General features: G+C 50.8%; 4 protein-coding genes across 12 annotated transcripts; 2 read left to right on the plus strand and 2 right to left on the minus strand.

Moving 5' to 3' along the window:
- The first annotated feature begins 7,654 nt into the window (after window positions 1–7,654).
- FHL2 (four and a half LIM domains 2) lies at window positions 7,655–44,083 on the plus strand. 4 transcript variants are annotated; one of them, XM_033401685.2, is made up of 6 exons: window positions 7,655–7,677; window positions 28,980–29,157; window positions 36,986–37,160; window positions 40,571–40,740; window positions 41,472–41,658; window positions 43,690–44,083. In XM_033401685.2, the coding sequence occupies exons 2-6, from the start codon at window positions 29,002–29,004 to the stop codon at window positions 43,839–43,841; spliced, it is 840 nt and encodes a 279-aa protein (XP_033257576.1). In that variant the 5' UTR covers window positions 7,655–7,677; window positions 28,980–29,001; the 3' UTR covers window positions 43,842–44,083. The 4 variants fall into 4 exon arrangements, with proteins under 4 accessions (XP_033257576.1, XP_012391395.1, XP_012391394.1 ...); XM_012535941.3 differs by lacking the exon at window positions 7,655–7,677 and adding an exon at window positions 17,979–18,343; XM_012535940.3 differs by lacking the exon at window positions 7,655–7,677 and adding an exon at window positions 18,500–18,667.
- On the minus strand, window positions 44,030–61,436 carry C13H2orf49 (chromosome 13 C2orf49 homolog). 3 transcript variants are annotated; one of them, XM_033401686.2, is made up of 5 exons: window positions 61,199–61,436; window positions 59,083–59,249; window positions 55,975–56,356; window positions 53,587–53,661; window positions 44,030–44,401 (listed from the first exon to the last, which is right to left on the minus strand). In XM_033401686.2, the coding sequence occupies exons 1-4, from the start codon at window positions 61,298–61,300 to the stop codon at window positions 53,605–53,607; spliced, it is 708 nt and encodes a 235-aa protein (XP_033257577.1). In that variant the 5' UTR covers window positions 61,301–61,436; the 3' UTR covers window positions 44,030–44,401; window positions 53,587–53,604. The 3 variants fall into 3 exon arrangements, 2 of the variants coding, with proteins under 2 accessions (XP_033257577.1, XP_012391396.1); XM_012535942.3 differs by having other exon boundaries at window positions 44,030–44,715; XR_004475617.2 differs by lacking the exons at window positions 44,030–44,401; window positions 61,199–61,436 and adding an exon at window positions 60,882–61,032 and having other exon boundaries at window positions 50,811–53,661.
- An 82-nt stretch (window positions 61,437–61,518) lies between these two features.
- TGFBRAP1 (transforming growth factor beta receptor associated protein 1) lies at window positions 61,519–107,616 on the plus strand. 4 transcript variants are annotated; one of them, XM_004277730.4, is made up of 12 exons: window positions 61,519–61,663; window positions 79,748–80,448; window positions 87,848–88,042; window positions 90,049–90,203; window positions 94,352–94,434; window positions 96,082–96,423; window positions 98,121–98,178; window positions 100,892–101,035; window positions 102,596–102,739; window positions 103,297–103,456; window positions 104,846–105,279; window positions 107,118–107,616. In XM_004277730.4, the coding sequence occupies exons 2-12, from the start codon at window positions 79,761–79,763 to the stop codon at window positions 107,292–107,294; spliced, it is 2,580 nt and encodes an 859-aa protein (XP_004277778.1). In that variant the 5' UTR covers window positions 61,519–61,663; window positions 79,748–79,760; the 3' UTR covers window positions 107,295–107,616. The 4 variants fall into 4 exon arrangements, with proteins under 4 accessions (XP_004277778.1, XP_033257573.1, XP_033257572.1 ...); XM_033401681.2 differs by lacking the exon at window positions 61,519–61,663 and adding an exon at window positions 65,329–65,695; XM_033401682.2 differs by lacking the exons at window positions 61,519–61,663; window positions 107,118–107,616 and adding an exon at window positions 65,295–65,695 and having other exon boundaries at window positions 104,832–105,238.
- A 10,149-nt stretch (window positions 107,617–117,765) lies between these two features.
- On the minus strand, window positions 117,766–121,515 carry GPR45 (G protein-coupled receptor 45). Its single transcript, XM_004277731.4, has one exon. It carries the CDS (start codon window positions 121,513–121,515, stop codon window positions 120,217–120,219), a length of 1,299 nt encoding a protein of 432 aa, XP_004277779.2. The 3' UTR covers window positions 117,766–120,216.
- Between the last annotated feature and the right edge of the window lie 19,413 nt (window positions 121,516–140,928).

Here is a 140,928-nt window from a genome sequence, read left to right on the forward strand (position 1 = left end):
GACTTGAATTATGGAGCTCTGTCTCTTGGTTCAGGCAACTTAGATGCAAGTGCTTTTCTATCTCAAAAATGAATACTGACTTTTGCGGGGGTGGGGGTGTTGGGGATGGTGGGAAGTGGCTGAGACAGAGAGCGTATCACCTTTCAGAAGGCAGGGAATTTCTCTTTTCCCTCTTCCTCAGGGGACTAGAGAGCGCATGTTTCCAAGGGCCCAGGGGACTTTGACAAATGCAGATGGTAAAACACTGCATCCGCATGGAAGAGATCGATGATGCGATGCTGCGGCCCTTCTGCTCAGAGGAAGCAGCTCCTTTCCCCAGAGCAGCAGGATGTAGAGATAAACAGCCTTCCCGCTGCAGAGACATGGTGGACTCACCCCAGGGCCCCAGCAAGCACTTCCTCACTTCTCCTCTAAGATGCAGATAATCATATTTGTCAAGGGTCGTTGTCATGAAATACGCTTTTGAAATCTTCAAGTGGCTTCTGAATAGTTGAAAGTTGAGCTACAATTTCCAGTCTTCAATGAGCTGCGCCGTGGCCTGTGTTGGAGCCCTGTTGCTCCCTTGACCATTCCTAGCATCTGGGTATCAGGAACTACCTAGTTCTGTGGCAAAATACAGGAGCACCCTCACTCCTCTGGGGGCAGAGATCAGAGATGGGGAGGGAAGTGGGGCCCCAGGGACACCACTGCCTGAGTCAGGCCCATCTGAGCTGCAGGAAAAGGCAAGAAACAAGAGACAGAGAAAATTAACACTCTGATACCGAAGTCCTCACCATGGTTGCCTAGCCATCTTAGGTACACAGTGTCTACTGAGTGGAAAAATCAGAATGAAAAACAATCACACTGCAAAGATTTTGGTATCTTGACCAAGGCAACCCCTAGGCTTGAACCCAGGTCCCCTGCATTGGCAGGAGGATTCTTAACCACTGTGCCACCAGGGAAGCCCAGCATTATTGAATTTTACTATTTAAAGACATTATTTAAACTGTCTTTGCTCTAATAAGAGATGCCACATTTTAATTTATTATTCTATTTTATGTGGTAGATCATCAATGCACAAGGTGCAAAATTTGAAAGGTACAAAAGGAGAAATAATGAAAAGCGGTTCCTCCCCCGACCTCCTGCTCCCTCTCCTCCACAGAGGCAGCTGTGATTGCCAACTAGAGATATTCCAGACGTGTCCGGTGGGCATGAGTCCTTTCCTTACGCACATGGGGCGGCGTGCTCTGCACAGTGATTTGCACTGTGCTCTTTTCTCTCACACCCTACTTGGAGAGTGTTCTGAGCACATATGCTCCGTAGGCAGGGAGTCTGCCTCATTCCTTACAGCTGTCAGCTTCCACAGTCAGGATGAATGGTTTACTTGACTCTCCCCTACCTATCAGCATTTAGATGGTTTCCCATCTTTTGCTACTGTAAACAAGGCTTTAATGTCTTTGTACATGTGTGTTTGTGTATAATAAATATATACAAGTACAACACAGGGTCTGTCATATGACATCCCTAAACTACAGTGTATCACAGAAAGTGATGTCCTAGGTCCTGAGGGCGATTGGTAAGCGGCTGCAGGGCAAGCAGCTCTTAGCTTAGTCGCTGTTAGCGCAGCTCTGGGGACAGGAGGTGGTCTTCCCTTTAAAAACAGTGCGGCTTCCCTAGTGGCGCAGTGGTTGGGAGTCCGCCTGCCGATGCAGGGGACGCGGGTTCGTGCCCCGGTCCGGGAAGATCCCACATGCCGCGGAGCGGCTGGGCCCGTGAGCCATGGCCGCTGAGCCTGCGCGTCCGGAGCCTGTGCTCCGCAACGGCAGAGGCCGCAACAGTGAGAGGCCCGTGTACCGCAAAAAATAAATAAAAATAATAATAATAAATAATAAAAACACAGTGGAAAGGAAAAAAAAATAGAGAGTGGAAAGTTTCCTTCTCTGACTAGGAAGAAAAAGCAGGTTTTATGCTTCTTGATCTTGGAAAGTTTCTGTCCATTTTTGCCAGGAGGGTGAAGGGAGAGAGGAGCCTTGGAGAGAAAAGGGAAGGGAGAAGTTTTGCCTTTCTCTTGGAGAGTTTATTCCTGTGCTGGTCGAGAAGGAAGAGGTGTGAGGAGAGGAGGTGAGCTGTCCCAGAAGGCGGCACAAGGCGGGCGGAGGACCGCAGGCCATGGAGTCAACCTCTCCTGGTCTGACCCCTGTCCACACCGTGACCTCCGATGTTGGGCACATCACTGACCCTCGGGCCTTGGTTCCTACCTGGGTGACTACCTCTGCTGCTTCTGTTTATTCCCATTGTTACTAACCCGGATTCTCCGCCTCCTTAATCAATAGAAACTGACGAGAGGCCAGACAGGAAACGCAGGCAAGGCTCTACTGGGGCCCCTGCTGCAGCTGGGGGAGTGAGAGCAAGCAACAGCTTCCCTGCTTTCTCCCTCCCTGAGCTGGGCACGAGCTGGTGAGGGTAGGGGTGTGTCCAGGGGTCAGGCCAGAGGGCTGGCTTAGGTGTTCTGTCCACCCCTTAGGTGGTGTTGAGTGCAGGGGGCAAGCACAGTACCCTGCTTTTGTTCCTGACACCCTGTGTTTGCTCCAGGCTCTTCAAAAGTGGCAGTTGGGGTTTTTTGGTCTCTTTTGTATCTTTTGGGTCCAGAATTTGCCCGGACTTGCTCATGCACGCAGTTACTTTTAGTTCCATACAGTTTGTTTGTATTTTGTTGGTCAAGGAGAGGTGCGTCCACGTGCAAGCACTGCAGCAAAGGGTCCCGGGTCCCAGCCTGTCTCACTATCACACTTGTCTAACCACCAACGCCACATCCTCAGTTGCATTGAGTTCAACCTACTGAGGCTTGGCCTCTGTCCCACTGAAATACATTTCAGTCTCCACGCGGCCACATCCAGGGAGCCCTCAGCCCACCATCACTCCCGGCCACGACTCTCAGGGGTATGTCAGTCGCCAGTGTACCGCCCTCTCTCGTGGTCCCCATCGCTGCTGGACAGCCCGCCTCAGTCCTGTGCTTCCTCTTCTGCCTGCCCCGCAAACCCTGGAGCCTCCTGGAACTTGACCTTTGACCCACCCCTCACAGTCCACACCCTCTCTTGGGTGACTTACTGTGTTTCCTAACTGCCATTTAGCCTCCCATCCACATCACCTGCTTTCACCTCCCCCAAGTGTTCATACAAATTTGGAAAATATTTCTATTTGGATGGCTGTCCCCAAAGTACTTCCGTTTCATAGGTTAAAACCCAGGAATTCCCTGGTGGTCCAGTGGTTTGGACTCCACGCTTTCACTGCTGAGGGCTCGGGTTCAGTCCCTGGTGAGGGAACTAAGAACCTGCAAGCCACAAGGCCAAAAAAAAAAAAAAAAAAAAAAATCAATAGGTCAAAACTGCGTTCATCCCCAACAAAAACTTGTTTTTTCTATTTTGCTGATACTGGTACCTTCCAGTATCAAGGTTTCCAAGGTTTCCAAGCCAAAGAAATTATCTTAGACTCATCCTCCGTATTATCATTTCTACTGAGTCGACATCTTTAAAATTCTTGAAGCTGACACCCTCCCCCGCCCCCAGTTACTCCCACCCTCGTTCATCGCATGCCTTCCACCGAGCAGCAGCCACCTGTCACAGGTTGGGTTTCCCAGGAGCAGAGTGTGGGCTTTGTGAGGAAGTGCTCCCCCTCCACAGGAAGTGGGGAAACAGGACAGGAGGGGAGGGCTGAGCCAGGACGTAGTTTCAGGTCAAGTCCCAGCCTTAGCCGGATCCCGCAGGGATGCTCTGGGTACCAGACTTTCAGGAGGAGGCTGGACTTCCACATCCCCCCACTCCGGGGAATCCACACAGAAGCAGTAAAAGGGATGCAAAGGGACCCCAGGGGGTCTGAGCAGAGGATCTCCTGAACCTGCTAGATGAGCCACTGGTACACCTGAGCCAGAGTCATGTGGCCCAGGGATCCCCATCCTGTCTGCAGCCCACCGGGCCACACAGCAGGAGGTGAGTGGCAGGCGAGCCTAGTTGATCTGTACTTACAGCCGCTCCCCATCGCTCTCATGACCACGGGAGCTCCACCTCCTGTCAGCATTATGGTGAGTTGTATAATTATTTCATTATGTATTACAATGTAATAATAATAGAAATAAAGTGCACAATAAATGTAATGCACTTGAATCATCCTGAAACCATCCCCTGCCCCCAACCCCCTGGTCCATGGAAAAATTGTCTTTCACAAAACTGGTCCCTGGTGCCAAGAAGGTTGGGGACCGCTGATGTAACCAATCAAAGAGCTGAGCAGGGCAGGCTCCACGTCAGCCTTTTCAGAGGCCTCCAGTCTCCTAGCAGCACCCTCTGGAAACTGGCTTTCTTCCCCATCTTAATAGGAATCAGAAGTAGACAAGGGGAGGAGTCCGTGTTAAAATCCAACATCCCCTCCTGAACATCTGTGCTGCACACCAGCCCATTAAAGGCTCTGAAAAATCCTGCAGTAGAGAAACCTATGAACCTTGTTTAACCTGGGAATGACCCACCTTCTCTGACCTTGGCCTTGCACGCTATCTCGCTGGTGTCTTGTGTGAGGCCCTGTGACACACTGCCATCGGCAGACCTCATGGGAGATGCCAGCCCACAGGATAACGCTCCCTGACAGGGCACACGAGGTTCTCCATGGCTTGGCCACACCTCCACACCCTCATCCCTGGCTCCACTAATGCTTGACGTGCCACAGGGGCCTCGGTGGCCCATTCATGTCAGCCAACTGGCTACCTGTCAAGGCTCAGATCCAATGACATCCCTTCCAGAAGCCTTCCCAGGACCCTGTCTCAGTCAGTCAGCCAGTGTTCTCCAGAAATAAATCTCCAGAGATTTATTCTAAAAAATTGGCTCATGTGATTTTGGAGACCAAGAAGTCCCAAGCTCTGCAGGGTGAGTCGGCAAGCTAGACCCCCAGGAGAGCCTGTGTTTCAGTTCTAGTCCAAAAGCAGGAAAAATACTGATGTCCCAACTTGAAGGTCATCACGCAAAAAGAATTCTCTCTTACGCAGGGCAGGGTCAGCCTTTTTTTTTTTTTTTGTGGTACGCGGGCTCTCACTGTTGTGGCCTCTCCCATTGAGGAGTCTGTGCTCCGGACGCGCAGGCTCAGCGGCCATGGCTCACGGGCCCAGCCGCTCCGCAGCATTTGGGATCTTCCCAGACCGGGGCACGGACCCGTGTCCCCTGCATCGGCAGGCGGACTCTCAACCACTGCGCCACCAGGGAAGCCCAGGGTCAGCCTTTTTGTTCTCTGCAGACCTTCAGTGGCTTGGGTGGGATCTACCCCCGGTAGGGAGGGCAATCTGCTGTATTCTGCAGATTCATATGCTAATCACACCCAAAGACACCCTCACAAAAGTCCCCAGAATAATGTTTAACCAATTATCTGGGTACCCCATGGCCCCGCCAACTTGACACACAAAATTAATCATTAGAGACCCTCAGGTTGGGCTAAGTGCTTTTCTTGCATTCCCATCACTTTCTACACTTGCACTTTTCCGTAATTTTTTAACCACCTTTGTTTATAAGTGTACAGTTCAGCAGTGTTAAGTATATTCACTGTTGTACAACAGATCTCCAGAACATTTTCTTCTTGCAAAACTGAAACTCTATACTCATTAAACAACAACTCCCTGCTCCATTCTCTTCTCAGCCCCCGGCACCCACCCTCCTACTTTCTGTCGCTATAAATCTGACTCCTCTAGGTCCCTCATATAAATGGAGTATTTGTCCTTTTGTGACTGACTCATTTCACTCAGCATAATGTCCTCAAGGTTCATCCGTGTTGGATCCTGTGATGAACAGGATTCCCTTCCTTTTTAAGACTGAATAATCTTCCGCCGTTTGTATCGACCATATTTCGTTTATCTGCTCCTCCACTGATGACTACTTGGGCTGCTGCCATCTCTTGGCTGTTGTGAATTACTTTGCTATAAACGTGCAAGTGCAAATGTTTCTTTGTGACTCTGCTTTCACCTCTTATGAATATATACCCGGGGGTGGGATACACTTTCTATATCTTAACCCTGACAGATGGTATTGGGATTTCGTCTCTACCAAGCTGGCAACCTCCCTTCCGGTCATGCTAGACTTTAAGCTCTGGGAGCAATGGCCCGAGCTTTATTCATTGCAGTGGCTTGGTGAGGATGACTCACTCAGCAAACAGCAAGGTCCTGCCTGATAACTTCCTCTTGCACATCCTCTTCAATCCAATTGCTCTCAGAAGGATGTCATCTGAGCTTTTAATATCAAAACAGTGCCAAATTCCAGGCACAACTTTTTCATTTCAAAGATTAGAATTCTGGGTGAGTAGGGAAAAAAGATTCTAACTCAAGCCAGGAATAATAGACAAGGGCTATTAAGTTGTGCTCCAAACGAATTATTGAGAAAGAAATGTTACACATGACACTTAGTTTTCTTTAAAAACTTGCTCTAAACGTGACAGCATTGATATTTGATAATACTCTTTCTAGAGTGATAATTTGTGTTTCTTTTTAAGTTGCCCTTTTAAACTTTACCTCAAAGGTAATACCAGGAAATTATGCTAATGTCCTTTAATTTTGTCTACAGTTTAAGATATATTGGGTGTCAGACTGCCTTTATTTTAGGATCAGTTTTATTGACTGAAGTGAATGAGTTTAAGTATCTATAGTGATGATATTAATGTGCATGTTTGTACCCCTAGAGGCCCATTTGGAATTCTTTTATGTTGGTTCACATTACTGCTTGCCCCCCAGCCTGCCCTGCCCTTTACATTTCATGAGGATTTAATAAACAAGCCATGGGTTCAGGGCCAAAATGGTGAACGTTTTGTAAATGATGAAATGGAACTTGGAAATATTAAAATAAAATCCTTCTATGTACTGGTCCCGTGACATCTTACCTGAGGTTGGTTTAACAAGCAGCGTGTCAGGGCTTCCCTGGTGGGGCAGTGATTGGGAATCTGCCTGCCAGTGCAGGGGACACAGGTTTGATCCCTGGTCCAGGAAGATCCCACATGCCACGGAGCAATTAAGCCTGTGCACCACAACCACTGAGCCTGCACTCGAGAGCCCGCGCGCCATATGCAGCATGTCGCTTCCTGAGATACCCAAGCGTATTCACCACCTAAATTTTCTAAATACTCACCTCCTGCCTTCGGCTTTGTAGCGCCGTTAACTTGTCTGAAAGGATCACTCATGTCACTGCTGCTCACCTAAGCCTCTCAGCATTTCTTTCCACCCATGTGGATGCCAGCATCACAGCAACACAAGCCGATACAAGAAGATGTGCATCCCACACTCCGCCCTCGGGCTCCTGGTGCCAAGAAAGCCTCCTGGTCTTAGTAAGACCATCCAAAGTGCTGGTTTCAGACACCAGCATCAACTCGCAGGGTAATACATGACATCTCCCAGAGGTGAGCAGTGAGAACAGACTTCAAGAGGCCTTGTCCTCATCCACCTGCTGGCAGGTAGTTTACTGCCATTCAGAGCAGTGTCTGCTGAGGACTGGCCTGCCAGGGATGTTCAGCTAAAGCAGTCATGGCCCTGCCCTGGATTCACGCAGACCAACATTCAGCTTAACCCTCTCCTCTCCATCTGTCGAGACCAGTCCTGGACTCTTCAGATGCCAAGAGGAGAAAATCATTCACCCCGCAGTTATTGGGGGTTATTTACCTTCCTGGGGCAGATTCCTGCTTATTGTGAGTACCGTGGAAGTGGGTAGACAGGCCAGGATGCTAGAAGGTGAAGGATTCGCCATAAAGCTACCCTGGGTCTCCTTCCAGCTGATGAGCTGCTTCCACGGGGGGACAAAGCCCTCCTGCTTTCCTGTCCTTGCTGGTCCAGCCTCCCCGCCCCCAAATCACAGACTCTGCTTTCAGCTTCGCCGCGGGTAGAGGATAGTCCGGGGTCCACCCCCTACCTCCCATCTCCCCTCGGAATGTCCCTTCCCCTGGGTTAACTTGGCCTCGGGCCCCATGGCAGGAACCAGGCAGGAGTCGGCTTGTCCTCCTGGCAGAGCTGCTGGGGAGGCCCCGCGAGCCTCGCTGAGTAACCTGCCCCAGGGAAGAGCGCAGCCCGGGTTCTTCCAGGCGGCTCCAGACTCCAGGGGAGGCCAGAACACACCTGAGACGCTGCAGGGTGGATTTTTTTTTTTTTTTTAGGTACGCGGGCCTTTCACTGCCGTGGCCTCTCCCGTTGCGGAGCACAGGCTCCGGACGCGCAGGCTCAGCGGCCATGGCTCACGGGCCCAGCCGCTCCGCGGCATGTAGGATCTTCCCGGACCAGGGCACGAACGCGTGTCCCCTGCATCGGCAGGCGGACTCTCAACCACTGCACCACCAGAGAAGCCCTGCAGGGTGGATTTTTTATCCCCGCTCTGCCTCCTCTTTCTCAAAGAGCCTGGATAGGCGTTAAACAATAATACCACAGGATTTACTAGCACCCTAAGCAGGCGTCTGTAAGAGCCGACCAAGGGCCATCCCACCCGGTTAGTCCTGCGCGCAGCCTCATTCACCACTCCATGCAACAGAGAGGTCAAGTTCACCATGAACTTGCGGCTGATCCGAAGTGCCAGGTCTCGGGCCTCCCGTCCCCTTCCCTTGGCTGCTATCCTGCTGGGCTTAGTGTCCTGGCCTCACTTGGGATGGCTGGAGCTGAGTGTGAAGCTAAGGGGTAGGGAATTTGGGGGTAACTTCAGCTTCTTCCCCGGAAACCATCCCAACTTCCAGGCATCACTGGTGAACAGTGGCCTCACTTGCCAGCGTCGATGAAGCAGCCGCCTCCAGCTTCCCCAGCGGAAGCTCCCCGTCACCTGCTCTCACCACCTTCCCTCCTTCCTTCCCTCACTTCCATCTGTCTTTCCTGCCAACACTGTCCCTCCGTGCATCCTTCCCAGGAGGCCTCTGCGGCTCCGTCACTATGTCCCAAGGCCTTTCCTGCCACCATCTCCATCTGTTTTCTGGCCCCATCGGGAGGGGCCCCCCGGGACGGCGGCCGCCGCGGGCTCCCACCCGCGCTCTGCTCCCCCCGCCCCACCGTGGATGCAGAGCCCACCTCACACCGCCTCTCCTCCTGGGGTTTCAGCGGGAAAGGGGAAGCCAGGAATCTGCACAGACCGAGTCTGAATCTCAAGCCGAATCCGGCCTCTGGATCCTGACACCGAATTATTTTTTGGAGACAGAGTTTTGGGTGAAGTAGAAAAGAAGAGCTTTATTGCTTTGGCAGGCAAAAGGGGCCACAGTGGGCTAATGCCCTCAAGACTGTGTGTCCCACCCTGGAGGGGGTCCTGAGGAGTTTCATAGAAATGGTTCAAAGAGGGCGTGGTCAGCTCGTGGACACTCTTCTGATTGGCTGGTGGTGAGGTCATCGGGAGTCGGCATCAACAACCTTCTGGTTCCAACCGGTCTGGGGTCTCCGTGCTTGTGAGCAGCAGACAGTGAACTTCTCCCGCCTGAAGGGGGTTTCAGTACCTGCAAAACAGCTCAAGGATATGGTTGTGTGCATCCCTCGAGGGGGAACCAGGACCCTGCCCCAAGGCTGCACTATTGTTTCCTGACTGCTCCTCCCTGGTCTCTGCATCCTCTCCCTTCCCTAATTAGCAACTGTTTGAACCTGCCCTTTGGAACTCAGGGAAGGTCCTGGAGGCTGAATGAAGCCTATTTCCTGTAATGAAGAAATGGGGGACACAGGCTTTCGTGCCCAGGAGCCCACACCTGCTCCGGATCAAATCCACAACCACCTCACCTTTCTCTACAAAACGTTCCGCCACATCAGCAGTCAAACAAACAAACAAAACCATTTGTTGTAACATTTGTTGTAACGGTGATAATGAATCGGGGACGTCAAGCTGACATCCGTCGACTCTCCGCCTGATTGGCTCTGCTCCAGCAAACAGACGTGTCCTCTGTGTGCGCCCCATGCCTGTGAGCAAGAGAGATCTTTCCAGAATAAGCCACTTCCCCCTGCAGCCCCAGCTGGCTGTGGAGGGCGTCCGTCTCGTAAGCACAGGCTGTCACTCTGCCAGTGAACGGTGCTGGCCCCAGTCCCAGTCAGGAAGGGCTCGCAGACCACCTGCTGGGCCCCCATGCTCGCCTCTGGCCAGGTGTGGCTGGCCACGGCCAAGGGAAGTACCGGTTTATCACTCTGGTCCACCTTTGGGAATGTTTATACATCAGTAAGATGAGCCGCACGACAGGCCCATGAATCGGAGACTAGGAGCTGAGGCAAGAAGGCCATTACGTATGATTATAACAAAAGCAACGAAAAGCAAAGGTTAACGTCAAAGAAACAGATCCAACCCGGAGTCCCATTTAGCTCTTCCCTGTTACAGTGAATGAAGAAAATACAGCGGTTTTCTTTCTGAGTGATTCTGCCTGAAAAAAAAAGTCTGCTGGATGGAGGTGAACAGTGTGCTCCTCTCTGGGCTGTGTCCCTGGCCGGCCCGTCAAAGGCGCTCCTCGAGGGTTGGGGCCCCTCTTCAAAGCTCCAGCAGAGTCGTTGCTGGTAAATAGGCCACTGATTTCGAGAAGACGCTCCCACAGACGGTCTGCAACCCAGGCTGTTACAGTTATGGAGGAGGGAACCTGGCTGATTTCTGTGGGAGGGAGAATTTGTTTGGTATGCTCCCATTTGTATAGATGGAGTTTGCTGAAAGCGTTTAAGAGGAAATCAAAATGCCCCAAGTGTTATTTAAAGACACGAATAAGGCCAGTAGGGGGTGTGGGCAGAAGCAGGTCAGGAGGAACCGCCCTCCGTCCCTGGGGAAGAGCCGGAGGACCATCCCCAGAGCGGCCCGCTGACCCCTGTAGCCTCCTTTTCAGCGTCCGTACCTGCAGATGCTACACCCCCGGGCTTCCTCCAGGTAATGCAGGAAGCGTGATTACAAGTCCTCGTGTGGCCATCTGGAAGGGCAGGCCCTTCTGCTTTGCTTAATTCAAGTTGTCTGCAAGTTGCATCTCAGCGCAGAGCCCTGATAACTGAGCTGCCCAGAGGGACCACGGGCCTGATTTGTTTGCTGCAAAGAGGCCCATGTGAGCCTGTGTATGGAGGCCCTATTATTTTGGGCGTTTTCAGGAAAGCTGATGTGAATTCAGCAAATATTGAAATATAGAAACAAACGTCCCAATCCTGGCCCATCGGAAGCTCACACTCTCTCCTCTGTTTTTCTAAACGAACGAAAGACGAGGCAGTGTGGAATGATGAAAACGAGGCTACCGGTGGCACCCCAGACAGCCTCCCTAGGCCAGATGCTTTATCTGGGTTATACAGGGTACACTGGAGTTTGGCGGGCAGAGCGGAGCGAGGAGAGGAGTTGCAGCAGGTCACAGGATGAAAGGCATCTTCCTCCCAGGCTGCAGGGGGACCTGTGGGCGGGGCCTCGAGACCTGCTCGCCAAGGTTCTCAGTCCCCACGCTCCTGACCCGATAACTTTCCAAACACGTTCTTAGAAAAAGGAAACCTCTCAAGCCTTTCCTTCAACTGATTTTAGCAAGTCCTGGGGACTCAAGGGACCAATATCTATGTAGGGAAATAGACACGCCACGGAAAAAGGGTGGGAGAGAGAGCTGAGTCCACAGAAAGTCAACAAGGTCGGGGAGCCCGGTTATGGTGAGGCCACCTGCCATGTAAAAAGAGAATTGCAAACTGCTGAAAAGAAGGGGAAAGAAAGAAAAGAGAGAAGGAAGAAGGAAAGGGAAGGAGGGAGGGGGGAGGGGGAAGGGAGGAGGGAGGGGAGGGGAAAGCACCCGAATGCCAGGACGGCTAGATGAATGTTTTGGACATCTGGCGGTTAACTTGCCCCTGGTCCATCCCTGCAGGAGGCGCATGAATAATCTGGTGCAATTATAGAGTAATTGCTCAGCATCTAACTGTGCAGAAGTTTCCAAAAAATATTTGTGCAGTGAGGATGGCCCAGAGTTTTAAGAGATGTTTTGAGGTACAAAGAGTACTGCCAGGAGAGGCTGAAGGTCAGACGTTTTAGAAAATCTTTTCCTGGTTTTTGAAGTCCGCTGTTGCAATGATGTAGGAAGAAGCTTGACCGTTCCAGAAAGCTCTGCCAGGACTCTCGGGTCCAGTGTCAAAGCACTTTCTGAAGTAGGTGGAGGACAGTCCTTAACTTGTTTTTCAGAGGAACGTAAATCATTTAAACTACGGTTCTTCATCACACGCGAATCCACACGATGGTGAAGAACCATACACAGGAGACATTCCAGAAATCTTTCAATTATTGATTGGCCATAACGGTGAGTTGAATAAAAACTAGATACTTAACCCTTTATGGTAAGAAGTGAGGTGGTACATCCTTTGTCTCACAGGTCAGGTGAGGTTGAGGTCTGTTACCTGTGGCCACGCTGCTCCACCAGAGGTCCTGGCGCCCAGGCTCTTCCTGGCTAGACCACCAGGTTTTCTGTTAATGACCCTGATTTAGGGGCAAATAGTACAAAAGGATTTTGGTGACCAGGAAGAGAGATGTTGGGATTTTAAAGTTACAGTGTTCACTCGTAAAGTTACTTCACAAAGAGTAGCTGCGATTTCAGTGTGGTTGAAAATCAACATTCCGAGATATAAGTGAGGCATGAAAGCTCCCTTATCAAGGATGCCAGGAAGGACCGTCAGAGGACCCAAACATGGTTCCTTTAAAACAGGATTTTGCCAGGTTTGCACAGACCTGGGACATTTACGTGTTCTTTAAATGGATTTTGGACAGGGGAAAAAAAACACAAAAAACTGCTGGCAAGCAGAGAAGTGAATTGCCTGCTACAGAACAGGACTGGAATCAGAGACCCAGCGATCCCAGAGAAAACGCAAGGGCAGAGTCTTTCTGGGCCACAGTAGAAATAGTTTCCTCTGAAACAGCACGGCGTTTCCTGATCCGAAACAGACCCAAAGGAGCTGCGGCGGGAACGGCTGCCTTTCATTGGACGTTAAGCCACCGGACAGAACCGTTCCTACTGACTTAGCAAAGGCGCCCTGGAAACTTGTGTCAGATGCTCAAATATGCAGGAACCAACGACGGCAAAGTCCAGGAGCCCGGAGCTGCTCGTGGATTTGACTCCAAGTCAGATGTGTTTGGAGGCTTTACACACGACCGTTTGCAAAGTTTATGGAAAGGAGCAGGAAGAAACGGGATGTGGAAACTCTGCATCTTGACGAGGAACCAGGCATCTTCCCTCCAAACCAGAGCGTGAGGGGCAGGGGCAGGGGCAGGGTTTGTCTTTGGTGAGGGCTGAGCTTTTCCTGAACGTCGACCAGGCACAGGAACAACACTTGGGTCCTTCACGAGAGAGCGATCGAGCCACTGTAACGAAACCAAGTTCTTTCTGTTTGCTCCGTGAGCACCCACACAGGGCCTCATGCACTTTCAGGAAAAGGGAGTGCAGGTATCCTGAGCCCCCTCCCCGCCCCTCCCCTCCCCTCCCGGGAGCCCCGCCAGCCTTGTGATCCGAGACATTCACTCCCTCCCCAATCACGAGGCAATTACGGATGATTACCTCTGAATCAGGGTCAAATCATCCGCCGGCTTCCTGCCCAGGGCTGGAGTGGGCGGAACGACTGCCTGTGAGAAATGCTCTCTGCAATGGGAGAAAAGTGTCCTGAAGATCTCCGCTGGGATGGCGGGTTAGGGTAACCAGCCCTCTCCTCCTGGCGGCGGTGAGGGCGCGGGTACCCATGGGTGTCCGTCACGGGGGTCTGCAGCAGGCCCACGCTCCGGGCAGCTGGCCCTCCTCTCAGGGCCGGGAAGAAAGTTCCGTTTTAGCGTTTGCAGCACCGAGAGGCGTCTGGAACTTCTTGCCCTGTAAGGTTTCTACCTTGTGGCTCCCTCACGACAAGTGTCCGACAGCCTGAGTGGTACTTGCAGTTGGATCTGAGTCCCTGGGCCTGCTCTGTGATTAGTCTACCCCCGTTCCCGCCCCCATAGAAGTTTCTGGTAAATTACTGAGTCCAGAGAGGGAGTCCCTGGCGGGTATTTCACGTCAAAGCACTTATCAGTCATCAGCATTACCTGGAGCGCTTTGTTCAGACACAGAGCCGGCCTGAGAACGTTTGCTTCTGCCACGTTTCCGGTGGTCCTAATGCGTCTGGTTCCAGGTCACTTGGAGAAACGCTGGCCTACCGCACAAAGCTTTCCCTTTCTCTCCCGTTCTCCCCGAACCTCTCCCCGAACCCCCAACAGGAGGGGAAGGAGCCATTAGGGCGGTGTTGGCTGGTGCAGGAACATTAGGAGAACTGAAATAAACTAGAGGAACTTGGATAACCCATCAATATTGCCACTGGATCCCTCTCCCAGGAAATACAATTTCTTAATGTTTCTTCTTCTATGAACTAGACTTGTATCTATAGCAGAGAATTTTTCCCTCAAAAAGACAATCATTTATCTTTAGAACAGGATCTAAACTGTAATCCTTCCTGATGAGAATTCTGTCTCCTGCTTTTTCCTTTGTTGAGATCTAATTGACTTACAACATTATATTACTTTCTGATGTGCAGCGTGATTTGAGATTTGTATATATTGTGAAATGATGAGCACAGTAAGTTTAGTTAACATCCATCACCTCAAATTTTTTCTTGTAAACAGAACTTTTAAGATCTGCTCTGTTACAATGTTCAACTATACCATACAGTATTGTTAGCTAGTCACCACGCTGTACATTAGATCCCCAGGACTTATTTATCTATAACTGAAAAAAAGTTTGTACTGTTTAATCACCTTCACATTTCCTTCTGATTCATATTCATCTCTCCTTTACCCACAGAATAAAAGCTAATACTTACTGAGGGCCTACTAGGTACCAAGTGTGTAATAGTGGTAAGCAGTGTATATGCAGCGTGTCAAAGGATCTTCCCAACAATTTTGCAAATGATATGTCATTGGCCCATTTTACATATGAGCAAACTGAGGGTTAGGGAGGTTTTGTGGCTGCCCGGGGCCACAGAGCTAGTCACAGGTAGGACAAGGATTCAAATCTGGGCCTGATTCCAGAGTTCAGCTATATTGCTACAGATAGTTATATTTTCTCTAGTATTCCATCTGCTATACTATGAAATAATCAATTACAAAATGAGAGACATCACGTATTAAACAATTCTTCTGTGACCCAACCATTCATTCAAATCCTGTATTTAATAAGCATATACTATGTGCCATGCCCTATAGTTAGGTCCTGAGAATACAGTTGGCCTTCTATATCAGTGGGTTCTGCATCTGAAAATTCAAACAACCTCAGATGGAAAATATTAAAAAAGAAAAAACATTTCCAGAAAGTTCCCAAAAGCGAAACTTGAACTTGCCAGACTCGCAGTTAGTTACATAGCATTTACAACTGTTTACATAGTTTATGTATTATAAGTAATCTAGAGATGATTTAAAGTATACAGGAGGTAATATGCAAATACCACTCCATTTTATGTAAGGGACTTGAACATCCTTGGATTTTGGTATCCTCAGGGGTCCTGGAACCAATACACCTCTGATACAAAGAGACAACTATACAATGATGTACAAGCTAGAACTTTACACAATATATTTTCCCAGAATGTCTAGTGAACTATTTTTTTAGCAGTTTGTCCTTTGGTTAAAATTGTTCAGAAAAGTACCTATGTCGTTAAGCTCAGAACGCATTCCGCCTTCCTCTGTTTGTTTTCTAGCAAACCACTTTTGACTTTCTAAAAACTCAGTTTAACAAATTTGTTTCCTATTTTTCTTAAAGAAGGAGCATGTGTTGCTTTAACTTTTAAAATACTTTTATTTTTGAAGGGACAATACATACGTATAGCTCAAAATTTCAAAAAAGACAAAGGATTTACAGTAAAAATCAGTCTTCCTTGTACTCCTGACCCCCAGCCACCCAGAACTCCCCAGTGGCAACCACTATTATATGTATATATTGTCTTCTCTCTTCCCTTCCTTATTAACACAAATGGTTGGTTACTGTTGCCAAATTAATAAATATACTTATCTCGTTCTTTTTAACAGCATATAGAACAGCTGTTCTTTTTAACAGCTGCATATAGAGATAATTCTAAAATGTACCATGTGATATTTAATTAGGCCCAGTTGATGAACATATAACATGGTCCAATATTTTTCTATTACAAACAATTCTACGATGACTACTCTTGTATGTATATGAATTTACGCATGAGCAAGTCTACCTCTAAGTTAATTTCCTTTAAGGGGAAATGCTGGGTTAAGGGCAAATGATATGTGCATTTGTAGTTAAAATTCTTTTCATTACTGAATATTTCAAGCATTCAGTAAAGAAAGAGACCAGTATCATGAACTTCTACCACCTTTCAACGATTACCATTAATCTATGGCTGATACTATTTCATATATATATACCCTTCAGCCCAAATTATTTTGAAACAACCCCAGACATAATGTTTTTTGTTTTTTTGCGGTACGCTGGCCTCTCACTGCTGTGGCCTCTCCCATTGCAGAGCACAAGCTCCGGATGCGCAGGCTCAGCGGCCATGGCTCACGGGCCCAGCCGCTCCGCGGCATGTGGGATCTTCCCGGACCGGGGCACGAACCCGTGTCCCCTGCATCGGCAGGCGGACTCTCAACCACTGCGCCTCCAGGGAAGCCCCAGACATTATGTTTTTTCATTGGCAAACATTTTGGTATTATTTCTGAAAAGTAAGGGCTTTAAAAATATGTGTGTGTGTGTGTGTGTGTGTGTATAATTTCATTATCATACCTAAAATAAATTAATATTATTTATTAATGTCACCATTTGTTAGTGTTACATTTCCCAAGATTGTCTCATGAAAACTTATTTTTCCAATAGTTTGTTCTTTGATTCAGAATCTAAGTAAGATCCATCCATTCATTGCAGGCTTTTTTTAATCTATTGGTTTCCTCCTCCATCTCTCTCCTTTCTTCCTTTTTTTTTTTTTTCCCTGAGTGACATTACTGTAGAAACAGAGTGAATTTGCTTCCAGAGTCTCGATTTTGCTGATTACATCCCCATAGGGTCATTTAATATGTTCCGCTATCCTTTAGGTCAAAGGAAATATACAAAATTAAACTGTAGAATTTCTTAAAATAATAAGAAAACACAACATATCGGAGTCTGTGTGACATAACTAAAGTAGTTATTAGAAGAAAATTTATAGAACCAAATAACTATCAATTAAACAATTAAAATAAATGAATTAAACATTCAACTCAGAAAGCTAAGAGAAAAAGTAAAATAAAATCAAGTAAGCCAAAAGAGAGCGAAAAGAAGATAAATGCAGAAATTAAGGTTTCATTATTTTTTCAACTTGTTTTTACAAACTGAAACTTTAGGCTCATCATTTGAGAACTAGATCATTTTGTAATTTGCAACTAAATAGACAACATACCTAGGTAACTGTCAGAGGGAAAGGCTTTTCTACAGTTTGCCTAGATTTCAAGATAGGGCCTGCTTTGACTGTCAGTGGGAAATCGGGTCCGGAGCCCACACTTCCGTTCTTGGTGAGAAGCTGCAAGGTTCAGGCAGGAAGCAGGCGACGCAGAGTTCTGGGGGCTCAGGTCTGGGGCGAGTCTCAGCCCCTAGTGGCCCTGGAGTCACTGACGGGACTAGGGGCACCTCCTCTCCTGTGAGATGCCAGGGCTTGGCCTCGACACACTCCAGGTCAGACGGCAGCTGCCGTAATTATTGCTCAGCAGGCCTTGAGCAAACGTCTGTGAGCTGAAATTTCTTCACCATAAAACGGGGGTATAATTAACCCTTAACTTTTAAGGGGCGAGAATCCAATGAGATGCCCGGTGGAGCTAGATGGTAGGTGGTAGCTAATAGTAGGTGTTAGCTAATAGGATGTAGGTGGTAGCTAATAGGATGTAGGTGGTAGCTAATAGGATGGCGCTCAGGTTCTGTGATTCCGTGATGGAGGCCCATATGGGGAGCCGCTAAAACATCACGGGACACAGAGCATCAAAGAAGGGAAAGCAATCAAATAGCTTCCCTTTTCTGAGGCCCACCGATGCTAAACGCGACACGCCTGCCCGCGGTCCTTCTGCCCACCTTGCGCCCGGGCTGCACGCGGAGGACGTTTCCATCCCGGCCGCCGTGAGCTCTCCGCCTCTGACCCCCCCAGGCCGGGCTCGGGGGCCTGGGCTCTGGTGTGGGAGGCGCTTTCTCCTCCTCTGCTAGGTCTTCCTGGCCCGGAGGGGGCCACAGAACGTCCGAGGAGCCCTCGGCCTGGAGTGTGGGCGACTGGTCCTTCCCCTCCCCTCCCCAGCGGGACAAAGACCCGGCCTTCCCCATTCTTCCTGCCATCGGCAGGCTCACTTGGTGGCAGAGGGGCCGCGGGGGCCGCGGAGAGACGCCCCCCTCCGCAACCCCCGTCCTCGGTGCGCCTCCCACTCCTCAGGACCCGGTAAGTGGCCGCCCCTCCGCCGCGCTCCCCCGCACTTCCCCGGCCGGGCCGCCGCGCGCTCGGGACCCGGCGGGAGTCCCGGAGCCGGCGCCCGCGACGCCGCAGGACGGAGGAAACGCCCGCGGCAAACAAAGGGCCGGGGTCCCCAGCGCCGCCCCGGAGCCCAGGGGCGCTCGCCCGCCCGGCAGCGCCGCCCGCGCCGCCCAGCGAGCGTCTCCTTATTTGGTCAAATGACACGCGGGGTTCTCCGGGCGGGGCGCGCCTCTCCCCGGGCCCAGCCGCCCGGACCTCCGCTGCCGTCCGCCGTCCGCGAGAAGCCGCGCGGTGAGTGCGCTCCAGCCGGGCTAGGGCCAGGGGGCCGGCAGTGGGGGACGGGGGACAGGGGAGCCGGGGGCGGAGGAAGACCTGGGGACGGGGGAGCCTGGGCGGAGGGGGACCCCGGGGCAGGGGAACCGGGGGCGGTGGGGGCATCTGGGGAGGGGGTGCTGGGCAGTGGGGGGACATGGGGACAGGAGAGCTGGGCCACGGGGACACCCCGGGGGTACCTTGGGTGGGAGGGACCCCGCCCCAAAATTGAACTACTGAACCACCAGTGTTAAAAAAAAAAAGGGGCTTGTTTTAGACGAACACAGTAGTAATCTTAAACTGTACTTGTGTGATACCTTAACATACCTAAAATTGCAGGAAGAGAGTGTTAAATGCTTTATTGACAAATGAAGAGAGTTCTCTTTACTTTCGGATGCCCGTTTGGGTTTCCGTTCCCACTAGTCTAACCAGGTTAAATGAGCTGCACTAGGGCACTTAAATCACAGCTGGGGCTCATAGCCGGGAGAACTGTGCTCAGAACCAGTGCCAAATACTTCCCACCCATTTGGCGCTAACCCCTGCTTGTGTGTGTTTTGTAATAATACGTTAGAGGGAGAGGCCTTGGTATCCTGAAGGTGATTTCGACTAAAAAACATTTGGGGCAAGTCTGAGAAGTACAGGAATTCCTAGGCTGCCTGTTAAACTCCTATAAAAGCAAACAGTGAAGAACGTTTTATTGTGCATCTATATGAATTTTTTCACAGTGTCTTTCATCCTGAATTTTTAAGGCTTATCAGTTAATGTATAGAATGGGGTTCAGTGTTTGTTAGCCCGGCATGCCTCAGCGCTTCTGCACAGCTACATGTTCAGAGGGCCGTGTTGGCTTACCACAGGCCGGGCAGTGCCAGGTACAGTGGGGTAGGCTCAGGTACAAACGTGCCACGAGGCAGGTGTGGCAGGTAGCCCGTGTGCTTGGGCTGGAGCTAGGCTGCCTGAGCTTACGTTCCCGTCCATCAGCCCCGAGCGGTGCAGTCTTGGCCAAGTCACCTAATCTCATGGTGTCTCAGTTTCAACAGCTGGAAAACACAGATAAGAGGGTGGCTTGCTTTGCAGGGTTGACGTGCACATCAGAAGCAGTGTATGCAAATTGGATATTACCCTCGTCTTTACAGATACACTGCAGCACAGAGAGATCAAGGTAACTTTTCTCAAGGTTTTCCAGCCTAGAAATGGGGACCCTGAGAGCTGACCCCAGGCAGCTCTTAACTTGAGAGCCTGAGTTTTAACCACTAAGCTATGCCGGATGCACCCCAACACTTCAGTGAGGGCTTAGTCTGCATACTTTCCCCCAAGGTTGTTGTTAAACCACTTCCAGGACTGAAAAGACTCTAAATTGTAGACAAAAGGGCCCACCCAGCAGGATATTGAAAAAAATCATCCTGGGTTCAGGAGGTCTGGGTTCTCTTCCTGGCCAGCCCTGGGCTGGTTCCCCAGCCTCTGGGGCTCAGGCTGCCTCGTTATCAGCAGGGGGCTGGAGTAGGCAGGTAACTTACCTAAGCTGCTCTGACTCAGCGCCGGGAGATACCCAGTTCTGTGAGCTCCCGTGAGCAGAAAGAGACACTGGATACTTCCTAGGTGGTTTTCTCAGGACAGTTTGATCAGAGCCACATGGGTCCCGTGGACTTACACTGAGCCGTCCCTTCCTGAAGATGGCCACCTCGAACTGAACGCACAAGCCCTTCTCTAGTGACTGAGAGCCCAGTCTTCCGGAGTCCGGGCTGGCATTGTGACTTTGGGGTGAGTTAAGGGAATGGCCTCTCTTGTCCTGACTGGTGGATTTCGGCGTTAGCTCTTGTGATGGTTAATTTTGTGTCGACCTGACTGGGCCACCAGGCGCCGAGACACACATGTTATTTCTGGGTGTGTCTGTGAGGTTGTTTCTCCGTGTGGTTCACATTTTAATCTGCAGCCTGGGTGCTCTTCCCAAGTGGGTGGCCTCATCCAAGCAGCTGGAGACCTGAACAGCATAAAAGGCTGAGCTGGAGCGGACTCCCCCTGCCCTACTGTGGAGCTGGGACTCCGTCCTCTCCAGGCTCTGGTCTCAGACTGAAGCATCAGCTCATCCTGGGTCTTGAGCCTGACGGCTTTTGAGCTAGAACTTAAACCTCTGGTGCCCTGCTTCTCAGGCCTTCAGACTCAGACTAGAACCACCCAGTAGCTCTGCTGGGTCTCCAGCTCTTTAGCTGCTTGGGACTTCCAGCCTCCATGACGATATAAGCCAATTCCTAATATCAATAATAAACCTCTTCATATTATATATATATACTTCCCCTTGGTTCTGTTTCTCTGGAGAACCCTGACTACCACCGTTCCCCAGTAACTTTGCTTCCCAGTTCTGCCCACCAGCTCTCAGTCTTGTTTTTATTGAGGTTCCATCACCCCTTTCCTACTGGTGGTCCTCACTTTCCTTTCGCTGTAAAATGTGCTTGCCCACCCTCTTGGGTCTCTGATGAGAGGTTCAGGGCAGCCTCCGGTCTGTCCATCTTTAGTCCACTTCCATGGGTGATTCTCACACACTGAGTTTGGACGTCACACGTCACCCTACTCGTCCTTGGCCTTTGTCAGCCACACGTTGGCAGCCCTGATTTAGCCTGTGACTTACAGATCTCCTTTAGGTGTTTCTGAGTGTCTGTGCCCACAGGAGAAGTGGCTGCCGTTTTTGTTTTTTATAAACTGCATTTATTTATTTATGGCTGCATTGGGTCTTAGTTGCTGAGTGTGGGCTTTATCTAGTTGCTGAGAGCGGGGGCTACTCTTCGTTGCGGTGCGCGTGCTTCTCATTGCGGTGGCTTCTCTTGTGGAGCATGTGTGGGCTTCAGTAGTTGTGGCTCGCAGGCTCTAGAGCGCAGGCTCAGTAGTTATGGCACACAGGCTTAGTTGCTCCGCGACATGTGGGATCTTCCCGGACCAGGGATCGAACCCGTGTCCCCTGCACTGGCAGGTGGATTCTTAACCACTGTGCCACCAGGGAAGTTCGTCTGCCTTGTTTTTATGGGTAAATAAAACCAGTGTAAAAGCATCCTTGAAGCCTGTAAACATTTAGGTTTCAAGAAAATAGGTCTGGGGCTTCCCTGGTGGCGCAGTGGTTGAGAGTCCGCCTGCCGATGCAGGGGACACGGGTTCGTGCCCCGGTCCAGGAAGCTCCCACATGCCGCGGAGTGGCTGGGCCTGTGAGCCATGGCCGCTGAGCCTGCGCGTCCGGAGCCTGTGCTCCGCTATGGGAGAGGCCACAGCAGTGAGAGGCCCGTGTACCGCAAAAAAAAAAAAAAAGAAAAGAAAATAGGTCTGTCTATGTTTGGTGATACAACTTTTGGAACAAATAAGAATTAGCCAACTTAGGCAGCAAGCGAAGCCAGCAGCAGGAGGTGTGCACGCCTGTTGTGCCAGGGCCCTGATGGTTGTGCTAGAGAAGCACCACGGGGAGCAGGGTTGCGAGGACAGTGAGGGGCCAGCCTCCCCTGGAAGTTGGGATCATTGCAGACGGAGGGCCAGGCGGGTGAGAGCAAATCAAACCGAGAGCTGCCTTTTGGAGACGGGAGGAGACGCACGAAGGGCAGTGAGGGGTTTTCCTTTTGTTCTGTGTAAACAGACATGGATAACTGGACCACACGTTCCCGGGAAGCAGAGGGAGAGAGGGTGGGGTACACGCCCCCCAGCCACACACACCACACACCCACACACACCCACACACACCACACACACACACCACAGCACACACACCACAGCACACACACACAACACACACACATACCACACACCACACACACCGTACACACACACACACCCACACCACACACATACCACACACACAACACACACACAACACACCACGCATACACAACACACACACCGCACACATACCACGCAACACACACACAACACACAAATACACACCACACACACCACACCACATCGCACACACCACACACACACACCACACCACATCACACACACCACACACACACCACACCCACACCACACACACACCATACACCCACACACACCCACACAACACACACACAACACACACAACACACACACACACCATACACCCACACCATACACCCCGACACACACCACACACACTGTACACCCACACCCACACACCACACCCTCACCACACACATACCATACACACCACACACACCACACACCACACACATAACACACCACACACAGCACACACAACACACCACACACGCACACACACCACACACACCGTACACCCACACCCACACACCACACACACACACACACATACTCACACCACACACCACACACACACACACGCGCGCGCACACACACACACACACACACACACACACACACACCACGTGCTAGTTATGGACCTGAGGCCGATCGCCGTCCTAGCCCGCGTAATGATGCTTGTCCTGCGTAGACAGAACTGACATGTTTCGAGATTAAATATCCAGATAGTATCTTAAAGGTGATTTAAACTCTTTGGAGCTAGAACTAACCTCTTTCGGAGACTGTGTGTTTTATCTCAGTCTCCCAGGGCCTAAGACGGTACCTAGAAAAGAGAGGTTACTTAATATATCCTTGTTGGCTGGATTTAAAAGTCCGCAGGACATCAAAACAAGTGTCACTATTCTTAGTTTATGGTCTTAAGGTCAGAATCTGACATTTGTTATTTCCCATTTTCTGTATCCAAAAGATAATTCCAAAGACAGCAGTTCACCTTATTCAAGCCTTGTCTCTCACACAAAGCATTTCTTAACATGAGCATAGACAAATAAGCTTGTTAGACGTTTTTGAAAGTTACCAGTTTATATATCAAGTTATAATACCTCCCTGATCCCTGTCTATATAGTCAGAAAAGGCTCATAAATGAAGGCATAAATATACAGCAGTAGGCACAGTCATTCTTAGAAGAATCCCAAAATGGATTTCAGATGAATTTTAAATATTATAATATGTTTTTAAAAATAGCAACATCCCTTAAGCTGGTGTCCCTCTCCCTTTCACCAGAATTCCTATTTAAGAGAAACAGTTCAGCTGGACGAATGGAAAGAGTGTCGGGGTAGCAAAGCTGGTTCGTGCGTTGATCCTTCCGTCCATAGAAAAACAAACTGGTGCAGAGTGTTCTCTGGCTTCCCTTCCGGGGTGAGAGCCCCTGCCTTTGGACAGAGGATCTCTGATTTAAAGGCTGCTGCATCCGTGTAGGGCACCCAGGGCCCCACTGGTACCTGGAGCCTGGGTCAGGGGAGCTGGCAGGTCCGCGCAGAGATGTTGGGAGCATCTCATGGTGAGGCTTGTGCGTCCTGGCCTGACCAGGCCTCATCCGGGGCTGTGCAGCTGTGTGTTCACGTGGGTTTGGATCCAAACACAGTCAGAACAGTTCCACCCTCTGTGGAAGCAGCAGTGTATCTGGAAGGGGGAAGAGGCCAGAGGCGGAGGAGAAAGAATGCAGCTCAGGATCTGTTGCATTAGAAATTGTACCAGCATCGGATGCCAAGCCCCATTACATCTGGGGTTTGCTATGCAAAGTGGTTGTTCACATAAAACATCCCTCGTTTCCACTCTGGATGTCGCCTACATGTTTGTGCTCTGGGGTATTTGTGTTCACCCGCCGCCCATCCACGTGTCCGTTCATTCATTCCCCAGGTGTTCATGAAGTGCCTGACCCGTGTTTGTCACCTGGTGTGGCCGCAGTGATCCTAGGGTCCACCTTTGCGGGGCGTACGGCTGGGGGCTGGGAGGTGCACAGGCAGTCAGCGTCCTGTGGTGTCATGAAAACACTGCATTTTCCAGTACATTCTTCAAAAGAGCGAAGAGCCCGCATCCAACAGACCAATTTTCTTAACTCTCTCTAGAGAGCTCTGGATGCTGGTGGGCCACGGCGTCTCCCGCCTGGGACCCGGGTGGCATTTAATGCTGGGCGTGGCTTCCTCGGCACTGACTTCCTGAGGCTGCTTCCTGCCTGTGGGAGGCTTTGGGAATGTTCACAGATTCCTCTGGAGGAATCGAGGACGTGAGGGCAGTCTCCTGGAGCCGCGTGGATAGAGACAGACGTGTGGGTTTCGAGGGGCAGGAGGCAAATGGCATCTTTGGGGTCAGATTAAAGTACGTGGTTGAGAAAAGGGAGCATTGAAGAGGGTGCTCCCTGGACGCTCGTGCGGCCCAAAGGGCCTCCTGTTCAGGAAACACCTGAAACTCTGCGCCTCCCTTGATTCCCAAGAAATGTTTCCGGTAAAAAAAAAAAAATGCACGTGCTTCCTGGGCTCTGAACGCCCTCCTCCCATCTCCCTCCTCCTTCCTTTCTCTCCTTTCCCCACCTCTCCACTTCCTCTCCTCCTCCCTTCTTGTTTCTCTTCTCTCTTCCCTCCCCCCTTCCCTCCCCCCCAGCAGCCCGCAACTCCAGACACTGACAGTTCTTAAACCTGAGAAGATAAAAATAGCCCACACGTATAAGCCTGTGGACCTTGCAGACAGTCATTATTTTCCATGGGGCAGCCCTGCGCGCTGCTGCCCACCACGCTCTGAACCTGTGTCCTTGCCTCGGACTCAGCGCAGGTGGAGAATTGGTTTGAATCGGAGACTAAAGCTCTGCACCCACCCCTCACCCCAGGACTTTCCTCTCCCAGCACTGTGGTCGGTGGCTGAGCCTGTGGCCACACCTGTAAACCTGCCCCCTAAGATCCGGGTGCTTGTTCAGAGCCAAGGGGGATGATATCAGAGGATGATGTAACCCCGGGGGAGGGGTGAGAACTCCCAGATGCTGGGATTTGGGTTTGGTTCATGAATAACAAGTCCGCAGTCACACCTGCGGTCCAGATGTCTCCTTGCTTGCTTCTGCTTCATGCTGTCAGCACCTGTGCACCAGGTGATGGGCAGGAGTGACAGGTAACCCGCGAGAAGGGATACGGCAGTTGAGAGAGGGTAAGCAGATTGCGCACGGTTAGGTTAAAAAAAACCAAGATGGACTTCTCTGGTGGCGCAGTGGTTGAGAGTCCGCCTGCTGATGCAGGGGACGTGGGTTCGTGCCCCGGTCCGGGAAGATCCCACATGCCGCGGAGCAGCTGGGCCCGTGAGCCATGGCCGCTGAGCCTGCGCGTCCGGAGCCTGTGCTCCACAACGGGAGAGGCCCGCGTACTGCAAAAAAAAACAAAAACAAAAAAACCCCCAAGGTGTTCTGTTTGTTTTTTTAAAATTAATTAAATTATTTATTTATTTTTGGCGGCGGTTGGTCTTTGTTGCTGCATGCGGGCTTTCTCTAGTTGCAGCGAGTGGGGGCTACTCTTTGTTGCGGTGCACGGGCTTCTCATTGCGGTGGCTTCTTTTGTGGAGCATGGGCTCTAGGGGTGCGGGCTTCAGTAGTTGTGGCGCACGGGCTCAGTAGTTGTGGCGCATGGGCTCTAGTGCACAGGCTCGGTAGTTGTGGCACGTGGGTTCAGTAGTTGTGGCTCGCGGGCTCTAGAGCGCAGGCTCAGTAGCTGTGGCGCACAGGCTTAGTTGCTCCACGGCATGTGGGATCTTCCCGGACCAGGACTCGAACCCACGTCCCCTGCATTGGCAGGCGGATTCCTAACCACTGCGCCACCAGGGAAGCCCAACCAGGCATTTTATAAGATTAAAAATGGAGTTGTAGGAGGCGTCTAATGCAAGGTATAGCTAAGTCTTTGCATTAAAAAGAGGCTTAAGATGGATCGTATAACTTTAAATACACAATTTTGTATAATAATTTTCTATTTGGTAGCAGTTGACTGAAGAAGAATTGGTTTTAAACACTTTGCGGTGGAAGGGACGCTCTTGGTCTCCTCAGTAGCTCGTGGGCTACTGATTGTGATGCTGAGGGGTTTGTGCTTCTTGTAACTTGCCGGAAATGCGGTCAGATTTGTGTCCCTCTGCTCTGCCCCTCATTAGTGATGGTCTCACTTTCCACCCCAACTTGTTGGTTTAAGCATAAGTGCTGTCCTAGTCAATAAAACTGGAGTGACTTCTCAGAGGAGATAAGGAACAGGCTGGGAGAGAGATCCACCAGCGTCCAAGACAGTTCTGCAGAAACGGGGGCTGTCAGACCCTCCGGGCCCGTTGCGGCCACACTGGTCCTCCTGGGGGTTGGTTTCAGGGATGGGGGCGTTGTCTCGGGGTCACCTCTGTCCCCTCCAGCCGACGTGGAGCTCTGTGTGTTCTCACAGTTTACTCTGTTAGATGATTTCTGTCCCAGTCCTGCAGAGTTGGAGGAGGTAGAAAGCGTATCCCAGGTCTGTAAGCATCACCAGGGCCTCACCTGGTACGAAAACAGTTCCCCACTTTGATGACTCCAGAGCACAGGAATGGTGCTCAGTGGGGTTGGTGCAGGCTATGGTCTGTCGTCTCCTTTCCCCCGCAGGGCCTGTGCTTGTCCAAACCCACATGGAACCACCTTTCCATTTAGATCGGGAGTTTCTTTTTTCTAAGTGAGACGGCTGTTTGGGAATGCTCATGCATCTTCTGTTTTCATTAATATTCCTGGCCTCCAGTTTTTCCATCCATAAAATGAGGTAGTCATAGATAATCTCCCAAATTATTTCCAGATTAAAAAATTTTATGATCTATAGCCCTATCTCCTTTCCTTGTTCTTATTTCAAATCCTCAAGTCATTATTCTTACATTTGTGTGACCAGAACAGGCAAATAAGATTCCACAGGTAAATGACAGGCTTTATTCGAAAAATCTATATGTTAGAGGGACGGCGCTTAACTGAGATGAGCTAAACGCTGGCCGCTTGCAAGGCCAGTAACTGAGGAATTACAGGAAAGCATTGCATCTTCTGCCAGCATAGCCGCTGCAACCTGACGGTGGCCTTAGGACAAAGGATATTTCCATGTTGTGTTTCAGAGCAAAACTTCAAACGCTCAAGAGCCTCATCTTGTGATGTTATTGCAAGAATGTCCAGACAATGTTTTCTCCAGGAAGAGCAATTCATGTGTCCAGCTGCATGCTTCATACTTTTGGGAAAAAACTGTCCTATAAACACAGAAGTAACCAAGTATGGTTGCTTGAAAGTTGTCCATTTCTTTGCTTACAGTTGTCAGGATCTTATATACACAAGGGTACAAAATAAATAAACACTATCAAATTCGCTATTATCTCATAAACCAGGCAGCAATATTTCATTTGCATCCTGGGGTATGATTTTGGAATTTCACTCCTAAGTGGGTGGAAATGACTGAAAATGGAATCAAGTTTAATCAGAGTTTGTGAAACGTCGCTCAGAGTTACACAGTCAACCTGTCTTCCTATTTAATAATTTATAAAGCTTTTTCACTTGTAGCAAATCAAATATTGCCACTTGAGAAGATATTTCTAAAGCAGTTGGACCGTGTTTCTAATGGCTCGGAGGCGTTTCTCCACACCTAGCCTTCCCAGGGTAGACTGGCTCTTTCTGGGGTAGTGCTGACATGTTTGTGCAGGAACCACATGGGGAGCGGGGGAGGGTGAAACCTCCCGCCTTCCTCTGCCCCTACCCTGTCCCTTCTGCTCACACACACACCACACTCATCCTGGAAAAATGCAGCTCGAGGTGTCGCCTGGAGTGGCCGTTGACTGCCGTCGCTGTGTTTCCCACCGTGATCACCCCCGTCCTTGGAAGCCAGCCTTTCCCTTTCTCCTGCTCCCTGGATATCTGGGCTGAGAGAGGATAGTCTTGTCATCTGGGAGGAATGAGGCCCCCGGGGCGCCTCCTCTTGGGCAGGGGCCGGGCGTGCTTCCCAGTGAAGCCGGGTCGAGGTGATGCTCCCCTGGCCGCAGGTTTACCGGCTCTGACACCCCTCCCTTGGCTTCTGTGGTTTCTTCTTACTCAGATTCATGAATCATAAAGGGGAGCTCACGGAAAGTCTTTTTATAGCAACGAGCATATTGTTTTCTATCCCTGCTGTGCTATTTTGGGGGCAGGGAGAATGGGAAGATGTGAGGTTGCGTCCCACGTTGGAAGCAGGCACTCCTTCCAGGGGATGAGGGCTCTGATGCCAGCTCTTTCTTGGGTCCAAAACTGGGATCACGTTTTCTGACACAGTCAGCCAGAATTGGGACTTTTAAAGAAGTGGAATGTACTCGGACACAGAACTGCCCCCAGCTAAGTTTTTAAAAGTATCATTGAAAATTACACCCGATTCAAGGGTGAGTGTCGATTGCTCACGCAGAGGATGTAGCCACCGATGGGAAAGGTGATGGGAACGGTGACCCTAACGGAGCAGGACGGTCACTGCCGTGTGCACGGGATATCGGGCGCGCTCACCACACCTGTCCTTTCTCTCCTCACTGGTAGGTGGCACAAACCTGGTGCCAGGATGACCGAGCGCTTCGACTGCCACCACTGCGAGGACTCCCTCTTCGGCAGGAAGTACATCCTGCGGGAGGAGCGGCCCTACTGCGTGGCCTGCTTCGAGGCCCTCTTCGCCAGCACGTGCGAGGAGTGCGGGAAGCTGATTGGCTGCGACTGCAAGGTACCCGCCCCTGGGCATCCCCCAGCCCCGTGCTCCCGGCCCTCCCAAGGGACACCCACACTGGACTCCCCAGGAACCACGTGCTTCTCAGCACAGTTGTGCTCGCGTCCTGGTCATCGCCCTGGACGCCCTGGAGGCCCCTCTGCTGGGCTCGGACCCTCCACTGGCCTTTCCCAGCCTCCTCCCCACGGACTCGGTCTCTGCCGGTCCCAGTCCCGCCGCACCTGGTCGGGGCTTTTCCGGGACGTGTGCGCCGAGCATCCCAGGTCCACTTGTGATGGCCCCATGGTCAGCATTCTTGGCTAACCGGCCACCTGCCGCCCAATCCCGTGGTCCCCCGAGGGCAGCGCTCTCCCTCCTGGGCTGACTCGTGGGGCAGGTGCGCGCGATTAGTATCGCCGCAGTGAGCGTGCGTGTGGGAGAGCCAGCGCCCACCCCCGGCTGGAGGGGCTGAGAGGCCCTGCTGCACTGGGGCGTCGGGGGAGCTTCTCTTCTTCGTGTGGACGATGAGGATGTGTGGCTGCCAGCTGAGCAGTTAGGGCTGGCTCTGCTGGGGGCGATCCGGAGTGGTCCAGCGCGCGTCTGCCCTGTTTCTGTCGCATCCATCCTTCCCATGACGGTCAGTAAGCAGCCGGCTGACTGGCGCTAGGTGTTTAGTGACAGTTGAGGGATAATTTCCATCTTACGGGGAAGAAGCCTTTGCCCTGAGCAGAGACAAAGGGTGTGGGATGCCCCCACTTGAGCCCAGGCTGCAGCCACGTGTCGTGGCTCCACAGAGGAGTGGCACGTGGAGCGGAAGGGAAACGGGACTCGGCACCTGTCCCGTGGAAGCCTTAAAACAACCAGAGCTTTGGCTACGACCACGGGCAGAAGTAGCTGCTCTTGCTTGTCTGAAAGCCGCCTGCCCTCCGACCTCCAGCTCTGTGTGATGTGTGTCCGAGCCCCTCTGCGTTCATCTCCAGGCCGAGCACAAGCGCTCGGACACCGAGCTGCCCCGTTCCGTCCTGGCTCTGCGTCTCACTGGCTGTGTGATCGTGGGCCCATGGCTTGACCCCTCTGTGCCCGTCCGCACGTTTATAAAAGGGAGCTACAGGGCTTCCCTGGTGGCGCAGTGGTTGAGAGTCCGCCTGCCGAGGCAGGGGACGCGGGTTCGTGCCCCGGTCCGGGAAGACCCCACATGCCGTGGAGCGGCTGGGCCCGTGAGCCATGGCCGCTGAGACTGCGCGTCTGGACCCTGTGCTCCGCAACGGGAGGGGCCGCAACAGTGAGAGGCCCGCGTACCGCCAAAAAAAAAAAAAAAAAAAAGGGAGCTACAACAAGGGAGCCTGCATTATGGGTTCTCGTGGTGTGTAGCCGCCATGCGCTCAGTGCTCTAAGGAGCGGCTGATGATGTGGAAAATTCCACCCCCTCTTCTCTTCCGACTGCTTCCCTGCAGCGTGCTCCCTCCCCCTGCCTCTCGAAGCTTCGCCCTGTCTCTTCATCAGTTTTCACTAGAGAAACGTCAATAAAAATGTCCGCTTTGAGGAAGAACTAAGAGGCAGAGAAAACAATTATTATTTTATAAAGGCTTTACCTGGAAAAGACCTAAGTAAGTGAGAGGTTCAGATATCATTCTGACAAACAACTCTGCTTTAAAGGAGACGTTTTGGAGATTTAGGGCTCATCATCCTTGCCTGGGAGCTAAAGTAAAAACAAAAGTGAAGTCACTGATCATTTCTTCAGTATGATTTAGTGGACAGACCCTTGAAACTAGTTATCCTTCAGCACATGCTTTAGGAGCAGATAAACAAGAATTCCCCAAATGGGGCCAAAATCAACAAGACTGCTGCAAAGTCAGGCGTCAGTCACGCTGAACTTTTCAACCCGGATAACGGTTCGCTCTCTGCGGAGTTACGCCACGTGATTCTGCGCATGTGGGAAGGGAAAAGATGTGAACTTGCAGTTAGACCTTGCCATTTGGGGCTTCTGAATATTTGGAACGGTCTTCTTGGCTTTCAGAAGTAATTATGCAGTTGGCTTTGTGGAGGAAGTGATGGCAGGAAAAATGTGCCTCTGCACTTCGGGAAGAGAAGCCCCAGCTTGGCAGGTGGGCCACTGGGCAGAGCAGCTAGGCTGGCGGGTCTGGTGGCCGTTCTTTTGTCTGAAAATAGCAGGGGTGCCGTAAGCCCCACTTGGGTCTCCCTCTGAAGGACGTTTGTGTGTAACTTAAAATACTGCAAGCCACTGGGGATTAGGCTGATGTTGTATTGACTGACTTTCAAATGAGGTAGGCAGGACTTCAGGATGACGTGCTTCCATAGGTAGCTTACCTGTGTTTCAGCATCATTTCTACGCAGACTCTCTTTCTGTCCTTTCTTTCTGTTCAGTTAACTCTGAGGAAATGCTGTGATCTCCAGGGGTAAAAATCATTCATTTTTATGGCCAGTGGAATAGTGGACAACAGGTAATACAAATAAAAATTTATGATCCTCTGACCTTATGCTCTTCCAGAAATTTTTCCTGGACACCTGTGGATACCAGCAAAATATATATAGATATTTTTGCCTGATTACAGATGTTTTTCAGGGGATAGGGCTACCTAAGTCCCAGGCTTCAAAAAGTCAAGAAACCAAAGAAAAGATAAGCTGGGCCAGTACTCAGAGGTGGCTGCTGGTCCCTCCCATCAGCACATTGGTGCCTTTAGCAAACTCTGGGCCACGTACCTGGCTCAGACTTTGGGTTTTCCGTGTCTCTGCGAGCAGTGCCATAAAGTCAGATGGGCCTCCAAACCCACCCACCCGCGTGCCTGGAGGGGGCTGCAAAGAGGAAGACGTGGTAACAGTCAAAGGACCTTCTGCAGCTCTAAAACCAGCATTAGGGGCTTCCCTAGTGGCGGTGCAGTGGCTAAGAATTCGCCTGCCAATGCAGGGGACAGGGGTTCAAGCCCTGGTCCGGGAAGATCCCACACGCCGCGGAGCAACTAAGCCCGTGAGCCACAACTAGTAAGCCTGCGCTCTAGAGCCCGCGAGCCACAACTACTGAGCCCGCGTGCCACAACTACTGAGCCCGCGTGCCACAACTACTGAGCCCGCGTGCCACAACTACTGAAGCCCACACGCCTAGAGCCCGTGCTCTGCAACAAGAGAAGCCACCTCAGTGAGAAGCCTGCACATCGCAACCAAGAGCAGCCCCCGCTCGCTGCAACTAGAGAAAGCCTGTGTGCAGCAACGAAGACCCAATGCAGCCAAAAATTAAAAATAAATTAATAGGAAAAATAAATTAAAAAAATAAGTAAACAGGTCCCCTTGAGGGCACACCTGGGACAGGGCTGCACAGTGTCGTTCTTCAAGAATTTGAAAGAATGTGCAGCTGGGGACGTGGTAGCCTGACAGTCTCAAAGTGCAGAACACCTTTTCAAAGTGCTGGGCACGAATGACACGGCAGATCCACTGATGAGGTGAAATCCTGTGGATTTGAGGACTGGCTGGTTTGGGAATCAGCAGCTGAGCTTCTCCCAGCCCGGGAGGGATAGACAGGGTGTAAAGGAGGATGAGGGACCCCCCTGCCCGGAGCTGCCCTCATTAACTGGTGGGCGAGGGGGTACCTCCAGGCCACTGACTCCCCCTGCGGCTCAGCTGAGGTCTCAACAAGGGCACATTCGGAGCAAAGCCACAAGCGCTTCCCATATTAGGAATATTTCTAAAATGGAAAAATATAAATTCTGAAAGGAAGTGTTTGGGCCTTATCTTACCTTGTTTATCAGACATTTTACTGCAGCTTATGACATTCTGCGTGCATAAGATTAGCAATGGTCTTTTTTCTGCGACGTGCAAAGATTTTTTTTCTTCCATTTTTTTGTTTCTCCCCTTCGTGCTCTCTCTCTACAGAACCTTAAAACCAGGGTATTTCTAGAACATTTCCAAGTTCTTGAAAGTCAGTCAGCGCGTCCATATGTCTTAGCCTTGAACCTCCAGCATCTAAATGGTATCTTTGGGGACCATGTGGCGTACTCGACACGTAACAGAATTAAGTGAGACGAGACTAGCTCGGTACTAAAAACCAAAACTAAAACTCTGTTTGGAGCCGTGAACACCAGAGGTGGAAAGAGCCGCTAGGAACCCAGTTTTACAGACAAGCATTCGGAGCAGCCGTGCATTTCGGTTCAGGCACCAGGTCAAATCAACCCAACCTAACCTGGAGCCTTGGCCTTTCTGTGCCATTTTCCCGTCCATCCCCACAAGCCCCGAGCCCCCAGAGCCAGTGGCATTTCCCACCTCCGCACCCACAGGGCATGGACTCTGCAGAAGTGAGTTCAGGAGGAGGTGGTGACGTGTATTATCAACTTGACGCAGACTCCCTTTTCAGGACCCCACAAGAGGAGATTTACGGGAAACCCGACAGCACAGCAGCAGATGAGGGCTTCCATGTGCGGTCCTGAACGAGCTGCATGACGTGGGCTTTTCCGGGGGTGCCCGCGGGGGGGGCACCAGGGGCACAGGGTCCTGCGGGGCCACCATCACTCATGGCCACACAGGCGTCACCGAGTGGCTGGTGCCCACGCGGGGCCTCACAGCCACGGAGTGAGAGAGGACACTGGGGCAGAGGGTGAGGCTGGGCGAGCGCGCCGAGACCTGCTTGCAGAGATGCTCCCGGGCTGCAGGTCAGCAGGAGGGATGCAAGAAACGGGGTTCATGGTGTCTTAGCATTGTTACGTTAAACTTGCTCACCTATCAGATGGGAATAAACCTTATTCCATGGGGTGGGGTTATTGTGCGGTTGAAATCAAGTAAGAGGGGACTAAGAATTTTAGAATCAGAAGGGCTGTGGAGGCCAAAAGCACTGTACAGCAGTGACTGAGCCAGGAGCTCGGAGCTTAGGTGAGGGCGTCCGTTCCATCCCCGTCTTCACGAGTAAATGTGATCTCAGCAAGTGACGCTTCGGGGCACCTGCTGTCACCACGAGCTGGCATCTAAGACTGACATTAATTGAGCCGTGTCAGTGTGCCAGGACCGTTGTCAGGGCTTCACCATCATCCCTGTTTCCCCGGGCGGATCTGGGGCTGGGAGAGGCCAGGTGACTCACCCCCAGCCCCACGGCAGGTACATACGTGGCAGAGCCAGGGTTTGCATCTGGACCCCTCCGCTTTAAGCACTGGGATGAAATGCATCAGGCATTTTCGACACTGTGCTCCTGGGTCCCCGAGGGCACCGGTGGCACAGCAGGTGTGCAGGTTGGTGACCGGAGGGCAGTCACCGCTGGCTGCAGCTGGAACAGGGGTGGACCGGTGCCAGTTCCCCACGGCCCCGCCCCCGACAGTGATGCTAGCTTGTTCAGAGACTGTTTGTGACTCACTGAGGCTTCTGAGAGCAGGAGTGTGGGTTGGTATTTATCTCAAGGAAAAACACTTCATCAGAAGGTTTGAGAATTATCAAATGCCCCTGAACGAACATTTCAGGGCCGTGGAGTGTTAATGCAGAAACACGTGTGTGTGTGTGCGCGCGCACGCGCGTGTGCGTGCACATCTGAGAGGGGCAGACAAGGGAGCAGCTGTGTGAGGTCACAATGCTCCAAGGAAGGGACAGCTGGTGACTCAGCTGAGCTGGCATCTGGGAAGGACAGAGACTAGCTCGCTGGGGCGGGATGAGGGTGGGACCAGGAAGGGGGGATGATTCCATGTGGCTGCTGTTACCAGCCTGGAGGGCTAGGCAGAAGCCAGGGCGTGAGCAGTCCTTCCCTTGAATACAGGACACGGGATGCGGGACGCGGGACAGCAAGTGACCAAGTGACCAGCAGCCTCGGGAGGGTGGAGGCTAGGAGCTGGGCCTCCAGAAGGTCTAGAAGTCCTGCCTGGGTGCTTATGGTCTCGTCAGGACAGGGCAGTGGTACCCAGATTTCTAGGGAACTTTCTAGTGTCAGATGTCTGTCAACAAATCAGCTCTTGTCAACCTAGCTAATGTGTTTTCATGCCGGAAATGTTAACCGTAGGCAAGTGGATTTCTGCAGTGCTTTTGACCCACGAGATCGTTTTAAATGAGCTTTCCTCTGACTGTCCAGTCCCCTAACCATGCGCGGCTCCGTCCTCCTATGGGACTCGCTAACCAGGGCAACTGGTGACAGCTGGTGGCTTCGCTCTCACGATGTCGTCCGTGGAGGGTCCCCCTGGGCTGTGTTGAAGGTCGGGCCCCAAAGGCAGATGTCCTTGGACTTGGCTTCCTTTCTTCCCGGTTCGCTCGCCGCCTCGCTGTCCCCTGCCCCGCCCTCCCGGCTCGCAGCTCAGCGGGGTGGGGCTCACGGAGGGGACCCGCTGAACTTCTGGAAGGGTGCTTTCCACATGCCACGTGATAATCAAAACTTATTTTTTAATTGTGGTAAAATACACATAACATAAAGTGTGCCATCTTAACTGTTTGGAAGCGCACAGCTCAGTGGTGCTAAGTACCTACGCTCTGCTGTGCGACCGTTTCATCTTGTAAAACTGAAGCTCTGTCCCCACTCACACCTGCACTGCCCCAGCCCCGGGTACCCACCTTGCTGCTTCCTGTCTCTGAACTTACCTCCTCTGGGACCTCATATAAGTGGAATGATTCAGTATTTGTCTTTTTCTGACTGACTCATTTCACTCAGAGTTCATCCATGTTGTAGTGTGTGTCAGAATTTGTTTCCCTTGTGAGGCTGAATAATAGTCCATGTTTATCCGTCATCTGTGGACGGACACTGGGGTGACTTCCCCCTTTGGCTGCTGTGAATGTGGGTCTGCAGAGTCCTTCTTTTTTTTTTGCGGTACGCGGGCCTCTCACTGTTGTGGCCTCTCCCGTTGAGGAGCACAGGCTCCGGACGCACAGGCCCAGCGGCCATGGCTCACGGGCCCAGCCGCTCCGTGGCATGTGGGATCCTCCCGGACCGGCGCACGAACCCGCGTCCCCTGCATCGGCAGGCGGACTCTCAACCACTGCGCCACCAGGGAAGCCCTAAATGCATTTATTCTATAATCAGTGTCGTAACAGTGATCCCATGATCAGAAACTCCTCGTCTTCTTAAATCAGGCTGATTATTGTTCTTAGTGGACGGGGCATTATTTATTTAATTATTTAAATTTTTTTGGCCACGACGCTTGTATCATGTGGGATATTAGTTCCCCGAGCAGGAATCGAACCCGTGCCCCCGGCAGGGAAGCACGGAGTCTTAACCACTGGACCACCAGGGAATTCCCAGCAGATGGGACTTTAAATGGTTTGTTCGACTTTCAAAGCCTCAACAAAGACAGTGCTGAACTGCATTCATTCGTTTGGCCTCCTTGGTCTAGCCGGGCGGGAGCTCTCCCAGCCGGCTACCTGGAGCCGCGGCACAGCTCCGCCCGGTGCCCCTCTGTCTTGCCCTCCCGGCCTGTGCCCTTTCTCTGCCCAGCTCACGTCTTCGACGCTCAGCTGATGGTACCTACTGGATCTCTCCCGACCTGCTTTCCACCAGGTTGACCCAGGGCCCCGTCCTCAGGCTCTGTCTCTGAGCTTCCCAGCAGCCCGGCCTCCCTCCAGTCATCCAGCACAGTGGGGTTTGCCCAGCGTCCTCGCGGCCAGAGGACCCCGGGGTCTGTGTGTCCAGGAGAAGCGCTGATGAGTTTCACGTGCCGTTTCTCGTTCTTACAGCCCCCAAGGGAAAGCCACTCGTTTTTCAGATGCATCTCTCGCACACACCCCTGTCTAAACAGCGGCCCTAAGAACAGCAAGAGAAGCATCCTACCTAACTCATTCCAGCCCCTCGTTGCCCACTTGCCCCCTCGCTGTGGGTCCAGCAGAGCCCACGCCCCCGGCCCCTCTCACGTCTCACGTCTCGTGTGCTCTGGGCCTGCAGGACTTGTCCTACAAGGACCGACACTGGCACGAGGCCTGTTTCCATTGCTCGCGGTGCAGGGGGTCCCTTGTGGACAAGCCGTTCGCTGCCAAGGAGGACCAGCTGCTCTGCACCGACTGCTACTCGCAGGAGTACTCGTCCCGCTGCCAGGAGTGCAAGAAGAGCATCATGCCAGGTGGGCACCAAGCCGCTGAGAGAGTGTCTGTGCGCGTGCGTGTGAATGTGCGTGTGCGCGCTTCCCCCGCCCCCTCTGCCCCCTTTGCCTCCCGCCCGTCCCCGCAGAGCTTGCGCGCGCGCGGGCGTGAGTGTGCATGTGTGCGCGCTTCCCCCGCCCTCTCCGCGCCCTCTGCGCACACGCAGAATTCCTGCCCCGTCGGTTACTGCCGCACATGGGTGCTGGGCCGGGAGCTGGGCGCTGTGCCCTCATGCAGGTTATGTTCCCGGCAGGCTCGGCGGCAGCTGGGTCCAGTGCCAAGGCCAGTGATGGGTGGCCTGTCTGTTGGTGGGGGAGGATGGGACTGTGTCCCTTGCTCTTTGGGGGGACTTTGGTTTGTTTTATGGGAGAGAGGAATCTTTCATTTTAAAGGACAGAGTGGACAAAAATACTTTATGGAATTTTTCAATACAGCATTTAAAAAACGAATCTCGTTAGACACGCACACAGTGCGGGCGAGAAGCGCCTAAGATTTGGACCTGGGATGCTTCATCGGCTCCTTAGGGTCAGTGACGTCCTCTGTGTGACCAGTGAGGGGTGGCTGGACGGTATAGCCTTGGCAGATTTAGCAACTAAAATACAGGACTCCCAGACACATCGGAATTTCAGCTGATCCCACCCGGGACCTCGTTAACCTGGCGTCTCTACCAGAGAGCCACCTAAAACCCGGAGAGGACTCTGTCCATCGACTGACTTTGGGGACGTGGCCCCCGAATCAGGCTCAGGCTGGGGGAGTGGGAGTCAGGGGCACAGGCCGGGACCCCTAGCTCTTAGGAAGCTCGATACAGTTGCGCAGGGAGCCCTCAAACTGCCCTGGAAGGGATCTGTTCTCAGGACAGCTTCTTTGGTAGATACACTTCCTTTAGTCCTGCGAAGGTTCAGAATTAAGGGCACACATATAAAGAGAATCCAACTCAGAGCAATAATAGTGTGTTAAATAATCGGGTAACGCGTGGGTGAAGTTTAGAAAAAATTGGGTCTAAAGAGTAAATTAACCTTATGCTTCTGACTGGAAGTGTGCAGTCAGGTAAGTGGTTTAGGCTTGTGGTCTTACACTGGAATTTTCTTAATTTGTAAATGGTTTTGATGCTTAAGATATTTTAGGATTCATCATATTTATAAGTTTAATTCATTTCAGCAACAATTACTTAAGAACTTAAGGGACTTCCCTCGCGGTCCAGTGGTAAAGAATCTGCCCTCCAATGCAGCAGATGAGGGTTCGATCCCTGGTTGAGGAACTAAGATCCCACATGCCCCAGGGCAACTAAGTCCGTGCGCTGCAACTACTGAGCCTGAGCGCCTCAAGAGAGCTCGAGTGCCGCAGACTACAGAGCCCACGCGCCCTGGAGCCCGTGTGCCACAGCTAGAGAGAAGCCCGAGCGCACCAACAAAAGATCCTGAGTGCCGCAACTAAGACCCAACGCAGCCAAAAAAATAAGTAAAAGAAAAGAAAAATAGGGGTTACTTTAAAAAAAAAAAAAAAAGAGGAAGAACTTGAGGTGCGGTTTGCTAGTTGAGGCTTGGTTTACTGGTTGAGGTTCTTAAAAGGCATGTCAAATACATTAAATTTTCAAGTGTCCTTTTAAAGGAGTTCAGTTCACTACATTGGTGAATGGAACTGAACACAAAGAAATGCACCTTAAAAGTAATTTTTTAAATTCTCTGTATTCATGAATGCAGGATAAAGATGTGCAGGATGAACTTCAATTGAGGGTTTTGAATTTTCAACTTCAATAGAATGAATATCAATTTGTAGAAACCAAGGTACCCTGCTGAGTCCTCCTAGCCCACACAGCGGCTGGGGTCACCCTGACATGTGAAGAGAATCAAGGCTACAGGGATAATTTAGAGTCAGACTCCTGACTCCGTGGGGAGACTGACGGGTGAAGATGCCTGGCTGCCTGGACCCGAGCTGTGGGCCACGCGTTTGGGGAAAGGCACAGCTTCCCAGGGTAACAGCCTGGAAATTCCAGATTGGGAAGAAAGATTTTTTTTTTTTTTTAAGTTATTGATTTATTTTTGGCTGCATTGCTGCGCGCGGTCTTTCTCTAGTTGCGGCGAGCAGGGGCTACTCTTAGTTGCGGTGCGTGGGCTTCTCATCGCGGTGGCTTCTCTTGTTGCGGAGCACGGGCTCTAGGTGCGCGGGCTTCAGTAGTTGTGGCACGCGGGCTCAGTAGTTGTGGCTCGCGGGCTCTAGAGCACAGGCTCAGTAGTTGTGGCACACAGGCTTAGTTGCTCTGCGGCATGTGGGTTTTTCCCTGACCAGAGCTCAAACCCGTGTCCTCTGCATTGGCAGGCGGATTCTTAACCACTGCGCCACCAGGGAAGCCCTGGGAAGAAAGCTATTAACTGCCGCTTTGACAAATATATGTCTATCTTAGAGTAGAAGGTGAGTTTTTCTTGATTCTGGCAGGCTGATCTCAAGACGATGCCCTCCTCCTCCCCAGGGATGTGCATCTCACCGTCTCTGCTGTAGGGGGTTTTAGGTAGAAACGGTGGAGAAGCCTGGCTGGTACCTCCGGTGACAGAGGCACAAGCCCAGAGAAGGGCAGCCAGGAAGGGGAGCCTTGGGGCCGTCACCTTTGAGCAGCCTCGAAGGTCAAGCTGATTTTAACAGATGGAGAAGTCAGGAGAGGAAACGGACCGAGCACCAGAGGCAGGGTGTCTGGAAAAGGCCTGGTGTGTGAAGAAAAAAATAAATGCAAGCACTAGATACTTTTTTTTAAAAAACCAAGAAAGAAAGAAAGAAACCAAAAAAACAAACCTCGACCTGAGCGCTAGCTTCCTTCCTTGGTTTGATTTTAGAAAGTGCTACGACCAAATCAAGGTGAAAGCGGTGCAGACGGTCAGTGTGGCTTCTGCAGCGAAATCAGATAGAGGACAAGAGGCCCCCGCTCAGTGCAAAGCTCGCCCCCCTGCCCACACCTGCAAGTCACCAACCGCGGTGCACGGCTCCGTCCCCACTCAGGGAGGCTGAGCCCCAACTAGCAGGCGCACCACGGCCTCCGGGCCAGGGTCACGCTGTCACCAGGCCTTCACCGGGTTCCTCACTTGCTCCTTTGAATCAGAAAAAGACACCCCTTCCACCAGGCGGTGGACTCTGTCGGAGGCGCGTCCTCATCCGCAGCCCGTGAGAAGGAGCTTTGCCGCCCTCTGCTGGCGATGCTGCACAAGGACCACACGGTCTGCACCCAACCCTCTGGGGCTGCGGGGAGCCAGCGGGCGCCCTCCCACGGACCTGGGACGGGACAGTACCCCGAGCTCTGGGGTGCACAGAAGGCTGTCCTTCAGAACATGCAGAAGGCACGTGTGGTCTGGCCTGGGGCCTTTAGTGAGCATCACGATTGCCCTTTCTCCCCGACCCCTGACAGGCACCCGTAAGATGGAATACAAGGGTAGCAGCTGGCACGAGACCTGCTTCATCTGCCATCGCTGCCAGCAGCCCATCGGAACCAAGAGCTTCATCCCGAAGGACGGCCAGAACTTCTGCGTGCCCTGCTATGAAAGGCAGTATGCCTTGCAGTGCGTTCAGTGCAAAAAGGTACCTCGTATTCCCCCTGGCCCTTGCACACCTGTTGTCCTTTCCAAAAGACCGTCCACCTATCCCTAAGGTGTCTTTGTTCATCGCCCTCCTTGAATAAACAAGAAACGGCCCTAGACCTAGTGGGGGGACGGGGAGGGGAAAAGGCAACTGGAAGGGCCTGTCCCTGGGGTGGGGACAGATCCCTCGTCACTTATCCAGAGCTGTGTCAGGTTAAAGAAAGAAAAGCGTCCTAAGACCACAGACAGGGTGGGAAGGCAGGCTCTGGGCTCATTTTTTCCACCCAGGAAGCCAGCCCCATGGTGTCTGTTAAGCCTCTTCCTTCCCCCCGAGTAGCTGAGGAGGCTGTTGGAGCAGGTGCACCTGGTGGTAGAGAGATGCTACAGGGATCTGCCCGCAGGTGGGGCTGAGGAGGGGCTGCGTGACATCAGACCCCGGCCCCTGAGCTGCGGTCTCCCTGCTTCGCCTTCCTGCCGGCCAGGAGGCAGTGCTGTCCCAGCAGACACCCCGGTACCCACGTCACGAACGGGGATCCGGGGTCTGCAGCGGGGGCCTGGCAGCTTGGGGAAGGGGCGGCGGGGTGACCTTGCCGTCCGGAGGACAGCACCTCTGGGACCCGGACGCCGGTGCGGCGTGTCCTGGGCGAGGACCGCGCGTCCTCCAGAGGCGAGGGCCGGGACAAAGGCACCAGGCACAGGCCCCTGCGGGAGCTGACGCCCTTCCGCCCTCAGCCCATCACCAGCGGGGGCGTCACGTACCGGGAGCAGCCCTGGCACCGCGAGTGCTTCGTGTGCACCGCCTGCAAGAAGCCTCTGTCCGGCCAGCGCTTCACGTCCCGCGACGAGTTCGCCTACTGCCTGGGCTGCTTCTGCGACCTGTACGCCAAGAAGTGCGCCGGCTGCGCCAGCCCCATCAGCGGTGAGTGTCCGGTTCCCGGCCTGCACCGCCCCTGCCCCTCGTGTGGCTGCCAGGCTTTGGCTTGTGGGTCTGTTCACGTGTGCAGACTCTGGGCCGCCGCGCTCCCCTCCCCCGCACGCTGGGCGCGCTTCCCTGCCTCCCCCCCACCCCACCCCCGATCCCCACGGCCTCTTCTCCACGGCGGCGTTATTTCTGCTTTCGGCTGGATTCTCTCCAAACCGCAGGCTGTGAGTCTCTGACATCCCCGCACAGGCCCCGGGAAGCAGCTGGGCTGTGCAGATGCTCCCCGGCCTCTGCGGGGGACACGCTCTGGGTGGGCCCTTCCCACCCCTCAGGCACTTGGTGGAGCCCAAATCTGGGTGAACTACAGAATGCGCCCCAAATTCAGAGCGGAGAGCAGATGGCTGGTGGGACTGCAGCCCTGGAAATGCGCCCACTTTAAACACCTCTGGGGAACTTTACACATGTCTGCTGCCTGGTCATGATTTAATTACTCTGGGGGACGACCTGGGTGTTAGAATTTTTAAAAGCTTCTCAGATGATTCATATATGCAGAAAATCCTGAGACTCTCTGGCCTGAATCACTAGTTTGGTTCTGCCTCAGGGCCAGGGCCCGGGCCGTGTGATCCGCGGGTCACAGCGGGTGACCTCAGGGCCAGGGCCCGGGCTGTGTGATCCGCGGGTCACTATCATCTCTCATAGTCACTGTGGGCCTAGGATGGGTAAAGGCAGTTTAAGATGTTTAGGGAAAGAGGTGAAAAGCTTTGCTGGTGCAGCTCCATCAGTAGCAGAGGGAGTGTGGTATCAGAAAACTGGCCTCAGTTATACACATAGAGATTCCTTTTTCGATATCCTTTTCCATTATGGTTTATCACAGGGTATTGAATAGAGTTCCCTGTGCTCTAGGGTAGGACCTTGTTGTTTATCCATCATATATATTATAGTTTACATCTGCTAGTCCCACACTTCAGTTAAAAAAAAAAAAGTTAAATTAGAAAAAAAAAGTCCCTATCTAGGTTTCAGATCATAAAAAAAAAAAAACTAGCCTTGGAGACCTGGGTTCACCTCCAGGCCTGTCACTCACTAGCCCAGGGGATTAGCCTGAGGCCACCCACGTGTGAATGGATTTAATGCCAGACAGCAGGCAGTTAAATTACAAAAGGAGCTAACTGCTGGGTGAATGACAGACTTCTGCTACTCTGAGACCTCCAACTATTAGCCAGTGTTGTTACTTGTTCTTAACTTGGCAGATTGAGCCGTTATTTCTGGAAAGAGTTTGTAATTGCAAGTCATGATCCAAATTTCACCAAGGATTACCCCGTGTATTTGATTCCATTTTGTTTCAGGGGCCTTGGTGGCCGGACAGACCACCTGTATTGTAACAGGTAGCCAACGTACCTTAAACATTTGATAAGTAGACGTCAGACAGAGTCAGACACCCCAACTGAAATGAGTTCCTGCTTCCCTTGTTTCGATAAAGGATGGCTTTCTCCACTGCCCACACGTCCTCCTAACCCGCTCTCACGTTCCACCGGCCTCACTAGACCTCCGTGGGGTGAGGACATGTGGGCAGTGGAGAAAGCCATCCTTTATCGAAACAAGACGCCCATGTAGCATCTCTTTCGTGAGGCCGTTCTGGGCAGTTCCAGAGACGGTTCACAGCTTTCTCATCTATGCTCCCTTTGGCGCCTCATTCATTAATCGCCAAATTTTTGAGCACCAGGCCTGAGGCACCCAGGGAAGGAAGGGGTGGGAGAAATCGGCTCTGTAACTCACGCGTTTCACTCGGGTGGGAGGAACACACACACCCCGCAGGCTTCTTATAATGACGGCGATCGTCATGTAGCTGTGGAGCCCGTCTGTCTCTCTTTCTCCCGCGATTCAGGAGCTCCCCGACCTGAGCACAGGATGGGATTTAAACGTGGAGCCCAGCACTGATCACACCACACCAGCCGGGCTTGGAACGCGTCCACGCAGGACTCCCCCCGCCCACCCCCCATCCTCACCCGTGTCCTTTTCCTCCGTCCACAGGACTGGGCGGCACTAAGTACATCTCCTTCGAGGAGCGGCAGTGGCACAATGACTGCTTTAACTGCAAGAAGTGCTCCCTGTCGCTGGTGGGGCGAGGCTTCCTCACGGAGAGGGACGACATCCTGTGCCCTGACTGCGGGAAGGACATCTGAGCCCCTCCCCGACCCCCCTGCAGCCCCCCCAAGCCCTGCTCACGCTGCACCTGGCTCCACCAGCCACCTGGGGACTTGCCTCTGCGCTGCTCAGCGCTACTCACGTCTGTTTAAACCCTTCATCTACCCTTTGCGCTCATTCTGTTAGAGAAGGAGAAAAGCCATGGAAGCCTGAGGCGGGAAGAGGGTTTTGAGTTTTTGTAATCAGGCGAGGCCAATCAAAGTGTAAAAATCCTTTTGAGTGATACCTTTATAAACGCTTTTCTTTCACTGCATATTTAATTTTTAAGTGCAATTAATGTGTCACGAACTTGAACATTTCCAAGCTACGTACGGTAATGAAGAGTTGGTATTTACAACAGTGTAACTTCCTGTCGTGCGGGGCCCGAAGCAAGATTATATGGCTTACAATAAAGTTACCCAGAGCAAAATCTTTTGCCAGGCGCAGTGTGTGAAGTGGTGATGCAGCATTCAGGTTCTGAGTACGAATAACACTTTCCTGCGGGTGCCACTCATCACTCTGGCGGGCTGGGTGGGTGTCGACTGAAACGGCATCACACCTTTTATTTAAGAGAAAGTCTCAGTTGGAATTTCTTTCTCTTGGAATTCAGTGCTCTGCCTTTGATGCAGTGACACAGGCCCCGCACGTGGGCTAACGGCCTCGCAGGCAGCATGGGGTCACTTTTCTGGACAGAGCTCGGTGCCCTCCCATCATCATGGGTCCGGACCTGACAGTGGCCTGCCTTCTCCTCCGTAAATGGAGGGGTGCAGAGGCACACAGGCCCCTCGAGGCCGGAAATGACATCTTGGTCGCCCGTGTAGTTATCAACACCCGGGCAACTGAGGGCATCCTGGGAGACTTCAGCGAGTGTTTCTGAAAAGAAAGACAGTAAAGAGAGAGAGGATCGCTGCCATCAGAATAACACTCTTTTCCGGTAAACCTCTAAAAACGGTTCGCTACTCACTTGACCCAGAAAACCCCATAAAATTGTGCAAATCAAGAGGTTCAAATCTTCATGTTCACTTTAAGAACGCACGTGAAACTGCCCAGGCCGTTAAGGTAGGCACATCCAAAAAACCACCAAAATATCTGAAGGATGTCACCTGACAGAAGCAACGTGTGCCATTCCGTCGTTACGATGGTGGAGCTGGTAGGTGTGCCCAGGCCAAACGGTGGCCCAAAAAGAGTGCTGAATTCTTACTGCACTTGCTCAAAAACGCAGAAAGGAATGCTGAACCTAAGGGCTTGGATGTAGATTCTCTGGTCACTGACCACGTCCAGGTGAACAAAGCCCCCAAGATGTGGCGCAGGACTTCCAGAGCTCACGGTGGGCTCAACCCATACATGAGCTCTCCCTGCCACAGGGGACGAGCCTCACTGAAAAAGGGTAGATTGTCCCTAAAGCAGAAGAGGCGGCTGCACAGGAGAAAAAGGTATCCCAGAAGAAACTGAAGTGACAAAAGCGTATGGCCCAGGAATAAATGCCATAAGAAATAAATGCAAATAAAAGTAAAAAATAGATTAACACTCAGAGCCCCTAGCCTGGCAGTAGTCTGTAAACTCGTCTGGGAAAGAGCAGTTTACAGTTGGGAAGCACTGAGCCAATTTATGAGGTAGGGCATTGCATGCTTCTCTGTTTACAGTAACAGTTGTGACTTTCTGTCTTCAGTTTTCTAAGACAATGCAATATGATAAAATGATAAGCTCTGCAACAGAAAAATCTGGTAGAAATCAAGTCCCGTCTGTGCGGAGCATGCGTGAAGTCAGTTTCTTGACCTGAGCACTGGTCAGTGCGGGAAAGCCTTGATCATGGCTGAGACAGGCCTCTGGATGGACAGTCAGCTGGAGGCTTTGCTTAAGACGAATACCGCCCACCATCCCTTGTGACTTGTTTTGCCAGCTGCTTCTACTTTATGATACAAAAGTAAAAGCATTCTTGCAGATGTGCTTTTGAAAATAAAAATAGCAAACTGTGTTTAGAACAGTAAAAGCCTTCTACATCTTGTGATGGAACGTCTTACCTGCCCCTCATGATAGCCACGGGCACACTAGACAGCCAGCGTTAAATTACCCAACCTTAAATTAACGGTTAGGAGAGTTCCACGTCTAGTAAGTAGCTCCTATTGGGATAATCTTCCCACAGGTTAGAACCACTCTGGACAGAATATTTTTAAAAATTTGAGAACACTGGAGCATGACCCACAGCAGGAGGACTCTGGAGGGGCGTGGGCCCTGGAAGAAGAGGACAACCGGTAGGTTTCCCATTCTTATGGCTTTTAGGTCAGGGCAGGCCCCACAGGGCAGCTACAGCTCTGTTAGAAAACCTGCAGCCTCACCAGCTTGAAGAACCAGAGGCCAGAGTTTGGGACCAACAGCCTCTGGAAAGTGAGATGGAAAATTCTAGAAAAGAGAGCCCCAAGTTATGTGTGTGAAATCCCTACAAATTGCTGGCTGAACCACCAGAATCCAAACAGCCCAGCCAAGCCTCAAAGAACTGACTTCTTTGAGGAGGAACTTCTGGATGGTGGTGTGCACCACCGTCAGCCCAGGTCAGCTGGGCTCAGCTGACCCTCTGCCCAGTGGAACAACCCTTTAGCTGGGGAAACTGTATACAAACTAAATAACGTAAAGTCTCTGAAAATGTTCCTAGCATACAGCACATGGAGAAACATTTATTCAGGAAACTCGACTGCATGTTAACGAGACCAGTGAAGTCTGTGGCATTTGAGCCCCAGCTGATCCCACCCTACCCCCGCTCCCCAGTGTCACGTGACAGAAGCCCTGCTCCAGGTTAGTGCTGCCCGGAAGGGAAGGGCTCCTATGGTTGAGGGCTCTGCCCCAGGGGTGACAGGCTGAGAATTCCGGGGCCCCAACCTCTCATGCGGTGGAGGTTCCACATCCAGAGGGGCAGTCTGAGAAGACCAGGGGCTACCAGTCCCCCCACCCCGACACTTCCCCAGCACCTACCTGGGAGAAGGAGTGTTAACTCTAGGAGAAGCCAACACTGTCCAGCCCCAGGGGGGAGGCAGGCTCTGTGAACTGGCAGCTCTGTGAACCTCTGCAGGAGGGCACTATTTCGTACCAAGAATGGAGAAATCTGCCGGAGGGGACTGTCAAAAACAACAGAGACCTTGGTGGCGAGCAGTCAAGAGGGGGCTGGTGGCTCCATGATACGAACAGCAAAAAGCCAAACGGCAGGCAGGTCTGAAGTTTAAATGAAAGAACTGGGGAAAGAGCTGAGAAGAGCTGTCCTGGGCTCCCACTTAGGCCAGGAGACTGTGGGCATGGACTGGTCTGCACCCACCCACTCAAGAGCAGTCAGAGTGGGACGAGAACAGACTTGAAAGCATTCTCCAAGCCACACGAGCTCCTCAGCAAAGAGCAGAGGTCTTAACTAGCTCAAGGTGCTTACACAGGTCCTCCAACCAAACACTGCTGAACGTGTGTTATAAACACGTTCAAAGAGGGACTTCCCTGATGGCGCAGTGGTTAAGAATCCGCCTGCTGATGCAGGGGACACAGGTTCGATCCCTGGTCCAGGAAGATCCCACATGCTGCAGAGTAACTAATCCTGTGTGCCACAACTACTGAGCCTGTGCTCTAGAGCCCACGAGCCACAACTACTGAGCCCTCGTGCCACAACTATGGAAGCCCACGTGCCTAGAGCCTGTGCTCCACAACAAGAGAAGCCACCACAATGAGAAGCCTGCGCACCGCAATGAAGAGTAGCCCCTGCTCGCCGCAACTGGAGAAAGCCCTTGCACAGCAATGAAGACCCATCACAGACAAAAAACCAAAAAAACCAAAAAAAAAAAAAAAAAAAAAAAACGAAAAAAACATGCTCAAAGAACTAAAGGAAACCACATTTACAGAATTGAAGGAATGTGCGTGAGAACAATCACTCATCAGACAGGGAATAACCAAAAAGGAATAAACATGATAGAAAAGAATCAAGTGGACGGCTTCCCTGGTGGCACAGTGGTTGAGAGTCTGCCTGCCGATGCAGGGGACATGGGTTCACGCCCCGGTCCGGGAAGATCCCACATGCCGCGGAGCGGCTGGGCCCGTAAGCCATGGCCGCTGAGCCTGCGCTCCGTAACAGGAGAGGCCACAACAGTGAGAGGCCCGTGTACCGCAAAAAAAAAAAAAAAAAGAATCAAGTGGAAATTCTGTAGTGGAAAAGTGTATTAGCCAGAATGAAGAAATTCACTAGAGGGGTCAATAGTAGATTTGACTTGGGAGAAGATAAAAAATCAGTGAACTTCAAGATGGATCAACAAAGATTATGAAACTGAAAAACAGAGAATAAAGGAAAATGAACAGAGAAATGTGGACATCACTAAATGAAGCAACATATGCATAATGGGAATACCAGGGAGAAGAGAGAAAAGGGACAGAAAAAATGGTTAAGAATTAATGGCCAGAAACTTCCCCCCAGTTCAATTAAAAACATTCATCTAAAAATACACATCCAGGACTTCCCTGGTGGTCCAGTGGTTGGGACTCTGCACTTCCACTGCAGGGGGCACAGGTCTGATCCCTGGTTGGGGAACTAAGATCCGGCACGCTGTAAGATCCCTGGTTGGGGAACAGCCAAAAAAATAAAATAAAAACACATCCACAAAGCATGACAAACTCAAAGCAGGAAAAATGCAGAGAGATCCATCAGACACATCACAGTCTAAACGCTGAAAGCCAAAGATAAAAGGAAACATCTGGAAAGTGAACCAAGGCTTGAGCTGTCACACCCACCTCTGGTCCCACCACACACAAAACTTGCCTCTGCCTACCCCGCACCTACCCACCCACCCTCTATCAGTGGAATCACTGCAATGCACAATATTTCTGACTGGCTCTAAAATAATACAGTTCTTTGATAATCCTTTACATTAAGCAAGACTTTTATCAAATTAGAAGAAACGTTCTGTGTATCGTTGGCCCACAGGCTAAATCCTGCCTACCACCTGTTTTCTTAAAAATTTATACTGGAACACAGCCATGGCCATTCATCTATGTACTGCATGGCCCACAAGGCCTAAAATTTTTACTATCTGACCCTTTACAGAAAGTTTGCCAACCTTGCTCTGTATCTTGATCTGGACAGTGTTTTTTTATATACATATATTCATAAATACATATATATGTAGATTCACTGAGCTGTATAAGACTTTTAAAAGTCATAGTATTTTATGATATCTCAATCAAAATAAAAAAATTTTAAACGTGTTACACTTTTTAGTTTCTGTACTTAAGTCATTTTTTTTTTTTTTTTTTTTTTTGCAGTACGCAGGCCTCTCACTGCTGTGGCCTCTCCCATTGCGGAGCACAGGCTCTGGACGCGCAGGCTCAGCAGCCATGGCTCACGGGCCCAGCCGCTCCGCGGCATTTGGGATCTTCCCAGACCGGGGCACGAACCCGTGTCCCCTGCATCGGCAGGCGGACTCAACCACTGCGCCACCACGGAAGCTCTATTAGCCATATTTTTAAAATGAATATTTTAATTCAAATATGCTAAAACAAAAACTTAGATAATTTTACTAAATAAAAAAATGTTTAGGGCTATTATATATACTTATTGAACTAGTCTTATTTCAGTCTTCTGATTAAACTGAATGCTTGGTTAAGTCTGAACACAGTTAACAAAGAGCTTCCAATTGCTCTTAGAATCAAATCCGAAGTCCTTACACGGCCCGTTTAAGTCCTGTGTAACCTGGCTCCTGGCCCCCTGCTTTGGGGTCATTTCATACTAGCGTCCCAAGTCTCTCACTGATCCTAGCCACACCAGCCTTTCTGCCGTGAAATCCTGTCCAGCCTCAGGGCTCCACTCTGCCCCTGGCTGGCATCTGAGTTATCCAGGGCCAGGAGCAAAGCACTCCAACACCTGGTGGCTTTGTACACCCCTCACTCTGCTCCCTCATGGCTCCGAGTCAGCTGCCTGGGCTGCTCTCACCTGGCAGCAAGTGGGGAAGGGTGACGAGCGGTCCCAGGTCTGGGGGTTAGTGCTGGCTGCTGGCTGGGACACGTTTCTCCCACAGCCTTTTCCCACGGCTGCTGCAGAAGCACCAGTTTGATCAACACAAACTACCAGGCCAGGCCACACCCAGCAGGGGACACGGACTCCGCCTTCGACGGGAGAAGCAACAAAGACCATGCAGCCCTTTAAAACCCACCGCCAACAGGAAGCTCTTCCGGAAAGCTTTCCAAAACCGCCTTCCCTAAAGCATCATCTCTTCTCGGAGGCCCTCCCTAACCACTCCTCGCCCTCCCCCCATCCCTCAACTGTTTCATGACTGATTTTCTTCCTGTCATTCACTGAGCAGGAACTTGCTAACGCACGTCTTTAACTTTCCTGCCTCAGTAGGGAAGACAACCGAGTTCAGCGCCACAGCACAGAGCACGTGAGCCAGCAAAGGGCACTTTAGTAAAAAACGATCTAAATGGAAATGAGATTTTTTCGTCTCTTCTGTCCAGACAAAAAATGAAAGATCTACTTTTAAGTTCAAGGTATTAAAGTTACCTGAGGCTTTTCCAAGTTAATTAGTTAATTTAGAGCTTCAGTCTCCAACTGTAAGATACCAGTAAAAAACATTAACCTTTTCAAGATCACTCCCAACACAAATAACCCCCCGACCGAATCTCTGGTCAGTGCCCCCCTGGTAGGAAAGCTTCCACAGGACAGGTCCGGGGGACTGTGTCTCCATCCCACGAAGTGCAGTGGCCGCCAGCGAGTCAGCCGCGCAGGAGGCCTCCCGTACAGCAGGCTGCCCTGGCGACCCAGCACCTCCCGCAGGCCCAAGACGTGGCTGGACTATTGGCACCAGGGCTGAGCCCAACTGACCTGGGCACAGAAGGCTGTACTATAAAGAATAAACAACACTTTTTGACATAGTTTAGTGAAATGGAAAGAGATCAAATCACTACAGAGTGTGTTTCCATTTTATTTTTTTGTGAATGAGAAACCTACTAAATAATTTTATTCCTTTTATTTAAATAAGGATAAGGCTCCTTAAAAGACTTTTTACATACAAAAATGTACATTACAAGGTTAACCTTTCTGTACCGAATTACAAAACCTGCGCAGGCATTTAATGGAAAGAGCACAGCACTTACAAACGCTGTGGCCGTTCTGGAGCCTCAGAACTGCTGAGGCCCCACAGCAGTAAACAAAGGAAGCTCTTACATACATATGATTTAATCCACTGGCAGTTTCACTTAATGTAAGTTTTTAACAGGTTGTTGCTATTAAATGAGTCTCTAGATCAGTTTTAGAATCACCTCTCAAAACTTAAGTTAACCAAAACACTCTTTCAAACAATAACTGCAATCATGAAGAATTTTAATACTAGCAGAAATACCACAGCCTCCCAGCAGTAGTTGAGCCAGCCTTGCAGAGTGCCTGGCAGCCGCCCTGGTAAACCACCCCGCCTCCAGAGCCGCTGCGGCAATTCAGCGCCCGGTGCCGCAGGGCCTTGAGACTCGCAGACCCCCGCAGCAGCGTCTGCGGTCCTCAAGAAGCACGGCGCTCGCCTAGCCCCGGCCCCAGCGATAAGCGGGCCGAGCAACACAACTTGTAAACCTAAGCCTGGAGCTCAGGGTCTGCAGGGTGACGGAGAAGGAGCAGAGAAAGTGAGCTGTGGGGGAGGGGAGAGTAAGAGAAAGGAAAACAGAGAACAAAGCGGGGGGGGGGGGGGGGGGAAGAAAAGAACAGGACCAGCTGCTAAGGGCAGGAAGTGGACACATGCCTATTCCCTGGGAGCCACCTGACTCGACCGACTGCCCTTCGCTGACCCCAGGAAGGGCTCCAAGCCACCAGATGAGCCCACGCTAGGGAGCGAGGGGGGGTCCAGGTGTGCGCCGTTCACACCAAGGCCGTGGAAGCTCTAAAGCCCACAGAGCACCACCTCGGATCCCTACCGTGGCCCACGGAGCTGTGTCCGCGCACCGCGAGGAGGCCTAGCGCTCGGATGTCAGTGTACGTGACACACGGCACAGGGCTGAGGCTTCTCCACTTTTCAAACTCAAAATAGCTCAATAATATGCTGCTATATGAGCACTGATTCTGAATGTTCATAATATAAACTTCAATTTGAAGCAACAATGTTACACAGTTCAGCTGTTATTACCAACCTACTCTGTAAGTTAAATATACAAATTAAAAATTAATTTTATTGAGTAACTAAAAACAAGTTTCCACTGACTTAAAACTGTCAAATGGCTAACTCTCTCTTAACTAAGAGAGAAATGCAGATGGAAGCAGAAGAGACAACAGAATGTAGAATATACTTCGTCATTCTACCCTGAAATCTGCACTTTTAAAAGCTCCCTTAACACACAGCTGTGTATAGGATTATGGCTGTCCTTCAACAATATTCCAAATATCAGCCCTGCAGACAACCAAACATTTAACAATTTAGCATAACATTAACAACTTATGCCACACTCAGTGTCTTTCATTTTCGTCTTACCGGTATGGATTTATAGTCTGGATAAAGGCAGAAAGGCTAAAAACTGTAGGGTTAAAGTTTTAGTACAGTACTTACCTGCAAGCCTGAATTAATTTTTTGTAAGGCTATTCAACAGCTGAACTAAAATGCTTGTTTTAACATATCAAAAAAGGAATGGATTGCTCTAAAAAGTGTTGAAAGGCAAACCCCATTCGGAGATCAGTCCTACGAGGGAAGAGTATAAAGTACCCTTGGCCTTGGTTAGAAATACACAGCAGCAAGTGGACACCAGAACTCGTGAACCTGACTTCTGCTACACAACTGGAGTGACACCACTTAACACCAACGAAACCTCAGCAGTGCCTCCGCGGGTGCCGGGCCCTGCCCCCACGCTGCTCTCTCGTGACCTCCGACTCAGCAAACCCCCTTCTGCAGACTGCACACGCGCTGAGTTCCCCTCACTGCCAGGCTTCCTGGATTCTCAGGTTCTAGAATTCTACCCACCCTTCCTATCCTGTAAGCTTTCTGCCATCAGGTACCACCTCTAAAGTGATTACTTCCCCTGAAGAGTTTGAAGTCGGCCTCATTTGGAAAAGATTAAGCTCCCAGGAGAGAGTGATACAGGAGCTGAGAGGGAGGTCAGAGCCACCGCGAGAAGAGGGGCAGGGCTGCCACATGACAGGAGCGTCCAAGGGCTGGGCCGGTCTACTCACAAGAAGTCAATTCACAATTAGAGGGAAGGAGCGATAGCAAGCACTGGTTCCCCTTCTGATTTTTAGGGAAAGAGGCAACATGAGCACTTAAAGAACAGCCATTTTATCTGTATATCTGGACAGTTTTCCACGGGGAACCTTGAGGAGGAGTCTGGCAGAATTCACTAGAATATTGCAATGAATTGTTATTTTCTTTTGCTTGGGAAAAGAAATGAAAATTGTGAACTTCTGAAATATCCGAGTTTAAAAAACCTCAAATTTCCCCAAAGACCAAAAGAGACTAATGCGAGTAATTCCTAAAATTCATCAAATGCTTTATACCAGACTTGCAGCTAATTGAGTAGGGCCAATATAAATGATTTATACTAAATCATTTGTTTAAAAAGATTGTTTCCTAATTGGAGCATGAAAGGCAAGATTTCTTCCCCCCAAAGGAAGGAAAAGGAGGGAAAAAGGAAAGGAAAGGACTTTATTTTTTTGAACCTAATTTAAACCTCTTAAGAAAATTCCACAATAATCAGGATCTCTGTAAATACTGTCAGTAAATGTGAACTTGTTTGAAAAACTACAGTTACAGTTATATTTACGTTTTTGGAAACTTTCCTTCACGGCCACGTAACATGCTGTATCTTCCTCTTTGCTTCTGGGGGCTTCAGGTTATTCTGAAAAGACATGAGAAGAAGTCAGTTTACACTTGCAGAAATGTCAGAGAATACCCAAAAGGCACATTTTAAACCACCAAGCTTGACCACTGAGGCAGAAACGGTGGGGCACTGCTGCCACCTGGTGGGGAAGGTGAGGAAATAAGGCAAGCCCCGGGCTCCCGTTTTGCCAGCTGTGGTTCTCAGATGTTTACCCTGCAGACTCACCCACGGTAAAGTTGACCAACTAACCAACATGCCCAGGCCTGGGCCCTATCGCAGAACCGACTCAGTCAGCGGCCACGGGAGGGGGCTGGGACGAGGCTCCGGCTCTGGCCAGGTTTTCTGGAAGCCCCTCGAGGTGACCTCAGGCACATGCGGAGTTGAGAACCACTGACTGCTCCCAACCTGCTTCCTCCCTGCCAGGCCCATCTCCTCCCAACCTCACAATCTAAGACTTTAATACAAGATTTAAAAGAGAAAAAAATCACACCTCTGAAACAGTAAAAGCTTTCTGGATAGAAAAATGCTTTCCAAGAGACTGGGGAAAAACTCCTCGAAGCTCACTCTTATCCCAATATTCACGGTCTGGACTGCTTGTCCCGCTCACCCCACAGGAGTGACGGGGTGAGGGCAGAGGCAGCACGGTGCCGTCAGGAGTGCGTCCGCTGAGGCCACACAGACCTGGATTCAAACTGCAGGCTGGCCACTTACTGACTCTGGAACCTGGACAAGGTCATTTAGATTATTTAAGCTTCTTTGCCCTCATCTGTGAAAGGGGAAAAGCTATTGCACCTCCTTCACAGGGTTGCTGGAAGGAGTCAGTGAAGAACTAACACGAGAACTTTGGGCGGTTCAGATACAGAGCAGCTTTCTTTCTCCAGGGTCTGCTATTTTAGGTTTTTTTTTAAATTAATTAATTAATTTAATTTTTGGCTGCGTTGAGTCTTTGTTGCTGTGCGTGGGCTTTCCCTAGATGCGGCAAGCGGGGGCTACTCTTCGTTGCAGTGCGCAGGCTTCTCATTGTGGTGGCTTCTCTTGTTGCGGAGCACGGGCTCTAGGCACATGGGCTTCAGTAGTTAATGCTCGCAGGCTCTAGAGTGCAGGCTCAGTAGTTGTGGTGCACGGGCTTTGTTGCTCCACAGCATGTGGGATCTTCCTGGACCAGGGCTTGAACCCGTGTCCCCTGCATTGGCAGGCGGATTCTTAACCACTGCGCCACCAGGGAAGCCCCAGGTCTGCTATTTTAGAAGGTCTGAACCACTCAGAGTTTTGCTCCCTTTGACACACAACTTGAAGATGATAATAAAGCCAAAGTATACTTACAGGAATGCTATGGATGGAATGTTTGTGTCCCCTCAGAATTGTGCTGAAACCTAATCCCCCATGTGATGGTACCTGGAGGCGGGGCCTTTGGGAGGCGGGGCCTTTGGGAGGCGCGGCCTTTGGGAGGCGCTTATGTCATGATGGTGGAGCCTCATGAAGGGGTTTAGTGCCCCCATAAGGGACCCCAGGGAGCTCCCCTGCCCCTTCTGCCATGTGAGGACACAGTGAAAAGCAGCTGACTCTGAACCAGGAAGTGGGCCCTACCAGACACTGAATCTGCCAGCACCTTGATTTTGGACTTCCAGCCTCCAGAACTGTAGGAAATAAGTGTTTATTGTTTGAGCCACCAGTCAATGGTATTTTTTGTTATACCAGCCTGAATGAACTAAAATAAGGAATAAAAGCTATAAAACTGCTGGATGTTTAAAAGTGAAATCACTTTCCTGAGAAGACTATGGGAAGATCAAATATATATATAGATATGTAAAATCTCATAATTAAACTCAAAATAAACCACGGTAACTACAGCAATCTGCCGTACGAAATCCAGGCATCCAAATGCTAAGTCTACTAGAGCGCAACAGAGGAGACTCCAGCCTTCTAAAGACAGGCACGTGTGAGGGGTGGAGGAGGCAAGGGGTAACTCCTAGAGATGCTGGTGTGATTTCAAGGTAAGTGCAAAACAGACTTAAGGTCAAGCTCTAAAATGCTACTTAATAAATGTGCGACCCTGGGCAACTGAGTTAATGTTCTAAGCCTTGCTAACAAAGGACTATTTCTCTCTTTTAGTTCCAAGATAGTTAAAGGATCTAAGTTAGGAAAATCTAGGAAAACGGCCTAAGAGACATTCTCTTTACACATTTTAAGCAGAAATAAACTGAGTGCACTTTAAGAAACATTAGCTTATCATCATGGAGTCCAGGACTCAAACACACGAGAAATGAGGTGCACAAGTGAGCCGGATCACTGCCGGGCTGGAGAACGATTACACGTCCTGTCCACACTCACCGCAGCCTCGGCCTCGGCCTCCTCCCTGGGAGCGGCGCGCTTTAACTTCACCGGAGTACTGCCTACAGGCGACAGAGGCGGCGACTTCACAGGGCCGGAAGGACTTTTCCTATGCGTTAAGTCATGGTTCTGTTTAGTGTCATTATTACTGTGTTCCATTCTATTGTTCGTAGGCAAATTGGAAGACAAAATTAGGGGTGAAACACCTGAAGAGGAATCTGACAATTTTCGAAAGGCATTACTGGTAGCACCGGCCTGAGGCCGGGACTTGAGTCGGTCATTGTCTCCGTTCTCCGTCTTCTTCACTTTTATGCTTGTACTTGTTGAACTCCCGTCAAACACGATGAGGGGTCTTTTCCGAAACCCGTCTGCAGTGCTACTCCTGAAATCGGAGAGATGTGTCATGAAAAATACCCTCTGGACAGCAAACCAGTTCCCTGGGACTCAAAGGTAAAACAATGACCGAAAAAGATTTATTGATAAGACTAATCTATTCTAAGTAGGACTACTGGAAATAGGACTACAAGAAATGCAGTTTTCTATGATTAGTTTAAGTGAAATGATAATTTTCCAGTGCTTTTAAGTTTAAAATATTTATTGACAAAAATTTAAAGTTACCTTTCATGTGTACATAGTTATTTTTAAAGCATCAATCCACCAACTAACCCCAAAACTTAAAACAGGATTTCCTAGTAACAAAAAAATTTTTTTTTTAATTTTTAAAAATCACCATCCTATTGATAGGGTTATCTTACCCATGTATCAATGATTATTTAGAAAGGAAACAGATTATAAAACTATACTAAACTACCATAATGGCAGTCTACAAACAACGGGACAGGACATCCTACTCCATTCATTAAAGGTCTTTAAAGCCACGGCATCTTCTAAACTAACTGTAACATTTGTATAATTTTAAATTTATAACTTGGCAGGTCTTCACATTTAGCTTCCGAAAACCTAACTTCCACTCTTAATCATAAAGATGAATAATAAAAGCATTCATTTGTTCATTATTAATTATACCTCAAATGATCTGTTTATTTAAAATAAACATAGTAAAAGAACTTGAGTCATCAGGAAGAGCACTTCAGCTCTGCTGCTCAGGGGCCAGCAGCTTCAGCACCATCTCAGAGCTCAAAAGAAACGCAGCACCTGGGCTGTGACCTGCACCGATGCAGAATCTGCATTTTACCCAGATCCTAGGTGACTGGCCAGACTCACCAATTCTTAGGTCACCAGTGAACACCATTTGGTAGAAGATGAAAAACAAGCTCAATGTCCACCCACTGCCACCTCAGAGGGGAACAGACAGCAGGACTGAGGGCAGGACACTCCGGCTGGGGAGAGGCCGGCCTAAGACTCAGGAGCACGCTGAAGTTGGAGAGCCGGGCCTGCGTGGTGTGCCCTGGGGGACACCGGAGCCCCTCTGGAGCTCAGCTCCTCCGGGAAAAGCATCAGCAATTCAAAAAGGCCTGATGGTCTCTTAGGTCCTTCCAGCTTTAATGCTCTGATTTGAGAGTCAAACTGTGATGTTTACAAACAGTCAAAGACCCTTTCCAAAATGATATAGAGGAATTAAGAGGGATCACCATAGGAAGTAAAACATAATAGTATTGAAAGCTTTGCTCACGACCATGTGCCTGAATGTGCAGGTCAAGAAGAAAATACTTTCTTAACAATAGTCAGCAAAAATAAATTAAAGGTATACACGGCATAATTCACAGGTTTACAACAGTTAACACTAATACACGGCCTGTAACCACGGAGTTAAAGTGATGCTCACCCTGAACTGAATGTGCTCCTGACCAACAGTGACACTGCACACACATCTGTTCTCCAAAAGACTATACGCAGATGAGCACACGTTACGTTCTTCAACTATTCTCAGACTTGGGGAACGATCTCCCTATCAGTCATGAATTTTTCTTTGTACCTAGAGATTAAAGCCACTAACTCAGAGCCCACGCTCTCCTCACCCAGCCCTCTCACTCCATCTTCCCCCACTTTCTCTAGTGCACTGCCTGTGACAGTAAGGCTCTGAAAAGAAATTCAGCAATTAATCAATAGCACCCACTTGTGATAAACAGACACAAGAAAAGAAATAATTAGCCCATTTAGGGATCTTAGGATACTTGGTCCTCACTAACCAGCTACACTGATTAGTTAAATGTAACTTTCTTTATAAAAGGAAATTCATTTGCTTGTGGTTTTATGAAAAATTTTCTGGAATTTAAAACTTTAAAATAGTATACCTGAAGCTACACGACCATCTCTTCATTTCTATTTTATTCGAAGACCTCAGAGTCTTATCTGACTCCACTTTTTTCTGACAATTCAACAAATCTTATTGGCTCTGCCTCCAAAACAAATCCAGACCCCAACCGCTTCTTACCAAGTCCACTACTTCAGTCAAAGTCACTGCCATCTGCTGCTAGGATTACAGCACAACCCCTTAAGTGGTTTCCCTATTCCCCTCCCCCAACCTTAAATCATTTCTCAGTACAGCAGCCAAAGTAAACCTCTTAAAATGTACATCAGATGGTGTCATCACTCTGCTCAAAATTCTCCGATGGCTCTCATCTCAGAGCAAAGCCAAGGTTCTTACGACTGACCACCTCCTGCACTCACCCCTGTGCACCTCCTTCCCTGCTCTGCCCTTGATTCTCCCTGCCCAGCCTGATGGCCTCTGGGCTGTTCCTGGCACATCGTGTGGACACACTCCTGACCAGGTTCTCAGGTTCGGCCTGGGACGCTGGCTTGCCCTCCACTTTCTACAGGTCTCTCTACTGAAATGTCACTTCTCAGTGAAGTTGTTCCTGGCCACTTTAGGTAAATTGTCATCCCTTTCCCTGTTTCACTTCTCCCTTAGCATTTACCACAATGTAGCATACCTTGTATTTTACTTAACTTTTTTATTGTGTTTCTCCCAATTAAAATATGAGCAAGGAATTCTGTCAGTTTTATTCAGGCTACAGCACAGTACCTGGTACTCAATAAACAGTCGCTGAGTCAATATTGTTTACCTAAGTTTATCTGGGGAAAAAAGAAAAGCAAAATTGTTTAGTCATATAAGATAAGACGGTAACCAGAACGACGGAAAAGTACCTTTTCGTCTCATTTTTTATCTCATGTTGGTCTCTTTTCTTTTCCATCACCTTCCCCCATCTATTCTTTGGCAAATCTCTCTGAGGCAGTGGTATTGCATGCTGAACATAAAGATCGGTCAGACTGTCTTTGTTTACTCTCATGTCATTTTCAACAGTTATGTTCTTCTGTAAAAAAGGAAACAAAAGTAATTTCAAAACAACATCTCTCATTTTAATAACTAACCAACTGCCCACCTAACAGGGTAAAACACGACTGCTTAAATTACAAGTATAAAACCATTTTCACGTTTAGACATATGCCTAACATTCTATATGATACTGCAAGAAACAGTATTACAGAGACACTAAGCTCTTCAAAGTTTTGGTTCAGCTTCATCTTAAAGACAGCGGTCATATGTCCTCAGTGCGACAAGGACAGCTGTCCACACTGCTCAGCCCACACAGGAGGCATAAAGACCATTTACAGTAGCAGCATCTTAATCTATGAACAAAACTGAAAATGAGGGACTTTCTGGGGAGACCAGACAAAAGAAAACAAACAATGATAACAATTACTACATCCTGTCAAAAAGTTATCTAGAGTGTTACTATCATGATCAGATTAGCGGGCTGGAGGTCTCACCCTGTATATTATTCCCCATGTTTCCCTAATAGTGCTTCTTAAACTGAAGTTCACCACCCAGACTTCAATGGCTCTGCGGATGGAAGCTGCATTCCCCTTACTGATGATGGTCCTGATAACAGCACACACTAGAACAAGCGGCCCCTCATGTCTGTACCAGTCCTTTCAATGGCTCCCAGTCATCGTCCAACTATCCCTCTCTGCATCACCTCACTTTCCGATTCATTCTCAACAGAAAACATACAGCAGACACATAGGAGCAGTTACGGAGAGTTGGATTTAGGAAGGAAAATAAGGATGGAAAGGAGATTGTGGGCTCAACAATTCAGAAAGGCGTGGAAACGTTTGTGCTTAGAACTGACAAAACAAATCCAATCTGCCCTCTGATAAATTGATCCCCTTTCCTTTTGTTCTTCAAAATTTTAAAGCACAAATTTTACTTCTTTTATCTCTCATACTGGACCATTCTTTATTATCAAGTGTCACCTGTACTCACTCAGAAGAACGGGGAAACGCTAGGGCTTCTCTTGGACAACATTCCTACAGAATCCATAAACACCTTAGTTAGGGAAGCACTACCCCAGGACAGTGATTCTCAAACTGTGGTCTCTGGACCAGCAGCAAGAACTCGTTAAAAATGGCAACTTCCAGGCCACACCCCAAACTACTGAATCTGAAACTCTGGATATGAAGCCCAGCAGTCTGTGCTTTCACAAGCTCCGGGGTGACTGTGACCTACCTAAAAAGTTTGAGAACCACAGGTAAGAAAGGTAACTGACATCCCTAAAATAATCTACTTAGCAGGGGAGCTTGAGGAAACCAGAGCAACAGTACCGAGGGAGGAAAACAACAAAACATGCTACTTAAACCCCTTCAAAAGCTTTCGGTAATTCTCTACCACTTTGAACAAAACTCATCACTTCTTTGGTCTTATTTCTCTTCTGCTATCAGAGGCCACACCAGCTGAAAAAGAGCAAACGCTGCACTGAGAGCCAGTTCGCCTGTCTGCACCATCTACCAACGGTGTGACCTCACAGAAGTGATGCCACTTCTCTGGGACTCAGTTTCCCCATCTTTGAACGCAGTGAGAGTGGAGAACAGTCGATTTCTCCGATGCCCTCCAGCCCTGGCAGTCGGGGACCGCCAGCCGTCTTTTCCGTTCTTCTACGACCTACCCCAGCCCCTCTCTTCGGAGGCTCTTGCTTACATCCAGGCCGCGGGGGTCGCCTGGACTCCCCTTTCCGAGTCACCAGGACCCAAAAACGTAAGTTCTAACTCCCGGGAGTTCCTGATATTCTGAGGACGTCTCTCTCCCGGACAGGGTAGTGAGGAGACCCGGCCGGCCCGAGCGGGGCGGAGAGAAGCTCGACCTGGCGGCAGGCGTGCCAGCGTGCCGGCGGCGGGTGTGTCCGGCGCCGCCGAGGACTCCCCGGGGCGAGCTCAAGTCCCAGCGCCTCCCCCAAGCAGGCCCGCCCGCCCCGGCGCGCCGCACCTGCTCCAAGGTGAGAAGAAGGAACTCCTGGGACAGCAGCTCCGGGTGCAGCAACAGCTCCGAATCGGGGCAGCTGCGACCGCCCACATCCCCCGCCATCATCGTCGCCAGGAGACCCCGGCCGGCTACCCACAAGGCCCCGCGAGGAAGCGTCCCGGAAGTGACGTCCCGTCCGGCGCGGCGGCCTCGGGTGTGCCGTCACTCTGGCTGCGCCGCTCGTCCCGTTCCGCCTCTCAGGGTCGGCTGGGGCGCCGAATGGGGTCTCGCCGGGGAATACCCCCGGGGGCGAAAGAAGTGAAAGGTCTTTCTGCCGAGGAAACGATTGGCGTTTCCAGTCTGGCGGGAAGAGAAGGAAAGGCGAAGTTCACGGAGCGGCCCACCATTGGCGCCCGGTCGCGCCTCCTGTGACGTCAGGGGCAGAGACCAATGGGAGCCCCAGGATGGCCTCGCGGGAAGACGGCGCGGGTGAGACGTTATCCCAAGTATGGCGTGGGGAGCGTCTCGGGTTTCTTTTATTAACCGTTTTATTGTTTCTTAATCTTCCTTCAATATGGTGTAAGGCCAGAGGGTTTAATTACCTGAAACCCCACCGCCTGGCACATAGTAGGCACTCAAGTATTTATTCCCTGAAATAATACTCGGAATGAAACTGCTCAAACATGAAAATAACGTCTGAGAAGCGCCGGGGACACGGCCGCACTTTTGTTTAGCTTCCGCAGCTGTGAAATGGGAATGATAACGCCACCTCACAGTGTTGTGAAGTTGGAGCCAAAGCAGGGAAAGTCCCTTGCCTGTTACCTCTATCTACCCGGACATTTGTTGTAGCCTGTTGACTGTCATCAGGGGAGAGAGGTGGCAGGACGGTGGTGTAGGTGGGGGGAAAAGAATTTAAGAGCCTGAAAATGGGGTTACCGGTTCTTGCTGTGTTCTTTCTCCCTGTGGTTTTCAGGACTTAACCTGAAGCCTCAAGCTCTTCATCAGCAAAAATGTTTTATGGCAGGTGAGATCTGTGCGCTTTTTCTCTGCCGATATTTTCCAGTTTAAAGCTAAAAGCACTTCCCTGCTTAAAACTAAAGCCATTAAGATAACTCATGGTACCTCTGAAACAAACATCTCAGGATAGAGAGAGCGTCCCTTGGGCAGAAGAAAAAAATCAAGAGTCAGAGAGGAGGGAGTAGAATTCGGTTCTAACACCCCTCCCTGCTCCAGGGAAGGAGAGACTATGTCTTTGGTAACGCCTGCCCCGGCTCCATCCTGGGCAGAGGCTTAAAGAGTGGAGCCTACGAGAACATGTGGTCTGCTGTGTTTTAATCAGAGTTTCTGATGTAGGAAATAGGGCAGGGAGAATTTGCGTTTCTAACAAGTTCTAAGGTTATGTTTCAAACGTGTCCAGGCAGAAAGACCACCTCACAGAGACTCCTGTCACATCGAAATAAGGAAGCTACAGGTACCTTCAAGCCAGGCATTTACCGTGATTGGAAGGGCCAGGCCTGTCAGCACCAAAACCAAAAGACTGAAAACCAAACCCCAGAGTGGCCCAAGAGCATGTCAGAATCCGTGTGGGGACCAGGGATGCGAGGACCTGACCTCTCTCGCTTCTCCTCACCCCTGGTACTTCACAAATTCCCTAACCAGACACAGTCCTGAGGAAGGGGGCCGGCCTCCGCTGATAAGATTATTGTCACTGCAGCCGAGTGGGGGCTTAAAGTAGAAATAAAGCTCAGTTACAGAAAAAATTCCATTTGTTGCATATTTAAGTTTGTAGACTGAAGTTTATTCCTGCTACAGTATTATCTGTGAGTTTTATATAGTAACCATAAATGCTTAAGTTTTATTATGAGAATTTTCCCTTCACTCAAAGATCATGAGGTTTTCATTAACATTTTTATTTGGTGCCTGTAGTCGACAAGAACAAAGCTGAGGGAAACGAACAAATACTGCCCTGCCTGGCATCATCACCTCACTGGGCTATGAGCTCCTCTGGGGCAGGGTACATATGTGTCCTTGGAATCTCTGCCCGGTCCCTGGCGCGCACAGCGCTTGTACTTAAGTACTCAGTAAGTGTCTACTGAATGAATGAATCGTGAACACGATATAAACTGAGAACCTGGGGTGTTGATTCCTCTTGTTGGCAGTGTAATATTTAAGAGACTTACGAATATTTTATCAGATGTATTGTCAACTATATCTGAGCATCCATAAAATGCTTCAAAGTGAATAGAACAAAAAACAGTTCATGTTTTGGACCCGTGTTTTTAGCTGTTTAGAGCCACAGTTCTGCTATGTGTAAGTGAGGATGTTAAGTTTTGGGAGTAGATAGCAACTATTAAAGTATTCGGTTGTACCTATTCAACGCTTAATCTATTAGACCATTTTTTTCAAACTCTATAAAATACTCTAACGTGTGTAGTATGAGCCCAAGGGATATTTAGTAAATATAATAAATGAAGTTAATAATTCCTTTGAAAATATGACTTTGATAATTCATAAATATGACCAATCAAAACAACATGAGAAATATTGAATTAGCCTGATGCAGATCTTTGCACATTTATGGAATAGTTACTTACATACCGCTGCCGGACATATGTGAAATAGACTTCTCAGAAAGTTCAGGAAGAACAAATGTTTCTAGATGGAATAATGAGCACATGTGGAGTTTGCCATTTTAAGAATCTTATGGCAAATCCTTTCAAAAAGGAAATAATTATTTCTGAATTACCTCCTTTACTCCCCTTTTTCGTTAACACGTTTGCACTCCTAGATTGTTTAAAGCAGAACACAAATATTCCATAAACCATTCAACCAACAAAACTTAATTTTATGTATAAAAAATTTATGGTGTTATTGAGTTCTGGGTTCTTAACCTTGCTCTTTTCTTCCATGGAGTTTGGGAGAAGCCTTTCACTTCTCTTTGCGTCTGTGAATTCGCGTGTACAATGCAGAAATCAGCAGTGCCTACTTCATAAGGATATGGCGAGGCTTAGATGAGATCACTGCAGTGAGCCCCTTAGCCCAATGTCCAGCTGGCAGTCAGTAGGTGTCACCTCTGCACCTAATCTCATGCCAGGCCATGGTAGAGCGCTGAAATGAAAAAGCGCAGAGTGGATTCAAGCTCCCGCTGGGCCAGTGATGAGCTGATGACCAGTCACATATTCTCCACAGGCCTGGGCAAAATGAGGAGACGGCTGTATTTACTCTGGTGTTCTCCAGCTCCCTGGCTGCACTAGACTTGGGAGCCCATTCATCGCCACTTGTCCTTGAAGCACACATAGCTGTGCACTCTGGGAAACCCCTTCCCCACCTGGAGGCTGGGCCAGTGACACTGGATCCATTGGGTCAGGGCTGAAGCACTGTCTGGGGCTGGGGCACATGTGTGGCCATGAACTCAGAAGGGAAGGGCGTAAAAGGCCATAGAAGATTAATTCCTGATGGTTCTTTATTTCCTTCATTTAACTTTTGGGGGGGGGTGTCATTTGTTTTTCTCCATTTGAAGCAGAGGACCACAGACTAGAATCTGGTATGACTCCTGGTTCTGGAGGACGGTTTTATTCTGTAATCGCCAGGGGCTGGAGGAAAGCTGAGGTCACAGGGGACCTCTAAAGTCAGGGAAAATCATTGAGAAAATTGGGCTTTTTATAATTTATGCTGATAATTGAGCACTGACAGCTCTGGAGGGAGTTTTCTAAGTTTTTCATCGTGAAACTGGATTTTGACTATATATTGAAGAGAGGCGCATGGATTGTTCGTAACCTAGGAGTCTTCACTGTGGCTTGACCCAAAGGAATAGCTATTGATGGGCTTTCCTTAAGGAGTGGGTAAACTAGCCCCAGGACTCCCTGCTTCAGTACGGACACCTTGGAATACACTGCCCCTGGGGCTCGCGGCTAGCGGTGGGCCGGAGGCGGGCGGCTCATGCCCAGCACTACATTTCGGTTCCAGGGGGGCCACCAGCAGCCGTCCACTCCTACAGCCCGACTTCGTCAGGTGGCAGCGCCGTCCAGCCCTTCCCAGGAGTGATGGATGGGTGGATGGATTCATTCATTCCTTCGGCAGGTGCACTGCCCAGCGCCGTCGCGGTGCTAGAAGCAGGACGGCGAGCGAGTCCGGCAGGCCGCGGGGGAGGAGAAAGCGCGGCCCCGACAGCGGCAGCCTCGCCGCGTTACCGACCCCGCCCTGCGCCCGGTAGGCTCCGCTCGAGCGCCCGCGGGGATCGGCGCGTCTACCCCCCGGACCCCCGAGGCAGGCGCGCCGGGAACCCTGCAGACCCCCGGCACCTGAGGCCGGAGGGGCGCTCCCCTCCCCGTAGCCCGGGCCGGGGCGGGGTCTGCAGGCGACGCGGGGCAGCAGGCCGGACGGGGCCTGGCGCTCCCGCCCTCGGCCGTCCACGTGACGGGAAGCGGCGGGGCCGGGCTGGAGCCGGAGCCGGGGCCGGGGCCGGGGCCCAGGAGCGCGCAGCCCGGGGCGCGGGGCCCGGAGCAGCCGGAGCACGGGCCGGTGAGCGCGGGGCGGGCAGGGAGCGCGGGGCGGGTGGGGCTGGGGTCGGCAGGGGCTGGTGGGCGGCGGCCTGCGGGCAGGTGCGCGGACAGGTGCGCGCAGGCAGGTGCGCGGGTGGCGGGCGCGCGGCGCCGGGAGGGGGCGGCTGTGCGGCTGCGCGCTTTCGGGGCAGGGAAGACCCGAGACTTGGTCCGGCTTTGGGTGGGCTTTCGCTGTTCTGGAGGGAGGAGCCCGGCGGGACGACACCCCGTGCCCCTCACCCGTCTCCCCTCCACCCGTGCGTGCGATGGTTTTGTCGCTGTGCTTGGCGTTTCCTGGAGCTCGTGGGATTTGAGGGTGCAGATTCCGGGCCACATTCGGGCCTGTTTGGCCTGTACTGGGAGACGGGGCAGGGGTGCGATGGGAGGAGGGGAGATCTCGCCCCTGTTCTCCCCTGGGATGTACGGGTGGAAGGAAGTTGAGTTCTCCGCTTCTCGCCTCCTGTGTTTTAAGGGGTGGCTTTCAAGACACAAGCTCCCGCCTGCAGTTGCCCGCACCTGCCATTGCTTCCGCCACGGGCTGCTGGGTGACCATCACCCCCCAGGCCCTACCTGGCCGCTGGAAATGGGGGTTCACACAGTGCCTTTTAATGCACACGGACTGTACTGGGTGCTGGGGTCCCAACCTGTCGGATCAGGGTTCCATCCTTGAGGAAGCGCTTGGGGAGGGCAGGCAGCCGCGGGGACAGTGGTGGCAGGTGAAGACCCGGGGAGAATGTGTGAGGAGGGTCCGCTGCGGTGTGAGTTGGCAGACCCTGGCCCAGAGCTCACGGCTGGAGGCGCCCCCCGAGCCCACTACCCCTCCTCTGGCCGCGCTTCTCTGTTGGTCAGCCGGAAACTCCAGCCCTATGGTCGGATAGGAAGGAACATCTGGCCAGCTGCTTCCTTTTATTTTTCCTTCCATTTCTGACAGCCACACAGCCTCAGTGGTCACTGAAGCGGCCTCTTTGGCGTGTGGCCCTAGAGGCCATCTACCGCTAGGCTTCACAGGCCCCGTTCCTTTGTGAAAAGGGGCCGTGCTGCTCCATGGCGGTGGTGGGCGTGGAGCTGCAGGTTCAAACCCTGATGCTGCCACTTCCTAACTGGGAGCCCAGGGCATTCACTGGACGTTCTGAGCCTCACTTTCTTCAATCAAAATAGGGGGAATATGAGGAAAGATACATGCATTCCAGGAAGAAAATGTGCATTGGGCACAGAGCCTGGCACTTAGTAGGTGCTCGATGAATTATTGTTACTAAATAGAAACGAGGACGTGGGGTGGTAGCTGTCTCAGCTCTGAAGTCCGTGGTGTTGGCTCTGAGTAACCGTTAACCCAGTGAGGGCTCTCCTCTGGGGTGAGACTCCCCGGGGGCTCTGAACTCCAGTTTGCCGTGCACATTTTACAAAGACACGGGGGACAGGTGTGGTGCTAGCCCTCGTCTCCAGGTACGTCCTCTGCCTTTTCTCTTCCACTCAGACGGTGAACAGCAGTCCTTGGGTCCTACAGGTGGAGGCAAGTTGCCGTCCACTGCGGGCTCCCAGGACGCTCCAGCCTCTGCCTAACCCTCCAGTGACAGGGATTTTTGTCAGGAGCCTGTTCTTCCCTCAGGCAGCTCCAGTTGACAAGTTTTAAAAGCACAGAGCTCACTGTTTAAAAAACGTGAAATTTCCAGGCCTGATTTGCAGCTAGCATTTCTGTTCATAAAAAAAAAGTAGTTATTATGGTTTATTCCTTCACGCTAATATTAAAATTTTGTGATCCTTTAAGAAAACTCGAGGAAATTTGACTTAACGAGTTAAGCATCTTCATCTTGGGCTCAGTTCTCATTAGAAATACATTCATCATTTGTGGTAGCCAGGTGTTTGTATACCGCCTGACAATTTGGCCTGTACTTTATAACTTATCTCCTCTGTGGCAAACCTGACCCATTTTTCTTTCTTAAACAATACTGTACTACAAAATGGACGTAGAAGTAACAAGTTAATTTGGGGCTACCCCGAATGAGCTGGAGTGCCCCATGCAGAAGGGCAGGAGTAGTCATTGAGCGTGTTGTGAAATCGTGCAGATGATTTGAGATCAAGATCTTTTGATAGTCAAGTAGCTGCTGTTGGGTAAATTAAAGATTCAGGAAAAATAACGTGTGGAAGAGGACAATTGCCTAGCAGCCAGTAGGCCCTCAGTGATTCTTATGATGGTTTGAAGGTCCAGTATTGAGGAAGACGTTACAAAGGAAATGCCTGGAGATCCACACTCCTCCTCTGCTCTTTTCCGCCTCCCCTGCCCCGCCCTTCCCAAATCCCTGCTTCAGTTATAACTGCTGATGTTGCTGTTCCAGGACGCATATGATATATATACACAGAGACACGCAAATGCATATATGTGGTATGTGTATATATGTATGTGTACATACACTTGTGTGTGTATATTTACATATATACGTATTTAAATAATTCTGATTAATATTGCCCAGGAAAAGGGTCCCAACTATGAATAGTTACATATAGGTATGTACTGGGAAACGATCAAGATGACAAGTTAGTTGTTCAGCCTTAGCTGTCTTTTTTTATTCTGTTTTAAGATACTCTTTCAGGTCATTGAAACAGGTTTATTGTGATGTAACTAGCCTTATAATACCTCTGTCACGTGAGTGCAAAAGAGAACATTAAATGGTCATCCAGTGGTGTCCTGGTTTTCAAAAGGGGGAAAAGTTGTCTTTGGTGCAGGTTGGCAAATGTGTTGTCGGTTCCTGGCGGATTTCAGGACTGGGTCACTGAGCAGCTGGCTGTGAGAGCTGAGAGAAGCACAGGGGCAGCATGGGCTGCAGTCCCTCAGAACAATTGACGCCACAGAAACGTGTGTCCCGTTTAGATAAGATTACCGGGCTAGCGGAGAAACGTGTCCGCGTGTCACTCTGTATCTGAGGTTGAGCAAGGCGGTGCTGACTGCACTCCATTTGGGAAGAAGCGTTTATTTGTGACACAGGTTGTTTAGGGGGCGTGGGGAGGGGGCGAGGCGTTTGGCCACAGAGAAACATTAGAAGGGAGGGTGAGGCGGGTCCTGGGGGCCCTCTTCTAGCCTCGGGATGGAAAGCGAGGACCTACTGCTGAGGGTCCCCCGGGGAGGGCCTCACACCATGGTGCCCCCTGTGTCTGGGGTTGTCTGAGTTCTCTTCAGGGATCCGAAGTCACACTCGCCCCCTTTGGCCAACGCAGTAGGAAGAACGTGGCCTTGAAGTCAGAAACAGAAACAGGGCTGAAGTCCCAGTTTTTTCACCTGCGGCTTTGTAGCCTCTGTGTCCACAGTGACACCCGCCTCTCGAAGCGAAGCATCTGTCCAAACCCGGGGCCCAGGGCCGCAATCAGCTGGTGCCCATCCTTCATCCAGACTCAGAGCGGCCTTGAGCCCAGGGTGGGCAGTGTGGTGCAGTGGTTAGGGCCCCGCTCTCCGTGGTCCTTCAGCCTGTGAGAGCTCCATCTCCCCCTGTGGAGTGGAGTGATGAGAGTGCTGGCCTGGTCAGCCACCGCGGTGAGCTGGAATAGCCCGCTTGATCCGGAGCCTGGCACGTGAGGAGCATCGCAGGGGTCGTGGCTTTCCTAGGATACTGTTATCACTACCCTGTCCTCCACAGGAGCCAGAGAATAGCCCAGAGGGAGCGTGTCATCCACCCAGATTCAAGAAGGGGACAGGCGCAGAGACTTTAAGTGACTTGCCAGGAATGCACTCTGTCCACCTGAGTCCATCCCAGACTTTCCCGGCTACCCTGGTCCAGCGTCTGCTCAGTCTTCTCCCTGGGTCCACGAGAAACTGGCCCCGAGCTTCCTTCTTAGCCTCCGTGGGAGAGAGGCCAGGTGACCTGCGGTGTTGTGAGCCCTCCTTTCCGACCCCTGCACTCAGCTCCGTCCTCTGGGCCTTAGCTGTCTCTCCTGATCTTATGGGACCAACGTGATAACCTGTTGACGTGGGGTTGAAAACAGCTGGTGAAACTTGGGAGGCTGTGTATGTCCCCCCGGCCCTTTCCTGGAACGTGAGAATGTGTGACAACTTTAATTCCCTTGTAGGTTTGATATTTTCAGACCTGATTTCAGTAGAACTGCTATTTTCAGTTTTCCCAAAGATTTCCCCCTTCTAGAGTATTGGTATCTCAGGTCTTTATAAATGCGTTTACCCAGGTTAATCGAGAAACTTCTTACAAAACTTTTTTCTATGAAAGTCTGTTGTTAAAATGGCAAAATAAAAATTTTTTAATAGTTGCATTTGTAGAAATACTGTAAATGACAGGCAGATTCAAGGAATGCAAGCTCTCTTACAGCTAACGCCTGCACTCCTCTGACCAGTGGCAGGCTCTCGGAGGGTCTCTGCCATGCTCCCTGGGCCCACTTCCGAGACTCTGACCCCCAGTCAGAGTCTTTCTTTCTTTCTTTTTCAATTTCTCGGCCACACCCTGCGGCATGTAGGATCTTAGTTCCCCAACCAGAGATCAAACCCATGCCCCCTGCGGTGGAAGCGTGGAGTCTTAACCACTGGACCACCAATGAAATCTATTTTCTAATGAATGGTTTCCATCCCTTGAAACGGTGCCCAGGGAGTGGTTTTTGCCCCCGATCCCCTTTGACAACTGGTGGGTTTGTAGAGCATCTCACGTGCTTGCAGACATAGACATGGCTTTCCAGCTCAAGTGCCTGAGGAATTCAAGGATTCAGAACTGAATGTAGCTAATAAAACAAGTGACTGATGTGGAATAATATGAACAGGTTAATGACTGTAACTTCTCTTTATGAGGAAGAGGAAAGGTTGGCCAAGTTTACATTTTTAAGGGTTTCGCATCTTGTGATCAGTTTGGAGTTTATCTTTTAGGCAGTGGCACACTTTCCGAAGCGCTTTAAGGGGGGTGATGACGTGATGTTTGAGATGTGAGGTCCATGGTCCTGCCCATCTTCCTGTGTTGGTTTAGAATCAGGCCTGGCTCTGGTCCAAACGTTAGAATGACCGTTTGATCTCTGTTCACTTATAAATGACTATCAGAAAATTAAAAAAAAAATGTAAAATGGGACAATAGCAAATCTGCCTTTAGGTAAAGTGTCCTTTTTAAAATGTAGGTAAGAATTAATCTTTAGCTGGTCCATAGGGAAGCACCTCCTGTGATAGGGGTGTGATACCCATTGATGGGTTTTTACCTCTAAAGTGCGTAGGGCTCTATAGAGTTTGTTTGATTTTAAAGTGTTGATGTAATCCTCAAATGTGTGATTCTTTGCAGACACACAGGATGCCATGCCCATCTTAAGGCTGTTCTCATATTATGTGAACGTTCTGTGACAGGAGGTAATAGTGTCCTTTGGTTCAAGAAAAGTAATTATTGGCGAGGATCCCATCTTAAAAAACAGCCCTTTGTCATAGCAGTCTTTTAGCAGGATATATTTATTTCTGGCTCAGATCGGGAGTCTGTATGTATATATATATTTTTTTCCTTGTTTAATCTTGTAACCTTGGGTCTACGAGTGTCTTTCTGCGTCTAGATAATCTTTCTACCTCAGACATTGCTTTTATTCCACGTTCATTCTTTCTGCTGTGACTTTTACCCGCAGCGTGAGCACTTCCATTGCTCCAGGTTCTTGCAGATCCCCAACGTCATAGGACTTCAGAGGTGTGGTCCGCTTGGTGGATACGCAGCGAAGTCTCCTCGTAGCTGCAATCTGCAATTCCAGATGGTTCTACAGGTTGATCATTCCTCCACGGCTGCTGGCCATTCACGTCTCCGCTTCTGTGAGAAGCCGGATCACCTATTGCCCGGTCTTCTGTGAGATTCGTGTTATTTTCTTCCTGTGCGAGTTCTCTGGACCATCCGGGCGTGTTTTCGTCAGACGTGTGAGGTCAGCGTCTTCTCCCCCATCCTCATGTTTCTTCATCTTAACTTTTCACTTTCTTGATGGTATCTTTTGAAGAACGTAGGTTTTACATTTTAACGTGAATAAATTTATCTTTCTCCCTAGGGTTTGTGCTTTTTTATCTTATTCTAGAAGTTCTTCCCTACCTTAAGGTCATTAACATATTTTTCCCCTATTTTCTTCTCAAAGTTTTAAAGTTATGCCTTCCAAACTTAAGACTCTTCATCCATCTGGAATAATTCTGATGTATGGTATAACGTAGGACTCTGGTTTATCTTTTTTCTTCTGTGTGGATATCCAGTTGCCCAGCAATGTTTGCTGAGCAGATGAGTGCTCTGTATACACCCTGTGATATGCAGTGCCACCTCTGCCATATTTCTAGGTTCCGTATATGCACGGTCTGTTTCTGAGCCCTCGGGTATGTTCTCTTGGGTTCGTCCTGTACCAGCACCACAGTATCCCAATAGCCATCACTTTATATTTCATCTTATCTGTTGAGTCAAGTCCCCTTACCTTACCTTTTTCAGAAGTGTCTTGCCTTTTTTGGTCCTTCTCCGCATATGAATTTTATAGTCTTCATGTTGAGTTATACACACACACAGAGATACACACATATATACCTGTTACAATTTTATTGGAATTGCATTTTTTTCTCTGGGTCTTTTAGGGGCAAGTTTGCTTTTTATGGAAGCAGAATTTGCATACAGTAAAATACGCTGAAACTAAGCACACAGTTCAGTGAATTTTGACAAACCCATACACCTGTGCAACCAATGCCTCAAACAAGACGTAGGATATTTGTGTCACCCCAGAAAGTTCCCTTGTGTCACCCCTTTCTTTCCAGTAACCAGTGTTTTGACTTCTGTCACTATAGATGAGTGTTGCCCGCTTTTGCACATCATATACATGCAGACACACGCATGTGTAGGGTTTCTTTCGTTCAGTGTTTTTGAGATTCACCCATGCTGTTGGCTTTAGCGGTGGTCTATCCTTTTTATTTCCGAGTTGTATTCTGCTTCGTGAATACTCCACGTATGGGTACAAATGGGTAAAACTGAGCTGGTTCCTGTTTGGGGCTATTATGAATAAGGCTGCTATGCACATTCTGGTACAAGTCTTATTGTGGGTGTTGGCATGTACTCCGGAGAAATGGAAACATTAAGAGCGGAACTGCGGGGTGACAGGATATATGCATGTTTAACTTCGTAAAAGACCACCAGATTTCCAAGGCAACAGTACCATCTTATCCTCCTTCCAACAAAGTATGAGGTTTCAAGTTGTCCTTTATCCTCATTAACATTTAGTGTTGTCAGTCTTTTTTGTTTGTTTGTTTGTTTTTTGTGCGGTACGCGCGGGCCTCTCACTGTTGTGGCCTCTCCCACTGCGGAGCACAGGCTCCGGACGCGCAGGCTCAGCTGCCATGACTCACGAGCCCAGCCGCTCCGCGGCATGTGGGATCTTCCCGGGGCATGAACCCGCGCCCCCTGCATCTGCAGGCGGCCTCTCAACCACTGCGCCACCAGGGAAGCCCATGTCAGTCTTTTTAATTGTCACCATTCTAATAGGTGTGAAATGGTATCTCATGGCTTAAAATAGATTTCTCTGATGGCTAATAATGGTGAACATCTTTTCATGTTCTTATTGGTCATTCACATACCTTCACTTTTGAATCTTTTTCCCATTTAACAACTAAAGTTGTCTTTTTATTATCGGTTGGTGGGAGTCCTTATATATTCTGGAAAATGAGCCCTTTGCCTGATATGTATATCACAGATTTTCCTCCCAGCCTGGGGCTTGCCTATTCATTTCCCAAATGGTGTCTTTCAATGGATTCACATTTTAAATGTTTATAAAATCCAGTTTATCACCTTTTTTTTCTTTTCTGGTTAGTGCTTTTTGTATCCTAAGAAATCTTTATATACCCCGAGGCCCCAAAGATATTCTTCTGCCTTTTCTTCTAGAAGATTTATAGTTTTAGCTTTTGCTTTTAAAATAACTCGATGCATCTCAGATTAATTTCTGTACATGGTATGAGGTAGGGATAATTGAGGTTAATTCTTAACCCCATTTAAGGTTACCCACATGTTCCAGTGCCATTGATGGAAATGACTTTACTTTCCCCACTGAATTTCATTGGTGCCTTTGTCAAGAACCAATTGAATACATATGTGTGGGTCTAATTTTGGACTTTCTATCCTGTTCCATTTATCTGTTTTCCTATCCAGATATCTTAATTACTCCGGTTTTATAGCAATTGCTGAAATCAGTGTAGATCCTTCAACTTTGTTCTTCGTTTTCAAGATTGTTTTGACTATTCTAGGTACTTGGATTACCATTTAAATTTTAAAACCAGCTTGTCAATTTCTGCAGAAATGTATGCTGAGATTAAAAATCAGGTCTTCCTTAATATCTAGCAATAAGATTTTATGATTTTCTCCTTGAAGTTCTTACACGTCTTTGCTAGACAATTTCTTCATACCTTAATTTTTTTATACTACTGTAAATGTCCTTTATTCAAGATTAAAATTTCTAATTGTTGTTTGTGTGTAGAAATGAAGATTACTTTGGTATACTGATTTTTTTGATTAAAGGATATTTCTAACCTTTTATTAATTCTAATAGATTATTTGTGAGTTTCCACGCAAACGGTACTATCACCTGTAAACAATTATAGTTTTATGTCTTTGTCTTCAATTCTTTGTAACTATTCTTTTTCAACTGGCGAAGACTTCCATTACAATGCTGACTACCAATGGTGTATTAGTTTGCTAGGGCTGCCGTAACAAAGTACCCTAAACTGGGTGGCTTAAGCAATATAAATTTTTGTTGTCCCGCAGTCTGGAGTAGAGAAGTGTGAGATCAGGGTGGTGGCGGAGGTGATGTCTCCTAAGGACTGTGAGGGAGAATCTATTCTAGGCCTCTCCCCGAGGTCCTCACAGCCTTGGGTGTTCCCTGGCTTGTAGATAGCCATCTTCTCCCTGGGTCTCCACGTGTCCGTCCTCTACGTATGTCTGTCTTGAGTCCAAATTTCCCCTCTTTATAAGGATACCACTCATACTGGATTAGGGTCCACCCTAATGACCTCATCTTAACTTGATTATCTGTAGGGACCCTATTTCCATATAAGGTCCTATTCACCGGTAATGGGAGTTAGGACTTTTTTTTTTTTTTTTTTTTTTTTTTTTTGCAGTACGCGGGCCTCTCACTGTTGTGGCCTCTCCCGTTGCAGAGCACAGGCTCCGGACACACAGGCCCAGCGGCCATGGCTCACGGGCCCAGCCGCTCCGCAGCACGTGGGATCTTCCCAGACTGGGGCACAAACCCACGTCCCCTGCATCGGCAGGCGGACTCTCAACCACTGCGCCACCAGGGAAGCCCGGGAGTTAGGACTTTGTAACATATTTGGGGAGATATAATTCAACCCACAAGAGATGATAAGGGTCTTGTTCCTTCTTTTATGTGTTTTCTCTTTTAATCTTTAAATGTGCTCAGTTAAACTTGGCAGATTTTATTACCTTAAACCAATATTGCATGCCAACTTATTCATATTGTGTTCATATATATATACCCACACACATATATATGTGTTACTTGACTCAGTGTGCTAACATTTAATACTTTTGCATGTTTATTTATAAGACTGATCTATGATTTTCCTTTTTCCTATATCCTTATCTGGTTTGGATATCAAAGTTATACTTTACACTGGCTTTATAAAATGAAGTAGGATACGTTCCTCCTTCTTTTTTATTCTCAGGAAAATGTATTGTGTAAAATTGGAATTATGCGATTGCCAAAGGTCTGGTAGAACTGTTAGGAGATCCATCTGGACCTGGTGCTTATTTTATGGGACAGTGTCCATGAAATCAGAGTATAGCCCGAGGTCTTGCATTGTGTAAGTGCATCAGCTCTCCCAGGCTCGGCCAAGTGCTACGAAGGGCCTCTAGAAGGCTGTTGTAACAGCTCTTCAAGTAAAGAACACAGAAAAACATTTTTGAAGCTTATGGGTAATCTCAAAATCTGCTGCCCAGCTCTCTGTGTAGCAGCAAGAAGGGACTTATTGAACTGAGGTTTCCTAGGAAACCTAAAGGGACCTAGGAAGTTGCCAAAGCAACAGGTTCTTTGGACAGTGGCTTCAGGTGTAACTACAAGATACTGTGTACATCTGTAGAAGAAAACTAGTATTTTTACATTAACATTTTCAAAGACACTCAGATTCTGATTATCACTAGTGGTGGTGTGTATATTCTTAATTTGGTGGAAAGTAATCACTAATATTTAAATTTTGACCCTTAGCACACATGTTGCTTTATACTGTTACTTGTGTAGTTTTCTATTATGTCCTTAATGAGATTGGGAGACTCTTGGGAAGGGCACAGTGTCTTGTAACATTTTTTGCACACATACAGGTGCTTGTTGCATATGTAATGTTATCTGTTTTTATTGTCCATGAATGTATTAATATTTTTCCCTTTTTTTCTCTAGGTATATATTTTGCAATTTTGAGAACACTGAAATATTGATCTTTTAAATTACAGCCATGCTTTTAAGGTGCAGTTCTAAGAAAAAGTTAGTTTAAATATCAGATCAGTTTGCAATCACACGATAAAGTATGAATTGTACAGTTTAGAGAAATTTTGAATCTTATTACCATGTTAAAACCTCTCTGAATTCAGACCCCAGTAAGGTGGACTTAATATAGGGAGGTACAGCCTAAAGTTTATCTTTCTGTGATTCATTATTTTATCCAAGTAAATTTATCATGTGACTAGATCATGGAGGAAATTTTCCTGCTGCTTAAACGAATAAATCATTTATTTATTTATTTATTTATTTATTTTTTTTTTTTGTGGTACGCGGGCCTCCCACTGTTGTGGCCTCTCCCATTGCGGAGCACAGGCTCCAGACATGCAGGCTCAGTGGCCATGGCTCACAGGCCCAGCTGCTCCGTGGCATGTGGGATCCTCCTGGACCGGGGCACGAACCCGTGTCCCCTGCATCAGCAGGCAGACTCTCAACCACTGCGCCACCAGGGAAGCCCGGAATAAATCATTTTTAAGTATCAGAATGTTTAGTGTCAGCTTTCATTTACCTCCATGTAATTCTGTTTTAGCAACTTTGGAGTTTATAATACACTATTGTTGACCTTTGTGCTGTGAATTGGCTCTCCAGGACTTTATCTAGCACTAGATACACACTTGCACCCTTAAACAAAATCTCCCCAACATGCCCCCAGCACCTGGGAACCACCATTCTACTCTCTGTTTTCAGGAGTTCAGCTCTTTTAGACTCCACATATAAGTGAGATCAGTCAGTGTTTGTCTTTCTCTGCCGTATCTCACTGAGCATAATGCCTTCAAGGTCCACGCATGCTGTTGTAAATGGCAGTATTTCATTTTTCTCATGGCTAAAGAATACTCCCTTTGTATAGACGTATATGTATGTATGTGTGCGTGTATGTGTGTCCATATATCTCACATTTTCTTTATCCATTCATCCATTGACAGACACTTAGGTGGTTTCCATATCTTGGGTATTGTGAATAGTGCTGCAGTAAACATGGGAGTGCAGAGATCTCTTCGAACTTCTTTTTTCATTTCCTTTGGATATATACCGAGAAATGGAATTGCTGGATCACATGGCATTTCTATTGTTAATTTTTTGCGGAGCCTCCACAGTGTTTTCCATAGGGGCTACACCAGTTTTCCACCGACAGTATACAAGTGTTCTCTTATCTCCACATCTTCATCAATACTTGTTGTCTTCTTGATCATAGCCATTCTAACACATGTGAGGTGATGTCTCATGGGGGTTTTGATTTGCATTTCCCTGATGATTAGTGTTGTTGAGCACCTTTTAGTGTACCTGTTGGCCATTTGGATGTCTTCTTTGAAAAAAATGTCTATTTAGTTCCTCTGCACATTTTTTATTGGATTGTTTGTTGTTATTATTATTGATTTGTATGAATTCTTTATATATTTTGGGTATTAATCCCTTATCTGATATATGGTTTGCAAATATTTTCTCCCATTCTGTAGGTTGCCTTTTCATTTTGTTGATTATTTCTTTTGCTGTGCAGAAGATTTTTAGTTTGATGTAGCCCCACTTGTTGACTTTTGCTTGTGTTGCTTGTGCTTTTGGTGTCATATTCAAAAAATTATTGCCAGTCCAAAGTCAAGGAGCTTCTTCCCTACGTTTTGTTTCAGTTTTACGGTATCAGGTCTTATGTTTAAATCTTTAATCCATTTTGATTTAATTTTTGTGAGTGATGTGAGATGGGGTCCAATTTCATTTTTCTGCACGTGGTTATCCAGTTTTTCCAGCATCATTTATTGAAGAAACTGTCCTTTCCCCATTGAGTATTCTTGGTTCCCTTGTCAAATATTAGGTGATTGTATAAGTGGAGGATTATTTCTGGGCTTTCTATTTTGTTTTATTGATCTCTGTGTCTATTTTTATGCCGGTACCATACTGTTTAAATTACTATAGCTTTGTAGTATAGCTTGAAACCAGGAAGTTTGATGCCTCCAGTTGTGTTCTTCTTTTTCATGATTGCTTTGGCTATTTGGGTCTTTTGTGATTCCATACAAATTTTAGGATTATTTTTTCTATTTCTGTAAAAAATGCCACTGGAACTTTGATAGGAATTGTATTGGATCTATCGATGGTTTGGGGTAGTACGTACCTTTTAACAATGTTAGTTCTTCCAATCCATGAACATATTCAATAGGTAGCCTTCCATTTGTGTCCTCTTCAGTTTCTTTCATCAACATCTTGTAGCTTTCATTGTACAGGTCTTTCACTTCCAGCCTTTGTTGGAACGCATCAAAGAATTAGGGGTTTGGTCTCTTATGAGGCAATGCTTTTGGATACGGAAAGTGAGAAGAAGTCCAGCCAGCCGCCCTCTGACTTCATCAGGCCCTGCAGTTCTCTTTAGAGTTGCATAATCCCCCTCTCCTGCTTGAGGCTGTCAGGGACTACTGGGCGAGAGTCTGCTTTCTGGCCAGCGGAAACATCAGGGAAAAGCCATCTTGCTCATTCCTGCTGCCTCTAACTTTGTGGAGTGTGAAACCAGTGTCCTTTCTGGAGGAAGAAGTAGAAAGCCCAGGGTTAGAGTGTGGGGCAGTCTGTCCTCTGGTGGAAGTAATCCATTAACTGACCTGTCAGTAACCTCACAAATCCACTGAGTACCTCAACTCACCACCTGCAAGCCTTGGAGACTTGCAGCACATCTCTTCTTTTATTCTTTCTGGGCACGCCGTGCAGCATGTGGGGTCTTAGTTCCCCAACCAGGGATCGAACCCACATCCCCTGCAGTGGAAGCACGGAGTCTTAACGACTGGACCGCCAGGGAAGTCCCGAGGCACGTCTACTGCTCCAGCGAACAAGTTTCCTCTGGGAGCCAAATACGTTGCTGGGGCAATGTGTGTACCTCAGTGGGAAAAATACAAGGGAATTTGGGGTGTGATCCGTGCCTCTGTGTCTCCTGCGAGATCTGAGGGGCAGGAATTAACCACACAATGTAGGTTGCTCTCCGCCATTCACTTAGACACCGAGTCTAGTGGCTGGTGAGGCTCAGGGGAACATCAGTGAGGATCACTTGTGCCTTTTTCTGAAGTGTTTTTGTTGCGTTGTCTGTGTGAACAGGTGTGCTTGTCTTCTGCCCACAGGTGTGTTTCCAGGAGCGGTGTAAGGAGACGCCCTATAAGTCTCAGCTCTCTTGAGAATGGGCAGGGTGACACTTCGTTAGAGGCGCGCGTGTGCTCTCCTGCCGGGGTCTCTGTTTGCCTGGTGGGAGGAGACCAAGTGGGAAATATTTTTTTTTTTTGCGCTACGCGGGCCTCTCACTGCTGTGGCCTCGAAGCTGTGGTCGCGAAGCACAGGCTCCGGACGCGCAGCCGCTCCGCGGCATGTGGGATCTTCCCGAACCGGGGCACGAACCCGCGTCCCCTGCATCGGCAGGCAGACTCTCAACCACTGCGCCACCAGGGAAGCCCGGAAATCTTTTCTCTCCTTCACTTTTTTCCAATAGCGCCGAATGATTTCCTTTCCCTGAAATCAGAGCTGGGAATCCACGTATATTTATCGTGACCGGAAATGGTTGTGCTTGGTCCTCGTTCCTCTAACTTACCTTTCTTTTCCTCTCCCGCAGGTCAGCCGCAGACATGATGAGCACCAAGGCGTTCACCCTGGTCCCCGCCGTCGAGCGGGAGCAGCTGATGGGCGACAGGGAATGGGTGTCACTGGAGTGTGTGGAGTGCTGCGGCCGGAACCTGTACGTGGGCACCAGCGACTGCTTCGTGTACCACTTCCTGCTGGAGGAGAAGACCATGCCCGGCGGGTCGGCCACGTTCACGGCCACCAAGCAGCTACACAGACACCTGGGTTTCAAGAAGCCGGTGAATGAGCTGCGGGCGGCGTCGGCCCTCCACCGGCTGCTGGTGCTCTGTGACGGCTGCATCACCCTGGTCCACATGCTGAGCCTGGAGCCCGTGCCCTCGGGCGCCCGTATCAAGGGGGCCACGGCCTTCGCCTTGAATGAGAACCCGGTGAGCGGAGACCCCTTCTGCGTGGAGGTCTGCATCATCTCCGTCAAGCGCAGAACCATCCAGGTGTTCCTGGTGTACGAGGACCGCGTGCAGATCGTCAGGGAGGTGTCCACTCCGGAGCAGCCCCTGGCAGTGGCGGTGGACGGCCACTTCCTGTGCCTGGCCCTGACCACCCAGTACATCATCCTCAACTATAGCACGGGCGTCGCCCAGGACCTGTTTCCCTTCTGCAGCGAGGAGAAGCGGCCCATCGTCAAGAGGATAGGGAGACAGGAGTTCCTCCTGGCAGGCCCCGGCGGATTGGGTGAGGCACCTCGGCTAACCTGGCCGACCTCTGCCCGGTCTCCCCGCGTTCCGTCCTTGAATTGACGCTGAGATCGGAGAGGCAGATTGTGGTTCTGAAAGCTAGACGCTCGTGCAAACAGAACTGCACGCCCAGTGCTTGCGCAGTTTGCATTAGATGGTTTTGTGAGTGTGGGTTTAATGGAACAAAAATAGGCCGCTCTTAGAATCACATTTCCTTTGTGCTAAAGTAGAGCCTGACGATGGCTCTGGGGAGAGAATTCCACTAAGGGGATAAGTACATGAAGAAGAATCTGTAAGACTTCTCTATAAGATTTTCTCCTGTGGGTGGGTTTCCTAGCGGATTGTTTTTATTCTCCATTCTGAAAGGAGCTGAGGGAGCTCACTTAACAGATGATTTCAGAGGTGGAGGCTCCAAGGGTATGTCCCCGGTTTTCTCTTACTGACTGCAGTTTCGTCCCACCAAAAAGCGTCTAGCAGCTAGCTCCTTAAAAGGGCTTGAGCTGTTTGGTGTAGCCTTCCTCATTCTCCGCGCTGCCTCCTAAGAATCAGAGCTGGCAATGTCATCTGTGGTCATGGTCGTGGATGGTTCATAGTGTGTGTGTCTGGGACAAGCAGGGGCTGAGACGAGTGAGTCTCCCTTAACACCCACAGTCTTTAACCTGTCTTCCTGCCCTCTTACAACTTGGTGATGTCCGTGGCTATGCCTGGATCCTTTAAGTCCCAAGGGGCTGCCGAAGGGCAGCGTTCTGTTGCTGTCCATTCCTCCTTCCTGTCGACTGGAACCTTCTGCAAGAGAAGCTTCTCATTAACTTGGTTTGCCCCCAGGATCACCGTATAAGAAAGGCAGGAGAAGGAGGTTTTCGGAAAGATGACCCTTCTTCCCTAAGTGAAGTGTCGCCATGAATCATGGATGTAAATGTATGTGGCGTTTCAGTCCATCTGCCCTTGGGGGTGGTTTATTCAGGTTGACGGCAAGCCCCTTCCCCACGCCCCGGGAACGTTGGTATCTCCCTTGCCTTCTGCTGTGACAAGGTGTCCGGGGTCCCTCTGTACGCTTCCTGCCCTAGATCTGGTTTCCGCCATTTCTCCAAGGACCCCTGATGTTTAGAGACCGCAGTCTGGGTGCTGGAGGTGCTTGGGGTCTGCTGTTTCTAGGTCTCTTGGGTGGACAGAGCTGGGAAGTATGCCTTATTTAAAGATAAAACCCATCATGAGAGTATATCGCTGGAACAAGTTTGGGGCTACTGGGCCCTGACCCCGTCTGTCTGCGTGCCTGTGTCTCCTCCCGCCCACCCCCAAATCCTAGTAAGGTCCCACCGTGACGTGGTTGTTCCTTTGATCTGCCCCACAGGACACAGAGCAGGAGGACAGGACCGACACCACTGCGCCCGCCATGTAATCACCAGAAAACGTTTGATTGTAGTTCTTTTGTCCTCAGGGTACGGGCCGTGTAACCCACTAGGAACGTGCAGTCACATTTCTGCGTTTAAAGTCACTGGGAGTAGTTCCCATCCGTGTGGCTCTGCCGACAACGGGATATACAGTTAGACGGATGTGCTTCGTTTCACTTTCCATTTCTAGAAATTGCTTTCTCTCATTGTTTTCTTCTGTAAATATGTACAAGTTTCCACGTCAGATCCACACAGCAAGGTACATTCCCCTACTCTCTCCTTCCCCCAGAGGTAACCTTTATTAGTGTTTGTCCTTTCATTTTCAAATAAAAATTATAAATGAATATGTAGATATATGTATCTCCCTCCTTCAGAGTTGCAGGCTGTCTCTCCCGTGTGGAGGGACCACCGTGCCTCAGTCAGGCCCTGGTGGTGGGCATTTGGGTTTTTTCCAGTCCATGGTATTAGTAGGAGCTTATCTGTCTGGATTTTTCCAGTGTATCTGTGGGAAATCTTTCTAAAGATGGGGTTGCTGAGTCCACATGTAAACGCATGTGAATCTGGAGGGGTACACTACCATCCACCCCCCACCCACCCCCGACAAAGGTGGTAGGTACCGTTTTTTCTTCCCCTGGCACCTGTTTCCCCTGAGCTTTGCCAGCAGCGTCCATATATTGTCAGACTTTCGTGGTTTTGCCCGTCTGGCACATGAGGAATGGTATCTCAGTGGTGTTAATCACATTTCTCCTTTTGTAAGCAAGATGGAACATTTTTCAAGAATTGAAGAGCCATTTGCCTTTCTTTTGATAATTATCCCTTCTCGCTAGCTGGTTACTTTAGCATTTGTTATATATTTGAGATACCAACTTGTCTGAGACGTGTTTCAAATACCTCCAGTTTTTACCCTGAAAAAGCGTTTCTTACACGTTTCTATATAATCAAATGTATTAACCTTTGTACTTTATTGCTTCTTTTCTGAGTCATAATTATTAGGGATGTTTCCCCCTCTCCCAGGTTGTAGACAGATTCACCCAGATTTTCTGCTGGTACTTTTATGGTTTCATTTCTTACAGTGAAGAGTGAATTCGATTTCCTCTTCGTCTGTGTGGTTGTCTGCTCTCCCCACACCTGATTCAGGAGTCTGTCTTTCCTCGTTGGTGGCGGTGGCTGCCTCTCAGGTACAGTCAGTTTCCTCATGCCGTTGGGCCTCGCCTGATGGGTTTCCTGTTTTGTTCCGTCAGTCCGATTGCTTATTGATGAGCCGGAGCCTGCTTTGGATGTAAAGGCTTTGTTGTGAAAACATTTGACTCCAGTACCTTGTGTTGGTTTTAGTGTCCAGATTGAAGGGAAATGGTAGTCAATCATGTTCAGGCCTCATTTTTCCTCAAACTTAATCTGCCTCAACTACCTGGGCATCATGGTAAATGAACCAACCTTCTTAATCGTTGTTCTGCTTGTAATAGGTGTGATTATAAGCAAATTGGAGATCCCTCGTAAGCTCTGTAATACATCACTATATGCAGGCTCTGTGTACAACACAGTCATCACCACCATCGTTAAAAGGCTTCAGAAATTAAGTTCAAGCAAATTACTGTAATGAATGCATATGCACCATCAGACATATCAACGCTGTATGTTTTCATTTTGCCCACTGCCTTCCCCCCTGAAGATCACATGTGCCCACTGCCCTGTCATGAGAAATTGCTCTTAACTTTTTGCCTTAGTTTTTTTGTGTTTTTTTTGTTTTGTTTTTTGGGCGGGGCCGCGCAGCCTATAGGACCTCAGTTCCCCGACCAGGGATTGAACCTGGGCCCCGGCAGTGAAAGCCCAGAATCCTAACCACGAGGCCACCAGGGAACTCCCTGCTTTAGTTTAAATTGCACTATTTTAAGCAGCGCTTTGTTGAAAATTTCATAATACAATTGATTATTGTGACTTTAAACTCTATCCTTGGATAATGCTTCTTGAACAATGTAGATAATTCAGCTATTCTGTACCTCTCATGGCCCCCCTTCCCCCTCCCAGCTCAGATAAGGGGGTCCCCTGATATTTAGAGGGTGGAAACCGTCTAAATGGAAAAATAACGCAGTGGAAAACAATGGTTTTTGAAGGTGTACCATTTACAAACGTGGTACATTTGCAGGTTGACAGCACTTGTGTGCCTTTGACAATACAGAAACAATAGCGCGTGTCACCTGCTTTCAAGCATAGAATCGGTGGGTGGGTGTCAACAACGGTGCCCCTGTTCCTGAGTGGACCCATGGCACCTTAACTCCACCTGACCTGGACCCCTGGTTGCCAGTTACTGATCTGCTCTTTTATTCCGGTGAAATCCTGTGCTTTCCTTTTTGTGTGGAAGCCTCTGTTCTGGATCTCTGGTTTCTGCCCTTTTCATTGCAAGAACATTCATGTCTGGGCCTCTGTGCTGCACAGTCCCCGGTCGGGTGATGCCCGGCCTTAGCGGGTAAGTGCGGCGACCCTGATTTAATTCCAGGGCGAGGCTGGACAGCGTTTTGGTGTCCGTGCTCCCATGAGAGCTGTGCTATCCAGAACACGGTTGTTTGATCTGAAATTCACAGGCTCCTTGGGGTTGCCGTATGCTTGTCCCGTCACCAGGTTACGTTTGCCAGACATCTGGGTGCAGACGGTGTGCTTTTCTCTCCCTTCGGGCTCTTTCGCTGGCTGGTTCTAAATGCTCGGAAAATTCTAGAGGGTGCGAACCTCATTTCCTCCTGCCAAGCTCGAGCTTTGCACCTCGAGTTTCTCTCCCTCCATGTGTTTCACGCTCTTTGAATACTTCGGCGATGCAGTTGTGGGGTAACTCAGACCTTAGTTCCGTCCTCTCTGTGACTGTACAGTGTCAGACGTGCCAAAGTCCATGCCTTCACTCTTGTGCCCTCTCCACCCCTGGCCCAGAACCCACCGCCCTGTCGGCCCCTCTTACCTGCTGGCGCTGAGCTTTCCGGGGTTTTCCACATTTCCACCGAACTCCTTGACTCCTGGTCTGCTCTGGAAAGAAGTAAGGAGGAGCGCTCGCCAGCCTCAGAGGAACCTCCTCTCCCCATGGCCTGGCGTCCCCTGGCTCTCCTGCTGCAGGAAGGGTGCCCTCACCCCTGAGGACGCACTGGAGCTCCAGGCGCCCCTCCCAGAGGTCCATGCCCTGCCAGCCCTGCATCCTGACCCCGGCTTGGTCTCAGACCCGCCCGATCGTGTCGGTCCTTATTCTGATGGCGCACGGTGGCCTTGACTCTCGCTCCCTCTAAGTCAGGTGCCCAGTTCCATGATTCGCCCCGGAAGTTACCCCTCCTCGGTCAGACCCCCCGGCTGGCCTGACTCAGGGCTCCTTCCTGGTGGCTGGCGGCTGCCTGGCCTCCCCCGAGTTTGGGTCTGTCCCTCCTTCCAGGCTCCTGCCAGGCCAGCCTTCCTAAGGCCCCTGTAACCCTGTAACGAATTCAGCCTGACTTTCCTGGTCAGCGTTTCCTGCTCTGCCCCGAACTTGAACTTGACTTTCTGACCCTCAACATCCCAGGCAGGGTTTGCTCTCTTCTGGGGCCACATACGCACTTCCCTGCATCCCGGGGACCCTCGTGCTTCTTGCCGCGGGGGCCTCACTGGCCTCCTGTCATCCTCCTGTGTCTGCTTTTTATCGGGGAGGTAGTTACCAGTGCATCTCCCTGAACCCCTTCACCGCCGGGAGCTCCTGGGCGCGGCTCGGGTCGGCTGTCGCTTTAAGCTGACGCCCCGCATGCGGACTTACAGCTCTCCTCGTCTGTTCTCATCTAATACCTGAGCTCTCTCTTCTGTTCGTGGTGGGTTCACCCGAAGCCACATGCTCTGTCGGGGCGTTATTCTCGATTTTACACTGTTCCTCAAAACACCCCAGTGACCACTGTGCTTGTCGATTGGCCATCGATTTAAAAGTAGAATCAGCAGATTAACATGTCAGTGTCTATTCAGTTCTGATAAAGAATTATTCTCCAAAAGTGTTCCTCATACCAAACCAACACTTGGTGCTGTTAGTCTGAAACCTTTGGCCAATCTGATGGGTGTAAGTTGGTTTTTTACTTTTTTTTTTTTTTTTAAATTTCTGTTCCCCTGGTTACTAAGGAATATGGGAATCTCTTCAGGAATTTGTTAGCTATTTGCATTTTGTTTTCTGTGAATTACTGATGCATATCCTTTGTTTTTCTCTTGAGTTAGTCTTTTTCGGAATGATTTTAAGAGACTTTTAAGGGTGGAAAGGAAATACTGAAGGGGAAGGAATGTGTTTCCTTAGTAGGAGATGCACTCTCTCTCTCTCTCTCTCTCACACACACACACACACACACACACACACTCTCACTCTCTCTCTAAGGCTCACTGCTCTGTCATCTTGACAGGGTTTTGGTTGGTGCTACTGACGTGACGAGAGCCAATATTTTAAGTGTGAAGCAGAACCAAACAAGTGTTGTACGTACAAGTGGCCCCTGCAGGAGGTGCCCCAGATTGTGTCAGGCAAGAGCACAGCGTGGACACGCATGTGTGATCCCACCTGATACCCATTTTCTCTTTTTATAAATTTATTTATTTTACTTTTTTTGGCTGTGTTGGGTTTTCGTTGCTGCACATGGGCTTTCTCTAGTTGCGGTGAGCGGGGGCTACTCTTCATTGTGGGCGGGCTTCTCATTGCGGTGGCTTCTCTTGTTGCAGAGCACGGGCTCTAGGCGTGTGGGATTCAGTAGTTGTGGCGCACGGGCTCAGTAGTTGTGGCACGTGGGCTCAGTAGTTGTGGCTCACAGGCTCTAGAGTGCAGCCTCAGTAGTTGTGGCGCACGGGCTTAGCTGCTTCGTGGCATGTGGGATCTTCCTGGACCAGGGCTCGAACCCATGCCCCCTGCATTGGCAGGTGGATTCTTAACCACTGTGCCACCAGGGAAGCCCCTGATACCCATTTTCAAGAACAGCCTACTTTGGAGGAAAAGAGCTAGGTTTGTACTTGATTAAGTGCAATACATTTCACTCTTTGTAACCATGGAAAATTTAGGAGGGTCAGTGATTTCATAGGCTTAGGAAGTTTGCTCCTATCGTATATTTGAGATACTTTCCATTGTTTTAAAGTACTGTCTGTATTTCTCTGTCTCTCTCCCTCTCCCCACTTCTCTGTTGTGTAATAGAAACCGTTTTTCTACTGTAGGAATATCTTATCATTTGCAGGCAATAGCATGCTGTTTTTTGTTTTTATTGAAGTATAGTTGATTTACATACCATGTTTTTAAAGGTGTCTTATGTCAAGCACTTTGAAAACTGACTTAAAATGGATTGACTTCACTGGGTGAATGTGAATTTTCATAAACCCCAGTATCTGTGGACTCTATCCAGCTCATTTGGAAATTTCGTTTAGTGCTTTATGTACAAAATAGATGAACCGTGGTTGACTATGGAAGTTATCGTTGACAAACACTTAACAGCTCTCTGTTTTCAGTTGCGAGATTGCTTGTATCCCTGCATCAGAGAGAACGTGTATCCAGAATTAGACTTGAACTCTGAACAGAGACAGTTCTGGATAGGAAGCCTTGTAGAGTGCCCGGCACACAGTAGGTGCTCAATAAGTATCTGAATGAATGCGTTCAGTGCTGAGTGAATGTATAGGGAAGAGCTGGCACTTAGAGATGCAAACCCACTGGAGGACCGGACGTGGAAGCAAGCTTGTGAACTTCTTAAATTGTGTGAAAGTCACTTTTCCCCACGTGTGAGGACATGGGCTGTACACACCTTCATGCGGGTACATGTGCACGTTTTTAACGTCACGTTTAATTGGAAGGAAATACTGATGTAGACATCCTGGGGAAAGCGGCTCTCTTCACGAGAATAGTCACGGAGGGTCCTTTGCACATGCCGCTGTTATATTATCTTTCCCATCTCGAAATGTAATGAAGGGGCAGGTATTCTGTGTTGAGACACATCTACAGAAAGCAAACAAGCAAAGCCCAGCTCCTTGAAGCCCTCCTGACCCTTCCTGTTTTCCCAGGCATGTTTGCCACGGTGGCCGGGATATCTCAGCGCGCGCCCGTGCACTGGTCAGAGAACGTGGTTGGGGCAGCCGTCTGCTTCCCATACGTCATTGCCCTCGACAGCGAGTTCATCACCGTTCACAGCATGCTGGACCAGCAGCAAAAGCAGACCCTGCCCTTTAAGGAAGGTCACATCCTCCAGGATTTTGAAGGTACTAGTTTCCACGGAATCTTAACCACATTTAGCTGCCAATCTTTTATGCTTGTATTTCTTCACTAAATGCTCTTAAGGGTCCATTGGGAACTTGGCCTCTTGCTGAGCATGGAAGATCCACAGGCAATGGTAATACAGTCTCTGCGCTTCAGGGGCACCGAGGTTAAAGGGAGACAGTGAAACCAATAGCCACAGCAGTTTGAGAGCTTGATAGCAACAAAATAAGGCCAACTGGGAGAGCAGAGGAGGAAGTATTTCCTAGAAGTACCAGGGAGGGCTTCCTGTAGGAGATGGTGTTTGAGCCAAACCTTTAAGGATGAGTAGGAACCTGTCAAGTGGATGTGGTGTGAAAGAACCTTCAGGCAGAGAGAAAGTTCCTCCCGAAGGAGGAACTCTGGGCTCCGGGCCACGCAAGCGATTCACAGGGACTGTGGTGCCTGTTGTATGAGGAGGGCTGGCCTGGGTGAGGCCGCAGCGGACCAGGGCAGCCAGGGAGGGAGAGATTTATTTTACTTTTCCTAAATTTTATTATGAACATCTTCCAACGTGCTGAAAAGTTGAAAGAAAAGCAAACTGAATCCCTGCCCCCCATTCACCTAGATTTTTTCGTACTGGTTCACATTCTGCTGAGCAGTTCGGAAGTGAGTGGAGGAGACCATGGCGCTTAATCCGGAATCCTTCAGCAGGCGTTTTCCCGCGTGACCACAAAGCCCTTTTCACACCCCAGAAATGTGCTCTCAGCCCCTGCCTGTGGTCAGATTTCCCCGGCTTCCTAAGAATGCCCTTGATGATATCCTCTTCAAGCCAGGAGCTAATCTAGATCTGTGCATTGCCCTTGCCGTGTCGGGACTGGGGCTCCCCAGACATTGCCCTTCCTATGTTAGGTACTGGGGACACAGACCTGCTGAGTCTCGAGGTCCCACGTGAAGCGTGTCAGGGCTTGACTGGGGCCCTGACACGCGTGCCGGGAGAGCTTATTCATGACAGTGTTCCGTGCTGTGCACACTGAGGGGTGGTGGTGGGCACAGGGGATCGGTTGCGGGCATGCAGAGGCTGGCAACGTAACCCACCCCCGGCGGGAACACGGGGAGGCTTCCCAGAAGGAGGGACACCAGTGCAGGGCAGGGGCAGAACCTCATCTGAGTGCGAGGACAGTGACGTAGCTTGACATGGAGGACAGACGATGCAGACAGAGAGCCGGGCAGGGAGGCCAGGAAGGGGAGATGCAGGCGGGGAGAGACCAGGCGGTGAGACTGGGGTGCACACGATGATTCCCAAGGAGGGAGGAGCAGACGGAGAAGAAAAGGCTCTGCTGACCCTGAACGACCTTCAGACAGACAGACAAGGTCATTCCACCGCTTCCTGGGAACAGGTGATAGTTTAGCTTAAAACGTGTCTCCAGAGGGAGCAGAAGTCACTCTCGAAGCTTGGCAGGTGGAGCTGCCTTGGGTGGCAGGTCCGACTCCCCAGGGGACCGTGCCAGGCATCACGGTGCCAGGGGGCGGTGGGGAAGGGAGAAGGTAACGCCGAGATCGGGTGATTCTGGATGACGGGTGAGTGTGAAATGTTATCTTATGGTTCAGAATGTTGCGTTGTAATCTTAGTTTCCTGTAAACTGACTACCCTGGAGAGAAAAGAATTTTTCAAAAGTTTTATATGAGGGATAGCATAATTCTTACTGCTTATTTTCCAGGACTGAGCACTATAGCCTCATTATGGACATACTCAGCTGGTTTTAAATTTAGCAGCACTTCAGAATTTTAAGAAAAGGCCAAACGTTTTAATATCCCATACTTCGGAAATGTACTGTTAAGAGTTCACCCTTTTCTGATGGTGGGAAGAAGGAAAGAGAAGCATTCTTTCTGGTTGCCGTGGGAACTGGGGGTTGGGGCACTGTGATGACCTTGGTCACACATCCGCTCCTGCTGTCTTTGGGCGAGGGGGTGTGTTTTCTTCCCAGCACTGTGTTCTTACCCTTTCCAACCATGTTCCATTTCTTCCCAGGAAGACTGATCGTCGCCACGAGTAAAGGAGTTTACGTCTTGGTTCCATTACCTCTGGAAAAACAAATACAGGATCTTCTAGCAAGCCGGAGAGTGGAGGAGGCTCTGGTTCTAGCAAAAGGCGCCCGGAGGAACATTCCGAAGGAAAAATTTCAGGTTTGTAATCAGCGGGCCCCCAGGCCGCCGGCTTAGAAAACGTTAGGATCTAAATGCCCAGGCCCTGCAGACCACTTCCTGTCCGTCATTCAAGTTTCTCTGCGTCTCCACGTTGTACAGATAAGGAAGCAGGTTGCAGAGCAGCCGGACCAACAGCTGTATGAAGTCACGCTGCCGGCAGAGGCCAAGTCGGGATTTGAGCCTCTGACATAATTCCCGCACTTAATTCACCAAGTTGTATTTCTAATCAGCGTCCTTCTTCCAGAGGAGCCTCAGGGCACAGTTGTTACAGACGAAAAGAGGGAACCTCAGGTTAATTTGTCTCCCAATTCAGAATTTATATTTGTTGGGATGGGGTTGAATTTGTAGAGTTTAGGTTTATGTTATCTACAGAAAAAGCTTTGTGAACATTAGATAAACCATCTAATGTTGCCGGAATCCACCTAATTCATTTCCTTAGGAGAAAACTTTTAATGCATTTTAGAAACGCTAACTTTAATATCGTTGGTATGATCAATACAATTGATGAAGCAAACACGAATTATTCTCATATCTGATGAAATCAGGTTTCCTAAAACTTGCTCCCTGATCAGTTGTGAGGTGAGTTCGGGTTACTCTATGTATTTGAGAATAATAAAGCGTAGTATTGGTGTGTGCACGCTTCGTGTGAACATCTAAGTCCATCATTAAAAGTTCTAATGAATTCATGGCGATCCCCTTCTTGTTTCTGTTGGCCAGATTTTCAGGACGATGTGGTTTGTGGAATGAAGCTGTACTTTCTGGCCTCAGTGGCTTTGTGCTGCAGAGGGTAGAAGGTGGAAGAGGTCAGGACGTGTCATTTATGGTCACAGGATAAATACTGATAAACTTTCCATCTTAACTCCTCATTTAAAAAAAAATTTATTAAAGTCTAGTTGATTTACAGTGTTGTGTTCATCTCTACCGTACAGCAGTGACTCAGTTATACATATATATTATTTCTCATATTCTTTTCCATTATGGTTTATCCCAGGCTGTTGACTGTAGTTCCCTGTGCTCTACAGTAAGACCTTGTTGTTTCTCCGTCCTACAGAGAACAGTTTGCATCTGCTAAGCCCACACTCTCAGTCCTTCCCTTGCCCATCGTATTCCTCATTTTTGAGTGAGATGATCTATGAGCATTCAGCAGGGGGCAGCAAAAGCACAAAGAAGAAACCCGTCTGTTCAGGGCGCGTTTCTGTGCTGGGAGCGCCTGTTTCTGCCGCGTTTTCCTTGCGCGTCCGCGTGGGGAGGCGGGCGCTGAGGCCGCCTTGGCCACTGCTCTGCCGCTCTCAGCTCGTCTCCGTCCCGAGGGTGGGCCCCGGGAGCTCGTGGGTGTCTGGACGGGCACGTGTCAGGGGCCCCCTCCTTGCACACACCCAAGGGCACACCTCAAGTGGGTCCCATTTTCTTAGGGAGGCTGCTCGTGTTCTTGGATTTTTGCTTTTTCCTCCCGTTTTCCTGAGAGCAGCTGCGCAGTGGATAGTGGATGGTGTTAGCGCCCGTCTGGCTGTGCCGTCTGCCATCCCAGTTGGGGTTTGTCCACCTGGCACGCTCCCCGCCTTCCCCCTGTGGTATGTGCCCCGGACGTGCACCCCAGTGACCTTGAACTTGGCTCTCGTGCTCATGCCCACGTGGCTGCTGGGCATTCTCCCGTTGTGCCCGAATTGTTTTCAAGCCCCTTTCCTGCGTGTCTGCAGTCCGTCCTCCACGGCCCGCGGAAGGTGCTTTCTGACGCGTCCACCAAACCCTCAGCTGGAAATCCTTCCGCGGGGGCCTCCCTGCCCACAGTCAAGTCTGCACCAGGGGGCCTCCTTCCCCCCGTGACCCCGGCCTGAGCTGTGCTCGCGCCTGAGCCCTGCACTGTGCAGGCACTCCGGGAGCCATCCTAAAGCACTTCTAATCCTGAGAACAAGTCAGGAACAGCCAGTGCCACCGTCCAGAGACCCACTGCAGGGACGGCTGTGGCCTCGGGGCATCCCTGGGTGAGGCCGGGCCAGCCTCGCTGCCCCGTGCTTTCACCCACCTCCCCGCACGCCCTGTTTTCTTTACTTGTTATTTGTGCTCTTTTCTATCAGTGGAGTGAACTTCTAAACTCCACCGAGTACAGGTTTCGATACCTTGCTCAGATATGCCCTTTTCTCTGAGTCCACCACATCCCTGAATGCTTGCTCTGCGCTCCCACAATTACACGTGTTAACCTGTGACCAGGGACGGGTTTTTTTGGTTTTTTTTTTTTTTTTTTTTTTTTTTTTTTTGCGGTACGCGGGCCTCTCACTGCTGTGGCCTCTCCCGTTGCGGAGCACAGGCTCCGGACGCGCAGGCTCAGCGGCCATGGCTCACGGGCCCAGCCGCTCCGCGGCATGTGGGATCTTCCCGTACCGGGGCACGAACCCGTGTCCCCTGTATCGGCAGGCGGACTCTCAACCACTGAGCCACCAGGGAAGCCCCGCAAACATAGTTTTTATTTCCCTTTAGGAAGGGGAAGAGTGGGTGATATTTGAATCCTGCAGCCACGAGGAAAAAATTGTCATTCAGCGGATTTCTCACCAGCGAGCCAGAGTGTGAATGAGAATTCTTCTGCCGCAGCTGACGGGGCCTTTTTATCCTTCTTGCTATGCGGTTGGCCTTTGTTGCTTCTCCTTTCAGAGACGGAACTGGCATTCCCTCACAACAGAACCTGGCCTCGCTCCTGTCTACTTACTGCTGGCGGCATACAGAGGCCAGTTTTCCCGTCAGACGTAGCTGGTGTCGGGGAAGAGAGTCATGAAAAAACAGCTGCCTCTCCTGCCGTCTCTGCAGGAATTGCTCGGAAGGGACGGGAGGAGATGCTGCTGTGCTTTGGAGAACAAGCCCCTCTGAGAGCTGATCAGAAGCAACAGCCTTTAGGTGTCTCCATCTCCCTCGTTTCTTCAGGGGTAACAGTGTTAGCCGCCTGCTGTGTACCTGGGTGAGCCAGTGAGAGGGAGGAACTGGGCTCTAGAAGCAGAAAGGGCCGGGTTTCAACCCTGGCTCAACCACTTACACGTTAGTCACTCTGGGCTAAAAACTTAGCATCTCTGAACAGGATGTTCCTATCTGTAAAACGGGCTCAGCGAGTGACAAAGTGGAGTTTCATAAAAACTGATCAGGTCAATAGGTGATTACTTAAACGGCAGGTGCTCTGCCAGGGTGTGGGGATGCTAAGATGAATTATGTACATGCCTTCAAGGAACTTATGGCGTATCGAACAGCGGGACGGATTGGAAAGGGGAGGAATTGAAGTCCTAGGGTCTTAAGCACAGTTAGAGTCTTTAGTTGTGAGGTGGTGAGGGCCCGGGCTGTGGTGATGGAGCCAGTGAGGACAGAGCAGAGACGGGTCCACAAGGCCTTTCAGACAAAGGCGGACAAAGCTTGAAGCTGACCGGCTGGACAGTGACAGGGAGGGGGTGGAATTACAGACACCACAGGGTAGCTTCCTTAAGTGCGTTGCTATTTCTGGAAGTTACCAGAACAAAGGGCTCTGTGGTCCAGGAAATTTGGGTAGGACTGTATTAGACACAGATCGACGGCACTTTTATTGCAGGAATCCTCAGGCTGCGGTGTGGATGTGGCTGTGTATCACCGCTGGGGGGAGGGGACAGAACACACAGTGTCTCCCAAGCTTCGGCAGGAAAACCTGCGTATTTATCTGTTTGTCGTTAAGTGGGAGGGGCCTTGTGCTCTGGAAGGATGCTCAGAAGTGCTGGTGTGAAGAGTCAGTTCCACAAGAATGAAGAAGGATGGGCAGCTTCCGGGCTCCCAGGGACGCCGGCGATGTTCACATCCGTCTGAGCACCAGAGGTGGAAGAAATCAAGAAAGCCAGGGAGTGCGGGAGGAGGAATACGGATCGGGATGGATGGGAAATCCACGAAGAAGAAACAGCGATGCTTAGAGAACAACTTGGTCTGGGGAATGAGGGGCTGATTGACATGTATACGTGTATATGTTGAAAATCATTTCGTATAAGCCTCGTTTTTTCCTTACGTTGTAACTTCAGGTTTCCATGTAATCGTTAACAGTTAGCCTGGATTATGACCAGAAACTTAGCTTCGCCTCCTGTCGTGGTTCCAGGGCAGGTCAGAGTGATGAAACCTGTCTCTCCCTGCAGGTCATGTACCGGCGGATCCTGCAGCAGGCGGGCTTCATACAGTTTGCGCAGCTTCAGTTCCTGGAGGCTAAAGAACTCTTCAGGTAATCTGCGGTGTCGGTAGCAAGCCTTCTAAGTGTCCCTCCGCGGTCGGACCTCCACTGCGGTGTCGGCAGCAAGCCTTCTAAGTGTCCCTCCGCGGTCACACCTCCACTGCGGTGTCGGCAGCAAGCCTTATAAGTGTCCCTCCGCGGTCGGACCTCCACTGTGGTGTCGGCAGCAAGCCTTCTAAGTGTCCCTCTGCGGTCGGACCTCCACTGCGGTGTCGGTAGCAAGCCTTCTAAGTGTCCCTCCGTGGTCGGACCTCCACTGTGGCTGTGATGGGAAAGGCCGCCACGGGTGCTGTGCTCCGGCGAGAAGTAGCAAGGCCGTCGTGTGTACACCGCTCGTGCCCCCTGCCCCCCTTAGCCCGAGGGTCACTGTCCTGTGTCTTGAAGGTAGGGCAGATAAGGCGCAGAGTGGTCCTCTAGGAGAGGAGAAGGCAATTCTTTTTTTTTTTTATAAGGAACGTGGAATTTTTTTTTAATTTATTTATTGATTGATTGATTTTGGCTGTGTTGGGTCTTAGTTGCTGCGAGCGGGCCTTCTCTAGTTGCGGCGAGTGGGCTTCTTATTGAGGTGGCTTCTCTTGTCGCGGAGCACGGGCTCTAGGCATGTGGGCTTCAGTAGTTGTGGCACATGGGCTCAGTAGTTGTGGCTCGCAGGTTCTAGAGCGCAGGCTCAGTAGTTGTAGTGCACGGGCTCTACAGCACAGGCTCATTAGTTGTGGCACACAAGCTTAGTTGCTCTGTGGCATGTGGGATCTTCCCGGACCAGGGCTCGAACCCGTGTCCCCTGCGTTGGCAGGCGGATTCTTAACCGCTGCGCCACCAGGGAAGCCCGAGGAGGCAACTCTAAAGAGCGTGTTTGACGCCCTGTGAAGGATTCCTAGGAAAACGCGATGGCTCACTTTCCCTTTCCTCCAGAGATTTTACCAAAAGCTCTGAGTTTAGAGAAAGAGCAGGTGCTTCTGGGAAGACTTGAAAAACTGTTCTTCTGAGGACGTTGTAAACGGCACGCTCCTGACCCACCGTCTTAGGAAGCTGAGGTCCCTTCCGCGTGACATGGATCCTGCACGCGTGGGCCTCCCCCTTCACCAGCACCCATCCCACCCCTCTCCCTCCCCAGCCCAGGCCTGTCTCAGCCCCTCCCCCCTCCAGCAGCCCTTCCTCTGGGCTGGGGGTCAGGTGTGCCCTGGGAAGCAGTACTCTTCACGCTCGCTCAGAAGATGAACTTAAACCCGCTGTGATCGCCCTTCAGTGTCCCACGAAGGCATCGCCTGTAGAAGAAGTTTTCCAAATGTTCGCGTAGAACAGATTCCGCACGACTCAGAGCCGTAAGGGAGGAGATGTACACGGGGCCTCCTCCGAATCTGCCTTTGATCAGAGCCGCTGTGCCTCCTGCTGTTTCCCCCCATCTGGGTTTGCGGGGACCCATGTCCCACTGCAGCACTGGAGGTGCCATGTCTGCGGCTGCCGAGCCCTCTGCTCTGTCGTGGGGTCTGGGGGTGGGCGGTGCCCGGCTCGCAGTACTTTGCAGCCCGTGCAGCTGTGGACGGCGTGCAGACAGTGCACCCGTCCAGTGTCGTCTTGTGTGCCTACGTGCACTCTCTTTCTCTTTTTGCTTCATTTAGTTTGACACTGTAATTGCAGAAGCGGCCAGCTCGACGTGCGGGAGCTGATCTCCCTGTACCCCTTCCTGCTGCCCACGTCCTCCTCGTTCACCCGGTCCCACCCTCCTCTGCACGAGTTTGCAGACCTCAACCAGCTGACCCAGGGCGACCAGGAGAAGGTGGCCAAGTGCAAGCGCTTCCTCATGAGCTACCTGAACGAAGTCCGCAGCACGGAGGTGGCCAACGGCTACAAGGAGGACATCGACACGGCCCTGCTCAAGCTGTACACGGAGGCTGACCACGACAGCCTGCTGGACCTCCTGGTCACCGAGAACTTCTGTCTGCTCACCGACAGCGCCGCCTGGCTGGAGAAGCACAAAAAGTGAGTGTTTCTGGCCCCTGGACTCTCCCCCCGAACCCGGGCCTCCCTGCCTGGCCCTTCCCCGCCCCCACCCACGGGAAGCTGTCGTGCAGCTGAGGCACCAGCGTGACTTCTGAGTCGCAGGCATTCATCAGGGGACCACCCGGCACCCTCGGGATCCATTAGCCTCATCACGGTCTGCAGATCCACCGCAGGGGTCTTAGAGGGCACAACTCTCGTGCCAGCTCCTTCCTGACAGATCGTACAGTCATAGGCCTTGTTAGTCAACGGTGTGCTTGTTCAGTGTCCATCTGGGTGGGACTCAGCTGTGCGAGATGCCACACGCGTGTCGGTAAACCGATAGCGCGCTGCAGCCACGGATGGCCAGACTGAGCGGACAAATGGGCATCTGGATAAACAGATAGAGAGGGAGGCTTCCGGATCTTGTGGATAAAAGGTTATGGGGTCAAACTCCTTCATTACGGACGGGAGCTGGTCGGCACCCACCCGCTTGCCGACCGGCCACCGGGTGCGATGGGGGCCCGTCTGCAGTGATGACGTGGTTAAGTCGGGCAGCTTCTTCATCCTGGGGGCAGGCGGTGGTCTAACCCTTCTAGGCCTGGGGGGGTTGAGCGCTCCCTGTAAGATTCTTTGTCTGTGACTTTTGGTATGCATTTGACATGGCGGAGGTGCTGGTGAAATTCCACGGAGACCCAGGCTCACGATCCAGACCCTGTTCAGATGCAGGACGTCATGGGCTGGTGACTGGCCTCCACGTGGGAAGTGGCTCGTTCAGCCGTTTCCCTCAGTTTCCCGAAGGCACCGTGGAATGGAGTGATTTATTTAGGAACCAGAAAATGCACTGACAGCTCATGGCAGTGACTTGGGATGGCAGGGTCTGGCGGGGTCAGTGTAACTTTCTAAAAGCTTTCGGGAGAAGAGAAGGGTTCTAGGGAATAGTTCAATATCTTGAGAGGTTGCTCTTTGAGGGAAGAAATCCGATGGCCCCCTGGGGCAGCTTGATCTGGTCACCTGCTGGGGAAGAGGGCCAGGAGAGGACGCACCTGTGAGCGTGGGAGGGTGGCAACAGCTCACAGCCTGGGCGATGCCCGTGTTGTCACAGACCCTGTCCGCTTATAAATGAGGAGGCAAGGGCCAAGGAAGGTAACCTACTCGCTCAAGGTCATACAGTCCCTAAGTAACGAAGCCTGGATTGAAAGTCAGGGCCTGGAACTCTGGGTCCCCCCAGCCTGACTCTCCCTGACCTTCTGTTCTCTGCAGTGCCTGCATACTGTTGGCGTTTATTGCCGTTGAAAATCCTTACCCCAGAATGGCTCAGACAGCATCCCTTCCAAACGGTCTTAATACCTCGTGATAAGTTAATAATGGTTAACTGAAGAGATGGCAAATCACACTAGTATTTGAAGCAAGTTGTAAAGCAATTCCAAATGTGATTTTCCATAGTATCATTATAGTTTTATTTTTTAGCTCATCTTAGATGTGAATACAGTCCTTTCTGGAAATTGATAGGGAATACATTTTCAGACTATAAGTAAATAAACAGAAAGGAGGATCTTTCTGGTGCTTGAAATTTGTTGTTGAACTGAGTTGAATAGCACATGTGGGGCTGGGGGCCCAGGGCCAAGGGCGTTGCTGTGGGGGTACTGCCCGCAGTGGGTGGTCAGGAGAGGGTGCACTTACCCCGAGTTTTCTTCCAGGTACTTTGCACTGGGGCTGCTCTATCATTACAACCACCAAGACGCTGCTGCCGTTCAGGTGAGTTCAAAGGCATCTCAGCACTGTTTAAAAATCACCACCATTTAACTTAGCAACTAAGTTGCTAAGCAACTAAGCCCGTGTGCCACAACTACTGAGCCTGTTTGAAAAAAAATTACAAATTGAAAGAGACCAGTCTTGGCTGATCTACAACCTTTTTTACAAAACAAAAATAGTACTGTTTTAGAAAGTGAATGCTTGAGAAATGTTGGCCAAGGATTTTCTTTTTTTTCTTTTCTTTTCTTTCTTCTATCTTTATTTATGGCTGCATTGGGTCTTTATTGCTGTGCGCAGGCTTTCTCTAGTTGCGGTGCACAGGCTTCTCGTTGCAGTGGCTTCTCTTGTTGTGGAGTACGGGCTGTAGACAGGCGAGCTTCAGTAGTTGTGGCTCGTGGGCTCAGTAGTTGTGGCTTGCGGGCTCTAGAGCACAGGCTCAGTAGTTGTGGCACGCGGGCTCAGTAGTTGTGGCACACGGGCTTAGTTGCTCCGCGGCATGTGGGATCTTCCCAGACCAGGGCTCGAACCCGTGTCCCCTGCATTGGCAGGCGGATTCTTAACCACTGCGCCACCAGGGAAGCCCCAAGAATTTTCTTTTCTTCATCTTTCCATCTCTTTTTTTTTTTTTTTTTTTTGCGGTACGCAGGCCTCTCACTGTTGTGGCCTCTCCCGTTGCGGAGCACAGGCTCCAGACACGCAGGCTCAGCGGCCATGGCTCACGGGCCCAGCCGCTCCGCGGCATGTGGGATCTTCCCGGACCGGGGCACGAACCCATGTCCCCTGCATTGGCAGGCGGACTCTCAATCACTGTGCCACCAGGGAAGCCTCATCTTTCCATCTCTTTAAAGAACATTGTCAAGACTGAGTTGTTTAAAATGTAAGAAAAATAGGATTTCTTACTGAGCCACAAGACCTGTGACTCCACTGCCTTATCAAAAATTAAGGCTGTGAGTAACAGGTTGTAATTTCCACTGTTAATGGCAATAAGTCTCGCCAGAGAGCTGGGTTGTCATGTCATCTGTGACAAAACTAAAGCTGATCAAGGCCAGTCACTTGCCCGGGTGGCACCGCTGGTCAGCAGGAGAGCTGGGGACTGAGCCAGTGCTCAGGGCCCTGGCAGAGGCTCTCGCGCCCAAATTTCTCATCTTGTCTCTTGTCTTGCATCTTTTGTGAGTGGCCAAGAGCATCAGCTGTGCTCACCAAACTCACCAAGCGTATCCGGTTGCTTTGAGAAATTACCATGGTAACATGATTGTGGAATAGGTAAAAAAAAAAAAAAAAAGGTTCCCATCAACATACACCCCATGGCTAAGAGCAGATTTGGGTGTCAAAGCTAAAATTTTTATTTTTTTAAAACACCATGTTCTGAGAATTTGTTATAAGTATGTTAATAACATTAGCAAAGCTACATAGACAGGAGTTTACAAAATTGAAATCATATGGAATAAATCACCATATAGGGCAGAAGTTTTTTAATGACACATTTCAATGGCTGTGTGAATAGTTTGTTTGATTTGGGGAATTCAGCGCTGAAGAAACTAGTAACATAAAAAACATTGGTGTGCTGCTACCAGAATTACGGCTGCCTGTGACAAAACGAAAGCTGTTTACACTGCCTGCCTGTTTCCTGGGCCGCCTGCTGGTATGGTGTGGTTCAGGAGTCGGTGTGGTTCAGGAGTCAGTGTGGACAGGTGGGTGAGGACCATGGCACGGACGATGAGCAGGGGGGCTCTCAGGCAGCCCCCATCTCTGCCACACCTCGTGATGCCATTTCATTCTGAGGCTCTGAAAGTAAGATTCAGTTTACAGGGGCTTCCCTGGTGACGACAGTGGTTTAGAATCCGCCTGCCAATGCAGGGGACACAGGTTCAAGCCCTGGTCCAGGAAGATCCCACATGCCGTGGAGCAGCTAAGCCCGTGCGCCACAACTACTGAGCCTGCGCTCTAGAGCCCACGAACATCAACTACTGAAGCCCACACACCTAGAGCCCGTGCTCCGCAACAAGAGAAGCCACCGCAGTGAGAAGCCTGCGCACCGCAAAACGAAGACCCAACGCAGCCAAAAATAAATAAAAAATAAATAAAATAAATAAAAATTATAAAAATAAAAACAATAGTACATATGCACAGTGGAGCATTAAAAAAAAAAGATTCAGTTTACACGGCAGGGAAGTGTCTGGATGAAATATCAAAGGACTTTATTATTAAAATCTACCCTGAGCCCCCATGCAAAAGACAGTAGGAACACCAGGGCACAGGGTCACCAGAGGTTTTGAAAGCACATCAGACTCTCACAGTCCCAAAAGGTCTTCAAAATCAGAAATTCCTGTGACGGAGAAGGCTGAAACAGCCCGGCTGATGGCTGTAGGTGAATTTCTTCTGTGTCCAAACATTGTCAGTGATGATTTTATTTCAGGAAGAGACGTTTTTTAATGCATCCAAGTCTCCTCATATGCTCTATTTACTATTTGTATTACTGTGATCTCATTGAAAAGGAAAGAGAAAGAACCTGGTGCTTTATGTTCCTGATTTCCTGGACCGTGTCCCCTCTTTTTTTTTTTTCATGTGTGTGAAAAAATTAAAATGGATTTAAGCCTCTAAAGTTTCTCCCGCCACTTTGAAATATTGAAAGGCCAGACAAACAAACACGTGCCCTTTCTGAGCGAATTCTAAGAGGTACGTAACCTCCCCTACCTTCTACTTTATTCCTCTCCAGCTGTGGGTGAGCATCGTCAACGGGGATATTCACGACTCCACGCGCTCAGACCTGTACGAGTACATCGTGGATTTCCTCACCTACAGCCTCGACGCAGACCTCGTGTGGCAGTATGCCGACTGGGTCTTGCAGAAAAATCCGGAGGTTTGTGCTTCGTAAACGCATTCGTTCAGGGGCGGCAGGGGGACTGGTGAAAATGGACAGAAAAGTTGATTCTAGGTGGGAAAACAAGCTACACTTTAACCCTTCTCTCCGCTTTTTTTCTCCCCCCCCCCTTTTAATACATGGCTTGAGCTGTCTGAATCCCAGCTCTCGAGGAATTTCTGCATTTCGGTGCTTCTGCACACCTGTGTCGGGGGCAGGCCACTGTGTAGGAAAGCAGAAGGCACCGCAGGTCAGGTCTTAGCATCTTCTTAAACACCCGTGTGTTGACCCCCATCCCTAACGGCATCTGGTCCCTTGTTCTCTGCGGGCTGGAGAAAGACCAGACCGTTGCCCTGCAGGGCGTGGAGCCGGGCCTGGGGCGCACCAGGCAAACCGTTGCCCTTGCTTCTATGTCCCCAACCCCCTTTGAGGGGGTGGGTTGGGGACATAGAAGGGCCCTTTTTTGTTGTTTGTTTTCATCAGTCATTTTATTAATCCCTAAGGGAAATGTAAATCAAAACCATTTCACACCCAGTAGGATGGCTAAAATTTAAAAGACAACAATAGTACACGTTGGCAAAGATGCAGAGGAATTAGAACTCACATTCATTGTTGGTGGGAAAGTAAAACAGTACAGTCATTTTGAAAGACAGTCCGGCGGCTCTATAGATGGTTAAACAGAGTTACATATGAGCCAGCGATCTCACTCCTAGGTATGCATCCAAGAGAAATGAAAACCTTTATTCACATAAAAACTTGTCCATGCATATTTATGGCAGTATTATTCACGGCAGCCAAAAGAAGGAAAAAACCGTGCCGTCACTTGATGAATAGATAAATAAAATGTATATGCACAAAATGCAGTATTACGTGGCAATAATAAATGAAAGGGGTTCTTTTTAGTATTTTTTTAAATAAATTTATTTATTTTTATTTATTTATGCTTGGCTGTGTTGGGTCTTTGTTGCTGTTGCGTGGGCTTGGGTCCCTCGTGGGTAATGCACACGGTGGGTGTGGGCGTTTGGAGAATCGAGTTCACTGAATCTGCAGCCGCTTGTGTCTTCTTTCACGTATGATCCAGCGAGGATGATCTAAACGTTACAGAGTTGTTGCTTCACGGATTGTCAAAACCTACCACCAATAAATGTTTGGTTCCTTAGTTTCCGACCCTTTTAGAAGGAATTCCGGCTGGAGCTCTGCGGCATTTCCTGTCTCTGTCAGTGCTTCATCTGCACTGTTTTTCCGAATCGTCATGTTTTTTTGTTTTTTTTTTAAATGTATACCATTTTCAAAGTCTTTATTGAATTTGTTACAATATTGCTTCTGTTTTATGTTTTGGTTTTTTGGCCGCGAGGCATATGGGATCTTAGTTCCCCGACCCGGGATCGAACCTGCAACCCCAGCATTGGAAGGCGAAGTCTTAACCACTGGACCACCAGGGAAGTCCCGCAAATCATCATGTTTTTGACAGTGGTTTTACCCAAAGCGTACAGTGCTCAGAATGAAGATAAGATGGGGTCTTTGCAAAGCATGATAAATAAACTGCTATTCTTCTTTCAGGTTGGAGTTCAAGTTTTCACCAAGAGACCTGTGGACGAACAGCAGAGTAGATTTAACCCAGATGATATCATCAGTTGCCTTAAGAAATACCCGCAAGCCCTGGTCAAGTACCTAGAACATCTGGTCATGGACAGGAGACTGCAGGTGAGGCCCCAGAGCGCAGGCTGAGCTGCGTGGGCTGCGGTGGCATCACCGGGACCTGAACCTGGCCCATGGGTCTAACGTAATGTCTCGTGTTCCCGGCACTCAGTCTGTACGCGTGGGAGGTCAGGGAGGGAGCCGGATGTTCGTGAAAGAGACCCGCGGCCTAAGTAGCTTTTTTTCTCACCTTCCATCTCTTGTCCCCTCCGCTTATATTTTCTTCTCTTTTCCTTCCTTGTTATTCTTTTTTTTTTAGAGTTTTTTTTCCTTGTTGTTATTCTTAAAGGAAATGAGGAAAGCTGTCCCCTTTTTGGAGAATACCTGAATCCCGTGGCCCTTACTTCTCAAAATGAGATATTTTCCCATAGATTTTAGATTCAGCTCCTCTGTGTTGTGGTTTCTGAAAACTCTTGCCCCAGTACGCGTGTTCTGTGGTTGTCCTGTAGCCCCCGCTCACCTTGCACGTCCAGTCTCAGGCACCTGCTGGCTGGTTGGTTAGGGGGCGTTCTCTGGGCTCCCCTAGCAACTGCTGTCTGTCTGCTTGTCCTCCTGTCCTGTAGAAGGAGGGGTACCACACGCACTTAGCCGTCCTCTACCTGGACGAGGTGCTGCAGCAGAGGCCCAGCGCCAGTGGCAAGGATGCAGAAGTGACCGAGACGCAGGCGAAGCTACGACGCCTGCTCCAGCAATCCGATTTGTACCAAGTCCACTTTCTGCTGGGTGAGTGCATCTCTCTGCATAAACGTCACCGGCGGGGGTGGGGGGTGGGGGCAGGGACGGAGGTCTCTGTTCGGGGGCAGGGGGTGGGCTGTGAGCCTCTGTGGCACAAAGTCAGCCTCCTGGAGGGCAGGCGAGCCCCCTCGTCCGTCCTCCACCCTCTGGAAACGGATAGGGCCCTTAGCTGATGACACGCAGGCTGCCCTGGGCGTTGGGAGGTCTGCATGTCTGCTGAGACGAGCTGCTTTGAACTTGCTTATTCGGCTTGGAAGCCCTCAGGTCAGTTCCTTCTGAGGCTCCAGCTCTGATCACGGCTTTGAGGGTGGCACTGCCCCCAGCACCCCACTCGGCTGCCCCAGGCTTGGAGGAAGGCGGGGGTCCTGGAGGGCGTCTGGTTTTCATTTCCTCCAGGGCAGAAACCACAGTGTCCATGCTGTGTACGAGCCTCAGAGCAGCACCTGGCAGACTGAACTTGCCTCTTGCGGTATCGGGCACCGTGGAATTTCCGGGTTGTCCTTACTGGGTTAATGCATTTCTCTTTAGCAGCTTTTAACACCACTCTCTGACCATTAACTACACCCATTCTCACTGTTCGCGGTAGTCGTGTCCTGTAGAGTCTCCACACTGAGTTCTCGGACACGGAGCCGTCGTACCTGGAGGGATGCAGGGTCAGGCTCCTGAGAGCCTCTGGTCACATCATTTTCACCAACCAATCAATATGTAACCTTCTTTATGTGTGTTTCTGCTTAAAGACACCTTATTTAACGTATGTTGTTGATTCGATGACGCTGAGCTCGTGGCCAGCAGCACATGACTCAGGCCTGAATGATGCTCGTGTGACACATGTACTTTGTCCTAAGGCACATGGCAGCCCTCCTGGGAGGCTACGTGGACACCCCTAAACTCTGGGTGTCAAGGCAGCCTGGGTGGCAGAGCTCAGGGGCGTCCAGGCAGCCCGGGTGGCAGAGCTCAGGGACGTCCAGGCAGCCCGGTGGCAGAGTTCAGGGGCGTCCAGGCAGCCCAGGTGGCAGAGCTCAGGGCCGTCCAGGCAGCCCGGTGGCAGAGCTCAGGGGCGTCCAGGCAGCCCGGGTGGCAGAGCTCAGGGCCGTCCAGGCAGCCCAGGTGGCAGAGCTCAGGGCCGTCCAGGCAGCCCAGTGGCAGAGTTCAGGGGCGTCCAGGCAGCCCGGGTGGCAGAGCTCAGGGCCGTCCAGGCAGCCCGGGGGGCAGAGCTCAGGGGCGTCCAGGCAGCCCGGGTGGCAGAGCTCAGGGGCGTCCAGGCAGCCAGGCTTGCTCTGCCCGTTCTTAAGCGCGTGGCCCATGCAGTTGTGGCATTGGATTGGCACCGCCTGGTGCGGGCCCTGCCGTTTCTAACCAGCAGGTCCCACCTCACAGACAGGATCCGGGGCGCCGGGCTCCCCATGGAGAGCGCCATCCTGCTCGGGAAGCTGGAGCAGCACGAGGAGGCCCTGCGCATCCTGGTCCACGAGCTGGCCGACTTCCCAGCAGCGGAGGGCTACTGCCTGTGGTGCTCCGAGGGCCGGGCCCCGCCCTACCGCCGGCGGCTCTTCCAGCTGCTGCTGGCCATCTACCTGGGCCCCGGCCCCTCTGCGCCCGAGCTGGCCGTGGCCGCCGTGGACCTCCTGAACCGCCGTGCCACCGAGTTCGACGCGGCCCAGGTCCTGCAGCTGCTGCCGGGCACGTGGTCGGTGCAGCTGCTCTGCCCGTTCCTGACGGGGGCCGTGAGGGACAGCGTCCACGCCCGGAGGACCACTCAGGTGGCTATGGGCCTGGCCAAGTCCGAAAACTTGATCTACAAGTACGACAAGGTGAGAGCCCGGCCCTCTCGGGCGAGACGTGTGATTTGAGGTCGGTTTTCCCCGTGGAAAAACAGTCCTCGTCCGTTTCTTCTCTGTAACTTCAACACACGTGATTGCTTCACACAGACACAGGTGTGTGAGCCCAGGCGGGAGCCGGGCCGGCAGGTGTATGGTTGGGGCAGCTTCCCACCCCTTTTAGACACTGACGGTCCGCAGAGCCGTGCTCCGGGCCCTGGTCCACGCTGCACGTCACAGTGTCACTGCATCCACACAGCACTTCCGGGCACAATTGCGTCCCCGTCACAGAAGGGGGGCAGGGGCACCAGGAGGTGACATAGGACACAGGATCCCGGCTGTGGACCGCAGGCCAATTCAGAGCTGCACGTCCCGGGTCCCCATCTCTGTCCCCTGGGCTTGCTGTGACTAATAATAACAAATTCCACAGGCCGGGGGCTCAGACGACATGCATCCTGTCCTCACCGTCGGGGGGCCGGGAGCCCGAGATCCAGGCGCCGACAGATTCGGCGTCCAGTGAGGCCCCCTTCTCACTGAGCTCACAGGGCCGGGAGCCAGCGCTGGTCTCTTCCCCCCCATAAGGGCCCTGAGGCTGTCCTGGGGGCCCACCTCCAAACACCATCCCACGGGGGGTCAGGGCCTCGACGTTTGGTGAGAGATACAGGCATTCAGTCCATAACATCCCCAAGCTTATCCAGAGGAGGCTTCTCTCTGGTGAGGCCCAGACGCCCCGCAGCCAGGAACCTGTCCTTCCAGAGCAGGAATCCGCCGTGTTCCTCCCGCTGGGAAGCCTTCATTGACTCCCCAGTGGAGAAGCCGAGGCCGGCAAAATTCAGCCTCCCTCCTCTGGCCTGTCCCTGCCCGGCCCCGGGTGCTCAGACCCTCCCGATGGACTTGCTGTTTCGTACGTACGGCCTTAGAACCCACCGTCTCCTCTGCCTGAGACGGCTCACCTCTTCCTTCTGCGCCTGGTGAACGCCTACTCGAAACCCCGCCTCAGTCTTTCCTTTGTGAAACCTTCCCACCCCTTGAAGCAGACGGGTGCCCCGTGTGCCGACTCACGTGCTGCGTCTGTAGCTGTCCCCTTCCCTGTTAGGCTTTGGGTTCTCTGAGGGCAGGAACTTCCTTTACTTATCTCGGTATTCCTGAGCCAACCTGGCATCTTGAAGGCATTGAATGTTTGCTGAATGACTAAAGAAACTAATGAGTAGGGTGAATTCACTAAGCCGTCGCTCTGTCCTGCCACTAGGCTGACTTGCTGGGCTGATTCACGCAAATTGTGCAGAAAGGCTTTTAGCTTGCAGAGCTCAAGTCCTGTTTAATCAGACAAGAAATAATAAAGTTTTGTTAGTTAACATTTAAAGAAAGGAAATGACGTTTCCTGGGGCCAGTCAGGAACGTGCCACGGATCAACCCCATGGGTTTGACCCAGTCTCTTATTTGGGCCTTAACGTTTCTTGTCTGCAAACGAGGGGAGCAGGGAATTAGATAGCTTTCATGGTCTTGTCAGCTCTAACGCCCCGTGATTCTGTAATAGGCCTTGCTTGAATAGATCAGAGCTCAGAGAATGTCTGAAAGATCTTGGTGAGAAATTCCTCCGCCAGACAAGCAGCAATTGCTTTTGTGAAATAAGGCAGTTCTGTAGCTTTTTTGACTTTTCCAGTTCCGGAGGGTGTTTTTGTTTATTTTCACCGCTGATACTCTGTTTCGAGAAATTGATCTTAACGCTGTCCTCACCAGTGATGGTAGCAACCCCCGGGGTGATGCGTGTCAGCTCTGAAGACCGGTGTCACTTATGTCACAGGCGTCCCTGTCTTTGTTTCTTTTTGCAGATGAAGCTGAAAGGAAGCTCAGTTCGGCTCTCGGACAAAAAGCTTTGCCAGATGTGCCGAAACCCCTTTTGCGAGCCCGTGTTTGTTAGGTATCCCAACGGTGGTCTCGTCCATACCCACTGTGCGGCCAGCAGGCACACGAACCCCAGCTCCCCCAGCCCCGGGGCTCGGACTTGAAGAGGCTGGGCCGAGGGCGCCTTACCAAGCCGGCCAGGTGCACAGAGTAGGCGGCCGCGTCAGCCGCCATCTGGTGCCGGGGGGCTTCAGTCGTGGGAAATGGGATGCGGCCGACCCCCTGCATCGGATGGAAATGGATAATCCCCGAAATAGAGACAGGCCAGATTCACCCGTCCAGGGACATCGCCACCCAAAACAGATGTCTGCTCTGAAAGGAAATGAGCCTTCCTGTGCCACCCGGACAAACCAGACCCCGCACCCCGAGCCCCGATCTGTAGACATGTATTTGCACTGGAAACGTTTGCTCCGGTGGCACGGAGGGGACCGCGTCCTGGCGGGCGAGCGGCCAGGGCGCAGAGCTCTCCATCCTCACCGCCTGGCCACCGGCCACCCTGTGGGCTCTGCCTTTGCCCTGAGGGACAGCTGACCTCAGGGAGGTATCCCATCTGGCTTGCAGCCCCTAAAAGGTCTGCCTGGGTACCCAGGCCCTCCCTTTGGGGTAGATTCATCCGCTTCTGTCTGCCTCGCAAGTGAAGGCTCCGAGAAGCTGTGACGCGCCGGAACGAGCTGCTCGCGGGTCTGGAGCCGACGGTGGGGCCAGGAGCACACGGCGCATCGCCCGCCGGTTTATAACTCCGTGATTAACATGTTCGATTAGAACTTTTAATTTGGCGTTATATCCTCGTGGTGATTCTTCTCTCTTTTGGAAATTCACCTCCGTCATGTTCATTCGGGACGTTTTTCTTTGCACCACCCCCCGCCCCACTGATTCCTCGGGAAATTAAAAGGGAAAGGTCGTGAGCACAAGCTGAGCGTGTCTTCCGGGGAGGCTGGTGGTCACCTCCACGCTGGCCAGGGCGGGCCGTGGGTGACGGCTGCCCTGCGCGATGGGGATGTCACCCCTCCCGAGGGAGCGCCGCCCCCAGAGGAAGTCCAGGCGGGCTGCCTTACCTCTAGCACTTTACACGCCTGCCCTGCGGCTTCCTGGACACACAGGACAGACACCTCCCCGCATCACAGACCCCGCGTCCATTCCGCGTCTCTGTCCAGCATCGCGGAGAAGCTGACACTGTTGTTACTTCACTGCCCTCTTCTGAATTTCTTCTTGGTGATTATCGACTCTATCGGGGACTAAGAAGAAAGATGCCGTGACGCCTGGCAAACATGCATCAGCTCGTGTGTGTGACGAGGGGACCCCGGGATCTGGCCCCTCTCCTTCAGCCCAGCCCTTAACAGACGGGGTGGAGAGCTCATCCTCCCTTCTGTGAAGACGCTTTCTGTACTGATCACGGTCACTGTTCTCTTTCCTCTTGTGATTCCAGGGGGTCCAGAAGACAAAGGCATCTGTGCACTCTTCCCTACTGTGTCTCGATTTCTAAAGAATAAATGATGAAGAAATCCTTGCAGCTCAGCCGTGTGCTGTGTAAGCTGGTGTGAATGAAAGCCCAGTCATGAGTCTTACCCTGCGGATGGCTGTGAAGGAACGGCCATGTCACTGGGGACGTTCCCATTACGACTCGTGAGTTTGGGGTTATCCCTCAGAGAACAAGTGACTAGGACACGGAAAACTGCACCTTTAAAAGCACTGTTTCTCTCCACGAGATGGGTACAGTCCTGGAAAAGCCTTCTGATTGTTCCTTTCTCACTTGGGGGCACTGGTCTCTCTCTGCTCTGAACATTGATCAATATTTTGAAATGTTTGTTATCCTTTAGAATGATGGGAACTGAAGTTGAGCAGTTTCTATCTCTACTCTAGAATCCTCTAATGCAGCAGAATTCTCTGACCCTGTGCAGAATTGTTAAAAACCTTGCCTTTCTCTAACTCCCACAAGGCCGTTTTCTCAAATCATATTTTTTAAAGAAGTACGTGGTTCTTTCTAAAGACCTGCTGTCTTGTGATTGTGCCATTGGTTAGAGGAATTAGAGCCATCACTTGGCCCTTGTCCCCCTGGGTCGGTTCGATGTCACCATCCTAGTTAAAATAGCATGAACTGGACTCAGCTGACGTTAGTATTCTCTGGGCAGGACTCTTCATTTTCACGAGCTGGTTATCTGCTGTCGCTTATCAGGTATCCATGTGGGAGTGGCACATGGGCTATGGAGTCTTGAGCCCACGCGCAGGGCCGGAAGGCCCGGGCCTGAGCCCCGGATGTGCTTGCAGTGGGGCTCCAAGGGCCCTGGGTACCACCCTTGAGTCACTGCCTGTCACACAGCCAGGGTAACCTGGGCTTCCCCCTCGCCCACCTACGGAAACCTGGTCCTTTCAACTTTACCCTTTGCCCCTGGTTGGATCCCAAATACACAAGATGTACAAATGTAAACTTGTTGATTTTATTAAAATTCTTTTGATTCTTTGTCCCTCCTGTAATTGTTTTTTAAATAAACGTTGTCTCGGTGACGTGATGGTTTCCGCTTGCGTGGCGCCTAATAGCCCAAGGGCCATAGAACTTAGTCATCTGCCCTGGTGGTGCCTTCCAGCTCCTGCAAAAGCACTTGCATTGGTCATTCCTCAAATCCTTTGGTGTTGCTTCACTACATTTTAAACAATGCACTTTTTTAAAAAAAATTTTTATTTATTTTTTGCGGTGCGCGGGCCTCTCACTGTTGTGGCCTCTCCCGTTGCAGAGCACAGGCTCCGGACGCGCAGGCTCAGCGGCCATGGCTCACGGGCCCAGCCGCTCCGCGGCATGTGGGATCTTCCCGGACTGGGGCACGAACCCATGTCCCCTGCGTCGGCAGGCAGACTCCCAACCACTGCGCCACCAGGGAAGCCCCTCTCTGCAGCTTTTTGCAGCCGGGGAAGGGAACAAATAGTTATAATGCAGCCTGCCATCCAGAGTCCTAAATTAGCGCAACAAGACACGAGGTAAGAAGGAATTAGAAAGCAACACACACAACCCGCAGGCCACGTGTGACTTGGGAAGTAAAACACTGTCACTAGGGTCTCACTGGGCTCTGGCACCCTCTGCTGTGGCCCTGGCAGGCCACCTCCCCTCGGCCGTGGTGTCACCCATAGCCTGGAGGTGGTGGCTGAGGGCCCTCTGGGTGTTAGGCCTTAGTCTCAGGACAAAGTAGCGGGATGGGCCAGCCTGGGATACCAAATGCTGCTCTCTGGGACCTCGGGTCTCGGGGACGCACAGGAACTCCTCTGCAGCGGCCCCGCGGACGTGTCTGAGCGCCCAGGGCAACAGCTGCAAGAATCTCATTGCGTTGCTGCAAGCAGCAAGAAGGCCCCTCTGTGCAGCCCCTGGCTCCAGAGCTGGTCTGCGGCTGCCCTTTTCTCTTCTCTTCTTTCTTTATAATTGATTTTTATTGGCGTATAGTTGCATTACACTGCTGTGTTAGTTTCTCAGCTCTATGTATACATATATCCCCTCTTTTGGATTGCCTTCCCATTCAGGTCACCACAGAGCACTGAGCAGAGTTCCCTGTGGTTTCTGAACCTCTCTTTACACAAACCTCTAACATCTTTCAGGGAGGGAAGGAGATATGCCCGTCCCCAGAGCCCTGGTCCTGCCCCTGCTTAGGTGGTCGGTCCTGCTATTATGGCTCGGTTCCTGCCTTCAGGTAGGTCACATAGTGTGTGCGTGCGTGTGTGTGTATGTGCATGTGTATGTGTGTGTGTGTGTGTGTGCGCCTGCGTGTATGTGCAAGCATGTGGATGTGTGTGTGTGCATGGGCGTGGGGGGGGGGGGTCTGGGATGGTGAGGACTGCAGTTCACCTCTTCCAACATGCTAATCAGGGAAGCAGGGAGTTAGACCAGCCCCTGTTTCCTCCCGTCCGGCTTCTTTGCTGCTGGGAGGAGTCTGGTGCTGTTCCCACACCTGCACTCAGACCTGTGTGGCGGGTCACCTGCAGCAAGGGTTTCCTAACTGCAGGTGGACAGCGGGCTGTCCCGGCACGTGGCACATGTGAGCCCCCGTAACCAAGCATCCCCTCTGCTCCTCTGACCATAATTGCATGCAACCGCGTGTTGGAAACGTGCAGGGGCTGTGCCACCCTCCTGTTTGGGCTTGGTGTAATTTCCTGGTGTAATTTCCAGGTATCTGGTGTTTGTACAAATACTAGAAAATACGCAGCTTTGTAGCAGCTGACAGAGAAGCTCAGCCATTCCCAACCCGCCTCCGTGCCAGGGGCACACCCACCAGGCCAGGAGCTGAGGGGCTAAAAGACTCACCTCACCGAGAGCTGTACGCAAGGTGCTAAGGGGGCGGTTTTCCTTTTTCAATCCATGCATTCATTTATTCGTATATTCATTCATTCATTCCACAAGTATATAGTGGAAGATGCTCTGTGCCAGACATCGTGCTCCGTTCTGCAGAAAAACTGGTGAGAGACACATCTGGTCTCAGCCCTGCTGGAGGTAATGACAGCCCCGGGGGACAAATGCCGGAGGACGCAGTGCCGGTGGACCAGATGCACGGAGTTGGAGGGAGAGTGCTACACTCAGGGTGAGGGGGTGAGCGGGCTTATGGCCCCGTGGGGATGGAGAGAAAGAGGATCTGATGACTCTGCAGCGCGGGAAGGCGGCAGGGGACAGTGACAGATGAGGCTGGAGGCCAAGGCTTCATCCCAGTTCTGGGGGAAGAGAAACACGGGTGTCTGTGCTGTAGAGAGACCAGCAGTCCCCCCGCCAGGGGCAGCCTCAGCCAGCGTGTCCATCTGGTATTGGGTCCATTCATCTTGGTCTTTACATGGTTTTTATTTATATGGGAAAGGAGTCCCACCCCCCAAAAAAGAAACAGAATGTTGTGGCCAGTTTATTTGGAGAGTCCCTTGTATTAAAATATAGTACATGGAGGGCTTCTCTGGTGGCACAGTGGTTAAGAATCCGCCTGCCAATGCAGGGGACACGGGTTCGAGCCCTGGTCTAGGAAGATCCCACATGTCACAGAGCAACTAAGCCCATGCGCCACAACTACTGAGCCTGCGCTCTAGAACCCCGCAAGCCACAACTACTGAGTCTGCGCGCCACAACTACTGAAACCCACACACCTAGAGCCTGTGCTCTGCAACAAGAGAAGCCACCGCAATGAGAAGCCTGCGCACTGCAACGAAGAGTAGCCCCCGCTCGCCATTAGAGAAAGCCCGCCTGCAGCAATGGAGATCCAATGCAGCCAAAAGTAAGGTAAATAAAATAAATAAATAAATAAAATTAAAAAAAAATTCTTTTAAATGAAATATAGTACATGGATAAAAAATTGGAGGTATAGTAAGGCCAACGGATCAGGAGACAATTGCCACTGAAAAGATAGTTTTTATACTCAACGGATCCCGGAGACCCTCCTCACAGGGGAGGGGGCACACCAGCCACATGGGGAAGCACCAGGGCCAGGCAGGAGGCACAGGGCGGGTCGGGGAACGTGGGCAGGAGCCTTCACTGTGGTTTCCAAGGGAAGGAAGGGGTGAGGCAGCTGGGCAGGCTTGGGGCTGGCGAGGTGGAATGATTTCCATGGGCTCTGGGGCCAGGGGCTGTCCCTGGCTGTCTGGCCCTGGCCCTGGGGCATTGGAGCAGGTGGATAGCAGCTCGGGGTGTGAGCTCTCACAGAGGAGGCGGTGGGGTGTGGGCGCTGCTTGGGCTGCTTTGTATTTGGAGGGGCGCTCGCAGGCGAATTGTTTAGTGTCTCCAGGAGCCAGCCAGTCCTGGGAGTGGCAACCTCTCCAGGGTCAGCCAGGGCCCGGATGTCAAAGCATCAGAATACAGAAAATCAAAGATGTGGTTAATACAGATTTTCGATTAAATCACTGGGGTGGCCACATTGTACTCTGCTTCCCAGGACAGAGAATTGAACGTGACAAGTTTAACGTACTTCTAACAGCAAGATAGCAAAGGCTGCCCAGAGTAGCATAGGGTGAGGAACAGGAAAGAGGATGGTCTGGAAACCCTTCCCAGGCCCCGCCTGCCAGATGTGTGTTGTGGTCAAAGGGTTTCTCAAGCCTGAGTGACTCAAGTTGGCTTATACTTGCCGTGAATAAGACTTTCAACCCAAATTGGTTTCTGGAGAGATGTAAGATGCCTTTAATAGTTGTTTCTCTGTATAGCTACTGTATAGCACAGGGAACGATACTCAATATTTTCTAATAACCTATAAGGGAAGGGAATCCGAAGAAGAACGTATAACATATATATAGTCTGAATATAACTGAATCGCTGTGCTGTACACCTGAAACTAACATGATATTGTAAATCAACTATACTTCAATTTAAAAAAAGGAAAACATTAAAATATAGTTGTTTCTCATGCTTTTCTCTATATAATTAGTGAAGATATATTCATTGGCCGAAGCCTTTGCAGCACTGTCAAGCTCTTGAATTATCAATGTCTCCTCCGTCACAGGCTGTGGGCTTTCTCTCCTGGGCTCCTTCATGTCCCAATTCAGAATCCAACCTTGGCCCAGCCTGTTGGCGGATGACCCTGGTGGCTGCTGAGAAGAGCTTCACAACCTACCTTAAGAATTTCCCAAGTTTTTGGTAACTCTCAAGCACAGCTGGTTAGAGAATAAATTGTCGTGACCTTTCCAAAAAAACAATTTTATTATGGCATCAGAAGCCACCAATTCCACTTTCATAAGTTTATTTTAGGAAAATAATCAGCAGCTAGGTAGGAAGATTTATGTCAGGGATACTCATTATAGGATTTTTTTTTTAATAGTGGAAAACAGAAAAAAACAAAACCAAACAGGGAGTATTTAAGTAACTTAGCTGCTGGTGCAGCCACATAACGGGTGACTTCCAGCCAGCAGAGATCACTTCAAAACATGAAAAAAAAAAAAATCTACCAAAACACTAAGCTAAGTTGTGGGATAGTATGATCTAAATTTTGCAAAAGAAAGACACATTTTTATATGTAAGTTTAAAAAACTAGAATATCTTTAATTTTCTTTATGCGTTTGGGTAAAAACAAAGTTTTCACTTCTACAAGGAGCAAATTACCTCTATAATAAAAAAGAATCAGTAGATATGATTTTTAAAATTTGTCTAAGACTAGGGAACATTTATTCCTAAGGATGGAAAGTACTCCATTCTCTTACAGAATCTAAATCTAAACTTTAAGGTATAGCATCACCTCATGTCTAGTTAGGAACTTACCCATATCTGCTTATTGCGTCATTTGAGAAGGAAAGGTTCGAGGAAAACGGAGCAGGGGGCCGGGGAGTGAAGAGGATCTGTAGGTTCACACGAAGGCATAAGGGAGATTTAGACTCTGGGGACAAAAACCTGGTGGAACCTCACACCTTGGAGAGCGTCCGAGAGGATGTCTCTCGGTGGTCCCAGGGCTCCCCGCCAGGGAAAGCAGTTCCTAGCATCCTGGACTGCCTGCTTCCTGAGAGGGCCGGCAAATCCCGTGACAATCGGAGCCCTGGGGAGACAGAGCCTCCTGCTTGCCACAGTGTTTCTCCCTTCACGCTTTGAAAGCAAATTACGCTTTGCACTTTTCCGTATGCATTTATAAAGTTATTCAGTCCTGTTTGTCTTTTATGGTGAGGTGAGCGACCCTTCCTTCATGGTTTAATAAAACATCCGAAGTCTTCGTGACACCACAGCAAAGCACGGCAAGGAGGGGAGACGGCAGCAGCATTTCAATGAGGGAAGAAATGAGAAATGAGTCCCCAAAGGACACTTAATAAGGAACAGCAAACCTGTCTTTTCAAAAATGCTTCTGGAAATGAGCTTGGCTGTTTTTTCCGGCTGGATGGTTGGCAAAGGGACAGCAGCTGCCAGAGGCAGCAGGAGAGAGTGCTGGGGAGCTGGGACACGCAGATCCATGCAAGGGACCGGCCTTATTACCCCGGCCTTGGGGATGGTCAGACGTTTACCGGGACACCTGCAGGCTGAGCTGGCGGATCAGCACCCTCGGATTCCTGGTTGCAGAAGGTAACGTTCTGGTGACACCTGTGTGTTTCTCATACAGGTGAGTTCTTTCTGTTCCTATCAGACTAAGTAGGGAAAATCCCTCTGTGCTGCAGCCCCTCCCTCCCTCTCCTATTCTTAGATCACCTCGCCCCCGGCTCCTCCAGGAGGAAAGGGCAGAGGGCGGAAGGTAAACCAAGGCTGTCTGCTACAGTGCCCTCGCCTGCCCGCCCCAGATAAATGTGCGCGAACGCGCGCACACCATGCTATTGTGTTCCAACATCCTTTTATTCTTACGCAATCCAGATGTAACCACCCCTAGGGTCCCCAGCCCTGTTTTCTTGAGCTGCTCAGTCGCCATGGCCTGGCCCCGGCACCCCCCCCCCCCCGCAGGTCCACCTTGCCATCAGCAAACGGTCTGCACCTTCCAATAGGCGAAGCTTTGAAAGTATACTCTTTCCTTTAACATAATCAAATTCTTGGCAGACTCGGTCTCAATCGCTGTTGATTGTGGTTTTAAATTATAAGTTTTTTATGTTGGCAAAAGTCATCTCTTTGTGGCTGCAAATTTTCAAACACCTTTTGTGCCTAAAAGGTTAAACGTGGCGACTCTCTTCTCAGCCCAGTCATCCACGCATATGCAATTTCTGTGGACGCACATCCCCAGGCGCTGGGGGCTAGAGGTAAAGAGAGAGGCACCATCTTGGATTGACTGTGTTTATTTTACATTGAGAAGAGGCTCAGTTATGAAATTTGTGCTTAGGACTTAAGAATGTCTGTGTGTGCTAAGATCGCTCGGTTTTCAAAATCGTGCAGTCTCGGGAGAGACTGCTGGGAGTCCCCCAACTCCTCCTCTCCTGTGCTGACAGAGCCTTGACTGGACACGTGGGCACCTGACTAGGGACTCGGTCTCCCAGCCTCCTTTGCAGCCGGCGTGATCATGTGACTCATCCCCCAGCCTCCTTTGCAGCTGGCGTGATCATGTGACTGGGCTCTGGACCAGGGAAGACCAGGAAAGACCAGGGGAGCGTGGATGTGCCTGCATACTTTCGCCTCCCGAGGAGCCAGGACACAGACCTGGCTGCGGCCTGCACTGACCACAGAGATGAGGACGATGCCCCAGGGACAGTGCACCCTGAGATGGGTGGAGCCTGAGTCCCGAACAACCCGGTGGGTAGGGAGCCCCCCTCACAGCTGGACTTCCGTGAGAGTGGGCGGGGTTATTTTTTAAAGTTAGGGCTGGGGGGTCGGTTACAGCAGCTCTGCCTATTTCCCCTGGCCCACTGCCTCCCTCCCGCCTGCATCCCTGCATTCCCGGTTCCGCCACCCAGCTGTCTGCGGACCTTAGAACCACCGGGAACAGTGGGGTGGGAGTAGGGGGGCGCACCCACCCATCCCTTCCCCTAGCAGCCCAGGGAGGCTGACTCACAGCCCTGGGAGCGTTCTGAGCGGAATGAAGTGGTCATTTCAGGCCATCGAGTCCATGCTCCTGGCTTCAGTAGCTGTTGTGTTCTTGTCAGCCGACGCTAAAATCTTACAAGCACATGAAGACAAGGAAAGGACAGGACAGCCAGTTTCTGAAACACATTTTTACCCTTGCCCCAGGCGGACAAAGCTGGGACGTAAGCAGGTTGACAACACGACCCTAGCGATTACTGCTCCGGTATATCCGGCCCAGGCGCGGGACTAGATCCTCATATGCATTATGTCATGTGTTCCTCTCGGGGGCCTCGGGCTGGGAGTGTCTTCCTCATTTAGGAGGCCAGGAAGCTGGACACGGAATCACTAGCAGGAGGCAAGGCTGCCGACTGTGTGAGCAAGGGGAACATAGCAACGTCGGAAAAACTTAACGTGGCAGAGTTTTAGTCCCCAAAAAGCATGTACTGTAAACCATGTCAGGGGAAACTACGCCAGGGCTCAGAGTAGCCAAGTAGGAATTGATCTAGATTTTGCTTTTCATCTTGGTTGTCAGAATGGCCTAGAGAACCTTTGCCTTTATTTCACACCAACAGCAGGGGGCCAAGGTTCATGATGACAAAGTAGTGGATTTTCCTGGGTGGTGAGAATTAGGATGACACTTCTGAGACTTACTGAGTCTCGTTTTCTGAGGCAAGGCTCTCCCACGGGCCGTCACCACCACAGTCACTGCCCAGGACCCCACAGGAACAACTCAGCACCCAGGGTTTGGGGGAAGTCCAGGGCCAGAGAGAAGATGAAAACATAATACAGAGAAGCAGTGGTCGCCCTGCAGGCATCAGGGAAGGAGACAAGGACTTGCTATTTCTGTAGTATTTTAAGAAGTTCCTTGAAGGCCTAGCGAGGCTGAAGAGAATCAGGAAGTCGGCAGAGTGAAAGTCAGAGGTGAAGCTAACTGTCTGGAATTATCTAGCAGGGTGGGGAGCTTTTAAAAATGTGGGCGCCTTGCTGTGACCCTCCCACTGCCCAATCTCCCGTTGTCATCAGTAATGCCCTTTAGTCATTGCAGCTCAGCTAGTGGCTTACAGGTTCTGGACTAGACTTCCCGAAGTGGGTGTATCTTAGGAGGTGTCCGGCCCCAGATTCTTGGTGTACTAGTCGTGGCTCTGGCGCTAATTTTGGCAAGAAACACAGTCTTATACACCGAAAGAGCAATAATACTTTACTTAAAATATATACAAAATTATTACTTTGAAACATATATATTACTATCCAACACACATCAAATAACACTGATTGATGTAAATTTTGGTACCTTCATTCGTTCAGTTTTGTGATTTCTCCTTTACACGAGGCTCCTGTAGAACGTTCTCTTAAATGCCCACCGGAGGGGAGGCGCCCAGAGGCCTCGTCCCCGTGGTGGTCTGGCTGTGCTCTTGGACACCCCTGAGGCTGTGCAACTCTGCCTCGCGGCGGGCACTCGGGACACAGAAGTGAGGGGACCCACCTCGATCAATCACATGCCACTGACGGTCTTCAGCCAATCTCTACGTCTCTCCTCTCTCCTCTCTTGTCTGTCTCCCTCTCCTCTCTCTCTTCTCTCTCTCTCCCCCTCACTCTAGGTATACAATGGTCTGGGGGGGTCTGGGCCTGGGTGTAAAAGGAGGATGAAGTTGGTGAGAAAAAGTGCCAATTATTGGGGCTTCCCTGGTGGCGCAGTGGTTGGGAGTCCGCCTGCTGATGCAGGGGACATGGGTTCGTGTCCCGGTCCGGGAAGATCCCACATGCCACGGGGCGGCTGGGCCCGTGAGCCATGGCCACTAAGCCTGTGCGTCCGGAGCCTGTGCTCCGCAACGGGAGAGGCCACAACAGTGAGAGGCCCGCGTGCCGCAAAAAAAAAAAACAAAAAAAAAAAAACAAGTGCCAATTATTTTCGGAAAAGCCCTCGTCTGGACTTAGGTTAATGTGAGTTATGTTATCTTTCTTTTTTGCTTCTGTCACAGCAGGAAAGCATGGGAATGGGGAGCTGGGCTCTTCATACAACCTTGGAAAGGAAATGAGAAGAAAAACACAAAGGGGAGCGTCTGTGTTTGAGTTACGGTTATCCTGAGATAAATCAGACATGTGCCTTTGGGCCCAGACGGGCGTGACTCTCACCGTCCCCTACAGTGCCTTGCATGTCGTAGGCACTTAATAAATGCTCACTGCGTGGATGGATCTGGTGACTACAAGTGGAAAACACGCACATGGCAGGGATGTGGGAGACCCTCTAGGCCTGCTTCCTCGCTTGGCAGATGGGGAAGCTGAGGCCCACAGAAGTGGGGGTGAAACGAGCCAGGTCATGTGACTAGTTCCTGATGGAGTTCGACTTAGAACCGTATTTTCTAAATTGCTCCTTAAATTTCCCAGTCTCTTCAGATCTGAAGCTGTAAGGAGAGCTCCGTGGACTCGACCATGTGCCCTGACCGCAGGAAAGTCACCTCCCCCATCAGAAGCTCCCAGAGGTAAAGGGGGCCCTGGGTGTCGAGGCCGGGCGTACGGGACAAGCAGCAGGTCCCCTCTAGGCAGCTGCCCTCCTGGGACCCCAATCCTGCCTGGGCTGGGGGACCACGGTCCCGGGGAGGTGGCCCCGACAGCAGCGGCCAGACCCCTGCGGCCCTGAGTGAGGTAGAGGAACACAGAGGTCAGTGGGAGTGGGTCGTTGCGTCCCCGCCGCAGGTCCCGGGACGGGGTGAAGCGGCAGCCTCAGCGCGTCGAGAGGAACATGTAGACAGAGCCCCCGACCGCTTCTGGGGCTGAAAGCAAGTCGCTGCAAGTACTTGCTGAAAAGACGGATCACAGGAGAAGGAGTGTGGTTCCTGCTCACGGGGACAGACAGAATGAGGACAAAGGGGTCCCGGGAACCAGAGGCGAGAGAGAGGGAGGGGGCAGGGGCTGTCACGGCAGGCAGGGAGGTGACAGGCTTCAGGGTGAGGGTCCAGTGGGCCGGTCCAGGGAGGAGGGTTGAGGATGTGCGCTGGGGTGGGCTTGTCATTTCCGCTGAGCTGCCCCCGAACATTCTCTGGGCTTCAAGCCACCAAGGCCTCCCACGTGTCACACGGGGGCCGCTGAAAAGCCCAGGGGCTCCTCTGCTTCCCGCGTGACTTTGGTTTATAGAACGGACGATTCGGCCTCGTGCAAAACGCACATCTGAGGCCTGTGAAGAACCTGGCACGTTTGCACAACGTACGCCGTACACGCAGACGCCTCCGAAGAACGCTGGCGACAACACACGGACTGATGACCCAGCGGTGAACCACCTGGGTTTCTCGCGTCAGAACACGGCACCACGGCTGTCCGCGAGGCAGATCTTGAGAGAGCTCTTTAGACAGAGCTTTCCTCCTGCCCCGCAGCCAACCTCCCTCCTGCTCCCCTCGCCTCCCTAACGCTGGGACTCCTTCATCACCCACCCGCTTCCCCTTTTGTCGTGACGGCCGTCCAATTTCCATCAGACCCGCAGGGAGAACAAAAATAATTCATCGTGCCAACCTGGGAGCCGCAGCTCACCCGGTAACAGATGAGTCCCTTTGTGCTTAATTAAGAGGCCCCCCCAAGTGCTGACTGCACGGGAGTCCCAGGAAGCCGCGCGGGGGGCAGGGGCTCACCGCCACCCCCTACACGGCGGACTGGTTTTCGGTGCACGCGTAGACGGTGCTCGGCTGGATTCGCCTCCGGATCCGCTCAGGCACTTTGGGGAGGGTCTGGAAGGTCTGGGGCAGCAGCTCCAGGCAGGCCTCGCGGAACTTCTTGATTCGCCAGCAGTAGACGATGGGGTTGAAGACGGACTTGAGGTAGCTGAGCCCCAGGATGCAAGAGCTGGTGGCGTAGAAGGAGGGGCCGCAGTAGAACCTCCGGCTGAACACGGACAGCAGGCTGTAGACGGAGTGCGGCAGCCAGCACAGCGAGAAGCCCACGAAGAGGATCAGGATGGTGGTGAAGGCCTTGGTTTTGAAGCTCAGGTCCAGGCTGACCTGCTGCTGCCGCTGCAGCCGCCGCAGGCCGGCGCGGGGCAGCCGCCGCAGGTCCAGGCTGTCCGACTGGTTGTGCACGCGCACGGCGTTCTTGCGCACCGTGTGCAGGATGCCCAGGTAGGAGCCGAGCATCACGGCGAAGGGCGCGAAGAAGGCGGCGCCCAGCAGCGCCAGCACGTAGGCGCGGCCGGCCGGCAGGTCGGTGTAGCCCAGCACGCACTGCGGCGCCCGCGCCGGCACCTCCACCAGCGGCCAGGCGGCCAGCGACGGGGCCGAGACGCAGAAGGACAGCGCCCAGGACGCGGCGATGATCACCTTGGCCCTGCGGGGGTTCAGCCTGTCCTGGCGCTGGACGATGATGAGGAAGCGGTCCACGCTGATGATGAGCAGGATAGCCACGCCCTCCAGGACGAAGAACCAGTAGAGCGCGGCCGAGAGCCGGCAGAAGGAGTCCCCGAAGCGCCAGCGGACGGTGACGAGGGTGGCGGCGGCGAAGGGCGCGCAGCACAGGGACAGCATGATGTCCGAGAAGGCCAGCGTGGCCAGCAGCAGGTTGATGGCGGAGCGCATGGCCGGCCTCTGGTACACGATGATGCAGACCACGGCGTTGCCGAGCAGCCCCACCACGCCCGTCAGCATCATGAGGACCGCCAGGGACACCCTGAGGGGCGCCGGCGGCGCGGGGGGCCCGGGGTCCGCCGCGTGGCTCCCGCTGGGCAGCAGGTATTCGTAGGTCTCGATGGACGAGCGGTTACAGGCCATCGTGGAGGAAATCCTGGAGCCGGGGCAGCAGGGAGAGGAAGGGGCCTCAGCGCCTCGGGGGCGGCAGCCTTCTGTCTGCCGGCTGCATCTGCCTCCCGGTTGTCTTGGATCTGGAGGGCGCTGCAAAAGCTGGGAGGAGCCTCCCTCTTCGGGAGCAACTGGCGGGGATTTGCGATTCATCAATCACAGCCTCATCATCTCCGTGACAACCGACTGTGTCCGCAGCTTTCTACTCGGACGCTCTCAGCGGCCTGGAGCAAAGCAGCACGGAAGAGAACGGGGTTAGACCTTCCAAGCACGGGTTGAACAGAGCATTTTTTGCCTTTTACAGGTATTTTAAACATCAGAGTGGCGGTGACTCACTCACTTCCCACGTGGGATAAGGCTTGGTCTTCACAAATACGCCGAGCCTTGTCACATCACCCGGGAAACCCGATTAGACCCACCTTGTGGGGGACCAGACTTTGTAACCAACATCTCCATAATCGGCAGGTATTTTATAACTTGAATTATAAACAGCCTGATCCAGTGAAGCTTCGGACAAGGCAACCCCCAGTAGAAAGCCAGCGCCATGAGGGCAGGGTCTTGTCTGTGTTGTTTGCTGTGTCCCCAGCGGAGAAGATGCTCAACAGAAATTTTGTGGAGTAAATAAATGGTAGTTGATGCCGCTATTTGTTTTACGTGTGGACTCACATGCAGTTGTAAGAAATAATCCAGCAAGATCCCATGTACCCTTCCCCCAGTTTCCCCTAATGGTAACACTTTGGATAACTAGTGCTGCTAGAATGTTACTTTTGGAAACACTGATGAAAAGGAGGACACTCTCCCCCTAGATAAACCCTTTTAAAGGGTGCTATTGGGGCTTCCCTGGTGGCCCAGTGGTTAAGAATCCGCCTGCCAATGCAGGCGATACAGGTTCGATCCCTGGTCCAGGAAGATCCCATGTGCCGCGGAGCAACTAAGCCCGTGCGCCATAACTACTGAGCCTGCGCTCTAGAGCCCGGGAGCCACAACTACTGAGCCCGTGTGCCACATCTATTGAAGCCTACGTTCTAGAGCCCGCAAGCCATAGCTACTGAGCCTGTGAGCCACGTCTACTGAAGCCCGCACGCCTAGAGCCTGTGCTCCGCAAAAAGAGAAGCCACTGCAATGAGACGCCCGTGCACCGCAACGAAGATCCAACACAGCCAAAAATTTTTTTAAAAAAAGGATGTTGTTCTCTTTCATTTCTTGTTTCTTTCATGGGTGTGGCAAGGATGGTGTTCTGTAGCTCAGTCCAAAGTCAGCTTGCTTGAGCAGGTGAAATCCACCACTTTCCCATCAGTGGGCGCCTCCGGAAGGCTGCTTAACCTCTGCTGGTGTAACCTCCTCGTCTGTAACATACAAATTCCATAGCTTCCCACTGACCGATGACTTGGCAGGCTGTCCACTTGAGGCTGAAGGAATGTCCTCGCAGAGACTGGGAGACGTCGCTCCTTCTGGCACTCAGCATTGCTGGGTTAGGTTGGAAGTGGATTTGATTCTGTTCCTTCACAGGTGACAAGTTATGGCCTCTTGAAGGCTGGATATTTTCTTTCTGAAAAATGTTTACAAGGCAGTGTCTAGATATGAGTCTTTTCTTGTTTGTTGTGCTGGGAACTCAGTGGGCCTTTTAAATCCACAGCCATGTGCCCCTCAACTCTGGGAAAGTTTCTTCTTTCTCGTCTTTGCTAGTTTTCTCCCTTTTGATCTTTGTGGGGAATACTTAACAGGTAGATGCTGGACCTCACTGATTGGGCCTTAATTTTTCTTTTCTTTTCCCTTATTTTTTTAAAAAAACTTATTTAAAAAATTTTCATTGAAATGTAGTTGATTTACAATGTTGTGTTTCCGTGTGTGTGTGTGTGTGTGTGTGTGTTTAATTTCTCTGCTTTGGACTCTTTTTTACACTGTGCTCCGAGGGGTTTTTTGACTTTATGTTTAGTCCTATCTAATTTCTGACTTTGGAAGTCATGTTTTTAAATGTCAGGGTGTTCCTATCTTCTGTGTCTTTTGTGCAGCTCTTCACTCGTTGAGGGATATACGCTCGAAACTCTCCAGGTTACTAGAGGTGGTATTTTAAGTTCTCTTCATTTTTTTCTGAACTTTTTCTGGTTCCTCTGGAGTCAGGGCCTCAGTTTCTCTCTTTTTTTTTTTGTGTGTGGTACGCGGGCCTCTCCCTGCTGTGGCCTCTGCCGTTGCGGAGCACAGGCTCCGTACGCGCAGGCTCAGCGGCCATGGCTCACAGGCCCAGCCGCTCCGCGGCATGTGGGATCTTCCCGGACCGGGGCAGACTGCCCCCAGTGGCCCCCCTGCCCTGGGAACTGGGCAGGATGAGGACTCAAGGTCGCTAGCGTGAGGAGGACAAGCAGTCTTAAAGAGAAACTGAGGGGCTTCCCTGGTGGCGCAGTGGTTGAGAATCCGCCTGCTGATGCAGGGGATGTGGGTTTGAGCCTTGGTCTGGGAAGATCCCACATGCCGCGGAGCGGCTGGGCCCGTGAGCCATGGCCGCTGAACCTGCGCGTCCGGAGCCTGTGCTCCGCAACGGGAGAGGCCACAACAGTGAGAGGCCCGCGTACCGCAAAAAAAAAAAAAAAAAAGAATGTTGCAGTAGAGAATGTAGGTGACTAGAGTGGCCATGGAACCAGGAGGCTGGGCAAGCAGCTTCGGGCTGCACCAGGCCCCCGGGAAAGTCCCACTAGCCATGGGGGGGATCACGTGGGCAGTGACCAGCTTGGGCTGGTGCAGGCAGTGCCCACCAGGAGCCAAAAGAACACATGTGACCAAGTGGAGATTCCTGCCGCAGGTGGTGGTCCAGGAACGAAAGCATTCGGAGACTGGAATGGTTTCTTCTTTCCTTTACCTTCTGCCAGAGACAAACTGTTGAGCCAGGTGAGCATCAGACCTGTAGAAGCTTCCAGAGACACCTCAGCTGATGCTTCTCTTTTTTGGAAGCCCTCCTGCTTTCCACTTCCTCATGCCTACTTCTTCCTCTGTGCTGGCAAGAAGCATCTCTTTCCAACTTCCCTAGAGTTGTCCTTATCACAGAGATCTCAAGTTGAAGGGCAGGGGTGATGTAGGAATCTAGGAAGCCTCAGACCACTTAGTTAAAAGGCTCTGCGGGTGGCAATGTCTTGGTGATGTTAGCTCAGGTCCACAGCCCCTGGCGCTCCAGGCGTAGACCCTGCCTTCCGAGCATACCCGGAACGAGTTCATATCTGTGGTGGGAACAGTCATCCAGACTTGTGGAGGCTGAGCTGTATAATCAGAGATCTGGTGTAAGTGAGAAGTATCTCTCTGCAGACGACAAATGCTTGTGTTAGCACGATACAATACTTCTGTGCCTCAGTTTTCCAATCTGTGAAATGGAGATAACTACACATCTACCCCCAGGGTTGTAAAAACATGTGCAAGACCTGGTACAAAGAAGGGCATTAGTAAATAATGAATCAACTAGTCGTTAATACATTAATCCACATCCCTCATTGTTTCAAGTTTATGGATTTCTGTCTCTTGGATTAAAGAACAAGAACCATGACAGGCATGCATAAAGCCCTCATGGATTAAGTCCTTCTTGGAGCACAGAATAAGGGGTCACTGAGTAAAAGACACATCCCTGTGTGTCCATGTGTCTGTCAGTCCTGGCTGAACCCTTCACCTGCTCCCTTCTCTACGCTGTAAGAGCAGATCTTCCCTACAACATAATTACAGGGGGTGATTTCATGCTTAACCAAAGGAACAGATGGTGCAAGGAATTCTTTTTTTTAATGTGTGTCTTGAGGTTGAATCAGATTAAAATTGTTTGGGCTTCTGGGCAGCAACTTGTCTCAGATATTTTAATTTAGCGTTTTGGTCACAGTCCTGTTGCTAATACCCAGATCAACAGCACTTTTCTTACCAAGAGCTCGGGCACACTAAAGATCAAAGTGAGAGGCAACAGGCGAACAGGAAATGTTCCAGTACCTTCTTTAGTCTGACCCAGCATTACCGCCTCTCTGGCGATTTTCACTCGGAGGGGTGGGGTCATGATGGGAATTACAAGCCGAGGAAGAAGCGAGATGGGAACGGAACCATTTCAAGGTACTTACTGTAGCTCCCATGCCATCAATCCCACCTTGGAGCTGGGCGGTCGTGCAGGTGTTGAAGATAAATAAGCATCTTGAACTGAGGTTTAACAGGTCCGCTGACCGTGTGCTCAATGGACTGTGTCTACGCAAAGGATGGAGGGAGCTTTCGGCCGTGCGCAGGGAGGAAACACTGCCGTCTGTACGCTGAACTGACCACGGCATCGCCTAAAGCTCCTTCAGCCACTCCTGGGGTCCTGCCGCTGCTCTGCGCGGAGAGCTGGCCCTGCCCACCATCCACGTGTGCCGTTCAGATGCATCCACGAGCAGCTCACCTTCGCAGAAGTAGTGCCAGGTAGAGCGAGCCAAGACCCGAGGCCGGTCCCCGGTGCCGAGGCTCCGAAAGGGGGCCCGACGTCGGTAGGATCAGAGCGGGAGTGAGCGCAGTTCCTTGTCCGTGATGCCGACGCGCAGAGAAAAGACAAACAGTGCCTCCACCGAGCCAACCAAGATGCAGCGCAGAGAACCCTTAGGTGAGGGCACACCTTCCGGTAGGTGAAGGCGCAGAGAACCCTTAGGTGAGGGCACACCTTCCGGTAGGTGAAGGGTGGAGGGTGAGGGAAGGTGTCTTTCCCTGCTCCGTAAGTATGACAGCTCTGCGGGGGACCACCTGGTGGTACCCTGGGAGGTTACCTGGGCCAGGGGCAGCCGCAGGATGCTGCGAGGCTCTGGGACCTGGCCAGCCTGCCTGCCTCCTTCCCCTCCCTCCCTCCCTCCTTCCTTCCTTCCCCCCTCCCTCCTTCCTTCTCTCTCTCCCTCCCCTCCCATCCCTTACTCCTCTCTGTGTGTCTGTCCGTCTCTCTCTTTTCTAGCTTTTAAAACTTCTTATGATGGTACATTGCAAACCTATAGAAAAGTAGAAAAATTAGTATAACAGAGCCCCATTTGGCCAAGGTTTTTTTTTTTGAGGTACACGGGCCTCTCACTGTTGTGGCCTCTCCCGTTGTGGAGCACAGGCTCCGGACGCACAGGCCCAGTGGCCATGGCTCACAGGCCCAGCCGCTCCGCGGCATGTGGGATCCTCCCGGACCAGGGCACAAACCCGCATCCCCTGCATCGTCAGACAGACTCCCAACCACTGCACCACCAGGGAAGCCCTTGGCCAAGGTTTTGAGATATGTTTTTCCCATTTCCTTCCATTGAGGTAGGAGCAGCTCTGCACGTCCTTGTCACCAAACACCTCCTGTCTTGGCTTTTTAAAAAAAATTATTTAATTTATTTATTATTTTTGGCTGTGTTGGGTCTTTGTTGCTGTGCACGGGCTTTCTCTAGTTGTGGCGAGCAGGGGCTACTCTTGCGGAGCACGGGCTCTAGGTGTGCAGGCTTCAGTAGTTGTGGCGTGCGGGCTTCAGTAGTTGTGGCTCACGGGCTCAGTAGTTGTGGCTCATGGTCTCAGTAGCTGTGGCTCACAGGCTCTAGAGTGAAGGCTCAGTAGTTGTGGCGCACGGACTTAGTTGCTCTGTGGCATGTGGGATCTTCCCAGACCAGGGCTTGAACCCATGTCCCCTGCATGGCAGGCGGATTCTCAACCACTGCACCACCCGGGAAGCCCCTGTCCTGGCTTTTGTTTCCAACGTAAAACCCGGAGATTCTGCTGGGTTTTCTTGGAGAGCGGAGAGCAGGCTGAGAGGCAGAGGAGTGTCCTGATAGACAAGGAGAGGAACACCAGCCCAGGAGAGGTTCCTAGGGGACAGGTTCGGCGGGGAGTGGGTACACAGAGGGCTAGGGGTTCTAGAACCTCTCCGAGCTTCTCCAAGGATTTGACCGTCCTAGTAACGATGGTCCTGCAGCCAGAGATCAGTCCTTGATAGGATGTCACTGACTGTATTGCAAACGTGTAGTTTCAGGTAACAGATCTCCTCTTAGCTGGTAACATGCAGCTCTGAGTTGATGGGAAGGGACAAAGTCTAAAATGGTTTTCTTCCTTTTCCATTTTCAAAGTCCGACATGAAGAGACCATCCAGGCTGTAACCTGAGATGGAGCTCGCTAGAACCCAGAGAGGGAGGGAACGCAGTGTGCAGGCAGAAGCCCCTGGACTGGGCAGAGGGTTGCTGGGAGGGCAGCAGGGCCGGGCAGAGGGCAGAGCTGAGCCAGGGGAAGACTTCCTGGCAACTGGGAGGTTAAGCACTAGCATGGGTTCTCAGTGGAGGCTCTTATCTCTTTCCTTGTTGCCCCTAAAACAGAATGGACTCAAGGCAGGTCCACATGGAGGCAGCAGGGTGTGTCATCACCTGTGCTGTCTGAGAAAAAACAATGCACAACCTAAAAGTTGAGAGTTATGTTTTATTTGGCGGACGAAACTGAGGACTTAAGCCCGGGACACAGCATCTCAGATCACTCCGAGGGACGGCTCCGAAGAGGCAAGGGGATGGGGGTGGGGGTGGGGCCAGGATATATGGGAGTTTCTGCAACACAGACCAGGTAGTTGGAACATCAGAGGATTACGTGAAGAAAGCCAGACATCTCAAGTGAAGGAATGTAGCGCTTTTCTCTGCATGGGAAGATGCAAGAGTCTTGACTCACTGAAATCATTCCTTTGATCTGCACCTCAGCCATCTGGGGCCAGTGTCCTGTGCTTTCTCATCCTGAGTCTTCCCAGGGTGCACCTTCCAGGTGGCTGCAGTCTGACGGCTGCTAGATGGGGGAGCGTCCTGTTTCTATCCCGAGTTCCCGCAGGGCTCACCACTGGGGCACCTGTAGTGTGATGGCTTGATGGCTGAAGCATCCTTTGTTTACTGATACGGCAGGTGGCACTTGTAGTTCACACGTTTGGGGTCGGTGCAGCCCAGAAAGCCCGTGTCACTGTTGGGTGTTCAGGGAAATGACGGCCCCTCCTCACATGATGGCAACAGCAGCTGTTCCCCATCTTCAGACCCCACCTGCTGTCTCCTTGCAGCTCCTCTGTGCATCTCTGCGTCCTCTGAGCGAAGGCGGGCGCTGGCCTTCCTGGGGCTGTGCCCTGGGTGCCTGGAGAGTGTCCCTGGGGCGGGACCACCGCCCGCTTCGAAGAACAAACCCTCAAAGCACTGGGCCGGAGACCAAGCCCTTCTTAGGGAACTGTTTTCCAGAAATACTAAAGTCAAGTACGCACTACACACAGGCACGTCTACATTTTACTTCACAGACTTAGAAATATGTATTTAATCTCCAATAGAATTTGCCGTCTCTTCTGGTGGGAAACCTGGTGGACTTCACAGACTTAGAAATATGTATTTAATCTCCAATAAATTTGCCGTCTCTTCTGGTGGGAAACCTGGTGGACTCTTTCTCTGAAGTTGTGGTTATTGCTTCAGGTAACCAACTGGCATCTGAGATATTGGACTTTTATTTCTTACTACGGAAAAACACACTGGTTCACAAACACCCAACCTAGGGAATGAAGCCGGTTTGGGCAGATGGAGAAGTTTGCTGTGGAGACAGCTTGACTCTGTCCTTACCTGCAGCCACGTCACCTGCCTTTTTGATACAGACTCTCGAACAGATGGCATATTCCAATTTCAATAACTTTATTGGCAATGAAAGAATATGCAAGAGCTGCCCAAAGTAATTCATCAATAGCTGTGCTTCGAAACAGGTGTTGGGCTACGTGTCTCAGCGTCTGAGAGAAGTGAGCTGAGGGAGACCAGACTGTTTGATTTCTCAAGTCAGGCAAGACTCCTGGGGGGAAGTTTTTCAAATAGAACAGAATCGGGGAGCCTTTAAGGAAGCACATCTTTACTGTTTTTAGCAACACCTGAAATGTATTGTGTGCGCGTTACTGCCGGCTAGGCTCGGTCCTAGCTCGGTGGTTCTCTGAACCTGCATCAGCATCGCATAGGAACTTGTTAAAAAGGCAGATTATCAGGGCCACCCAGACCTACTGAGCCAGGACCCTGGGAGTGGGGACCAGGAAGCTGTGTTTGAACCAGCGGCCCAGGGGATTTGAAGTTCTCCGTTGTGGGAGCTACTGACACAGCCTACCCCCTGGAACCCTGCCACTGATTCGGTTTTACAGACAGAAGTTCTTGACCTAGAAATTCATAAAAAGACAAACCTGCCTTGGGACCCAGGAGGACTGGTTTAACCCTGGACTGTGCCACTTCCATAAGATGTAAGTGAGAGTTCATGGCAGTCTTCTATATTTGCAACAAGTTAGTATTTCGGGGCAAGAGCAACAGAAACAGACGAAGGGAGGAAAGTGGCTCAGAGGCTCCGTAGGACCAGCAAGGGCCAGAGTGTGGTGGGAGCACGGCAGCCGTGGACAGGCCCCAGGACCCCGGCCGCCCTCGGGCACGTACGACCTGCATAGGTGAGCTCTCACAGGTGCTTCTGGAGTGATGTGGGTGAGTTCTTGTCCCCCCAAAGTTAAACTCTGCTGGCTGGCGAGAATGTAGGATTCAACGCTACATTGGCGGGAGACGCAGGGTAGCACCGGGATTCGGCCGCTGTCCACTCTTGAATCCACGGTGCCACCCCCACGATACGTACAGAAAACATCCATATGGCCCGGTGGAGTGACCAGGCTCGGGGCCTGAGAGGGTTAAAGCCTTGAGATGCCCGCAGCCCATCCCACGGAACTAGCTTTCAGGATTCTATGAGTAGACGGGGGCTAAGACAGACTGAATTTTTGCTCTGACCAAAGAAACAGTAACAACACCTAGTATCTGGATAAAACTTTAACATATTCAAAATGTCCGCAGAATGTGCTCTTTATTTCCTTCTCACAGCCACCCGATGACACGTTAACACTCCCACTTACGGGTGAGGAAACGATCAACACATGAAGTGATCTGCTTGAGGCGACACCAGTGGGCAGAGGGGCTCCGGTCACTTCTCGCCTCGTCTCTGTCCCGGGGGCCCGGTCAGTGGCACCCACTCAGGGTGCAGGTGGGTTTCATCGTGTGGACAAATTCCTTTCTACAGACTCAGATGCCGACTCGGATACGCTGACTGCCCACACTTGCTCTAGTTATGAGAAAGAATAGTTGGTAACGTAAGTCCTTCCGAAAAGTCCAAAGAACCCACCCAACCTTCACCAAATACCTGTTTTCTGCATCTTTATGTTCTCCTCTCTCTTTAGAGGAGGCAGAAGCATATGGTTCACGTAGGGACCTCAGTTTCCAAGTGAACCCCTGAAAATTGCATTTGTGCATGTCTCTGTTAAAAGGCAGCTTCTCCCCCTTTCTGAGCTAGTTTAGAGGCGTTGCGTCTGAGGTGGAGTTTTTAAAGTCCCGGAATCACGTACGAAGAGTTTGCTAGAGGCACAAAGCCTACGGTGCTTGTTTAAAAATAGTTTGATGTTTTAATGAAATCTGAGACACTTAGCACTTTTTCAAGATGCTAAAAAATAAGACCTGCCAAGGTCAAGTTTCTCCAGGTAGACACGTGACGTCCCAAGCAGCCTGTCTGGGGCTCCCAGCGCAGCTGCAGCTCCTTTAAATTCGAGAAACCCCGGGTGCCGGCCCCTCAGACTTCTCAGCCTTGCAGCCTGGCTGCTTTGCAAAACCTTTTCCCTTCTCCAAAATCACATCTGCAGGTGCCCATCCCTCTGCTTTAACTTGGCTTTCTCAAAAACTATTTTTAAACTGTTTTTTGGTACCTTTGCAATTTTTCTAACATTTTAATGCCCCTATTCTGAAAAAAGAAAACCCTGACTCTGATAAAAATATACTTTTTCATTTGTAGTAAAGAAAACAGACGCCGCTGATGTATTCAATTAAAATGATTTCTGATGATATTTTAATGTTTTTAACAGCTTTATTGAAACACAATTTACATATGACAAAACCTGCCCATTGTAAGATTACAATTCAATGAATTTTGTACAATTTGTAATGTTGGGCAACTGTCACCGCAATCTACCTTCAGAACGTTTCCATGGCCCCCTTGTGTCTGTCTGCAGGCAACTGGTTGCATTTTTAATAGTGGTTTTGTTTTTGTTTTTGTTTTTTGGCTGCACTGCATGGCCTGCGGGATCATAGTTCCCTGACCAGGGATTGAACCTGTGTCCTTGGCTGTAAAAGCATGGAGTCCTAACCACTGGACCACCAGCGAACTCCCGATTTTTAATAGCGTTTTAAATTTCCAAAAAAGAGTTCCTAATACCGCCCCAGAACTTGACAGTTGTATGGAGGGCTGTTAATCTGGCAGCCCCGCCCTGACATTTCCCCCCTGGGTCCCCGGCAAGAGGAGGGAAGTGCTACTGAAATTTGTGATAAAGATGAAATAGCATTGGAATCATTTTAGTCCTTGGGCCCGGGCCCATGTGGATATTCGTGGCTCCGAGTGAACGAGCATCAGTTGGGCAGGGAGCAGGGCAAGCTTAACTCCTTCACCCCTATACCTCCAGCAAACCCCTGCCCAACCTAGAGTCACGATGGGCCCGTGAAGCACAGCGGGCCGTGGGGCTGGGCTGGTCAGGGAGCTCCAGATCCAAACCACCGTCCTGCCTCTGCTTCTCAGCCTTGGAACTTGAGGACCGTTGGCAATTCTTCAGCCTCTGCTGCTGCTGCTGCTGCTTCTTCTGTACTAACCCCACAGGGTGGCAGCAAAGATTAAACAGCATCTTGCAAGTCACAAGGCAAGCGGAGGGACGGGCCTTTATCAGGGCAGAGGGTGAGTTCAGAGGCATCATGCAGCAGAGCTACTCGAGAAACACCTGCCTGGCCCTCCAGGAGGTGGATCCGGTGTGGACAGCCCTGCAGAGCACCGGGGAGCGAGGGGCTGGACGGAGAAATGGCCGCTAGTGTTCGGTCGAGTCCTTGTTCCGGAGAAACATGGTCACAAGGAAGCTACGCTCCCAGAAGCCCCGTCACACCCAAGATCATTACTGCTTCCCGATTAACTGTCATGCATTGTGTTCAATACTATCCACGGTCCCTCCGAGCATCCGGAATGACTTGTTCAGACTTGTTTCATTTGCAACGCATTAGAGTTTGTCACATTAAAAGAACTGACCTAGAAATTCTACCTCCAGGAATTGGTTCTAGGGAAATAATTATTGATGGTCACAAAGATCTGGCCACACGAATGCTTAGGGCAGTGCCGTTTCTAAGAGGGAGACTGAGTGTAAGTTCGGTGACAGGAAGGCAGTCAGGAGACGCAGGGCCTGTGATCGCAGCTCTGGGTTAAATGTTGACTCCGCTCTGGGTGAGCCTCTTGGCCTCGGTTTCCTCATCTGCAAAATGGGCAAATGAGATTCCCTCCCTCACGGCGGAGCAGCGCCGTGCCTGGGACCCGGGGATCACCGGGCACGGGCTTCTGCTTCGCCTATGACGTCCTACAACAGAATTGTGTCCCGCAGCAAAAGTAACCCTGCAGGCCAACGCTCGGCAGCTCGGAAAGATGTTCACGAGAGAGCAAGGGGAAAATGAAGGTTAGAGCGTAGTTTGTAGAGTTCGAACCCTCTCTAATAAATGCACGCGTTAAAAAACGAGCATGGGGCTTCCCTGGTGGCACAGTGGTTGAGAGTCTGCCTGCCGATGCAGGGGTCACGGGTTCGTGCCCCGGTCTGGGAAGATCCCACATGCCGCGGAGCGGCTGGGCCCGTGAGCCATGGCCGCTGAGCCTGCGTGTCCGGAGCCTGTGCTCCGCAACGGGAAAGGCCACAACAGTGAGAGGCCCGCGTACCGCAAAAAAAAAAAAACAAAAAAAAAACAACGAGCATGGGAAGTAAGTGCATGTTTGCGTTGGTCTCTCTGGCAACTTCCCTGCCTCCACCCCTCCCCCTGCAGGCCCTCCCACCCCAGCGCAGCAGCCAGGATTCCTGGGGAAACGGGAGCCAGAGCAGGTCCTTCTTGTGCATCTCCACTGACTCCAAACTCACTGGGAAATGGGCATGAAAGCCGAACTTGTTCACTGTGGCGGTTTCCTGGCCCTAAGCTCCCTCTGTGACACCCCCAGTCTCCCCTGCTCCCGCCTCTGCCCCTACGCTGGTTTCCCTGCTGTGCCTGCTTGGTGTCCTCTGTCTGGAATGTTCTCCCCCTCCTTGCCCACCTCCTGCAAGTGTTTCTTCAAAGGCCCGTCTCAGTGTGTCCTTCCGCTCACTGGTGAAAACCAGCCCCCAGAGGGCTCGGCCTGCACCCTTCTCGCAGCCCCTGTCACTGACGTGCAGGGCCCCGCCCACGCTCATCCTCCGTTACCCCCAGCAGCACGTTCTGCACCCTCCTCGCAGCCCCTGTCACTGACGTGCAGGACCCCGCCCATGCTCATCCTCCGTTACCCCAGCAGCACGTTCATCGAGTGAATGAATGCTCTGACTTTTCTTCCATTGCGCACCTGTATGTTCTAAGCTTTCTACAGTTAACATACCTTATTTTTTTTTCATAAAAAGGTCAATTTTTAAAAATGAGTATATACAACTGATTCACTTTGCCGTACGCCTGAAACTAACACACCATTGTACGTCAACTCTACTCCAATATAAAACCTTTTTTAAACGAGCAGCATTTTATACGTATGCCTCAATTTTACACCATTTCGGTTTTGAACTCAAGATTCATGGATGTGATGGGCAAGGGTGGGAAACAGACAGTGAGACGGAGGTGGGGAGAGGGTCCAGGCAGAACCCACTATTTCTGGCCATTTCCTAGACGGCAGGCAAATCCTTTGCTAAATCGAAGGGCTGGAATTTAATACGACTCCTTATCCAGAAAGGCAACTTACTAATTTAAACCCAGGGCCAGAATATTTCCATTCCAGCTGCTACAACTTCTAATAATTCCCAACATCTTTTTATTGTTCAGGATTTCAATAACATCAAACACATCTTCCCCAGCACGAGGAACACATTTAGTTCAAAAACAGCCAAGCTGGAAAACATGTGAAATGCACAGCCAGGCCACAGGGCAACTGGGCCCGCAGGTCGGCAGTGTCCGCGTGGGCTTTCCCCACAGTTACAGCCGGGAGAAGAGGTCCGTTCGCCGTAAGGGAGGCTCGGTCCAGGTTTCTCGGGATAATGGTTAACGATCCGTCAAACACGCAGGCCTGCTCTGGGTTAAGCTCCTCGGGTAATGTCACCCAGACGTCTGCAGTGTCTGGAAGATGATGACTTGATTCTTACTTGGGGACAAAGACGGTGCTCGAGCAGGAACTGTGGGCGCCCCAGGGTCCGTCCTTGCTGTCTCCCCACACGCTCCCTAAGAGATCACTTCTCTGCCAAGATTCCAAACACCCCCAAGACACTGCTCAGACCCAGTTCCGCAAGGCAAATCCGGCTCCCTCTCTTGACTCCCAGGTCCAGGAAGATCAGCTCTTGCCGTTTCACACCCAGCGTACCTGAAGCGGAGCTCAGCATCTTCACCCCCGACGGGGTCCTCCCCAGTCAGCCCGCATCCCAACAACCAGCCCTCCGGCCCTCCAGTTACCGACGCAGAACCTGGAGTCAACCTGGACCCCTCCCTGCCCCTCATTCCGTGCCTGCAAACAATCATCTACGCTCTGTCTTAGGAACCTCAGAACTCAACCCACTTTTCTCTGTCCACACTGCCACTGCTCCAGTTTGGGTGCCGCCATCTCTCAACCAGGTGCCAGCCACCTACCGGCCCCAGGGTACCCCTCCCCTGCCCACCACAGCCCTCCCTCTGCTGCCACTGGAGAATCTCCCTGCGAAGGGAACCAGACCAGGTTGCTCTTGGCTTAAAGCCCATCAACCGCTTCCCGCCGACCTCAGGACGAAGTCCAGCCTCCCTGCGCGGACTTACAGGGTGTGTGGAGGCTCATCCTGTGAAGGCTGTGAAATCAGCTTGGGGGTCGCAGCCAGCACTGACAAAACTAGAATAAGGTGGAAATGGAGCTCTTCATGCAGGGTAAGGGGAGTACTGCTGGTGACTGTTGTGTCATACTGATGTGTGCGTCCTGAGCTATGATGTTACATGCATTTCTCACTGTGGGTTGTAGTTGAAGACTGGTTTGGAAGACGCTAGTGGGGACTTCCCTTGGTGGCGCAGTGGTGAAGAATCCGCCTGCCAATGCAGGGGATGCGGGTTCGAGCCCTAGTCCGGGAAGTTCCCACATGTCGTGGAGCAACTAAGCCCGTGTGCCACAACTGCTGAGCCTGCGCCCTAGAGCCTGTGAGCCACAACTACTGAGCCCACGAGCCACAACTACTGAAGCCTGTGCTCTAGAGCCCATGCTCCGCAACAAGAGAAGCCACCGCAATGAGAGCCCATGCACCGCAACGAAAAGTAGCCCCCGCTCGCCGCAACTAGAGAAAATCCCGCATGCAGCAACGAAGACCCAACGCAGCCAAAAATAAATAAATAAATAAATAAAAAGAAAAACGCTAGTGGACAAGACCTTTGGTGAGCTGGCCCTGGCCCGACTGTCCAGGCCCCTCTTCCTCCCCCACTGCAACCTCCTCTAGTCACCTGCAGGATCTCACATACCCAGCTGCCTGCTACTTCCGGCCCTTTGCACATGCGGTTCTCTTCCCCGGAAGTGCTTTGCTTGCACTGCCCTGGCCTTGTTATGTCTAGTTCTTGCTCTTCAGATCTCAGCCGAAATGTCTGTCCCTCATGGAAGCCTTCCTTGACCCCTAGGCAGGGACAGGTCACCTGCCCCATGTCTGCCTGTCGTCCTGCCCTTCCCCACTGTAGCCCACATCACAGTGTAGTGCAGTGTAGTGGTTTGTGTCTGCTTTCCTGCTCTTGGCTCCACTGGGGCAGGAATTACATCTGTCTTTTCCCCCTCTGTGTCCCTGGCACACAGCAGAGTGTCCAACATAGAGCAGGTACTCAATGACCATGAGTTGAATGAGCCCATTCATTAACTCAAGGCTTATGTGTCAAGGGTTGCTTGCATCCCTCTTCTGTGCAAGACCTCGTGGACAGAAGGAAACAAACAAGGCAGCATCGTCGCCTGGAATTCGGAGGTAACGTTTCCCTGACCTCTGCAGCAGGACTGCCACGCCCCAGGGGACAGGCAAGTTCAGTTGCACAGCACCCTACGGGGTGATGCCCGAGGGTTAAGGAAGATTCTTTGGGACCCAGAATAAATCTAACAAAACCTCCTCCAGATCACGTCCTGCATTTCAGCCTTGACTTCCAGCTTGGGAATTTTATATTTCATGTAACATTTTTATATGAAAATTATGTTTATATTTCATATACAATTTCATATGCAATAGATATGAGACCCGCAGTTTACTCAGAACTTTAATATCTGGGGCAACGACAAGGTGTCATTCCTTAGGCTTAAGCCGGACACAGGGACTTTACCAAGCCTATAATGCTTCCACCTGGGGAGGGAGAATACATTGTAAATGTCAGTTATTCGCGCCACGTGACTTCATTAATTCACACCCATTCCCTTCAGTCCTGTCTGAAATAAATAATGCTGAGCCAGAGGAGGAGGCATTCAGGGCTCTGGACCCCGAGGCCAGACAAAAGGAAGAGGAGGCAGTGGGGAGACCCAGGGCTTGGGGTCCGAGCCTTGCCCGACCCTGCCTGCCTGGGTCGCCCTGCTCGGGGCACTGAATCTTCCCGAGTCACGTTCACTTGCCTACACAGAGCGGCAGCTGCACCTAAGCTTGTTGGAGGGATGAACACAGACAGAACTTTGAGGCCAGCTCTGCGGGTAGGCTGTGGATGCAGGAGTCGAGGCCAGGAGGCCGCTGGGAAGACGCCCTCAGGGTGACGAGGGAGGGAAGTGGGGTCTCTAAAACTGGGGGTCCTCCAGCCCCCAGGAGACCCCACCGGGCGGGGCCTGGGGTGGGGTGGGGAGCTGGGACCAGGCAGCCTCTCTAACCGGGGCCTGACCAGGGGCCAGAGCATCAGCGGTACCAGGGGGAGCCCAGGATCAGGGAATAAGAGGCCCTGTTCAAACCACGGAGCGAAGGATGCACTTTCCGCATCGGTTTCGTTTTCTTTTTCCTTTACGTATACTGTGAGCTTCTGTGTCCAAAAACGTCCCCCGGCAATAAAGTGTTTCCCTCTGTGACCACGTCAGTGCGAGGAACCGACTAAAGGAGGGAGTGACTACTATCTCCTTATGCCCCGTCAGCCTCCGAGTCCTGCTATCGGATGTGAACGCTCCTGCAGCACCCCGGCCGGCGTTCCCCACTTCCTGACGAGCTGCAAGCAGGAAGGGGGGCCGGCTGGACCTGGGGAATCCAGTACCCCTCACCCTGTTCAGAGTCACTGTAACTGAAGCGTTGGGGAGAAACACTAATAGAAGCCACACGAGGGAGGCCTTGCATCGCCAGACGTTTAGCATGAGACACGCACAGAACAGCCAATGGGCTTTGTAAGAAACGGGGTTTGTATTCCTCAGAGAAAGTCTGGAGATCAGATTTTCAGGGAGTTTCTATAAGACATTTGTGGAAGTAAGGAAAACAAGGGGCCCCCTTCACTTTGGGGTGAGAGTGGGGCAGACTGTCCTGGGGGGAGGACTTGGGGGGGGTCTTCCTTTCTTTCGGTTCATCTAGGTGGGTGTGATGGTGAATTCTGTGTCACCCTGACTAGGCCACAGCGCTCACATTGTTCTAGGTGTCTCTGGGAAGGAATATTTTAGGTGAGATTAACATTTGGTTTCGTTTTGTTGTTGTCATTGTTTTTTACACTTTACTATTATTTATTTTTTAAATTTTTTATTTTATACTGAAGTACAGTTGATTAACTACGGTGTGTTAGTTTCAGGTTGGTGGGAATGTAAACTGGTGCAGCCACTACGGAGGTTAACATTTAAGTCAGTAGCCTTTGAGGAAAGTGGACGACTTTCCCTCACGTGGGTGGGCCTCATCCAATCAGCTGGGGGCCTTAAGAGGAAGAGCCGGAGGTCCTCAAAGAGGAGGGAGTTCTGCCTCAGACGGTCTTCAGACTTGAGCTCTTCCCTGGGGCTCCAGCCGCCAGACCACGCAGGACTCATACATACCAGTCCCACCGTCACAGGAGCCAAGTCCTTAAAATCAATCAATCAGCCTCTCTCTGTCTCTCTCTTTCTCTCGATATACATACACACATCCCGTTGGTTCTGTTTCTCTAAAGAACCCTGATTAGTACAGGGGGTGAACATCCCCCTAACTCAGGTATGAATCAGGAAGATGGAAAGGGGCCAAGCGGGGAAGTGGTCTGATCATCGCAGGCCTTCCAGAGGATTGGTTGGTGGGAGTGGGTGGAGTTAGCCTCCCACCTGAGTCGTGAGGTTCAGAGAAGTGTCTTGTGTCCCCACTAAGCTCGGGGGAGGCGAGCTGGTGCTGAACAGTTTGGGCTCACCCATCCATCCGTCCACCCATCATCTATCCGTTCATGCAACAAATCCTGACTACAAGGCCCCCTCTAAGGCACTGGGGGGGGGGCCCTCCTAGCGCTTACAATCCAGGGGGGAGAAGACCGTAAACAGGTAAATAATGATATGAAGTGAAGCAGAGTAAAAGGACGGGGTGTGACAGACTGCTCGTCTTGAGGGTCTTCTCGGAGGCAGATGCTGTGCTAGGACAGTGAGAGGCCCGCTTTCAAGGAGGGTACAGCCTCCTGCGGGAGGCCAGCTAGTTCCCGGGCAGCTGAAACAGCAGCTCCGTCCAAGGGCCACGCAGCAGCATCCTGTGAAACCAGCAAGGGCTCCTGGGCACTCAGCCGTGGTTCCTGGAGAACGTGGCCTCTCAAATCGCCAGTAGCTGTCTCCTTCCTCGGGCCCTCTCTTTCGGGAAGTTTTGTGCACCTCTGAAGCCCTTGCCGGTGGCTTCTGGGGAAGGGGGCTCCACCTTGGCTCAGACACCCTCCCTGGGAGCTGCTTCCTGAAGCCTCTGCCACTGCGTGAATCCAGACCCGAAGGCTGCTCCTCTCTTGGTTCCGATTCGCGTAGGTCTGCGTTATTTCTAGCCTAGGACGTAAGGGGCATCTCCAACCTGTACAGCAAACCCAGGACGGTTACAGGGAAGAGGAGAGCCTAAAGCTGGGGTTCCGGCGGGGAGGGAAAGTCAGGCTGGATGTCCATCTGCAGAATCCACGTCATCAAACTGCTGTGGTCTCCTGTCTCTTCAGACCCCAGAAGTCACCAGAGGGAAGAGGCTGAGGCTGGCTTTGCAGCACTGGGATTTCTGAGCTGAGACGAAAGTGTTTTTCCGTTTGCAGTGACTCAGTGGAAACAAAGACTGAGCGCCACGAGCGATGGCCCTTCTCGGCCATTACGAACTGCCCCTGAAAGGTGAGGCTCCAGCCAGCACCCGTAACATCTGTAATTTGCGTGTCTCCTTCAGAGCGCTTTCATTTCGCTCAAATGCCTCATGGAAATGTCCTCTTAATTGCTAGAGCTACAGCGGTAATAAGGCGCCTCTAGGTTTCGCACAAAAGGAGGAAGCCCAGCTGGACACAAGATGAACCTTAGTAACAACTGCGAAGGGAATCAGTGACCGCACCCCAGCAAGAACAGAGCCTGCGAGGCAGCAGGGGGCACCACGAACACACAAGACTAGGGTTTTATCTTGAGGACTAGACCTTATTTGAGAGAAGAGATCACACCTTTTGACTTCTTTCATATTCCTTCTACAGAGGTTGGTAGAGAGATTTATATATAAGTGAGCACAGCCAGTGTTTATTAGATTAAAATGCATAACAGTAAGCTCTTAATTTTCCCCATCAATGGCAGGAACCTTTTATAGACGACATTAGTAGAAACGATAATAATACTAACTATAATGTAATAAAAACAACAAAAATAACTAGGACCCAAACAGCTAAACATAAGTCCTGAAACCATAAAACTCCTAAAACATAGGGGAAAAGGTTCATGACGTTGAACCAAGAAAACAGTGATTATTACTGAATTTAATTACGTGTACAGACCAGGGCAGGGATTGTTAAAATCAATCCGATTGGGTGTGAAATACGTCAGGAATGCCTCTCAGTGGAGGTCACTGAGTGGCCACAGAGAGAGCAGTTTTGCTGGAGGGGGGATGATCCAGTAGTGACGGGAATGGGCAATGCAAGAGGCAGGAAGTTCTGCGGAAATGAACTTATTTACAAACCAGAAACAGACTCACAGATCTCGAAATCAAACTTACGGTTACCAAAGGGGAAACATGGGGGGAAGCGATAAATTAGGAGGTTGGGATTGACATATACACACTACTATATATAAAATAGATAACGAATAAGGACCTACTATATAGCACAGGGAACTCTACTCAATATTCTGTAATAACCTATATGGGAAAAGAATCTGAAAAAGAGTGTTAAATATTATGAAATATCAAACTACAGGAATATTTCAAACTTCTGCTTCTCCTGAAGCAGAAGCAGCTAGTTTTCCCATCGTTTCTAGAAGTTCTCCACCGTTACGTCACCGCATTTGCTCTTCCCTCCTTCTCTCTCTCTCTTCCTCCTGGAGGGACGTTCCCACGTTCTTCTCTGCGTCCCCTAACCTCTCATATTTTCCACAATATCATCTCTCAGTTTGTGCCTCCTGGGTGATTTCTTCAGGTTTTTCTTCCAGTTTACAAAGTCCTCCTTTTGCTGAGTCTATTCTGCTGTTTAG

This window comes from Orcinus orca, chromosome 13 (genome assembly GCF_937001465.1).
Source record: "Orcinus orca chromosome 13, mOrcOrc1.1, whole genome shotgun sequence".
Classification (NCBI taxonomy): Eukaryota; Metazoa; Chordata; class Mammalia; order Artiodactyla; family Delphinidae; genus Orcinus; species Orcinus orca.

Coding starts and splice junctions, on each gene's coding strand:
- FHL2 (XM_033401684.2), top strand. CDS start 25,530: ATGCTGTCAGCACCTGTGCACCAGGTGATGGGCAGGAGTGACAG. Junction 25,574..28,979: donor GTGATGGGCAGGAGTGACAG/GTAACCCGCGAG, acceptor CCTCACTGGTAG/GTGGCACAAACCTGGTGCCA. Junction 40,741..41,471: donor AGTGCGTTCAGTGCAAAAAG/GTACCTCGTATT, acceptor TTCCGCCCTCAG/CCCATCACCAGCGGGGGCGT.
- C13H2orf49 (XM_033401686.2), bottom strand. CDS start 61,300: ATGATGGCGGGGGATGTGGGCGGTCGCAGCTGCCCCGATTCGGAGCTG. Junction 59,250..61,198: donor TTCTTCTCACCTTGGAGCAG/GTGCGGCGCGCC, acceptor CCTTTTTTACAG/AAGAACATAACTGTTGAAAA. Junction 56,357..59,082: donor ATAAAAAATGAGACGAAAAG/GTACTTTTCCGT, acceptor CTCCGATTTCAG/GAGTAGCACTGCAGACGGGT.
- TGFBRAP1 (XM_004277730.4), top strand. CDS start 79,761: ATGATGAGCACCAAGGCGTTCACCCTGGTCCCCGCCGTCGAGCGGGAG. Junction 80,449..87,847: donor GGCAGGCCCCGGCGGATTGG/GTGAGGCACCTC, acceptor CTGTTTTCCCAG/GCATGTTTGCCACGGTGGCC. Junction 88,043..90,048: donor CATCCTCCAGGATTTTGAAG/GTACTAGTTTCC, acceptor ATTTCTTCCCAG/GAAGACTGATCGTCGCCACG.
- GPR45 (XM_004277731.4), bottom strand. CDS start 121,515: ATGAATCGCAAATCCCCGCCAGTTGCTCCCGAAGAGGGAGGCTCCTCC.